The 121896-nt window shown below is 41.9% G+C and overlaps 1 protein-coding gene and 1 non-coding gene across 3 annotated transcripts; both read left to right on the top strand.

Moving 5' to 3' along the window:
• Positions 1–7785: 7785 nt before the first annotated feature.
• FRK (fyn related Src family tyrosine kinase) lies at positions 7786–93345 on the top strand. Of its 2 annotated transcripts, XM_061623658.1 has the most exons (9): positions 7786–7845; positions 7953–8650; positions 35756–35877; positions 40217–40380; positions 50036–50204; positions 78334–78492; positions 84757–84938; positions 90175–90340; positions 90768–93345. In XM_061623658.1, the coding sequence occupies exons 2-9, from the start codon at positions 8244–8246 to the stop codon at positions 90980–90982; spliced, it is 1584 nt and encodes a 527-aa protein (XP_061479642.1). In that variant the 5' UTR covers positions 7786–7845; positions 7953–8243; the 3' UTR covers positions 90983–93345. The 2 variants fall into 2 exon arrangements, with proteins under 2 accessions (XP_061479642.1, XP_061479641.1); XM_061623657.1 differs by having other exon boundaries at positions 7792–8650.
• On the top strand, positions 40005–40077 carry TRNAG-UCC (transfer RNA glycine (anticodon UCC)). Its single transcript has one exon. It is a non-coding gene; the product is annotated as a tRNA-Gly (tRNA).
• Positions 93346–121896: the final 28551 nt, after the last annotated feature.

Raw genomic sequence — 121896 nt, 5'->3', positions numbered from 1 at the left:
AAGAGGGCTTATTATATTTGGTCATCGTGTTAATAAAGAGTTCTAGAAATGAGTTCAAAAAGGCTAAGTAGGCAGGAAGAAAACATGATACAGATTTTCTTTAATCTGGAATGGGAGAGTAAAGGGCTATGAATTTGGTTGTCCCCTCATTACTGTGAAGAGAATATCACCACTGGTGACTAATGGGTGGTTTGTTATCTAACAAAATGAACAATAATGTTCCTTGATATCTGGAAATCTAATTCTTCTGTTTCTGAAAGGTGAAACTCTTCAGCTAGCGGTCATGGCAGGAAAATTGTAGCATGTGTGATTCTGAATGTGTGTGTGTGTTTAGCTTAGGCTGCAGGAGGTCTAGTCTGGTGCTCTCAGGAAATCTTATACAGTTCAGCTGTTTTGCTGCCCAGTGCAAACATTTACTTCCCATATTTATTTATATACTGCTTAATTACTGAAGTTTCTATGTGGTGTAAACAAAAATTTTAAAGCACATAATGGATGAGATCAATTAAAATTAACCATAAAAACAGAAAAATCCCTTTACATGCCTGCTGAAACTGATTGTATATTTGTAAATAAAATAGTCATTGATAGATTGTACCTTTAGACTGCTGTTCATTCCAACAATCCAGAAGTGAAAACACACACACACACAACACAACACAACACAAATTCAACAACATTAAATCAGAAAAGGGCCATAAAGATGTCAGCAGTAAAAATGAAATTTAAATCCCATCATAGTGCTCCCCCAAAACATACCTTTCCCTCAAACTTGTCACAACTCAGGGAAGAAAAGAATCTTACATTCCAAATCATTCAATTAATTTATTGGGAGACTCCTCTTAGATCAGTTTCACACATGTCATTAAAAAGCAACTTTGAGAGTAATTCCTGTTATTTTTACCAAATATGACTGCTGTAAATATAGATGGTGGATGAGTAATCTACTTTATCAGCTAGCCAATGTTGGCTTTATTTTTCCTTTAAAATCTATTTTAAGTACAAAGTACAAATCTATGTAGGCTCCTGAGCCAACTCATGGCCATGCTCAGGATGTATCATTGTATATCAGCATAGGACAGAGTGAATACATTACAACCCATGGTCATAGATACTAGATCCAGGGAGAGGAGGTGCAATAGAAAGCCATCGCCCTTCATCTTTCATGTCAAACACAAAAGCAGGCCTCCCCTACCTGTGAGCTAACAGACCAGACTAGGGTTGCCAGGTCAGAAGCATCCCAAACCCTGAGATTTCAGTGTCGGATCCTAATGATGTCATAGGGGGCATGCTCTGGTGATGTCATAGGGGGTGTGCCCTAGTGATGTCATAAGGGTGAGCCCTAGTGATATCATTAAGCATGATACATTAAGCATCATCCACAGTTGCTTGGAGCATGCCACTCAAAAAAAAAATCTGATTAGTTATTAAGATAGAAATCTTAGCTAAATGAGGGTGTTTCCAGATCCAGCTGAAGTGATGGGATCATTCCTTCTCACCTGCTTAGAGATCGTGGGTAAGGAACATTTAATATAGCCTACTAGCTTCTGGCAAAAAGGTTTGAAGTGCTCTCAGGTCAGGCCAGTCACCAGAAAGCCATTGTAGGAAGAAAGCCTAGTGTTGCGGAGATGTTAGATGGGATCACTCAGGAGTAAAGATGGATGCCCCTGAAGGCTGCAATTCTAAACACACTTACTAAGGGACTAAGCCCCATAGAACTCAACAGGACTTACTTCTGTGTAGATATTGTTAGGATTGTGCTGTTGGTAAAGCTTGAATAGGAATCCTCTGCAATGACATCCATATCAAAGCAGGGTTGGCAACCCCTTGCCTGGAATGCCCCACCTGCCTTTTAACATGGCTGCTGCAAACCTCTGTCCAGACTTGACTCTTCACTGAGAGAGAGGTTTGAGAAATGAGTAAGATTTAAGAAGATTCTCTAGTCTTTACTCTGTGGCCTGCTATAAACTCAGTTTGACAGCCAACCCAATTCCAGTGAGTAATAACTGAAAGAAAGAAAACACACATGGTTTGCTCTAACTTCACAGGCAGTAGATTGGGAACAACAGCAATTGAAGCCACACTTTCCAGTATGTGAATTCTCTTTTACCACTATTGGGCAAGAAACAAACCATCATGCAAACAACAAGGTGCATCATCAGTGGGTTTAAGAGGGTTGAGCTAACCACATGGAACCACTATTGTTGCTTCTATGGATGTAAGGGAGTAAGGTCAAAGGTAAATGAAATGCAAATAGAAAAAGAAAAACTAAAGATAGTTATTATTTCCTAAATGCAATACCATTTAGGACTACAACAAGTTTCCTATGAGTAAGGCAGAAAACCTAACACCTCACAACCGGTCAGGTTTACTAACCAAAACAAAAAAAAATCCTGTCAGCCTGTCAGCCAAGGTCACAATCTGACCCCAGGGCTGCAGTTACTGCAGAATGCTGCAGCACGATTGCTGACATGAGTGACACCCTATCAGCACATAATACCTCTGCTCTGAAATCTGCACTGGTTGCCGATTTGCTACCAGGCCAAGTTCAAGGTGTGCTTTCCATGTTATGGGTTCCAAATAGTACTTGTTCTGCTCTTGTAAAAAATTGATCCTTTAGTGTGGCAGTGCCTAGGCTTTGGAACTCCTTTCCTATTTCCATTAGGCAGGCGCCTTCATTGTACTAATTTTGGCACCTGCTAAAAACATTTTGTGTAGGCAAGCCTACCCAGGCATGTAGAAGATATTACAGTATTTCTTTTATGTTTTTAACTCATTGTTGGTTTTATTATTTTGAATGTTTTAAAATATCTGTCTTTAACTGTTTTCGCTAATAATTTTATTGTTTTAATTCCTTCTATAAACTGCTTTGAGGTTTTTTTTACAATAAAGCAGTATATAAATGTTGTAAATAAAATACATAAATAGATTTCTGAGTCACTGTGGCCCTTGGGTCTCTTTTCTCTTTTATAGTAAGTTAGGCCATTTGGTACCATCTAGCTCAGTCCTGCTGACATGGATTAGCATTGGCTCTCCAGGATTCCAGGCAATAGTCTCTTCCAGAGATTGAATTTTGGACTTTTGCATGCAAAGCATGTGCCCTACCACTGAGCTACAGCCCTGTTTAAAAAAGGTATCTTTTAAAATTGTTCTTTTCATTCCACTAATGAATGCACGGCATACTAGGGAAGATCCACATAATACATTTAAAGTACATGAATCCCACCACAGAATCCTGGGGACTGTAGTTTGTTAAGGGTGGTGAGAACTATAACTGTAAGGGGGAAGCTACGCTTTCCAGGATTCTTTGAGGAAAGTCATGCACTTTATATGCGGGTTGGATGTGCTTTAAATGTATTATGTGGATCTGCATTACTTAATAAACTGTGCCTGCATATAGATAATTTCTGTCACAGCACTGGGCTCATACTGGGAGAAAGGGTGGGATATAAATCAAATAATACATAAACAAATGAAAATAAGATACAAAGTTTACTGGGTGACCATGGGCTAATCATCATCTCTCAGCCTACTCTGCCCCTCAGGGTGAAAACAGCAGAAGAGACCATGACCACCCCAAGGTGCAATCCTATGCTACTCAGAAGCAAGTCCCAATGTATTCAATGGGGCTGACTCAGACAGGGAAGTATGCACAGGACTGCAATTCAGTGATAAGGAACTCTACTCACCCAATCCAAAATTCAGAATCATGCCATGTCAAGCTGTTTTGCAACTGTTTTAAACTTCTTTAATGGTTATTGGATTTTAAATGGCTTTATTTCTTGTTGTGAGCTGCCTTGGTCTCAGCCCTACCTCACAAGGTTGTTGTTGTTGTTGTTATTATATTTAAGTCATTTCTATACCGCTTAATATATATAAAAATTTCTAAGCGGTGTACAGAAGATAAAACAGCAGCAAATATAAAAATATACAATAAAACCACAATACAAATGCATACAAAATACAAATTAACAAGTAAATATTAAAACAATTGCCTTGCACTTCTCCACTCAACATAACGTTCAAACCTCCTGGCTCTCACCCAGGGTCCAACACACACAAAACGCCCCCAAAGTCTCACAAGCTTCCCAGGGGATCCCAAAAATAGCGAACAGAAGGATGTGGGGGCAGCTGGAAAATTTGTTGCAAGCTTTTATATGAAAGTGCAGTCTATAAATATTTTCATTAAACAAACGGCTTGAGCTCAAGTACCTAAAGCGGTGACTTCCCCAGTATCAACCATCTCAAGCCCTACAATTGGCAAGGGGGCCCCTGTTGGTGGTGCTGCTTCCGGCTGCTGCCCAAAGGATGTTGGCCTGTAACAGGGCATTCTTGGTGAGGGCTCCCCATTTGTGGAATTGCTTTCATTGTCTGTCTCCCACACATCCACCCCGGCTTTTTGTGTTCCCCAAAGGGCGGCTTCCCGGCCACAATCCAGATCAAACTTACTTCTTTATAGAAGGGAGGAGGGTGCTTGACTCAGACTTGTCCAGTGGCCGCCTCTATGCCCTGATTGAAAAAGTTGATCTTCGGATGCTTCAATTTTGTGCGGAGTTGACATGTGGATCTAACGTACCCCTCTGCAAGCGTATCATCCTGCAAGGCTCTCCAGTATTTCTCATTAGTAGCTGAACTACTGCTCAGAAACACCTTGATGCCTGTGCACTATTATAGAGAGCATTTTTTGGGTTTCTTCTCTTGTCCGCCTGAATCTGCTTCCACACTCCAGACATGGCATCTCTCCTGTGCGGGTTTTCGTATGGATATTCAGTGCTGATTTACGAGCAAACCTTTTTCCACATGCACGACATTCTTTCCGTTTCTCTCTCTTATGAGCTTTTGGATGGAGTGGAAGTTCGTAGAAGCCGCCACCCAGAAAAGACATAGACTCGTTATTTCTCCTTTTATTTTTATTTCCTTCCTGTTCCTGGGTTCCACCCCGCTTCCCAATGTCCACCTCGGTGCAGTTATCACCTTCCTCAAATGCGGGGTGTGCTTGGCATTCGTTGTCTGCCTCCCACACATCCCTGCCTTTCACCACCTCCTGGACATATAGGCTGTCCTTTTCTTCAAGCCAGGAGATGAGGTCAGATCTAGGCATCGGAGGCCCTTCTAGAGAAGCCACGTTCCAGTAATTCTCCAGCATGACTTCCTTGTACAGAGCTTTTTGGCCCGGATCCAGAAGAGCCCACTCCTTCTTGGAGAAGTACACGGCCAACTGCTCAAAGGACACCAAACCCTGGGCTGAGTACAAAGCAGCTCTTTCTGCTTCGCCACAAAAAGGAGAGGAACTGGAGCGCATCAGCGAGGTTTGTCCTCTGCCCGCGAGGGTGACTGCCAATCCCTCCTGGACAAATTGCTCTTCCTCTTCTTTCAGCCAGGAGACAGGGGGAGGCAGAGGAATCAGCGGTCCTTCTGGAGGGGATGCTTCCCCAACATTCTCCAGCATGACTACCCTGCACAGAGCCCTTTGGCCTGGACCCAGCAGAGCCCACTTGCCTTCTTCCTCTTCTTCTAGGAAACGCACAGCCACCTCCTCAAAGGGTGCAGAAACCCGCTGGCCTGGAGCACGGGGTGGCGCCGGTCGTTATTGGAAAGACTCCATATACTCACACACTGAAGATGTAAAATACATACACCCCATATAATAGTTTATTGTCAAAACCAGTTGGCCACTGCAGAACATTTTTTTTAAAAAAAGTATTAGTTTCCTGTCAAATAAAAGCAGCAACACCTAAGTAAGCCCTGCCTAACTGCTTAAAAAAAGGATCAGAGGGGGAAAGATTTACAACACACTCCTTTTCTGTGTTCACTCAAAAGTCCCACTGATTTTCAGCAGAAGCCTAACCACATGTACTCAGAAGTAAGTCCTACTGGATTCAATGGGGTTAGCTCCCAGGTATGTGGAATTAGCATTGCAGCTTTACTCCCAGAAAAGCTTCATATTGGGAAGGTTTCCAAAGCAGGTTATGAATAAGACAAAGTGCCCTCTTCCAGTAAAATTTAAACTTGTTTGACTCCTTAATTAGAAAAGTACAACACTGTAGTATGTACACTTTTTAAAACTTCTGTTCAAAAATTATTTGAAAGGTAAAATGTATAATATGCCATTTTTGCAAGTAATTAAAAAACCCTGCATGTATACTTTTATGCCTACCAAGATTCTGCTGTGATCTTCTGTTGTAGTGCAATCCTATGCACATTCACTCAGAAGCAAGTACTCTTTATGCTGCTGAAAGCTATATATTTACTGAATTCCTGATGTGAGACAAGCAGGAAAAGGAAACTGTGAATTTAGCTATTACCTGGGGTCAACAAATCTTGTCAATCACAACTCTGAGTTCACTTATTGGCTAAAAACCTGAAAGGGCAGGGATTAAAGCAGCCGGTAATAACAGAAGTTGGGGAGGTGGGGGGGCCTGACATTTTGTTTTATATCTTTTGAACCAGACCTAGAAACTTTTTTTAAAAAAATGAAATCTAAGAGTCTGCAAATTAAGGTGAGTCACTGGGAGACCCGGAGAGGACTCCCAAAAATTGAGTCTCCAGACAAAAACTGGACACCTGGTAACCCTAGTCCAGACACAGCTTAAATACCTCATATGTGATCTTCCAAGTGCCTGATGCCCCCTCCCATTTTCATTATCCCAGACAGGTAGTAAAAGAAGAAGCCTTACTGAAGTCCCAGTGAACCATCCTGCCTGCTTGGTGGCTGTGTTCAGCTGTTGAGTTACACGTTGCAAAAATGTTCTTGACTCTCCTCCTGCCCTTTGTAATTTCTTCTAGTACTTGTATTGTTATTGTAATGATTATTTTAATGCATCACAAGACCATAGACTTTTGTGGCGCAGAACTGGAGCCAGCCACATCCAATTTGCTATCCCAAACTGAGGATTGATTGAAATTTGCAGTTGCTGTGGCAACAGTTCCAATTCTTCTGAAAAGGGGTGGATTCAGATGCTGAATGCAAACTCAGCAAGTATGTCTCTCTGAGAAATGTGACTAAATTAGTATTGAAGATATAGCTCTGAGTGGTGACTGGCTATGTCTGAAATGCAGATAAACTGGGAGAACCACTCTACACTTTCCTTCAGGGTTGTTGACACAAGTCAGCAAAGTTCCACTTGCTTCTTTAAGACAAAGTTAGATGAAGAAAATGAAAACACAATTCAGCGCATCACCACTTAGCCATAAGTACCAAAATGTAACCCTTTCCTTTACAGAAACTGCTAAATATTTAAAGCAGTCAGGTCTGCCAAAGCTGGATACGCTTGGATTTTGTGGAAACCCCCATTCTCCCCAAATTTAGATTTGCCTGTTTTTCAAATATAAGGTATTTATTAAATTTATGTCCCACCTTTCTTCCATGATGTTCAAGGTTCCCCCCCATCTTATCCTCACAACAACCCTATGAGTGAGACATGATGACTGGCAGAATGTTACCCAATAAGATGCATGCTTGAGAGGCGATTTGAACCTGGATTTCCCTTGTCCTAGTCGAACACTTTAATCACTACACCACCCTGTGGGGCTCTGAATCCAGTTTTAGTAGTATACTGTTCTGCTCATGAGTACAGAGTAAAAAGTGCACATTTATTGAGCAATAAAATGATCTCTTGGAGAGGTGGAGGATTCTCACGAGAGAGAGAGAGAGAGAGAGAGAGAAGGGGGAAAGGGCAAACCAGGAAGTAAATACAAAAAATAGTTTGTCCACAAGCAACTCAGCATATTAAAGCAACAAGGCACGGCAAGTTGGTTATTCATTACCAGAGCTACACAGTGTGCAGACTCTCACTGCTACCGGAATACATCTAAAGAGAATAAAGGGAATGAGGAGGACCAAAGGTAGGAAAATTTGGCTGGAAGGTTTTTCTATTGTTTCTGTTTACCTGTTCAGTTGCTACTAGATTTTGCCCCCCAAAACAATGATTCATGTCTTTCTGTCCAATCAGAAGAGGAAGTGAACAATTGCCCTTCAGTGCTCAGATTTCAGTCCTGAGTGTGGGGCTGGAAGGCAAGAAGGAAACACTCCAGGTGAATAAGATTTGGAGGGGGAGAAGCAGAGAAGGAGAAACTTCCAGATTACAGGAAGACCTCTCGCCGTTCATGCTATAAAAAGGAATCCTGGGACAAATTTTGAAATGATGCTACATGGAAAAAATGGATTTAAATGGTTTGTGAATGCTTCAGGATAGACAGAAGGAGACAGAAGGAATATAAGCCTCAAGGAAGGAGGGAGCAGCATGGGGAACTGCTGCCAGAAACATTGCGCTTGCCTGGAGCACTACTTACCTTGGCTTTTCAGTGGCAGATCTAGGGATAAGCCTGTTGAAACTATCAGCAATCCGTCAGCAGGGGGAGGCTCCCCAGACAACTCAGTAGGACCACACAACCTTGGAGCAGATCCACCTCCTCTTCCTCCACCAAAGCAGAATAGGAAATTTGTGGCCCTCTTTGATTACCAAGCCCGTACAGAGGAAGATCTGGGTTTCCAAACTGGAGACAAGCTCGAAGTGCTAGATTCATCTCAAGAGAGCTGGTGGTTTGCAAAGCTGCTTGTGGAGAATGGCTTTGTCAAGCCTGGGCAGAAGCTGCAAGGCTACATCCCTGCCAACTATGTGGCCCCTGACCAGAGCATTGAAGCTAAACCGTAAGTTCTGTAATGATTATTGTTATGTGGTACAGCTATCCTATAGATATAGCTGGGCAGGGAGCTGTATTCGGGGAGGGGGGTTGCAGCATATTTAGGTAGCCAGGAACTTTGATGTAACAATAGGTTCTTTCCATCGTATAGGCATAACAAACGTGTACACAAACGTTGCTTCCAGGCAACCTGTTTGTTGAGCAGTCATCCTGATTTGTTTGTACAAAGTTGACAAGGAGGTGATGTAATGCCTACTGCATACTGAGCATTTATTTTGATTTGTATCAGGGAGGTTATGCAACATCCAATCAAACAATTGGTATTCCTCACCTTCTAATGTATTTTCCCGTCACTTTCCTTACCACGAAAGTCCATTTTTGTTGAGGAAGAGAACCAAATCCACTTTAACTGCACAACCTGAATTTGCCAGTATGCAATTGAACCCCATTTGCAATATAGCGACAATCTGGAAGCAGTCATTTAATCATTCCTTTTAATTTAAGCAACAGGGCAAGATAGTGAGCTGGGTCAAATGTACAATAAACCATGGTTTATTATGATGGGAATGAGCCACAAGACATCTCAGGCTCATGTACTTCCCTTTCCTCTGCTAGCATGGCTATGAGGAGGAGATTTGGAGATTTTGCTTCATTTTTCTTAACCATAGGTTCATTCAAACCTGATAAACTGTGGTTAATCTTAATTATGGTTTATTTTAAACATGCCAACTTGAAACCATGGGATATGAAATTGGTTTGTTTCAATGAAATAACCACAGTTTAGGGTTTGGTTGTAATGCTAAACTGCGACTAATCAAAATCAGAAGCAAAAACTTCTGATCTCCACATGGCCACGTCAGAGGGACTGGGAGAGTATGTGAGCCAGGAGCTAGCTGTGCCTTGTTCCTGTAACAATAATGGGAACCTATTAGCTACCATTCAATGTTTAAGGGCTTCTTATTAAAATATAAAGCCCTGAGCAACTCAGGACCAGGCTACCTGAAGGACCACCTTCTCCTTGTATACACCTGTTAGATCACTTAAGATATTCAGGATCGTGCTGCAACCTGCAAAATGGCAGCAACATAGAAATGGGCCTTTTCTGTGATGGTGCCCCAACACTTTCCCCCCTGTTATCTGAGAAGGATCAACACCAGCATGTTTTCAGTAGTAACTGACAACATACCTCTTTGCTTGGGCATTTCCTGATCATTAACGCTGGCTTCACAGTCATCTCTTTCTTGATCTTCTCATAGGTTCACTTTTGAAATAGTTTTGAAATGTAGTGAACTGCTGCAAGCTTTTCTTAATAGTAAGATAAAATATTTTAAATAATAATAATAAAATAATAAACTATGGTTTATCATGATATACAAACTGGCAGAGTAAGAAAGTACAGCTGAAGTTGTGCAAGCAAATCAACATGAACTCATAGGGGTGTATCCATTGGTGTCCATCTGATGACAGAAGGCTCTTTGATCAAGTGGAAGCTTTTGTCAGCAAATAGGGGAAAAGGTGATTTCTGCATATACACCCTTCACCCCTGCAGCTATTCCCCCCAAATCTTCTTCAGAGGCTTGAGGGACCCTTTGAAACAGCATGGGAGGTGGTGTGGGATAGGGTGTGTGGGGAGGAACAGCATATCAGCAAAAAATAATCTCCCTTCTTGTTCCACTGATGGGAGCCTCCATTGCAACCTTTCCCAACCGGTGTGCCTCCAGATGTTGTTGGACCACAACTCCCATCAGCCTCAGCCAGCATGGCTGAGGCTGATGGGAGTTGTGGTCCAACAACATCTGGAGGCACACCGGTTGGGAAAGGCTGCTCCAGTGGATCAAAAGAACCTCCCAGAAGTAGAGGGACAGCATTGGATTACAACTCTTCATAAATAAGTAGGAATTCACTTTTGAAGATTGGCAGGGTTCATACCCACAAATAACAGGGAATAGGTTTTATTTGCTAGAGCTAGGGATAGCCAGTGTCGTGCCCTCAAAACTCCCATCAGTCCCAACCAGCATGGTCGGTGGTCAGGTATGATGGGAATTATAGTCCAACATTTGGAAGGCACCACATTGGCTTTCCCTGTGCTACAAATTGCATTTTGACCAGTCTGTTTTGACATCTTGGTCACTTCAGCACAGGGATGTAGTTGTCAAGGGTCACGGGGGGTCACAGACTCGTTACTTTTTTGGCAGCAGGGTCCCAGCCAGGTCCCTATCTATAAGCCAATCAGCATGAAAAGGGAGCCACAGAGAAGAGTCCTTCTCCTTTTGTGCTGATTGGAGCCAATCAGAGTGAAAGGAGATGAGTCAGCCACTGATAAGACTGTTCTCAGTAGCTAACCCACAGCCTCCCCTTTCATGCTGATTGGTTCCTAGGGATGTCTGTTTCAATGGAGGGTGGAGTTGCAAGAGGAGAGGGAGAGCAAGGGAGAAAGGGAAAGTGTTAAAGGGTGTGTGGCTGTGGCTGTGGCAGGGCGTGACTATCATGAAGGGACCCTGCACTTCTGAATTTGCCACTGCACTACTGCTTCAGCAATAGCAGCAGCGTGGGGGTGGGCACTGGTGGCTCCGATGTCAGTGAGGCAGTGAATCCACTGCAAATTTTAGTCTGAACTTTTAAGGAGCTTTCAGCGCCTTGGACAGCTTCTTGAAAGTTCGGACTAAAACCCAGAGTGGATTCATCAGAGACACTAGTCTCCTTTGGGGGTGGGGATTGTCTATAGCAGCCTTTCCCAACCAGTGTGCCTCCAGATGTTGTTGGACCACAATTCCCATCTTTCCTGACCATTGGCAATGCCGGCTGAGGCTGATGGGAGTTGTGGTCCAAGAACATCTGGAGGCACACTGGTTAGAAAAGGCTGGTCTATAGGTCAGTATACCTGGAAACATCTGGTTGAAGAAGGGGAGGACCCATGGGCCAGCATGTCAGTTCAAGAATTTCAACTTATTGATTGATTGATTGATTCGATTTATATCCTGCCCTTCCTCCCAGCAGGAGCCCAGAACTTACTTTAGGGCTGCTATTAAAGAAGTAAAAGTGATAACTATATTTTTTAGCTTACAATGCCAGACCTATTAAATATTAAGATTATTGCTATAGTTGTTCAAATATTAAGAAAATTATAAACATAACACAGTATATTATGGCTCCAATTTAATTGTAGCTTTATGGTATCTTGTTTACATTACACCAAAGACAGTGTGTGATTTATATTTGCATGAAACATGGATGCTGCAATAGCTTCCTTAATGCATTCTAGGTGAACTTGGAGATAATGTGCTGAAACTGGCTTTGGGAGAAAAACTCCATGAAACCGCAAGTCAATGTGGTTCCATGGCACATGTCTGCTGCTTATTTAGACACATATGTATGTCTCCCATTTATATTGTCATGTATGTTGAAAGCACCTACAAATAAAGTTATTAGGTACTGCACAAAAATAGTTAACTATCACAGAGCCCTGCTTTGCAATCTAACATACAGACTCGCAAGGGGAAAAGAGGAGGAGTGGAATTAAATTACCCCAAATTAAGGCATAGTAAATTGATACAAAGATCACACAAAGCAGTCAATTGAATAGAGTTCTGGTTATCCTTTGCTGAGGAACTGAAAAATCCCTGTACAATTTGTCATTTTCTTTATACAAAAACGGAGTCATGTGGCACCTTAAAGACTTAACAGGATAAGTAGTGGGATGGTGCTACTCCCAGGAAACTGGATGTGTAGGATTTGAAGCCCCAGGCCTGTATTCTGTATTCAGTGTCCTTGGTGTAAGACATGCTTAATTCTGTGGAAATTACATGAGTAGATATGCATAGGATTGTGCTGTTATTGTGATATAAGTTTTCTGGACCAGAACCCACATTGTCAGATACAAAAGTAGGCTCTGGTCCACCCTGTCCTAATAAATTTGGTTGTATAGTCTCCTACCGGAAGATGAAGGTGAGTTGGCAGCTGAATGTTGGCAGTTAGTGGGTTGGGGATCTCATAATGCTTTTTTAAAAAAGCTCTGCGAAGGAAAAATGAACAGGTTGTCCAAGTGTTTAATTATGACATTATGGCTGGTTGGCACTGAATACTATTGTTACTCTTCTGTGTGCTGTGACAGCTTGTTCTGATCCATGAATCCAGGGTGTGATCCTGCAAGGCAAAAGTACTTGTGAGTGTTTGGCTATAAAGTTTCAGTGGCTGGAGAAGAGTGCCTGGCCTTTGCCCAACAAAAGGCTTAGCTGCATGGTGGGAATCAGTGATTCCATTGTGTTGGAAGCAGTGCTCCACAACGTTGGGAGCGAAGAGTGCTGGAGAGGAGAGCAGCTCAGACAAGACACAGTATTCACCTATGGCAAAGGTGGGGGTGGGGGCATGGAGAGAGGGGTTACGGTAGTTATGCTTTGCAGCAAGCATTCTCCTCTCCATGGCTGTGGGGAGTTTCGTCTAGGCACCTAACTTGTTGCAGAGGAGAGGGATTGCTCTTGGTTGTTTGGGTCTGGAGTCCCAAGATGACCTGTCAGAGATGTAGGCAGAGAAATGTTAGCAATGCGCTCAAGCTCCCATGTGTATTGTGATCCCAGAACATTTGTGCAAACTAGTGCTCTAATTGTGTGCAAAGCACCCTTTCCCCATGGATTCTCTCACAGAGGAACTGGGCTCTATGTATACCAAGCCGGGCAGCTTGGTATCAATTACACCTTATACGTAGGCTGCAACCCTACCTCCCTGTTCAACAGCTATCAATCGTGGTGCATGCCCTGGTCACCTCTCGATTGGACTACTGTAATGCGCTCTACGTGGGGCTACCCTTGAAAACGACCCGGAAATTACAACTTGTACAGAATGCAGCGGTGCGCTTACTTACCAACAGCCGCCGCCGAGACCACATTACGCCAGTATTATTTGATCTACACTGGCTGCCGGTTATTTTCCGGGCCCGATTCAAGGTATTGGTATTAACCTTTAAAACCCTATACGGTTTCGGCCCAGCTTACCTGAAAGAGCGCCTCCACCGCCACCAATTATGCCGCCCAACTAGATCAGCCACTCAAGGCCTTCTCGCAATCCCGCCAACCAAAACAGCTAGGTTGGTGGGTACTAGGAAGAGAGCCTTTTCTGTGGTGGCCCCCACTCTCTGGAACTCCCTCCCATGTGACCTTCGACATGCCCCTTCCCTAGAGGTATTCCGCAAGGCCCTGAAGACGTGGCTTTTCCAACAGGCCTTTGAGGTCCTTGGGAAGGGTAACTCTTCATGATTTTACCATCTATCATATGCTGCTAATATAAATGCTTTTATATGTATTGACTGTCCAGTATTTTATCTACTGTTATTAACATGACTGCAATTGATATTGTTGTATTGTTGTATTGTTGTATTTTATCTCATTTTAATGTACGTCGCCTAGAGTGGCTATTTCCTAGATAGGCGACAGACAAATTAAATATTATTATTATTATTATTATTATTATTATTATTATTATTATTATTATTATTATTATTATTATTATATGTGCTACCTAGGGCTAGAAACACCCTGCCACACACTATGACACCTAAGTTATAGGTGGCATACACACCATACATTGAAAGCACATTATTTTCCCTAAAGAATCCTGGGAAATATAGTTTGTTAAGGTTGCTGAGAATTGCAGCTCTGTGAACAGTAAATGACACTTTCCAGGATTCTTTGGGAGGAAATAATGTGCTTTCAATGTATGGTGTGTATACAGCCACAATCTCTCATCTTAAATACTGCTGGTGGTGCACTGGGTTACAACATATCCTATGATCCATTGTAGAGACATGGATGGGATGTTCATCAATGCATGGATGCTCCTCCTCCTCCTCTTGACGCGGGATATAAATTTCTTGCACCAGGCCTTGGGCTAGTATAAAACTCTGTTCTCAGTGAAGGTGTGGCCATGGACTGGGGAGGTAAGGGTGCCAGATCTGTACTGCTCTCATCCTATTTTCGCTCCTTAACTGGTTTATCTTTACCAGCAGAATAGCTGCACTGATTGAAGTGTTCCACTGGCATATTGGGGGAGATCTACCAATGTAACTGCCATGGTGGTGGCATGCATCAATTTCTGCTGGAGTTGCAGGGCTGCCACAAGATTCTAGAATCCATCAGCCTGCAGTTTGTCTGTAAAGGACTGTCCTACATATAGACTTGCTCCCTTTTAAATATGTTGTAACTCTGTACCATGTGAGGGCTGATTTACACAGTTTCTAGCATGTATAATGATTATTTTTCTACAGTTTTCAGTGGGAATGGCATGGAACCTATGTAAAGATGGTTACGTATGACGATCATATATTTGTGCATTTCATTGTGTGTACAATCTGTCCGGAATGACCAAGATGTGTGCATGATTGTCATATGTGAATCACCAAACCAAATGCAGGCCTTGAATCACATGGTGGCTTGCCAGAGACTTCATAAGCGGTTGTGGTCTTGCAGGTACATGACAGACAACACATAAGTGGAGGGTTATGTCTGGCTTGGAGAATCACAAGTTGTACAAGCTTGATTTACATATAAGCTTTGCAGATTTCCTAGATGGGAAACTAATAAAATATAATGCAGAGATGGCAAAACCTGTGGCCCTCCAGATGTTGTTGGACTACAGCTCCCATCCCCCTCACCATTGGCTATGCTAGCTGGAGCTGAGGGGAGTTGCAGTCCATTAACATCTGGAGGTTCACAGATTCCCAATACTGATATAAGGTGTGAAGCGGATTTCAGGCCTTGTATGTACGGAGAATAGAAGAGGCTTGTTAACTTTAAATTCAAAGACCATCTAAAACCACCGTGTCTTCCCTAAGTCCTTTACTTATGTTAATTCAGTGCACCTGCCTATGCTCTCAGAATGACCTATTTGAATGGGAGAGAAGGGCTTGCATATTAGAGCTTGCCATAAGGGCTGTTTACTTTATTCACATATGGTACACAGCTTTTTAAAAAAATCACAGCTGATTAGGAAGGTGGGAAATGACTTTCACAAACTACACATAATAGTTGCATGATTGTTTTCCTTAAGGATTTTTGTTTTGAAACCCAGCATCAAAATCACCTTCTCCAAGCCGCTTTTTGCCCCTTGGGAGAGAAAATAGACATATCTGCATCCCCTTGAGGTCAAAAGACAGCTCACAGAAGACAATTCTCCTTAGATTTTGATAGTTTGATCCTGTGATGTGATATAAGGATTTGTTCTGCTAGCAGACTTGTTTCTTCCAATGCTCTCTCTGTGTTTTAAAGATAGAAAGATCTTTCAATTTCAGTTCTGTCAGTTTCTCATTTTTCCAATCCTAAATTCAGTCCACATTTATGCAGCAATTAGCATTTAAAAAAAATCCTCATGAAATTATTCCAGCATTTTAGTGTGAATTTCTCTTCGTAAAAACAATTTTGTAGGCAGTTTTGACTAATGTACATATTGTTGCAAGCAATTTCACATCATATGATGCATTCTTGTATGTTATTTTCACTCATATATTCATTTTTATGCACACTTTCCCCTGACATATTCATTTTTGCAAACATTGATTACTTGGCGAACTGCATTGCAAAATTCAATTAAGTGCAAATTTAGACAGATGGCTGTGTTTCAATTCTCATATTGTTTCTAAAAGTGTGAATTGGATAGATTCGGCTTGAAATGCGAACTGATTCAAATTTCTCATCCATCCTCTCTGTGTGTGATTTTATGTATCTCCTTAGGCAAATGCTTGAAATGGTTTGGCCAACATTTTCAGATTTGTCATGAAAATATCTAGAAAGCTTCCTTCTGCACACTATGATTTACTTTTTAATGACCTGAATTATATTAATTCCTAGCTCCATAAATAAATGTAGCTTCAATACATACATTATTGAAGACCCATTTGGAATGGTTGCCTTAAGTATCCCAATATGGTTTGAGCTGCAAAGTATTAATTTTAACTTTCTAGTAGTGCTAGTTCATTTATTTAGTATGGACCATAACAAAATATGAACTTTGAACATGGTGATGTTCCTAATGAAATGTATATGCTCGCTTGCTCTTTCTCTCTTCTATGCCTTGTTTTGGATTATATTCTGCACTGCAAACAGGAACCATGGAAACCAGCAAATCACCTGTCCTTGCGTTATTAGTGCCAATTGTTTTACCTAAACATGAAAATGACCCTCTGCCAATGTATTATGGACAACAAATGATACCCAGGTGTACTGTTAATTTTAATAACCTAAACCATCTAGGGATGACTGTGACTGAAAACAACCTTCTTTTTTTTCTTTTCTAAACTATCACAAAACCTCTAGTATTCCTTCAGGCTTGCTGTCTAAAAAAGGCCTTTTTGGCAAACATTAATTAAAATGTGAGTTTAAATATCAATTAAATGTAACATGTCAATTAGAAAGTTGCACAGTGCTTAAGTACTGGGAATTAAGGCTACAATCCTATACCAAATTACCTGGAAGTAAGCCTCATTGACCTCAGTGGATGCCTCCATCTAGGTAAATATGTATTGGACTGTGGCATCAATCTATGAAAATGTATAGTAACAACAGCTTGAGTTATTACAGATTTATGTAATGGGCCCATTCTGAGTAAAAATCATTTTGTTATGATTAATCACACCAGGCACTTCTAGAGTACATCATGACTATAGGGATATTTTGGTTCTCACAACAGTGTTGCTGTAATCTTACTATGAGGCCACGTTCCCTCATGGGCAACCTTCCAGGGGATACATGCCAGTGGTGCATTCCCTCCACCTCATGGAGGCAAAAGGTGAGTGACTCTTTATCAAAGGTGTAGTCATTTGGGATCTCAGGGTTTTTAGACCCCCATACTTTTTTGGGAGCACGGTCCCTATGTCTCCAGCACCCTATGAACCAATCAACACTAAAGGGGAATGTGCTAGCCACTGAGAAGAGTCTTCTAAGATGCTTCCTTGTCCTTTCCTGCTGATTGGAACCAAGCAGAGTGAAAGAAGGTGTGTCGGCCACTAAGAAGACTCTTTTCAGTAGCTGACACTCTCACCTTTCATGCTGATTGGCTCCTAGGGACATCTGTTGTTGTGGGAGAAGGCATTAACAAGGATTTCATTCTCAATCCAGCAGCAAAAGTAAAAAAAAAAAGGAGGGGGGAGAGGTGTGGCTGTGACTATTATTACTTCTGAATTTGCTACTTCATTACTGCTCTATATGTAATAGACTACATCCCAACCACACAAAACGTCAGATGTTTCTACACACACAGTCACATCTCTCTATCCAGGTAACCAAGAAGCATTAGCACCCTTCAAGGATACATTCGAGGCAGACAAAACCACACAAGGATGGTGCAGAGCAAGGCCAGCAAGGGTGAAGCTTGGGGAGGGTATGGCCTGGACAAAGTCCTGGGGGCCAGAATGAGAGGGGGGGAAGGGACTATAGGGCTGCATTTGTGCCACCCCAAGGCCTGAGATTCCCCACTGGGTAGAATATTGGAAATTGTCTCACTTTCTAGGAGAAAAGACAACAGAGTACTAGTAATCAAATTGTAGGAGTTATTTTGTTGTTTGACAGAATGTGGTTCCGCAAAGACAGGTTAGACAAGGAACAAAAGGTATGGGATCCCGAGATGATCTTGTTGTAAAAGGTAGGTGAACAGTAAAAACTAAGGGAAAAAACTTTTGTGTTGCAAGTGGCTCTGAGCCTATAGAATAGCCTGGATACAAATGACAGAATCAGTTCAATTCCCATTTTGCAGATGGCAAACTAGGAATGATAGTAGCTTGTTTGTACATCCAGGAATATAAACCTACATTAAAGTCAAGCTACTTGCTGGATCAAGGATGCCTAACTTATGCATTCTTGGAGATCACCAATCACCAGGGAGTAATATGGGGGTGAAGTGTATTTAACAAAACTGATGCAGGGGTAGGGGGGCCTCTATAAAAAGCAGGACCACTTGGCAGTACAGGCTTCACAGTTCTGGGACACATATTTCCAGGCATGCCCAAACCCAAAGAGAGTTGCTGTTATTAATTTATATAGCACCATCTATCTATGTTGAAGTATCAGGATGAAACAGAAGTAGTGAAAAAACTGTGATAACCGGGATACAAAATTTAAGGTATTCTTAAATTTTGATATTAAGGAAAATGTCTGGAAACACAGTGTAAACTTCTTACATTGTACTAATCTGAGATCTAGTTATGACTAGTTGGGGCCAAAATCTATACAAAATTATAGATTGTTAAATAACCAGCTCTGCTCTAAAATCAGAAAGAGAATCAGAAACCTTTTTAATCAAAGGTAGCATTTTCGACATCTAAAGCTTTGTAGTTTAATATCAACAAGACAATGAAAAGATTGCTGGAATTTAAAATATCCATTCATCCTCTATTATTGGTTGTGACATATACAATAAATAATAGGTACTGAGGATTGTTATGCCAATTGCTGCTAAAATTATCTATACTAAGCACTAGATGGACTGAGAGATTCCCATGACTGTACAATGGAAAACCAAAGCACACAAGCATGCTATTGTGGTTAAAAGAATAGACTTTGAGAGATGGAAGGCAAAAAGTGTAATATTTATTGATTGTTGGTGTAACCAGGCATGTATAGCAATTTATGATAATCATATGTTTAATTTGTTATAAATCATTATTGATGAAATAGTTTTTTGTATATGGATGTCTGTCATGCATATGTATGTACCACCTATAGATTACACTGTAATGACAAAAAACCCAGTGACATTTGTATAATTTAGTAGCAATAAATGTCACCTCCTATCTTAAACTGGAGGCGTTATCTGTAATGTATCCAAATGTACTTTGCCCTATTTTGTAAACAAGGATTTTTTTAAACAATCAGTAGCATATTTACTTTTAGGAGACTGACAGTGCAATCTTAAGCATGTCTATTCAGAAGTAAGTCCCATTGAGTTTCATGGGGCTAACTCCCAGCTACTTACTCCCAGTATTGTATCATGAAAACATTTAAATCAAATGAAATTGCATGAGAAATGTCTTTTTGAAAGAACACAAGATGTAAAATCTGATTATTCCAATGATTGCAAACAGAGTACTCAGGATGTGATTGATTAAAAAAGAGGAAAACTTATGAATTCAGATTAATATAATGTGATGTGCCAGACTACATTTGTGAAGGAATTCAGGCTTCAAACAGTGCACAGTTTGATCATACAGTATTGAGTAAAACTATAAATGAGGATCTCGCAGTAGCCTGGAACCCTTTAAACGCTGTTATAAATTTAAATGCTGTATGTATTTCACACACACATATGGAGACATTTAGTAACTAGGAATGGGCAAATACTAAATGCTCACCTTGAAATCCATAAGGCATTCCCAAGAGTTCAACAGTTAATGCTCATGGGAATGCAGTGGCTGAGACCTCCCTGTCTGCTCCCCTTCTCTTTTCCCAAGGGGGATTTTGTTTTAATCTTTATTTCCTGCCACATGAAAGGTCCATCAGACCCTTCCACTGAAGCACTTTCCCACCTGCTGGTCCCTTCCCCAAGGTGAGCATCTTTTTCCCTCTGAGGGCAAGGAGATGGGTAATAGGAGGCAGAGTGCAGGACAGTGTGCAAGCAGAACTGAGATGGGGAGCCTGTTTGGGCTGTGCCTGACTTGATTCTGGTCTCCTTTTCCTCTCCCCCAAAACTAGTGCAGAAATGCACAACTCAAAAACACTCTGAGGGGACCGCTTATAGATTTTATTAAGTCAAGAGGGATGCTTTTACATCTATCTTAAAAAGGTTTCTATCTTAGTTCTGAAATTACATTTTCTACATTTCTGAAATTACACCATAACCTCACCTCCTCCCCTTCCCTATATTTGTTTAACATAACACCCTGCCAAGAAGAGTCTTACAAAGCTTGTTGACCATTTTGTAACTTTTTGGTTTTTCCTAATAAAGGATTTGATGATGATGATGATGATAACCAGCACAGCTGCAAACATTTTATTAAAAAATATAAAAGACCGATTCACTTTAAAGCTTTATGTTTCTGGCATTTTCATTGCAAAATCATAAACTGTCTCCCCAAAGTCTATTTCTCTTATAACCTCACACTTGATAGACAAATAGCAAAGTGGCTTAATTGTTAAATTGGTAGGTGGATTGGGCCCTGAAAAGGCAGAAAACCAGAAGAAGGCAGTGATGGAGAGACAAGGCTATTAAAATAGGAGCAAGGTTGACAGTGAATGACGGTAGTCACCAGATTAAGGAGGCAGGTCCAGCACTAGCACGATGGTAATCTTTTTATTTTGTCTCATTTAAGTGAATGATTGCCGTTCACTCCGCTCCTGCAAATCTTTTCCAGTAAGGACAAAAACATAGGAACTGTACAAAGAAGCAAGCTATATCCCCAGTAGTTCTTGCAGTGTGTGTGATACATAAGCCTTTTCTTCTGGCATACACCATGTTATAATGAAGGACATTGGAATAAAAATAACTTTTATAGCACGCTTAAGCTTTGATCCTAATTAAATTTACTAAGGAGTTATTCCAGTTATCTGACACAGTAGGACTTGCTTATGACGAAACAGGATTACATTGTTAGAGTTCAGAGTGCCTTGCAGTTGCAGTCCATAAAGTCTAATCTGGAAATGGACTGCCTTCAAGTCGATCCCGATTTATGGCGACCCTATGAATAGGGATTTTATGGTAAGCAGTATTCAGAGGGGGTTTACCATGCCTCCTTTTGAGGCTAGTCCTCCCCAGCTGGCTAGGGCCTGCTTAGCTTGCCACACCTGCACAAGCCAGCCCCTTCCTTGTCAGCAACTGCCAGCTGGGTGGCAACTGGGCTCCTTGGGACTATGCAGTTTGCCCACAGCTGCACAGGTTGCAGGGCACGTAACCCCTGAGCCACTCACTGTGGAGTGATCTTTAGCTGGCCCTCGACACCCAGGAGACACACATGAGGATTTGAACTCACAGACTCTCGACTGCCAGCCAGGCTCTCCTCCCCACTGTGCTATACCAGTTTACAAGGTCTAATCTAGCGGCAGGGAATCTCAAACTCTGAGGCAAAGTGTAGGCCTCCAGATCTCTCTCTATCTGGTCCTCAAACTCTCTCAAGGTCGCACCCCTTCCCCATGCCACCCTGCTGACTGGCCCTCTTCTATGCCCTCCTTAACGACTTTGTCTTGCTGGAATGTGTCCTTGAACTGTGATAAATGCCTCATGCTTACCTGGAGGGAGGAACGTGTGTGTGTGTAGAAACCTCTGAATTTTGCCTCTCTGGAATGTAGTCTCCTATACAAAGTTAAGATCAGTTGTTGCTTCATCTGCTTTTGCCTCTGACCCTGCCCACCACTGGAATGCAGGCCCTGGAAAAGTGCCCATAAGGAAATGTGGCCCTTCGGCTGAAAAGATTCCCCACCCGTGGCCTAATCCTTCCAACTGTCTATGAGATGCCCAAGAGAGAGATTTCTCTCTCTCTCTCTCTGGGAATACCCTGTTGTCTGCCACTGACTTCCAGGATAAAACTCACAACCTCAGGGTCTTTGTTCTACACTCTAGTTGCAGGCTTGTGCTGGCATTTTAGAGAGAAATATGTTCTTTGAGATGGAACAGGCGAGATGAAATACTGATGCCACTGCTCTTCTCAATGACGGGCATTACCTCTTTGTGGATGTGTTTTTCCTTCCACCCTCTTCCTTCTGTTTTCTGTCTTCACCTACTTTGCGACCAAAATAACTCTCCTTTATTAAGAAGCTTAAGTGGGTGGTAGTGATTAATAGTCTCTAGATGTCATGCTTTGGATGGCACAGATACCTCCTATTTGTTGCTACAATAATTAGGTTATTCAGCTGCATGAATTGGATCAACAAGCGTGATTCATAACCTTACATATCAAGTGGATTATGTACAAAGAAAAATAAATTATGCAGACCAACATAGCTATCTCTGAAAAACTTGAAGTGCTGGTTTTCTGCAGATCAAAAATGGATTTTTTTTAATTATGAGGATTAAGTGATCTAAACAGAATATGTGGTCTGTTTGTGTGCTTTAAAGCTGATTTCTTTAACAGGCCTCTTCCCTTTGGTGATACTAAATGAAAGAGGTTTTAATATATTTTCAGAAAAATCAAGTAGCATTTCTGAGTGGGTTTTTTAAAATTGCTTTTGCTTAAATCAGCCTATGCACTGATTCCTATGCCTCATGCTTTAAAAAAAAAAAAATCAGTGATGGCGCTGCAGGCAATAGAGGCACAAAGTTCACAAATAAATGGAAGGGTGTAAATCAGCTACAAATAGAGATGATAAGTTTAGGGTAGTGCAAAATGTATATAGACATGAATAACAGCATGAGATAAGAAAAAAGGGGAAGGATTACTGTGTTGTTCCATAAATCTGTTCACATTAGAAAGTTTTCCAAATCACCTATGTATGGAACCCTCCATAAAATGAGGAACAATTAAATCTAGGGATTCTGAAACAAATTGTTGAGACCCCAACTCAAATGGAAAAGTCATTTCTTTCCTGGACTCTTGAACTCAGCCTAAGAAGCTAGTCAGTATGACTCTGGAATATGGGCTGGTGTGAAAGTTTGGGTTTAATGTCCTGCCACTGCCATCACACTGTGGAGGGTTGGGTTTTGCATATTGTTCCTTCCACCAATCTATGGAGGCTGTGTTTCTTTATAGCCATTAATGCCACCAAATGTGGAATATCTGTCTTACCATCAGGGTCGGCGCCAGATGGTGGCCAGGATGGACCCTTGCCAAGGGCCCCTCGTTAGGGTGGGTAGGTAGCGCTCCCTTCCGTGATCTGCTGCAGTGTCGGCTCCTGACCCTGCCATGGATCACAAGAGGGAGCTCCCAGACACCCCCCTTACTGCCATGCAGGCCCGCAATGCTCGTCTATATGCCCTACCTCTCTCTCCCTTGACTTAAATGTTGGTTGCGCTGTGGGCGCAAGCTTGCCATCAAGCAAGATGGTGGCCAAGGTTTCCCTCAGGGGTTGATTCTCCTTCCACTGTCTTGGCTGATGGCAGAGATGCACGTGCATGGTACACATGTGTGCCATCAACCAAGATGGCGGTGGAGGCATTAGCCCCTTAGGGAAGCCTCGGCTGCCATCTTGGTTGATGGCAGGCTTGTGCCCACAGCGCAACCAACATTTACATCAAGGGAGAGGTAGGTAGGACATGCAGGCGGGCATCACGGGCCTGCGCAGCAGTAGGGTGGGTGTCTGGGAACTCCCTCTCTGCGATCCATGGCAGGGTCAGGAGCTGACGCTGCCATGGATTGTGGAAGATAAATAGGTGGGGCATGCGTGTGGATGCCGCTGTCCAGGACAGGCTGGTGCCCAAGGGTACTGGCATGCCTGGGGCCGGCCCTGCTTATCATTCTTGCCTCATAAAGTATATTATAAATAAACCTCAATTCTTTAACTCTTAAGTTTTCTCTGCCACCATTACATTTCTAACAAAACTTTAATCCCTCTAGCACACAATGAATTATACAGTAGTGGGATCAGGGCTAGCTCCAGACATGCCAGGGTCCTTGGGCACCAGCTTGCCCCAGGTCCTGGCGCACGCTCACACACACCAGCGTGCACACACGCACCTACCTGTCTGTCTCAGAGAGGGAGCTTCTTCTGCCCGCCCATTCGTTGGCTCTGTCTCTCCTGTCTTTTGCGGCTGTGTGGGCTGCTGCACGTGCACATCTTTATCATCAATCAAGATGGCACTGGAGGCTTCAGCCCCTTAGGGAAACCTTGGTCACCATCTTGGTTAATGGCAGTCCTGCATGTGCAGCCCACGCAGCCTCAAAAGATAGGAGACACAGGCAGGTGGAAGAAGCTCCCTTTTTGCGATCCACGGCAGCTACTCTGCCGCGAATCGTGGAAAAGGAGAACTACTCCTTCCCCATTCTATTGAGAGGCCCCTCAGGGGCCTTTGTGGCTCCAGGGGCCCTCGGCCAGGGCCCAACCTGGATGCCCTTTGGGACCAGCCCTGAGTGGGATTATAGGCTGTAGGCTTCAGATGAAGAGACACAGATATTTATTTTTATGCAACCTGCTTAAGGATTTTTGTTCTTGTTGATTAAGCTGTATATAGATCTTGTCAAATAAAAAAATTAAACAAATATAATTGTGTTTAATTCAAAACTTATTTACCTGTAAAGAAAGTTAAACATATAAATGTTAAAATATAGTTTACTAGTCACTTAAATTAGTACTGTTTCTTTAAGAAAGCTACTATACTCTTATCCAACTTTATTTCCTTATTTAAAACCCAGTTACCTACAACCCTTTCCCTAACCCCACCCCCAGTTAACTCTCCCAGAATGACTCAGGAGATAAGATCTAATGTTTTATCTCTGGTCAGGAAGGGTTTCAGACTCCCATTTTCTTGAAATGAACAAAGTTTAGCTGGTACTGGTAGGCTTGCAAGCCTAGCAGGCATGGTCAATGGCCAGGGATGGTGGGAGATGTAGTTCAGCAACATCTGGAGGGCCAAATATTCCCCACGCCTCATCTAACAGCACCCTGCAGCATCAATCTTGTAGACAGTTCCCCTGCTTGATGTTCTAGTATCTGACACTTGGGATGAGGTGGCCTAGACATGTCAATGAATAAGTATAGATGTACTTGGCCTGTGTCCCTTTTATTCACAGCTGCTGAGCATACCTCATAAAAAATATTGGCAGGGCAGCCATGCCAGTCTTTAACAGTGCCCAGACACTAATATCTGGTCCCATTTTAATTAGTGGAATTTAGTGTTAAAGAGGCAAACCACCCTGTAGATATTCACCAGTTAAATATTCAGTTGAAACAATCAAGGAAGGGCTATGATGTGAGTCAGAACAATATGTTTAACGAAAAGCAACAAAAGGGCCTAAGATCAAAAGCAATTCTTGATTGCTGGGTTCTTATTCAAAGATTTATTCTGAGGAATATTCATTTGGTGCTTAGCAGAAACTCTGATGGGGGAAACTGAGCTAGAAATAACAACTTGTTTTTTCAGCACCTGAGCATTCATACTGAGCAATTATAACTGGTTCCATCTCTGTGTGTTGGTGTCTAAGCTTTGGCATATGAAGGGTATTTTTTTTCTCTTGCCCCATTTCAGCCATTAACATAAATTATCTCTTTTCCTGATCTTAGAAGATAAAAGTAAAGCTCTAATGAAAATGATTCCCCCCTTTTACTTTGAGTATGCTTTGGTGATCCAATTTTAGCCTCACAATTACATTCCGTGGTCGGTAAAATGAGTACCCGGCATATGCTGGGGGGTAAAGAAAGGCCAAGGAAGGAACTGGCAATCCCACCCCATATATACGGTCTGCCTTGTAAACATCGCACGACATCACCCTAAGAGTCGGAAACGACTCGCACTATAAGTGCGGGGACACATTTACCTTTTTAGGCCTTCTCAGTCGTTCAGTAACTGTGGCTACCAAATGTATGAAAGAGCTTCCTCCTTCATACATGCTGGATAGCCCTGTCCACTAAATGCCATAGACATATAGGCTCTCCCCACTGGGATGGGTATTCTGATTGACTATCCCCATGAAAGGCTACCTACACATAGACATTTATATCTGCCCTGGCATCACATTTAGACTGATGTCAATTGTACATTGCTCAGGAGCAGAGCTAATGCAACATATTCTAGGGGTCAGGGCTAGTTAGTGCATTCTGAGAAGCAACAGACTTCTGAAGAGGGCTGGTGTGATGTCTGCAAATAAAAAGGAGTGAAAACATGCTGGGAATTGTTACAGAAAAATGATGCTGAACAGTTTGAAACTAAAGGACAATTTAACTCCTGATTTGAAAGTTTTGGGGAATTTTTTTTTTGTACACAACCCTATTTCTAGTACTTCTTTATTCTTCACTCCTTCCAGCTACATACTTTCTGAAGAGTATAACATTACTTTTTTTGTAAACTGTCAGCTTTGCAATATTATGGAGAAAACAATAAGGTATTTTGTAGTTATAGTTCTGCATGTGCCAATAGAAACTTGAACTATAAATCATAATGTCATGAGAGGTGGAATGTTGAAAGATCTCTGAGTGAATCAAGTAAAACATTTCCTATAAGGCTGTATGTGCTCTTACGTTGAAACCAACACACTTCTGGCAGCACTTAGCCTGTTTCTATTTCCTCTTTCCTCTCCCTAGAAACATTACTCATAATTCTTGTTAAAATAAATAAATCACTGTTGTTTCAAAGGCTTCCTCTTGGAATCCACTTTATGATCATACTTCCTGCTACATAGTTTACATTTGTTGATGAACCTTTGACTTTTATACAGGGAACTTTCAGGAGTTTCATCTGCATATCCACCTGCAGTGCCAGAATAACACCCGACTTTGTGATGCTGTGCTCCCTAGTAGTCCTCTTCTGTTAGGATTGGACATGTTGGACACAATCCAGCAAGTGCTCAATTGTTGCAAGAACTCATATTTTCTGTGATTGAGCTTTTTTCTGGTTTATCGCAATGACAATACAGTAGAAATCAGTACTGGTGTATGAGATGAAACTGCACCACTACCCTTCCAGCTCTATTCTGCCTGGGGCTGTAGAGTAAGGTGGCAGCAAAGTTGGAGCTATACGGGTGCACAAGTGGGAATGTTGGATTGGCTCTGCTGATGCAATTGCACGATATAAAAAGGCACAGATTTCTTTTCCAACCCATGTTCACAGAAGGACTGTTTCCCTTCTGCTGCAGTTCAGTTTCCAACAAGAACTACATTATTCATCTCGCTGTCCACTGTGGCTGAATTTTACGTAATAATTAATTACGTTATTATTATGCCATTCCACACCATTTGTTTCAATGCAAAGGAAATATAATGTAAATGGGGGTGGGGAGTCATGTTTGTGGACCAAAAACATCAACAACAGCAAATATTGTATTTGCTGGACTGATTTTTGTTTTGGACATGGAACAAATAAGCAAATTTTGGCCAATTCTACACACATTTAGGTTGGAATTCTCCAGCATCATTAACCTGCATCCCAGCCTCACTGCCACCCTGTTCCAGCCCTTTCCAGATAAGCTGCAGTGACGCCAATGTCAGGAGGGTGGCTCTGTGGCTCCACCCAGCTACCCAGGCTGCTCCTGGCAGAAGTAATGGTAGTTTGCCATTTGTTCTACTTCTCTCAGCTGGTAGCCTGTCAGTGCTGGTTTCCAGTGCAGCATTATAAATTCCCAAAATACCCAGTTTTAATTTTTTAGATAAAGAGAAAGTGTATCTATTGTGCGTGTGTGTGAGTGAGTATGTAAACTTTAAAATCCCAGGTCTGCTACTAGAGCAGACCTGGGATTAAATTCCAGTGCTAGTAGTGGGAGTTTGGGCTTATCCACATGGGAGCATTACTTCCTACTAAAGATGCTGTTTTTACCTCTGTTTTCTATTTGCACCATTCACAGTAAGGGCTCAATGCCAGCAGCAAACACAGTGTTTTCTATTCAGTCTGAGGGGAAGGCTCAATCACGCAGTTTCCTAATGACCACACCCTCTAATTTAACATTTCCACTCCCTCTGGTTGCTTGGCAACAGAGCATGCTCAGGTCGTTCTACCAATTAGTTTCATTTAAAAAAAACAAGCTGGAAGTGTGATTATTTGTATTTTCACTGCTACAATACAGCTGAAATACAAACCTTTGAGCAGTTTTATGCTTTTGCACACAAGGAGGTGGTGGAGGAGAAAAACAAGACACCGTTTGCAGTAACATAAAAAAAGCCTTGCAGAACGGTGAAGAGCAGCCAGAAGTTCTTTGTCAGCCCACAAGAAATGAAATGAAAGAAGGGAGGAGGGAGTGGGCATGGAGATGGGAACGATTGATACACCCACCTAAAAGCATCAGAGCAAAGCGTGTCCAAGCACCAGAGATATGGAGTGAAGATATTTTTCCTTCCCTTTTTGTACTACCAGCGAATTGAGTTAGTATGGATTTACAGGGGGGAAACTGTGATAGCTTCTGTTTGCCAGTAACATCATGTGAACCATGCGAATTAAAAGGGGATGTGAGTAGCACCAAACACACACTAAACCACCATGTAGGTGAACCCTTAGTGTAATTCTTTACCGTTTTTAACTCTATATGCATATCACTATCCCAAACGTTCCCTTCTTTCTACTTTATTGTGTAGCATTAGGGTGCTCTGTTGTGAACCATGATGGGTAAACTACAATGGCAGTGTAGACCTGCACAAAGTATACCTTTTGATAATTTGCTTTAAGAGTTAAGGCGCTTGCAAATTGACTTGTGCAGCTACAAAACCTTGAAAATTGCAACTTAAGGCACTCAGCCATAACTTCTAATTCAATGGTAGAATCAGATGTATTTTTTTAAAAAAAATCTGGTATTGCTTCGAGATCTGCCTTGATTCTGGAACTGTTATTCCAAATTTAAGCAATGAAGCTCAAAATGGACAAGGTTTTGCCGTAAATTCATGGAGGCTTCCTAAAACTTGCATATGTAGATGATATCTTTTCAGTTAAGGCTTAAAAATCTTTGTGCGTGTGATGACGCTTAGACCCAGTGTGGCTGTGGTGTAGTGATTAGGAAATCAGACTACTAGCAGGGAGTCTCAGGTTTAAGACCCCACCCCCCTAGTGCTTGAGCCATTAACCTCACATGATTATAGTGGGGATAAAATGGGTGGAGGAGCACTATGCACATCATCCTGAGCTCCTTGGATGAGGGTTAAATAATAGCAATTATGATTATGTTGGATCCAGGCTTAGTCATGCTTAGAGGAGACCCAGTAAAATCAATGGAATTTAGTCATTGCTAATATAAGTACCATTGATTTAAGTGGGCCTACTCAGCCAAGTCTGGATCTAACTAATAATAATGGCACAGAGGTTTTGTGGTAGCTGAATGAGCTGCCATTGGTTTCCAGGAGCAAAGGTATAGTCATGCAGGGTCTCAGGGGGTCTTAGACCCTTACTTTTTTGGGACCAGGGTCCCAATGTCTCCAGCATCCTACAAGCCAATCAGCATGAAAGGAAGTGTGTTAGCCACTGAGAAAAGTCTTCAAACATGCTTATTTCCTGCTGATTGCTGCCAGTCCGAGTGAAGGGAGGCAAGCCAGTCACTGAGGAGACTCTTCTCAGTGCTAACACTCTCCTCTTTCATGCTTATTGGTTCCTAGGCATTAATAAGAATCTTATTCCCAACCCCACAGCAAAAAATGTGTGTGTGGGAGTCATGGCTGTGATCAGCATGAAGGGACCCTGTACTTCTGAATTTGCCACTACACTAATATCCAGGAGGTATGGAGGAGAATTGTGTTCAGTCCTCATTTTCTTGCACTTCTAACTGAATTTGATGATACAGATTTTAGCTAAAAAAAAGTACCAGAATGCATGAAAAAAGGATAAAATATGTTTAGAATTGCATTAAGACAACATTGAGATGAAATATGCATTTAAGTACCCAATTTTATGATAAGATACTTATTCAAATATATATTTTAAAATTATTTTTCATACAGATTGTTTTGTGTGTGGGTTTTTTTTAATTCCACAGATGCAAAACCAGGGCAGAATGGATCTGTGAATCAACACTTGTGAAACTGACATGGATCAGAAATAGACTGAAAAGTCCTTTCCTAGTTTCCAGTAAGCTTTTGTGTTTATTCAACCACTAAATTCTGGTTTAAGCAGAACTTGTCAACATCTCTAATTAGAATCCTGCTGTTTTGAATTATAGTGTCTTGTTTAAACACCAATTGCAAAAGAGGAAAAGAGCCAGGTGAGCTCTAGTATCGTATGGCCTTTCTCTGTTACAATGGCCACACAATAGCCAGCTGCCCTGTTAGCAAGGAAAGAGGCAGGTAAGCTGCAGTCTCTGACCACCATCACCATTTGCTGTTTGTGTCGCTTACCTCTTAGGGCTGGATCTCTCCATTTGAAAGCAGACAATGTAAGGACTAGATGTACCAGGGATTCAAAAGTTGTTTGGGGACGCATAAATCTGTTTTTCTTTGTAACATTCACTGTGCTCTAAAAGAGGGGAAAGTTGAATGGAAGAACTTCTCAACCTTGGTGTGTGTGTGATTGTGAGAGATAAAAAGTGAGACTTGAATAATGGCATGTGCATATGTGTAAGATCATGGAATGAATATGTGAAAAATGCTTTCCAGTCACATTTATTTCTCTTTAAAATAATGTTTTTTTAAAAAAAAAAATAGTTAAGGTTTAACATTCTTTGCTTCCTCTCACCTTTTTATATACCTAACTCAGGTTGCTTATACGTTATCATAGGCATATTATTCAGGGAAAAACTTGGTTCTTTGGGTTGTTCATGCTGGTTTTAGTAAAGTTTTGTACTGTTTAAAAAATGTAATGAAATGTTTGTTTTTAATCTTATTTTAAAATTGTGCTGTGGTTTGTTTGGTTGTGTACGTTTCTGTAAACTGCTTTGGGAAGCAGTTTGTTCAAAAGTGGTCTGTAATCTAAACAACGAAATGTAAACTACTGCACTTATAGGATAGGATAGGGCATACCCAGATGAAAATCAGCAGCAGGGCAGTGGCGCTTACCTGATCTCTCATCACCACTGTCGCTGCAACTTACCAATTGGGTGAATGGTGAGGTTGGCCTGGTACAAACACACTGGTGCGAGTCCTGGGTTGGCTTTGCCAATGCATTTGCACCATGCTGACCTCCCCCCGCCACATTCCTCCCTGCAAGCTTTAGTAACTCTGATGACGAGTCAAGAAAGCTCTGTCACCTTCCTGACCACTAGGGATGAAAAATAATGCATCTCCCAGCATTCAACAATTATGGTTAATAAAAGTAGCATAGCTTTAGCACACCAGATATCTAAAACCCCTCTATAAATTTATTTGTGGTGTGTCCAGTTTGTAGTAAAGAAGAAATGATGATTGTACCATATAACCAGTTGTTGCAATATTATTTTCAGTGGTGCATATAGTGACGAGGAGATATTCACCTGGCCTCCACATTGGATATTGTCAAAAATGTTGACATTAATATCAAAATATCAATATTTTTAAAGGAAATGTTGATGAATTAAAGGAAATATCGATAACAATATCAATATTACTATAAACAGTGTTGTGCACCACCCCAGTCTCTAAGCAGTGAGAGATCTAAAGGGGTCCCTACGCTTGCCCAGGGTTTGGTTTCCTTGGAAAGAAGGTCAGCGGAGACTGTGGGGTCTTTTAGGAAATATTTTTTTTATTTAAACACATTCCAACATGAGCTTAAGATGGGGAAAAATGGACTGCTTTCAAGTCAATTCCAACTTATGGCAACTCTATGAATAGGGTTTTCATGGTAAGCGGTATTCAGAGGTAGTTTACCATTGCCTTCCTTAAGCTTAAGTTTAAGGTTAAGGTGGAGGGATTTAAAGCATCAGCAGTCCAATAGATCTTGCTATTTCAGCAGGCTCATAAGAGGCATCCTAAGCCATGGCACGGGGAGCCAGCCTCTCTGCATGTCTCCAGTTCCCAGCCTTTCCTCAGACCAACTAAAAACACAAGCCTCTCATTTGGCCCCAGGAGGGGGGGCTCTCCTGAAGAGTTTCAATAACAACAGGATCTCCCTGGCCCATTTACTAGTTAATGGATACTTGATAGACCCATTCGCCCACCTGGCCACTCTCTTAGATTAAAAAAGAAACTCATCTGACCAGCTGAGCATGTTTCTCTGCTGCAGAGCCCACCTCCAGGTGCGCTCTGCTCCAAATCGGGGGGCTGGAAAGGGACTCACAGAAATCTCAATCCCCAAACCCATAACACTACCCCCTTCCCTGACGAAGGTCTGTCCCAGACCAGCAAACAACAGAATAACAGCTTTTCCTATAAAGAAATAACAGATACAGGTTAATAAGACATTGAAATATACACCCTCAAAAGCATAGTCATAATACAGTCGCATTTCCACACGAGAACAAAAAATGTCCATTCCTTTACAGCAAATTTTCAATTAACTGCTCTCTCTTAGGCTTCCTCTTCTTTCTTGGAGCTCCCAGTCACAGTTCTGCATCCAAACCACTTACCCAGTCCTCATAGTTGGCAGTGCCCAAGAGAGTGAGTTCCCCAACATGTTTAAGCTAGATTACAGCCTCAGTACTGGATATCCTTTGTCCTACCTTGTGCCACTATAGCACAGCGGCCCTCACACACACACACATTTTTTTCCTTGCTCCCCCAAACAGTTGCACACACACAAAATCTAACAGGCATAGTGTAGTAAATCTTAAACATTAAAACATTACTACAAAAACCTATCAGCATAATTCCTAAAAAAATCATTAAACAGTTCATATTCCCACAAACATGAAAAAGCACAAATCAACAGCATTCCAAAAGGCAACACTAAAATCATCAGGAAGAATTCCTACAGCAAATCAGTACACAGTCCCATAAGTACAACCCCCACCCCCAATCCATGCAGTTGCCCGTGTGGCCCTTTGTCTTGGGGCTTCATGGAGTTTCCAGTCCAAGCTGATCCCTGCTGCTTCGGATGCTTCTCCAGGAATACATCTGGTTTTTCATTAGCGCACAGCAGACTGTAGCCATTTTTCTCCCATTCTCTGCTCTGGGAGGAGTCTTTAAGCCAGTCCACTTCATCTGCCCCAAACTCCAAATCAAAGTCCTGCCACAAGTCTTTATCTGGGGGCATCTTCTTCAGGACTAGTTGGCCTAGCCCACCCAGGTTGGCAGAAAGAAATCTTCCTCTCTGCTCTCCCTCACCATCTCCAGTGTAAATCCTGGGCCCAGACAGAGGCAGGTAACCCTTCAGTGTCTCTTGCCCTCCAACTCAAAGGGTGCTGGATGCCTCTCACTGCTGGGTGTGATTAGGGGCTGCACCCTTCATTGGAGATGAATCCCACTCTATAAGACCATTATGGGGCACCCAAGGAGCAAAGTCACTGGGGGATTTTATCTCACCCATGTCACCTGGCGCTGGGAGCTCCTCTTGGACTTGCACTCCCACCTCAGGCTTCTCCTCCTGCACTTTTTCTTGCACTGCCATTTCTCCAGATGCTGGCAGCTCCTCTCGTGCACATGCCTCCAACTTTTTCTCCTGCACTTTCTCTTCTACAGCTGGCACACAGAAATCCATCAACAGCTGCTCCTCTCCTGCTTGTAGTTCACCTTTCCCAAGGCCTTTTCCTCCTGTGCTACTTCTTCAACAGCAGATATACATGGAGCAGAGAAATCTATGAGCAATATCTCTTCTCTAGCCTGTATTCCACTTTCTTCCAAGGCATCCTCCTCTTCGTTTGCCAGCCTGTCCTGCAATTCTTGGGGCTTTACTTCCAGCTTTCTGGTGTCTTCCCCGCTGGCAGGCTCCTGGACAATCAAGGCCTCTTTTTCCACCTCCACACTGACTGCAACTCCACACAGTCCAAGCCCTGCAGCTGCCCATTCATTTCCTGGAACTCTTTAGCCACCTCCATCAGGGTGCTCCGCACAAGGGTTCCTGGGTCATTCTCAACCCCTTGCAGTGGCTGATCAGGCATGACTCTCATTTCCTCACATGGGGTCTCTTTTTTCTCTCCAAAGAGGCTTCCCATTCTCTCTTCAAATTGTTGCTGGTCCTCCTGGCGCTCTAGTTGCCTTTGCTGCCGATCCTCTTGGTGTTCCCGTTGCCGTTGCTGCTGATCCTCCTGGGGCCACAATTTCACCTGCTGTAGGAGTGCTGCTAGTTCTCCCTCCATTTTGACCAGGCACACCTTGCTCCCAATTCTTCTTGTTATGTTATGTTTTTATTTATGTTATGTTTTATTTCTAGGCCGCCTTTTGGCCAAAAAGGCCCCCAAGGAGGCTTACACACAAATAAAAAACACAAATACAAAATACAAATAAAAACAATACAATTTACAAAAAAGCAAACTAACAAAATTATAGTATTTCTAAAAAGCATCAACAGCTATCCAAAAGCATTCATCTTCCTGGTAAAGGACAGTCCCCAGAAAAATGTCACTGAGAACAGGGGTGAGGGGGCAAAGCAGGTGGAAGAGCTTGCCCCTTGATGGTCCCAGCAGTCTCATCCCTGCAACAGTACCTCTCAGTCTGTAGCTCCTCCTGATATGGTCCAGCCAGAGGGGTGGGGCAAGGCAGGTGGAAAAACTTGCCCCTTGATGGTCCCAGCAGTCTCATCCCTGCAGCAGTCCAGGAAACTCAATCCCACTTTGACACCAGTGTTGTACACCACCCCAATCTCCGAGCAGCGTGAGACTTCCAGAGATTTCTGTGCTTACCCAGGGTTTTGTTTCCTTGAAAGAAGGTCAGCAGAGTCTGTGGGGTCTTTATGAAATATGGTTTTTATTTACACACATTCCAACCTGAGCTTAAGATAGAGGGATTCAAAGCATCAGCAGTCCAATAGATCTTGCTTTTTCAGCAGGCTCAAAGGTGGCATCCTAAGCAATGATGCAGGGGGCCATCCTCTCCAGTTCCCAGCCTTTCTTCAGACTAGCTAAAAACACAAGCCTCTCATTTGGCCCTGGGGGGGGGCTCTGCTGAAGAGTTTCAGTAACAACAGGATCTCTCTGGCCCATTCGCAAGTTAATGGGCACTTCATAGATTAACAAAAGAGACTCATCTGACCAGCGGAGCAGGTTTCTTCACTGCAGAGCCCACGTCCAGGTGCAGGGTTCCAAATCAGAGGCTGGAAGGGGACTCATAGAAATCATCTACCTCAGCCCCCAAAACCATAACAGTATTTTAAATGGAAATGGACTGCCTTCAAGTTGATTCTGACTTATGGCGACCCTATGAATACAGTTTTCATGGTAAGCAGTATTCAGAGGGGGTTTATCATTGCCTTCCTCTGAGGCTGAGAGGCAGTGACTGGCCCAAGGTCACCCACTGAGCTTCATGGCTGGGTGGGGATTCAAACCCTGGTCTCCCAGGCCGTAGTCCAACATTCTAACCACTACACTACACAAGCTCTCAACAATACTTTAGACATGGATTTTTTTTTTTTTTAAATGATCCATTTCTGAAAATAGCAGCAGAAAATCACAGCATAAAAATCCAATCCACAATGATAGTGAATAAACAAATTAATGGAAAATATGGTACCAAATCCGAATTGGGCAGAATTTTAGCAGCTTTGATCAGTAATTAGTTCTACATCCTTCTTCCTATTTTAGGTGGTTTTTTGGTGGTTTTAAGCGAGCAGATGCCGAGAAACAGCTACTATGCCCTGAAAACCAGGAGGGAGCTTTCCTCATCAGAAGCAGTGAAAGTCAAACGGGTGAATTTTCTCTTTCAGGTATTGCTACTATTTTTCTTCTTCTTTCTCCTGGTAAATATATTATAGTCTTCAATTAATTTGTCCTGGGTTTGTTCATGTAAAATCTGCAATTGCTTCTTTCACAAAGATACATTGGCAATAACTGCTAGGACCTAATAACTTTTAAAACTTTTTAATTGTTCTTTGCTTATAAATGTATGCATGCATATGTGTCCCAGGCCTTCTAACAGTGCAAGAGGATGCATGCCTACTCATAAGTGAGTGAATTGAGCAGGGGCTTACAGCCAGGTAAATGGATATAGGTTTACTGCCTAAGCTTTTCTGAGCAACAATGGAAGACTTCATTGTGCTTGCAGGGAGTGAGCTCTTAGGGCTAACCCTGCCATTAGGCAGAATGAAGCAAGTGATTTTGGATGTCGTGAAAGGGCAGCAAATTATTGGTTATTTAATTCCTTATGTGTCAGCTCTGCACTGAGACAGCAGTGCTGGTGGGGGCTGGAAATTCCTGGGTATTTACCAGGGCGGGAAAGTCTTTAGCTGGCAGTCTGGTCGTAAATCTGCCAGGCTAATGAGGATGAAGCATGATAAGGGCAAGGCCCTTTCCAAGCTTACGTGCCAAGCCAGGAGTCCAGAAGTGAGGTCAGTAGAGGTCCGGGTTCAATTGCCAAGGGATCAGTCCAAGATAAGATTCAGGGAAACTAGAAACACACAAAGCCACGCCTGACATTGTAGTCAGCAACAAGCTGAACCCAAGGTTTGACTTTTAAGGAGCAGGTTTGTCAGCGGGTGTGAGCCATCAGCGTTTTGGCCTTAAGTGGACAGGCCTGCCCCTCTTCTGCCTGACCTTCTGTTGTCTACGTTGTGCAGGTGAGGGGGGAGTATCTTGTTCCCTGTCTGCGTCTGGCTGAAGGGCTTCAGCTGTGTTGGGGTGCTCTGCAGCTGAGGGGGAGAAGGAGCTGGGTTCTCAGGAGTTTCCTCCGTTTCTCCTTCTGGGTCTGCTGCTGTTACTCCTGAGTCATCCTCATCTGATGAGTCCTCTGACGGGGCCATGACATTATGCTGGTATTCAGCTAAGGCCTACTCAGAGCAGACCCATCAAAATTAATCCATCTAAGTTAGCCATGTATATTAACTTCAGCAGGTCTACTCTGAGTAGGACTAGTCTTGAATTTTTTCATTGTAAGTGAAGCAGGGAGGTGCTTATAGGATTTTATGTCTCAGGTGACAAAACTACTTTTGACATGGGGCAAGGGAATTTGTTGTAAAATGTATAGGGTGGCCCTGGCCCCGTGGAATCTGGGTTCTTCTCATACAAGTTTTATTATTAACTTTTAAGGGTTTTTTCCTGTTTTGTGTCCCTTGGGACAGGTCTATCATCCAAAATCAATGAAATCAGTGAATAATATGTTTTATTTTTTATTTTAATTATCATATTTATAACCCATCTTTCCCCCAAGGAGCTCAAGGTGGCATACAAACATGGTTTCCCCCCTCCTGACTCTATCCTCACAACAATGTTGGGGAAGGCACAGCAGCAGCAACCACTTGGTTGTGTACTTCCATTGGAGGACAGAGCTGTGTGTGTCATGTGGCCTGTCCTGCACCACCATGACTAGCTTATGGCCCTCAGATATGGTGGACGATGCTCTCCTGTTGCCAGTATTGAAATAAGATTCAATTGCCTACCCAATTGGCTTCAGTACATGGAAAGATGGAGGCACCATCTTGTCCTTCACCTGAAGCAACAAAATGTCTTGGACTCGCCCTGTGCAGAATGTCTCCCTATAGGTTCCTTGCTTTCTCTGCAGATCCCCAAACCCTCTCACTCCACCATGTATATGGATAAAATGCTTCATTAGAAACAAGAAACATATGTTGTTAATTAGACCCCCAGAAAAAATGTCATACCTAACATATGTAACCTTTACATTTGACCTTCATTCAGAATTTATTTATAATAGCAACAGTAAATCAAGTATAGTGTATGACTACAGATGTGGGGAGAAATCTAAAATAATGTGCTCTGTATGACACTTGTGCATCCTCTAATGGTAATATGAGACAACTGCATGTTAAAAGGCATACCAGCTTGATAAAACATGTCTGATTAAGGAAGATGGAGCTAAATATTAAATTTAATATAATACATGATTTCTGGTGTTTAAAATCTTGACATATGTGAAGATCCCTCCATGTACCTTCCAACTGTATCGTGCTTTGTGGATGGTATGGGTACGTCAGTTGCATAGGCTGTATGTGTCTATTCCAGACTTAGGTCCACCACTGCACCACTAACATCCATCCAGGTTCAAGGTAGTGGTGAAGCTGGAACACAACAAATGAGATCATATCCTACTGATATTGCCTAAATAGCACATGGTCCTTAATGTGGCCTTTAAGAGCTACAACCTCCTGGCATTTTCTAGCTTGAATGAGCATGGAAAGCTCTAACACAAATTATTAAACCAGAAGATTTCTTCATAATTGATTTAACCTTTCCGTTCATGAGTCTTATTTGGGTTATAAATAGAGCTGCTGTACCACATAGGTATTTCAATAGTTCCTACTGGAAGTATCATGTGCAACAATTGTCAGCTTGCTATTTTGAATGCTTTTTTTTTTTTAAAGATAGAATCATAACCTTTTTCTTATCAGGACACGTGTCTCTGAGAGAAGTATGCATATAAAATAGATGTACATAATTTGTAGAATTGTATTAGGCACAGTATGGTACCATTTGCAAGAATACATGGTGGTAAATAAATAGGGCTATAAGGGTCTTAATGTCGTGAGTACTGAAGATGAAACCAGCAACATAATTTTAGATTTATACTTTGAAGAACCAGTATGATAGGTCTTAGTCATGGTAGCCAAAAACAGAACCTCCATATTCAGAGGAAGTATAGCAGTGTTTGTCAGATGCTAGAGACAAGCAGCAGAGGGTAGCTCTCTACGTCATGCTCTGCATATGTATTTTTCAGTTGTTTCTAGCTGACCTGGGCTAGGACAGAGTGCTTGACTAGCACACTTTTCATATGCTCCTATCTGTCTTCCTATAGGAAGGGCCATAGCTTAGTAGTAGACCATCTGCTTTACATGCAGAAGGTCCCAGTTCAGCCCCTGACGTCTCCACTTGGGCTGGGAGAGATCCCTTCCTGTATCTCTGGAAAGCCAATGCCAGTCAGTGGACAATACTGAACAAGGCGGGCCAATGATCTGAGTCATTATAAGGCAACTTCGCAGTCAGCTCCTTGCATTCAATCAATCCATGTAGGGGAGAGGGATCATGGCTCCTGGTCCTGCCTCTGACCTGTAGTTAGCCACTGGCTCTGCCTGCAGTCTCTACATGCTGGACAGTCCTACACAATTTCAAACCTATGTGTGTTTATCTGGTGTGCACAGTTGAGAACATTGGCAGTGGCAGGGTGGTGGTGGTCCCATATATCTGTATGATCTTTTTATACTTTCTGTGCAATGTGTGGAAGTTGGGGCAGACCCAGAGGCATGATTCTGCTTAGAGCTTGGAAAAGTTACTTTTTTTGAACTACAACTCCCATCAGCCCAATCCAGTGGCCATGCTGACTGGGGCTGATGGGAGTTGTAGTTCAAAAAAGTAACTTTTCCAAGCTCTGATTCTGCTTCCTTTGATACATTGATTGAATATGTGAGAACCAGCCGTAGATGTGTCTCTGTTCTAATCTAGGATGTCAGTTGTGTTACACTCCAGGTCCGCAATCAAGCAAGTTAATTTAGATGGCACTGAGAGTTTATATGTACCAAGCGATACTTTTCTTCCATGCTCTTATCACAAAGTGCCCAACTGGAACCACTCAGCTGCTCCTGTCTGGCAAATAGTGCTGTGGTAAAGGCAGCCAGCGGCCACCAGTGCAGTAACATGGATACCTGCACCTTTGTCTGCAGTGGGGCTGGGCTAGAGTCCCTGACATGGGTGAAAAGAAAGGTATGGCCTGTAGCCTCACACAGGCTGTAAGATCTTCACCTGCCCTTGTATAATAAGCCATCCAGGCCATAAGCTCATAGAACTGGGCTATTGCAGATTCATTTAGGACAACAGTTTCCTGGCTGGATATTATGTTCTGATGAATGCTACTTTTATGTATATAGTAGGCAATTCGTAATTAGAAGAAGGTTGTAGCTTAGTGGAAGAGCATCTGCTTTCCATGCAGAAGATCCCAGGTTCATTCCCTGGCATCTTCAGGTAGGGCTAGGAAATGTTCCCTGTCTGAAATCCTGGAGAGATGCTGCCAATCAGCGTGGACCATAGTGAGCAAGATGGACCAGTGGTCTGACTTGGTATAAAATAACTTCCTGTGTTCCTTTCCTTTTATTTTTCTAGTGCGGGATCAACAGACTGTGAAGCACTACAGAATCAAACGTCTGGACAACGGTCGCTTTTATGTGACAAAAAGGAAAACCTTTCAAAACCTGAATGCTTTTGTCAGGCACTACAGCCGGTCCAGTGATGGGCTGTGCGTAAAGCTTGGGAATCCATGTATAAAGGTATAGCTAATTCGGGGCATTTTTCTTTCAAAATAGAGTGAACCTTTTGATTATTGAATTGATAAGCACTTAATCCATCTTCCAGCCTTGATGATTACTTTAGGAAATCATACATAACTGCACCATGATATGAGGTATAATAACAATAATAATAAATCCGTGCAATTTTGGACAAACATTTGGGTGATTGACGGTGGGGAGGGAGCATTCCAGCATGCTATTTATGAAGTCACAGTATAAACCCATATTGAGAAGAAACTGCTAAGCTCATCACTCTGGCTGTCTATAAGTACTGATTGAAAAGTAACAACTCAGAACCCTATCCGATTCCCGTAGATGATTTTTTTTATATATTCTAAAAGCTTGCCTAGTTCTTTTTCTCTCTCTTCTAGGGGTTTTGGGACCTTTTATTTTATTTATTTTCCCAATAACATCAGTTATTTCAGAAGCAATTGTGACAAGGTCTGAATGTTTACAGATTTACATTTTTATTTCACTGACATGTGTTCCATTTTTAATCAAACATGTGCTGTGTGAAGACCATGAGTGTGCTCACTGTAATTTATATAATCATACATTGTAGGCCATCAAATCCAACCCCTCTGCTCAGTGCAGAACATCCCAGAGCTAGAGCATCCCCAACAGATGGCTGTCTTGCCTCTGCTTGAAGACCTCCAGCATGAAAGAGCCCACCACAATCCTAGGTAATGGGTTCCATTGTTGAACTGCTTTTATCCTCAAGAGAGTTTTCCTAATGTTCCACCAACATTAGATATTAGATACGCCTATTAGATATAGCCCTGCCCTCTGGTGTAGCTGTTTTTTAAAGGAACAACTCTTCAGGTATTAATATTTATTACCATCATTACCACTACCACCAGAATTTCTTACTCACCCTTCACCATAAGATCCCGGGTTTGGTTATAACAATATAAAAATACTATATTAAAATCAGTTAAAACAATTGCCAATCAGAAGAATAAGGTGGGTCACATATATAATACACGCACGCATGCACACTTGAAGATTGTTATTATGCCTCCATGAGTCTTTTGTTTTCCAAGCTATTTTTTCCCATATTTGTGACCATCTTAATTGTCCTCCTCTGAATCCATTCCAATATGTTTACAAAGCTGAAGAGACCAACAATAACAACAAAACTACCACCACCCCCACACCTGAAATCCCCAGAGACAAAAATAACCCCACACCACTGCATGTCATTTATATCATCTGTCCTTACCTGTTCACATCAGAGATGCTGCTTGTGTATCCATCTGTGAGAGCAATCAAATAGGCAGTGGCAGGCATGCAGGAAAGGGCTTTCTTTGCAACTGTGAATTGACTTCCAAGTGAAATCAGGCAAGCTCCATCTCTACAAATGTTCAAGAAGGCACTGAAGACTTATCTGTTCTCTGCTGCCTTTTTGGAGCGACTTTAACTGGGCTGCTAATGTGGTGGTGCTGTTTTAATCTGTTTATATTGTGTTTTGTGGCTGTAGCGGAAGCCCATTGTGTTGGCAAATTTTAAGGTTTGAAGCTATTTTAAAATTAAAAGTTTTAAGTTGTGTTTTGCATTGTTGCTATATACTACATTTACTGCTTTGTGAGGAGATCCTTCTAAAAAGCAGGATAAAAATCTAAAAAAATAAAATAAAGAAGTCAAATGAAGATGGAACACATGGTGGTGTTGAAGATATGTCTTATGTTACATCTTAATCACTGAGATCTTCTGATGGGGCACATTTGGTGGTTTTGCACACTCATGAGAGTGGCTGTATACTATAGCCAGCATGGATTTTTTCCATTCCACCATGTTAAATTAAAAATACCCCCATGCCATTCTGCTGTTTCCCATAAGCTCATGTCAAAACAAAATGTTACAAAACCTATAGTCCTGGACTCAGAAATGCTTGCTTAATAACCCTCTATGTTTTCATGGTGATACACAAAACACTCAGAGAGAATCCAGAGTTCAAAGTGTAAAACAAGAGGAAAAACTTCCAGTCTCCTGTTGGACTTTTTTCTGTCAGTGGTCTCATCATTTGTTGAAATTAATTTAAAATCAGCCGTGTTTACAGAGTACCTGTAATCCTATTACTGACATTGCCCCATACTCTGACCATCATCTTCCACAGTTTAAACAATAAAAAAATGCATGGCTGACTTTTAATTAATTTAAGAAATTTAACATTGGAGTCTATGATAGCACAGGCATGCTCAGTAAGAACCAACTGCCAGTATTCTAAGCGCCAGACTAAAAAACAACAGCTGTTTGGCTTGGTTAATCAGGAGGCCACACCCAGGCCAGACATTTATTCCACTTTAAACAGTCCTGGTTTTCTCCACAGAATCCTGGAAGGTGTAATTTGTGAAGGGTGCTGAGAGTTGTTAGGAGACTCCTATTCCCATGACAGAGCTCCAGTGGCCAGAAGAGTTTAGCAGTCAGCCCCTCTTCTGGGAATTGTAGCTCTGTGAGGGGAATAGGGCATCTCTTAACAACTCTCAGCACCCTTCACAAACTACACTTCCCAGGATTCTTTGGGGGAAGCCACGACTGTCTAAAGTGGGATAAATGCCTGGTGTGGGTGTGACCAGGGACAGCTTTGGTTTAAATTTGGGTGGGAGACTACACATGTCTGTGTGATGCCTTTCCCTGGCTCTCCCTGTCAGGTTCCTACCTGCTTGTGGCTACTACCTTTCACTAGGCACCACCAGGGACTCCACCAGTCCGGACTGTCCTTTTTTATGGTTTCCCTCTCCGCTCTAGCACAGATCTCACTAGATCCCTCTGCTAGGCAGCACCACCAGTCACGTCCTATAACCAATGTTCCCAGAGACTTTGCCTGAGCCTCTCTCTATCTGGTTACTTTTGTGACTCCGTGCTTATGCTGTTCCCAACCCCTTTGTATCTATATAGATAACTCATATAACTGTGGGTTGCGCTGGATACTTGTAATGTTATTATTCTTCTCTTCACCGCTGCCACCATTCGTTACTGTTTCCCTTCAGCCTTGGTAATTACCTTGCCCTCCCTTCTGGTCTGTGAAACCCCCAGCCAAGGATCAGGCCTTCGGTAAACCAAAATAGTATTTATTAAATATCAGAAATAACAAGATTACTTTTATAATGGTACATAAGCATATGGTTTTATCTATTCCTGTGATACTTGTCTTATTATTAACTAGAACTCCAATTCCCTCTTTCTCCACACTCTCCTAACATCCACCACCAAACACCTTCTTCCTCTCACATCCACCAACACCCACCCAGATTCAACTGTCATTCTTCCATTTATACTCCCAGCCATTCAAACGCTCAGCCAATCATCCAGCATTCTACTGCTCATCTACTCCCCCCTCCTCTTTCACTCCACTTACCATATATCTTCTGTACAAACAGCACTTACCATATTTACATTAATACAGGAACATCACAGTCTGCTGTAGAATAAAAAGGTGTGGAAACCCTGAAAAACAATGATACTGTTCGCAAATGATTTTTTAAGAAAAGAAAGGGGCTTTCCCTCTGCCCAGTGCCCACCCACCCAATCTCCTCCCCTCCTCCTCTTCCCTTCCCTTTCCCCTCATCCCCTTCCCTGCCCCTCCCTCAGGTCAGTTTCACCTATCATAAGCATGATTGTAAAGGAGTAAATCCCACTGAACTCAAAAAGCACACAATTGACCAAACCTGCCCTCCTCCTCCCCTGCCTTTCCCTTTTACCTCCCTCTCTCCTCTCCTTACCCCTATCATCTTCCTTACCCCTATGATCTTCCTTACCCCTGTCATCTTCCCCTCCCCTTCCCCTCCCCTTCCCACTCCTCACCCCTCCTCTCCCCTCCTTCTTCTTTCTCTCCTCCCCTTCTTCCTTCTTTATTCTCCCCTGCCCACTCCTCCCTCCCTCTCCTCCTCCTCCTCCCTCCTTCTCCTCCTCCTCCCCTGTGGTCAGTTTCACCTATCCTAAGCATGGTCACAGGGGAGTAAATCCCACTGAACTCAATAAGCATGCAAGTGATCAATCCATTCCCAGTAAACTTGCACAGGATCCCATTTCTTATCTCCCAGATTAAAAAAGCAGAAAAATTCACTATTAGGCAAAAAAAAAAACACCCTTGCAGTTTAAGAATGTACCTATAGCCAACAGAGCTCTCTATCAAATTTTAAAAAGCAGGGAAATTGTACAGCTATAATGAATGCACCAGCAGAGCAGGATATTGTACTGCCCTACAAATTTGTCAAAATGCAACACAATTTGTGTTGGTCTTTCACAATCCAATCCACTTCCTGTGTACCTTGGAAGAATTTGGTAACATGCCTCCAAGCATATGGAGAGTGGTGGTAACACCCTGGGTTCCTGCTTGCCGCCCTAGTCTCCTGCTGGGAGGAAGAGCGGAATGTAAATCAAATAATAATAAGTAAAAATAAACACCTGAATCAGCACTGCATCTCCAGAGATGGAGAATTACATTTTTGTATGTTTGTTGGTGTTCTTTTAACTTTGCTTCTTTCTTGAGTTACTACTGTTTCTACAGAGAATCTAACCTAGAAAAGTATATTTCTCTCATTATTCATCCTAGAAACTTGTGTCAAATTAATTTTTATTAATTTCAAAGCCTTTTCATTGATAATAATAATATAATAATAAATTTAATTTTTGTGTCGCCTACCTGGCCGAAGCCACTCTAGGCAACGTACACATTAAAATTCAACAGCACAATATAAATACATAATAAAATACAGTGCAGTCAACAATAACCATTTTAAAAAGCAGCAGTACAGAACAGTTTAGGGCCATCAATAGAGAATTTTAAAACAATCATAGAGAAATTAGCCCACCCCGGGGATCCCAAAGGCCTGTCCAAAGAGCCATGTTTTTAAGGCTCGGCGAAATGTATCCAGGGAAGGGGCATGGCAAAGATCGAACGGGAGGGAGTTCCAGAGAGTGGGGGCCGCCACTGAGAATGCCCTCTCTCTCAGTGTCATATGATGGTGAAGACAGTGTTTTGTGTTTGAAACTGGAAGTTATACTGTATTTCTATTTTGGGTGCATTAACAGTTGAATCTGAAACTGCAGTTTGATGTAAAATTACACTGATTACAATATGTTGCTACTCAATTAATGAATGTAGCTGGTGGAAAAAACAAACTTAGCCTGCCCAAGATGCATGTTTTCAGTCTGCTGTGCTTAAACTACTCCACTTAAGGAACATAAGAACATAAGAAGAGCCTGCTGGATCAGGCCAGTGGCCCATCTAGTCCAGCATCCTGTTCTCACAGTGGCCAACCAGGTGCCTGGGGGAAGCCCGCAAGCAGGACCTGAGCTCAAGAACACTCTCCCCTCCTGAGGCTTCCGGCAACTGGTTTTCAGAAGCATGCTGCCTCTGACTAGGGTGGCAGAGCACAGCCATCACGGCTAGTAGCCATTGATAGCCCTGTCCTCCATGAATTTGTCTAATCTTCTTTTAAAGCCATCCAAGCTTGTGGCCATTACTGCATCTTGTGGGAGCAAATTCCATAGTTTAACTATGTGCTGAGTAAAGAAGTACTTCCTTTTGTCTGTCCTGAATCTTCCAACATTCAGCTTCTTTGAATGTCCACGAGTTCTAGTATTATGAGAGAGGGAGAAGAACTTTTCTCTATCCACTTTCTCAATGCCATGCATAATTTTATACACTTCTGTCATGTCTCCTCTGACCCGCCTTTCCTCTAAACTAAAAAGCCCCAAATGCTGCAGCCTTTCCTCGTAAGGGAGTCACTCCATCCCCTTGATCATTCTGGTTGCCCTCTTCTGAACCTTTTCCAACTCTATAATATCCTTTTTGAGATGAGGCGACCAGTACTGTACACAGTATTCCAAATGCGCCCGCACCATAGATTTATACAACAGCATTATGATATCGGCTGTTTTATTTTCAATACCTTTCCTAATTATCGCTAGCATGGAATTTGCCTTTTTCACAGCTGCCGCACACTGGGTCGACATTTTCATCGTGCTGTCCACTACAACCCTGAGGTCTCTCTCCTGGTCAGTCACCGCCAGTTCAGACCCCATGAGCGTATATGTGAAATTAAGATTTTTTGCTCCAATATGCATAATTTTACACTTGTTTATATTGAATTGCATTTGCCATTTTTCCGCCCATTCACTCAGTTTGGAGAGGTCTTTTTGGAGCTCTTCGCAATCCCTTTTTGTTTTAACAACCCTGAACAATTTAGTGTCATCAGCAAACTTGGCCACTTCACTGCTCACTCCTAATTCTAGGTCATTAATGAACAAGTTGAAAAGTACAGGTCCCAATACTGATCCTTGAGGGACTCCACTTTCTACAGCCCTCCATTGGGAGAACTGTCCGTTTATTCCTACTCTCTGCTTTCTGCTTCTCAACCAATTCCTTATCCACAAGAGGACCTCTCCTCTTATCCCATGACTGCTAAGCTTCCTCAGAAGTCTTTGGTGAGGTACCTTGTCAAACGCTTTTTGAAAGTCTAAGTACACTATGTCCACTGGATCACCTCTATCTATATGCTTGTTGACACTCTCAAATAATTCTAATAAGTTACTGAGACAGGACTTTCCCTTGCAGAAGCCATGCTGGCTCTGCTTCAGCAAGGCTTGTTCTTCTATGTGCTTAGTTAATCTAGCTTTAATAATACTTTCTACCAGTTTTCCAGGGACAGAAGTTAAGCTAACTGGCCTGTAATTTCCGGGATCCCCTCTGGATCCCTTTTTGAAGATTGGCGTTACATTTGCCACTTTCCAGTCCTCAGGCACGGAGGAGAACCTGAGGGACAAGTTACATATTTTAGTTAGCAGATCAGCAATTTCACCTTTGAGTTCTTTGAGAACTCTCGGGTGGATGCCATCCGGGCCTGGTGATTTGTCAGTTTTTATATTGTCCATTAAGCCTAGAACTTCCTCTCTCGTTACCACTGTTTGTCTCAGTTCCTCAGAATCCCTTCCTGCAAATGTTAGTTCAGGTTCAGGGATCTGCCCTCTATCTTCCACTGTGAAGACAGATGCAAAGAATTCATTTAGCTTCTCTGCAATCTCCTTATCGTTCTTTAGTACACCTTTGACTCCCTTATCATCCAAGAGTCCAATCGCCTCCCTAGATGGTCTCCTGCTTTGAATGTATTTATAGAATTTTTTGTTGTTGGTTTTTATGTTCTTAGCAATGTGCTCCTCAAATTCTTTTTTAGCATCCCTTATTGTCTTCTTGCAGGAAAGGTGGGCATGGTCAACTAAACCACAGAGCACACCTAGAAATATGCTAGAATATATTTCACCTCCCACTGTTTTATCTTGTGCAAACCAGGGCTGTGGAGTCAGTACACCAAAACCTTCGACTCCGACTCCTCTATTTTTCTACTGTCTGACTCCGACTCCACCCAAAATTGCTTCCAACTCCACAGCCCTGGAAAGGGCTGTAAATGTCTTTTTAAATTGGAAGCTCTCATAGGAGCATTTTTATCGTTGCCTCAATATGCACTGATCTTGGCATCACAGCATTTGTCTTCATCTGGGTCCTGTGTCATACACTGACACACAAAATGTTTTCCATCCTGAGTTATGGTGAAATGCTCAACTACAGCTGACTTCATGGAAAGCTTCTTTTACATTTTGAATTTATATTTAAAAAAAATTGTCAGTCAAAATTTATTTTGAAGCCAGAGTCGGAGTCGGTACATTTCTACCAACTCTGACTCTGACTCCACCGAAAATTGCTTCCGACTGCGACTCCACGACTGCGACTCCACAGCCCTGGTGCAAACTGAGACACTTCTCATGTCCCCTGGAAACTATTCTGCAGAATAGTCAGTTCCATTATTCCATAATTGTTTTTGGAGTTTTTTTAGTGTAAATTATGCAAAGTGTTGCTGTACTTCACACATTCACAGAAATAGAAGCAAAAGAAAATAATTTACCATAGGAAACTTCATTAAAATTGCAAATCAAATAAAACATACTTAAAGTGACTGTTTGAACTATATCAACTGTTTTAATATTGTTGCTTCCTTCCTGTTAAAACAACATCAGCTCACCACATGTCTTGTTTCTGTTATTTGGGCTAATTGCAGGTGTTGCCACCACTCACCATATGCACAGAGGCACACATTACCAAATTCATCCAAGCTACACAGGAAGTGGTTTGGACTGTGAAAGACCAATCCAAATTGTGTTTACCCTTGGTAAAAAATCTCCTGAAAAGCACTTTGGATTGTATATAAGCAGAATAATTACTTTTAAATAACTGAATGAATAACTCAATAATTGGGTCTTAGAACAAATTAAACCAGAACTGTCATTAGAAGCTAAAATGATGAAACTGAGGTTATCATACTTTGGACACATAATAAGACATGATTCACTAGAAAAGACAATAATGCTGGGAAAAACAGAAGGGAGTAGAAAAAGAGGAAGACCAAACAAGAGATGGATTAATTCCATAAAGGAAGCCACAGACCTGAACTTACAAGATCCGAACAGGGTAGTTTATGCTATTGGAGTTCACTGATTAATAGGGTCACCATAAGTCGTAATTGACTTGAAGGTACATAACAACAACAACAACTGAATGAACAGTTTTGTAACAATGACTTTCATGACTACCTCTGGTATCTATGCACAATATTGATTTCTACTACACAAGTGCTGACCTTTTCTATTGTAGATGGGACAGTTGTGCAGCCAGAGGGCATCGGGATCCATACATGATCTCAGTGGCCGTTCATTCGGCCAGATAGGCGGCCTAAAAATAAAATTTTATTATTATTATCAGTGGCATGGGAGTCACAGCAGAAAGGCTCTTACCCTTTCCTGCCAGTGCACTGTAAAAAAACTCCCAGAATGTGCAGGTGAGAAGTCTGTGCTGCTCCCGACAACAGTATCAATCCTCAGAAAATGAGTTAAATGCTGGCACATAGTCAGGGCTTCTCACATTACCTGGTGGCACAGGAAGAAATGTGGCTTCTGTGGAAATGTACGAAATCAACAGGAAACAATGAACATGCATCCTTCATAGCCTGTTTCTGCTGGTACACACCACAGGAGACAGTTGTGAGACCAGCAATCAGTATGCTATTTTTTTTTTAACTACCCTTGCAAAAATCTCCTGAAAAGCACTATAGATTGTATATAAGAAGTATTGTTTAAATAACCGAATGAACAGTGTTAATAATAAAAGTTTGTAACAATGACTTTAATGACTATCCCTGGTGTCTATGGACAGTGTTGAATTCAGAATTTCATTTTTGAACCTGAAGTGTCAAAATGATGCTTCCCTTCTTTGTTGTTGGTCTTTTTCTTTTTTAAAAAACCTATAGAAATGGAGGTTGGCAACAGGAAAATAGCACTGTGCTTTGAGCCAACAGTCTGAAGGAATGGTTCCCTTCTGCTTCTTTGCTAAGATGAAACCTTTAGCAAGGCACCATGCTGTCTTTATGCTAGGAAGTACCAGTGAGTGCCAGGTAAAGAGGTACATGGCTGTTTGTGGGAAGTTCTGTTTTGTTTAATTCCCACACTTTCTGTTTAGCGTGCAGCTTCTTATTAAAGTGCGAGGGACTGCCATCGGTGTACTACTCCAATAGACACAGGCGTTTTTAGAAGGTCACAGATCACATCATTTATGTACATTGTTGTTTTTATTCCCACCCAGACAGAAGTTCCAGCTACTTATGATTTGTCATACCAAACTGTGGATCAATGGGAGATAAACCGGGATTCTCTACAGCTCTTGAAAAAATTAGGTTCTGGCCAGTTTGGCGAGGTCTGGGAAGGGTTATGGAATAATACGACACCGGTGGCCATTAAAACGCTAAAGCCAGGTATGTTTGAAGAATGCTTCCCGGAATATTTCTTCCTCAAGATGACTTTTTCACTTAATTAATGCACTCGGTTTTCCTAAAATAAAAATAACAGCACTACTTTAAAATTGACATTCTTATCATTTTACATCCTTTAAGATATTTTTTGTTCTGTTAAGTTTAAAGCATTGAGCCTGGCAATTCCATACTGTTTTCCCCACTAGGAATATATATTCTTTCTTTGTTTGGTACATTTTTTAGATTTTTGTCCTTAGTATGACATACAGTGCCATGGGTCTGAGAAATTCCTCTCTTGACTGATCAGTCAGTTGGTGCCCTTTGCTGTTCCATAGCGCTATGGTCGTCCCCCCTGCCACACACACACTTTGTTCCCTTTCCTACTGCCATGTAATAAGGCTCTCTTTACAAGACTTGATGGAAGAGGGAGGACAGGCATGTGCAATACAGAAAAGATTAAATGACCATGAACTATTCACTTAATCCTCCCTCCTCACATATGAATGTTTCAGATATCTGTATATGTGTGTGTGTGTGTTTAATCCAAGCCAATGTTTGTGTAGGATAAGACCACAGTTGTGCGTTATAGGTGCTTTAAAATAGTTTCTCACCACAGCTATGTTATCAGTATCTTATGGGGAGGGGGGAATTGCTCTGTAATAATGTGTATATTAGGCAAAACTGCATACAAAATGTGTACATTAGGAGAAATTCACACTAAAATCCTGATGAGGACTTCTTTTAAAAAAAATACAAACTGAGGTGGAAATGTGGAGCACTGAACTTAAGACTGGAAAAATGAGAAATTGAGAGAAAACAAAATGGACTGATTGACCCATCCCTGTGTACTATCTCCACTGTTAGTAGCAGTATGCGTCTGAATGCCGGTTGGTGGGAACTGCAAGTGGGGAGAGTGCTGTTGCGCTCAGGTCCTGCTTGTGGGCTTCCCAAAGGCATCTGTTTGGCCACTGTGAGAACAGGATACTGGACTAGATGGCCCACTGTGTTTTTCTTATGTCTTAGTTCAATACTCTAACCACTATCCCACACTGACTCTAATGTGAATTAGAGCTAAATTTATTTATTTTATTTTATTTATTTCGATTTCTATACCGCCCACAGCCAAAAGGCTCTCAGGGCGGTGCACAACATAGAGTAAAATACAATAAAATTACAAAGGTCAGTAAAAAGCATACATATTAAACAGTAAAACAGCCTGGTATAAATTGAAAGCTAAAAAATAAATTAAGTTAAAATGTCTGGGAGAATAAAAAGGTTTTAACCTGGCGCCGAAAAGATAAGTGTAGGCGCCAGGCGTACCTCATCGGGGAGACTGTTCCATAATTCGGGGGCCACTACTGAAAAGGCCCTGGATCTTATTACAACCCTCCGAGCCTCTCTGTGGGTCGGGACTCAGAGGAGGGCCTTTGATGTTGAACATAGTGAGCAGGTAGGTTCATATCGGGAGAGGCGTTCCGCTAGGTATTGTGGTCCCGTGCCGTGTAAGGCTTTATAAGTCAAAACTAGCACTTTGAATTTAGCCCGGAAACAAATAGGTAGCCAGTGCAAACGAGGCAGGACAGGTGTTATATGTGCGGACCGCCTGGTCCTCGTCAACAGTCTAGCAGCTGCGTTTTGCACTAGCTGTAGTTTCCAAACTGTCTTCAAAGGCAGCCCCACGTAGAGCGCATTGCAGTAATCCAATCTAGAGGTTACCAGAGCACGCACGACTGAAGTGAGGTCATCGCTTTCCAGATAGGGGCGTAGCTGGGCTACCAAACGAAGGTGGTAGAATGCATTCCATGCCACCAAGGCCACCTGAGCCTTGAGAGACAGGCATGGATCGAAAAGAACCCCCAAGCTACGAACCTGTTCCTTCAGGGGGAGTGTAACCCCATCCAGAACAGGTTGAACATCCACCATCTGGGCAGAGAAGGCACTCACCAACAGCGTCTCAGTCTTGTCAAGATTGAGCCTCAGTTTATTAGCTCTCATCCAGTCCATTATCGCGGCCAGGCAACGGTTCAGCACATTAACAGCCTCACCTGATGAAGATGAAAAGGAGAAATAGAGTTGCGTGTCATCAGCATACTGGTGACAACGCACTCCAAAACTCCTGATGACCGCACCCAGCGGCTTCATGTAGATGTTAAAAAGCATAGGGGACAGAACCGATCCCTGCGGGACTCCACAATGGAGAGTCCAGGGTACCGAACAATGCTCCCCAAGCCCTACCTTCTGGAGGCGGTCCACCAAGTAGGAGCGGAGCCACTGCCAAGCAGTACCTCCAACTCCCAACTCCGTGAGTCTCCCCAGAAGGATACCATGGTCGATGGTATCAAAAGCAGCTGAGAGATCAAGGAGAATCAACAGAGTTACACTCCCCCTCTCCCGACATAGGTCATTATACAGGGCGACCAAGGCTGTTTTGGTGCCAAAACCGGGCCTAAAACCGGATTGAAACGGATCTAGATTATCGGTTTCATCCAAGAGCACCTGGAGCTGGCTGGCCACTACACGTTCTAAGACCTTGCCCAGGAATGGAACATTTGCTACCGGTCTATAGTTGTTCAAATTATCTGGATCCAGGGAAGGTTTCTTCAGGAGTGGTCTCACTACCGCCTCTTTCAAACAACTAGGGACCACTCCCTCTCTCAAGGAGGCATTTATCACTTCCCTGGCCCAGCCGGCTGTTCCAGTCCTGCCAGCTTTCACTAGCCAAGAGGGGCAAGGATCCAGTACAGAAGTGGTTGCACGCACCAGTCCAAGCACCTTGTCAACGTCCTCGAGCTGTACCAACTGAAACTCATCCAATAAATGAGGACAAGACCGTGCTCCGGATACCTCATTAGGTTCAACTGCCATAATATTGGAGTCTAAGTCCCGGCGGATGCATGAGATTTTGTCTTGGAAGTGCCCAGCGAACTCGTTACAGTGGGTTTCCGAAGATTCTATAATATCCTGAGGACTAGAGTGTAAAAGCCCTCGGACAATTTTAAAAAGCTCCGCTGGACGGTTGAGGGATGATTTAATGGTGGCAGCGAAGTGTCGCTTTTTCACTGCCCTCACTGCCTCTGCATACAACTTAGTGGAGGCACTTACCAAGGCATAATTGCATCCATCAGGAGTACGCCTCCATCTGCACTCGAGCCTTCTCCTCTCTTGCTTCATCGCTCTCAGTTCCGGGGTATACCATGGGGCTGCATGAGCTCTGCATGGGATAGGGTGCGCAGGAGCGATCGTGTCCACAGCCCGGGTCATTTCCGCATTCCACAGTGTGACCAAGGCTTCGACAGGACCGCCTGTCTTATCAGCCGGAAAATCCCCCAGAGCCCTTTGAAAACCCTGAGGATCCATTAGTCTCTGAGGTCAGACCAACTTAATAGGTCCCCCACCCTTGCGGAGGGAAAGGGTGGCTGTAAGCCTAAACTTCAGCAAGCGGTGATCTGTCCATGACAATGGGGTCGATGAAAAACTCCCCACCTCCAGATCACCATCTCCGTGTCCAGTGGCAAAGATCAAATCAAGAGTATGTCCCAACACATGCGTTGGGCCAGTAGCAAATTGAGACAGCCCCATGGTTGCCATGGAGGCCATGAAGTCCTGAGCCGCCCCAGATAAAGCAGCCTCGACATGGATGTTGAAGTCCCCCAGTACCAATAGTCTGGGGGACTTCAACAAAACCTCCGAGACTACCTCTGTCAGCTCAGTTAGGGAAGCTGTTGGGCAGCAGGGTGGTCGGTACACCAAGAAGATTCCCAGTCTGTCTCCTTGACCCAGCACAAGGTGGAGGCACTCCAAGCTAGTCGTTACCTGGACAGGGTGCTTGATGAGCGAGAGAGAACTCCTATAGGCCACAGCCACTCCACCTCCTCGACCCTCGGATCTACCACAGTGTTGAACCATATACCCAGGTGGGCAAAGCTGGGAAAGAGTAACTCCTCCCTGATCACCCACCCAGGTCTCAGTTATACATGCCAGGTCGGCACCCTCATCGACAATTAAATCGTGGACGAGGGATATTTTATTATGTACCGACCTGGCGTTTAGGAGCAACACTTGGAGATCCGAGAGCTGGCTGATAGGACAACCAACAGTCCTGCGGATGTGAGGAGGACCGGAACAAGGTACAGACACAGCTTGTCTGGGACGAGTTCCCCTTATCTGGCATGTTCTCCTCACAACACCATACCTCCCATTACCCATCACTACATTAATTGGGCCCCCCAAAAGTCCCCCCGCTCGGAGCGAAGTCCTCTCCCCCAGGCACATAGTAAAATACACATAAATTCACACTCACGTACTCATACACTCACTCAGTCTCATTCACACAAAACACAATCCACAAATTAACTACACAAAGATTCAAACTAATACATTTGAATAAAGACTCAAACTCCTTCACACTAACACACTAAACACAGTCTACAATTAAACAATAACAACAGGCGTTTAAACATTCAACACTCAATCAGATGGGACTGCAGCGGCCGACTTGGCCAAGATAGTGGGTCTCCCAAGCAGGCAATGGGTCTCCCAAGCCCTCTCAGCCAGCCAGCTTATATATCCCCTCCAAAGAAGGGACAGATGGAACAGTATCAGGCACAGCTGGCTGAGTACCTGGGGCCTGGTCCTGCAAGGTGCCCACGTGCAGAGCAGCAGCCCAAGAAGGAGAGAGCAGAGATGTTATCCAGCAGCAGCGCAGCAGCAGCACAGGCAGGCAGATGGCTCTCCCTCCCTGGGCAGTGATGGTCCTCTTCCCCTTGCAGGCAGTGGGTCTCCCAAGCCCCCTCAGCCAGCCGGCTTATATTGTTGGCGTGTGCGTATATAGATCATACAAGGAAGAAATCTAAGTGTCGCATAGAACAGGAAATAAGCCAGGCCAGGCAAGTTTCTTGTAAGAGTCTTTACTTAGCAAAAGACATTAGACACATTTCTCTCCACAAACGACTTATCCCCCACACTGAGCTTTTGCAAGAATCCCTCCTTATCTGCTTGCCAGCCAGCTGCCGACCTTGGCAAACCTAACGCTCTGTTCTTCCAGCTTAACTCTTCTGCTTCAGGTTTCACTCTCTCTGCTAAAAACCCTGTCTGTGAGTCTCACAGCATGCTTCACTGACCAACAGCCCCCACCTGAGACTCACAGATTACAAAACTTCATTGTTCATCATTACATTTCTACAATATTAACTTTTTCATTACAATACACATCAGTACATGGTTTGTTTCCTTACAGTTTCTATTTACATTTTCAGTTCAGTTTTCGTTTCTTTATTTCTTTATTCACACAAGTTTCACAGAGTCAATTTTGTTCACTTTTATTTGATAACACATTTATATTTCATTCCTCAACACAAAACTTCCACATGAGATCCATTGTTTCTTTGTCTATTGGTCCTTCTTTTTCCCATTCTACAGGATATTCATCTGTCTCATCATTCTTATGTGTAACATTAAATGTGAATCTCTGAGGTGGTTGTCCTCTCGTTTTTCTTTCTGATCTCCTAACAGTATCTATCTCCATTTCTTCCTCACTTTCAATTTTACTTGGACCTGCACCTGTGTCTGCACTTGTTCCTGGCACTTCTGTATCTTGCATTGCCATGTCTTCACTTCTCAGTCTTTTCACAGTACGTTTGCCACCGTGTATTAGATCAGTCAATGCAGTTCTTAATGGAATTTGATGCCCAAAAGGAACATCTGCTGCTTCCTGCTTGTTTGCACCCTCAAGTATCACTGTTTGACTGTCTCTCCAAGGTTTATCTATCACCTTTATGCTTCTGCTTAACACTAATTGTTGTTTCTCAGGCAACCAAACTCTATAATATGAATTCTGAAATCCCAAAATGCGTCCTGCCTGAGCTCTTGAGCCTAATTTACCATGCCTTTTCTGTTTTGCAATATGCACCCAGCATTTTGCCCCAAAACTCTCTATGTGTTTCACCCTGGGCTTTCTTCCAGTCAACTTCTCATAGGGAGACATGCCTATCACTCTGTGCACAAGGCGGTTCTAAATGTAAACAGTGTACAGAATACATTCACCCCAATAAGTGTTATTCATATCTGCATCTGCTAGCATGGCTCTCATTGAATCCTGCAATGACCGGTTCCTCCTCTCTGCAGTTCCGTTGGAGGATGGGCTGAAGGGAGCAGTGAGACTCTGTATTATTCCCTTCTTTTCCAAATATGTTTTAAATGAATTACTGGTAAATTCCCCACCTTGATCTCATTTAATATTCTTGATAACAACCCCATATTGTGTCTCTGTCCTCTGTATAAATGCCTTTAATTTCTCTTCTGCTTCACTTTTCTTTTTCAATAAGAATACATGTGTAAATGTGGAGAAATCATCCACAATCACTAAATAAAACCTTGCTCCACCTTTTGAGCACTGGAAAGGTCCAGCCAAATCCACATGTATGAGCTGATAGGGTTTAGTGGTCGTGCTTTCACAGCTCTTATTGACAGGAGTCACAGTCATTTTTGTTTTATAGCATACCTCACATTCATCCACATGCTCACAATGTGTTAATTTCAAATCTTGACTATGTTTTGGGGTGTTTTTTACCTTTTCAAAATGTGTGTGTGCCAATCTTCTGTGCCATTCATGTAAACAATTTTCATGTTTATTTTTATTAACTCCTATCCAGGCACACGTGGGTTTATCAAGAGTGCACTCAACCATAAACATTTCGTTCTGTAATTTCCCTTGCATACATATTTCACCATCCTTTCTCACAAAACATCTATCCCCTTCAAATGTAATTTTACAACCTATTTGAGCCAATTTTCTTACTGATAGAATGTTATATTTTAAACCAGAAACCAATAATACATCTGTTAATATAGTTCCCAGAGTACTCAACCTGAGCGTGCCTCTTTCAATCGCGTCCTGAGTCGATCCGTCAGCCAGATAAATCTCCTGCACTGGCTTTGAAGTGTAAAATAAACTAGAGTCTGTGATTAGGCAATTAGACGCTCCGCTGTCGAGAAGCCACTTAGAGTTAATTAGTTTATTGTCCTCCTTAGTAACAAAGTTCACGCTTGTTCTCTGACTTCCAAAGTCCCTGTTATTTCTCTTCTTCCTTAAATAATGTCTCTGTATATGTCCACGGGACCCACAAAAATAACATATTTTATTCTCTTGCCTGTTTCTTTGATATTGTTGTTGTTGTACAGCCACAGTCTCTTTTAACTCTGTTTTCTTATTCTCTTGTCTTCTATTCCACTCTTGTTGAAGTTTCTGTTCTACAAAGTCCAAATTTAGATTTCCGTCTGGTAAGCTTTCCAGGCTAGAGACCATGACGTCCCATTTTTGATCAAATGAAGATAACAGTATATAGACCATCTGAATGTCACTATGATGCACTCCTCTATCTTGCAGCTCAGCATTTAATCTACGAAATTCAGCCAGATGCTCTGTCATAGTCACTTCATCTGTAAAATGCATCTGATAAAGTTTCCGTGCTAAACACAGCCTGCTCCCTGCAGTTTGCTGCACATGAGCGGCTCTTAGCTTCTCCCACATCTGATTAGCTGTCAGCTCATTACTCACCAGCAACAGTTGTGAATCAGACAGCCCCAGAGTAATAAAAGCCTTCGCTTTCTCGTCTTTCTTCAACCATGCTGCTGAAGGAGCTGCCGGAGGGGTTTTTTCTACAACATCATTCAAATCTTCTTTAATCAGAACTGCTCTCATTCTCCATTTCCAGCTGGAGTAGTTTACAGCATTCAGTCTCTCCATCGGCATCCCGGATGACAGGTTTACAGCCATGTTGCCCACTCTTACTTGCCTCTTTCTTGCACTTTCGTTTCTCTCTGCAACAACGTCACGTCAACGACTCTCAAACCCGTTACCTTGTATGATAAGCTGGGCCCATAACCCCTGTCGGCATGTGCGTATATAGATCATACAAGGAAGAAATCCAAGTGTCACATGGAACAGGAAATAAGCCAGGCCAGGCAAGTTTCTTGTAAGAGTCTTTACTTAGCAAAAGACATTAGACACAGTTCTCTCCACAAACGACTTATCCCCCACACTGAGCTTTTGCAAGAATCCCTCCTTATCTGCTTGCCAGCCAGCTGCTGACCTTGGCAAACCTAACGCTCTGTTCTTCCAGCTTAACCCTTCTGCTTCAGGTTTCACTCTCTCTGCTAAAAAAAACCCTATCTGTGAGTCTCACAGCATGCTTCACTGACCAACATATATATCCCCTCCAAAGAAGGGACAGGTGGAACAGTATCAGGCACAGCTGGCTGAGTACCTGGGGCCTGGTCCTGCAAGGTGCCCACGTGCAGAGCAGGAGCCCAAGAAGGAGAGAGCAGAGATGTTAGCCAAGCAGCAGCAGCAGCACAAGCAGGCAGATGGCTCTCCCTCCCTGGGCGGTGATGGTCCTCTTCCCCTTGCAGGCACTGGATCCCCCAAGCCCCCTCTTCATGTAGCTACACTATCCGATCCTAGTTTGTCCCCTGACAATTCAGAGAAATTTTACATCCACTGCATGACAAGTACAGGGGAGGGAGGGATTCCGTCATTGCGATATTGCTGCTTTATTTTTATTTTGAAAAAAAAAAGAATACAGGAATATGATCTTGTAATCTAAAGAAGCAGCAGGAATGGAGTAGATGGTGAAATTTAATATCATTTGAAATGAGGTAAAATTAGAACATTATTTATACTATGCACAGTTCAGATGAGAAAGTGTTTATCAGGACCTTGTAAGTTATTTCACAGTCAAATCTAGAAACTATATAAATATTTCAGTGCAATCCTAACCTCCACCCCCATGTTGATGGCTGGGATGTGGCAGGTGGGACAGTGCATAGGTTTCCTCTGCAGGGGGGCAGGGCGGTCGGCTGTGGTTGCACCCCCAAGCTTCACCTAGACAGGTGGTAAATGCTGCCCCTGGTTTTCTGGCCACACAGTACAGAAAGCTCAGACTTGAGTATTTTTGGGCAAGATACTATTTACTTTGGATCTTCTGGATCCATAGCTCTTGGATCCCCTGCCTTCTCCTTCTCTGAGATAAGCCTTCTCTTCTTGTTTGCTTCCCCTCCTCCTTTCCACCACTATCACTCCTCGTGTTTCCTTTTCCCAGGTCTCTGATGCTTCCCTCACTGCTCAGCCTTTCATGTTCTTTCTCCTCTGTTTCCTTTCCTTTCTCAGACTCCCATTTCTTCAGCCCAGGACTTGCATCTGAAGCACCCACAGCTTTTTTCTCCAACTGGAAGTGTCTTGTGGTTTCTTCAGCCCTGTCAATCTATTTCTGGTCCACCCTACTCACATTCTGGTTGGACCAACACACAAAGAAATATAGCAGAGGCCAGCACACAGCACTTCAGTCTGTCACCACTTGGGCCCAGGGCCAGATCAAGCTGAGGAGGGCCCTAGGCTTATTCTGAGCCGCCCCCCGTCCCGTCCCATCCCTTCCCCCCACTTCACCTACCTTTCTGCTTTTTTTGCGGCTGCGCGCACTGCGCTCACAGGTTTGCCATCAATCAAGATGGTGGCCGAGGTTTCCCTAAGGGGCTGAAGCCTCTGCCACCATCTTGGTTGATGGCAGCAATGCGTGCATGTAGCACGCATGCATGCCATGAACCAAGATAGCGGCAGAGGCTTCAGCCCCTTAGGGAAACCTCGGCCACCATCTTGATTGATGGCAAACCGCAAAAAAAAGCGGAGAAAAAGGTAAGTGAAGCGGGGGGATGGCGGGCGGTTCGGAAACTCTTGTCCCACAATCCGCGGCTCCTGTCCTGCTTCTGTGGATCGCAGGCCCCCAAAAGCTCCGGGCCCCTATGCTTCAGCCTACTAAGCCTAATAGATAATCCGGCCCTGCTTGGGGCCCCTCAACTATGCCTGGCTAATGCTGGCTTAGCGAAAATGATAAAATGTACATGCATGCACGCACACACACACACACACACACACACATTCTGCCCTAAATTGGATAAGCTGGCAGAGCTTCGGATCCACCACTTCACTCTGCCCAGGATTGGGTTTGAATTGCTCTGTCGATCATAATAAAGGAATTCAATACTTCACAGTCCTAAAGCGCTATACAGTGTTTACTGCACCTTAAATCTAAATGTATTCCTCTGAGTTCAGTAAGATTTACTTCAGCGTGGGTGGTTAGGAGAACTGACAAACAAACTGAAAGTGCTCTTTGTAGCCTGCTAACTACATTTTGATTACTTCTGTCAGCAAATTATATTTTGTTTTGGGTGTAAACGATTTTACAGAATCAAGAACTTAGGACAAATAGATTCACTGTTGAACTATGTGAACTAGATGACAAAAATAAATCTGTTTCATCTCTGATAGTTATATTAAGGCATATAATAGTCCTTTTAATGTATGTTCTTGGAAATGTGCCCTGGACCACAACCATTTTCTGTTATGATTAATATCCATCAGTGCATTTCCCACTGTATTTTTAAAGCTCTTATGCACAAGGGCAATAGTCTGGAGTGCTGTCTTGGAAGTGTGCATGAGGTTTCGCAAACCCAGAGGTGCTTTTGAAGTTCTTTATCCAAACAACAGTTTTTCCTCCTTGCCCTATGTTGTACCGTAAGTGGCTTTTTAAACTTAGGGAGATTGAAAGCTTGTGACACAATGTGGTGTGCATGTGTGCATGAAGAATATCCACTGCAATCTGCTCGTATGGATCAAAGTTAGGGAATTTCTCTGAACTTGCATGGAGAAGAACACATCTGAGTTCTTTTGACAGGGCTCCTCACCTATTTGATAATCATATATTTGGGACATCTTATTGCTTCATAACACACAATTCTCAGTTTTGCTCATTATATAGCAATGGACTGAATGAATAGCCCAGAGCAAACCAGTTTTGCAGGCTGTGAAATAACAATATACCACACATAGTTGTCATTAGGATAAATGAGACAAGCATGCGGACACCAACTGGCTGCTGTATTATGACTGGTATAACGCAGTTGTGATCATTTGCGTTTACACAGCAGCAAGGTCAACACATAATAATTGTAGAAACAACAGCTAATGCAGCCATTTCCAGCAGCAACCCTAATCACCCACCAGTCATGGCACTGTGTACTGATGATGTTCCTGCATTTAACCATGCAGGAAAGGAACTGATCAACACATTGCAATGGCCACAACATCTTGGTTATATCACCCTACCTCAGGGGTAGGGAATGTCAGCCCTAGGGGCCAAATGCAGCCCTTCAGGCCTCTCTGTTTGGCCCTCATGACCCTTGCATCCTCTTGCTCCAGGCCACACCCCTAACTGGTCCTACTTCACACCTCCTTGCCTGGCTGGAATGTGTCATTGAACTCTGACGCATTTGTTTGCCTGGATGGAGGGTAGCGAATGCCATGTGACTGCGTGTAGAAAGTGTGTAGTGTACAAAAGTGTAATTTATATTAATTGCTCCACCCACTTTTCCCTGTGGCCCCACCCTCCACTGGCATGTGGCTCCCAGAAGGGAATGTGGCCCTTGGGCTGAAAAAGGTTCCCCACCCCTCTCCTACCATGTCCTCACACACACAATGCACAATCAAGCTGTCAGGGAGACCCCACAGCACCTGCCTGGACAGATAGCACCTATGGCCTAAAGATACCTGCAGTCAAAAAGCTTCAATGCTATCCTTAGGAGTTTGATTCCTCTGGCTTTTATTGAACAATATTAGTGATGGAGTAAATTCTTTCCTATCTATCTATATCTGGGGGACTGTTTGGGGAGTTGCCTGGGGGTGGGAAGCATTTTGGAATTTGCCTGGGGGTTAGGGCAGTATTGGAAGTTGCTGGGGGGCAGTTTTGGGATTTGCCCATGTGTGTGTGTGTTTGGGGGTGCCTCGGGTGTGTGTGTTGAGAGGCTGTCTCTCTGTATTTTGGGGGATCTTTGTGTGTGTGTGCATGTGTTTGGGAGTCTTTCTCTCTGTGTCTGTGTATGTTTGTGGGGTTAACACACAAAGTAAGCAGGAGCGATGCCCTTAGTTAAAAAAAAATATTATTGCTTTTTGATCTATACAAACTGTAGCCAACCATAGGAAATTGTTATTTGTTGTTTTTTTTAAAATCCAAACATTGAATATAGTACAGTGCCCTCATGCTCATAATAATCTTACATTATACAACAGCAATGATAATGGAGCCAACTACCCCTCAGTTGTGGGCACAGATCAGTCAAGAAAGATTTCTGGTAGCTGGGTGGAGCAATCCCAAAGGACTCCTTGACTATATACAGTAGGAATGGCATTCACATGCTCACAAACTTGTCCTGCTCTTTTTGTCCATTGCTAGTGCTATGACAATGAGTATAGCAGCTCATGTAGAGCAAGCTGCCATACTCTGAACTATTTAGCTGCTCAGTGTAAAGCCCTTTGACATTTTCCAGTGTTGGGCGACTTCTGCTGTGGCATGGTGGAGTAAATTTTCACAGCATCACAGAGCTAGCTTTGTTCTTATGCCTGAAACCACTGCAGGGCAGACACTGGAGTAAAATGTGCAATCCTTCCAATCACTGCATATTCATGCTGGTACTGCTGACCTATTGCATTGTTGTCATCATACATAGGAATCTAGGGATAGTAATGCTGGTCTTCCTCTGTTGGGGATGGAGGGACACCATGATGCATTTGGAGAAATGAGAGGAATATAGGAATAGCCATGGTGAAAGATGCATAGAAGCTTCAGTAGATAGCTCCTGTGATTAGGTACTTATTTTGGATTGGTAATGAATGCTTGAGGAAGGGTCTTGGTTTGTCTCTAACCAGGATAGAGAAGCTCCTAATCTCCTCTCGCATGCATTGGAAGGGAGAAGATGAGCAGAGCGTGTGTGAGCCTGAGCTTGTGTCTGCTTCTGTTCATCACAGGAAATCAAGATTTGCTATTCCACACCCAGCTTGGTTGGGTTCCATTATAGTTTCCAATTCCTCTCGAACCTAAATTCTCCTAGATCTGCTTATAATGCTACAATGTGATTAATGGCATAACATTTGGGGTAAATAATGGTGCAATTGAAGCTAGTGGCCATGGGGTTTCATTTTAGTTTTTAATTAAACAGAAAAGCAAATAACCAATGTCCTTTAAAAAAGTCATCTGAATGCTGACAAGATTTACTTTAATTCTTCTGGCAATATACAGTAAATAGTGAATCTGAATGTAAAATCAAATGTATTTGTTCTAATTGTATATATCATGGGTTATATTTTTTTAAATGTGCCATATTAACAGGCCTGGACAAAAGGATCTATTAATTTTAATCCATACTATCTTATTTTGATATATCTTTAAAGCGCCTAGAACACTTTATTTACAATGTATCATAAATAATGTTTTATTTTCATGTTGGCAGATAATTTTGAAATGTACTCGTCAAAGGCTTGTTGAAATATGCCCTCTAGTGTACAAAGTAGTGGCCTATTGTAGAAGTGTAATAATAAAATATTTATTGTGAGGTAATGAAGGGAATAATGTATCCATTTAATAAAAGATAGTGTAATACTTCTAGGAACACTGAATGTTGCAATTTTGCACTATTAAGGAGATTCAATGATAAATCTACATTTACTCCAAATCATCCTCCCACCCCAAGATTGGTTAAAAACTGGTCTTTGATACCGCCAATACTGGATTAAAAGTCTAAATGATTAGTCTGCAAGCTTTACATTTTAGAAAGGGGCTCCAATTAACCTCACAGAGAGGGTCACAAGACTCCTAATTAAACTGGCAGCAATCTTCATAAAACCAATGCAATCTTGTGAAGCATTAAGATGTTTTATTAATACATTCATGTTGGGTTTGTTTGTTTCTAAATGGGGCTAGTTGCGTTTGTAAGACAGGCTAACTTCTCATGTCACATCAGCTATTTAAATATACTCTGGCATCTCCTCTGCTGCTGGACTTGGTTACTGCCGAATATTTTTTATTATTATTATTATTACTATCTAAAATTTATTCGACGCCTATCTGACAGGACAACCTGTCACTCTAGGCGACATACAAAGGAATAGAACAAAACAACATATCAAAATATAAATCAACAGGTACATAATAAAAATACTAATCACAGTAAAAACCCCAATATCAGACCACCCCCTTAGCCACCTAACTATAGCACATTTCATTCATCTGACTGTACAAAGAGCCATGTCTTCAGCTGCCTCCGAAAACACAGAAGTGAAGGGGCTAGGCGAGTATCAACCGGTAAAGTGTTCCACAGCGTGGGAGCCACAATGGAGAAGGCTTTAGACCTAGTACCACTTAATCTGGCCGCTCTGATAGATGGAACCACAAAAAGTCTAGTGGCTGAGGATCTTGTCCGCCCATCTGCTCCAAGAAGAGAGAGTTGTTCTTCAGATAGATCAGACCAGCATCAGAAAAGGACTTATAAGTTAAAGCTAGTATTTTAAACTTCACCCGCAGCACTATCGGGAGCCAATGAAGTTCCCGAAGGATTGGGGTGATGTGTTCTCTCCTATGGCAGCCCTTTATGAGTCGAGCTGCCGCATTCTGGACGAGTTGAAGCGTACGCAAAGTTCCCAAAGGGAGACCAGCATATAGAGCATTACAATAGTCCAGACGGGAAAGAACCAAGGCACTAACTACAGTTGGTAAAAAGATGCTTTGGGAGGTAGGGGCAGATTTTGCGAATGAGGGACAGGTGGTAGAGTGCAGTCCGACAAACTGCCGCTATCTGAGCCTCCATTGTCAGTTGGGAGTCCAGGATGACACCCAGACTTCGGACTTGGTCACTCAAGGGAACAGAAACTTGGTTGAAAGTCACTTGAGTTATTCCTTGGTAATGTGCTATCTTGTAAGAAAGAGGGAATTTCAAACAAAAGGATGTCTTACCAGAATAGGCTGCAACCCATGCTGACTGCTCCATGAATATTTGGCAAGAGCTAGAATGAAACAGACAGCCACCTTTTGATTCTCATTAAAATGTGTATCTAATTCACACTTCTTGAAACAATACATGAAACAAAACTGTTGTTTGAAATTTCCACTTCTCCAAATTTTGCATTTTATTTCTCCAACCAAAAACTGTGTATATTAAGGGGAAATGTGCATAATAATGCATGTATTGTTGAAAATAACATATAAACATTAATCACATTATGGAATATTGCTCACAGAAATGTGTGTGCTAGGCAAAAATGCACACAACAATACGTATATTAAGAGAAATGCAAACTAAATGCTGATTAATTTTCATGAGAACTTCTTTTAAAAATGCAAACTGATGCAGAAACTTAAGACTAAAAAAAAATAAGAAACAGAGAAATAAAAACTGACAGATTCATCCATCCCTACCTGAAAGCACAGGTAGGGGTAAAACTAGAAAATACATGCAGATGCATGTAATATTCCCTGCTGCGGCATTAGTTTTTAAAAGAGGATCCACCAGACATTGTAATGTAGCATCTAGCTGGGCTCTAATGTGTCACATAAACGCTTTTCAATATGTTGTGTATATATAACATAAGCAAAGACAAAGGCTATGATTACCATGACTGAGCATGCACCAAAGTCTTTCACTGGAAAGTTTAAGTTGGCCCATACCGTTAGCAGCATTTGTGGTTCCCTTCAGTTTTCAAATGGCAGAACCAATTTTATAAAATAAGATAATACAAGATTGTATGGTGAGCACTGTTAGCACATAAATAATTCATAGGCCTGCCTTCATTTATTCCCCCATTATGGTGCTACCTGAAGCGATGTTGGTTCTGGTTCACAAAGACAACACTGAACGCCATTTTCTAGTTTCCTGTGCAAAGTGTCCATGTGAGGAAACTTCCTGAACTGTGGAAGCTTTTAGGAGGCAACAACAGCAATTTTGTGTCTATTGAAAACATGTTTTAATGTAAGAATAGAAGGCCAATCTAGTCCAGCATTCTGCTCCCACAGTGGCCAATCAGATGCCTATGGGAAGCCCACAAGCAAGACCTGAGCATAATACACCCATCCACTTGTATGCCTGAGCATCTGTTATTCAGAGGCATACTACCTCTCATGCTGGACGGAATATAGCCATCCTAACTAGGAGCCATAGTTACTCTTATCTGTCTAATCCCCCTTATTTGTCAAAGTTAGTAGTCCTCACTGCATCTTGTGGTAGCAAATTATGTGATTTAACTATGTCCTGTGCAGAGCTTGGAAGTAACTCGTTATTTTTAACGAGTTACTTTTAATTCGTTACAATTTTAAATAACGAGTGGGTAATTCCATTACATTTGGCAAGTAACGGAACGAATAGTAATTTCCCTATTTTTCAGCTTCAACTTTAACGTTTCCACGTTAGGTTGGATGTTACTTGGGGGCGGGAACAAGGGGAAGTCAGCTCCTGGCTGTGATTGGTTAACACAAGACATGTGCCTCACACTGATTGGACCTCTGCGCAGACTGTCTCTTCCCTCGTGATCTGTGTTAGGAGGCATGAGGGAAGAGGTTGAATAGGCAGGGGGAGCCTGCTAGCGTCTGACTCTGAGAGGAAAAAATGGATGCCGGAGGAAAAAGCCAGGGCAAGGACAACAACGGAGGAGAAGGCTGCAGCAGAATGGCGAAGAGCTGTGGAGGTGAGTGATGATTATTTGTGTGTGTGTGTGTGTGTGTGTGTGTGTGTGTGTGTGCGTGCCCCGGTGCGTGTGTTTTTGGCTGGAGTCTCTGGTTTTGGGGGGGGGGCTCCGGCTCTCTGGCTACCACCCCTTACTCTCTGGACTCTCCGCTTCAATTTAAAAAAAAATTAAGTTTCTAGGTGGTCTAATTCCCGAGATATACACCAAAACGTAACCCCCCCTGCAAAACTTTTATTTAAACAGACCATGCTCTAGCTACAACTCCCATCAGCCCAATCCAGTGGCCATGCTGGCTGGGGCTGATGGGAGTTGTAGTTTAAAGTAACTTTTCAAAGCTCTGGCTGCAACCCGGCCCTTTCATGATTGTGAGTAAAGTGCAGACTTGTGTTTGTGTTGTAAATCTCTCTTCCTCCAACCCTATTTTTAAAGAAATTAGGCAGGGTTTATCACAGTTTTTATTATGTAGGAAACTAATACTCATTTTTTAAAAAAATGAATGAAGTTCATTTATTTGTTTTTATTATTTTATTTATATCCCACCCTTCCTCCCAGTAGGAGCCCAGGGCAGCAAACAAAAGCGCTAAAAACACTTCAAAAATCATAAAAACAGACTTTAAAATATATTAAAACAAAACATCTTTAAAAACATTTTTAAAAGCTTTAAAAACATTTTTTTAAGAAAAAGTTTAAAAACATATTAAAAAGCAATTTCAACACAGATGCAGACTGGGATAAGCTCTCAACTTAAAGGACTTGTTAAAAGAACAAGTTCCTTATCACTTGAGGCTGCAGTTTTCCCGGGTTGAGTAAGCCCCATTGAATACATTGGGACTTGCTTCTGAGTAAACAAACATAGGATTGCACTATAAATATCTTTACAGGTTATATAAATAAACATATTTGATAGTCATGCTTATATAAATATTTTCATAGAATCATAGAATAGTAGAGTTGGAAGGGGCCTATAAGGCCATCAAGTCCAACCCCCTGCTCAATGCAGGAATCCAAATCAAAGCATTCCCGACAGATGGCTGTCCAGCTGCCTCTTGAATGCCTCCAGTGTCGGAGATCCCACTACCTCTCTAGTAATTAGTTCCATTGTTGTATGGCTCTAACAGTTAGGAAGCTTTTCTTTTTTTATATATATAGTTTTTTATTCAAATTTTTCCAAAAAACAAACAAAACAAAGTAAGAAAAAACATAACAATACTACAACAAAAAATAAAAATAAAATGGTTGACTTCCGATTTGTCACAGATCAGCTATAAGTATATAATATACATCAAACCTGTCCCTTAATATGTACATACAGAATCCCTTTTCTCCATAAGCTGTCTTAATTAATCATCAAATCCCAGTATCATCATTTTATTTTGATCTTTCGACAAAAAGTCTAAGAGAGGCTTCCAATCCTTAAGGAATGTATCTGTCGATTTTTCTCTAAGTAAACACGTCAATTTATCCATTTCTACTAAGTCCATTAATTTCAGTAGCCATTCTTCCATTGTTGGTATTGATTCCATTTTCCACTTTTGTGCATATAATAATCTTGCTGCCGTAATCATATATAATAATATTCTTCCATATTTCTTTTCTATTTGTTTATCCATAAAACCCAGTAAAAAAAATTCTGGTTTTGACTGAATATTTATCTTTAAAATTTTTTGCATCTTCCTACCTATCTGTGCCCAGAATAATTTCGCCTTTTTACATGACCACCACATATGATAAAAAGATCCTTCTTGTTGTTTACATTTCCAACAAACATTAGAAACATTACTATACATTTTTGACAGCTTTTCTGGAGTCATGTACCAACGGTACATCATTTTATAAAAATTTTCTTTAAGATTATAACATAATGTAAATTTCAAGCCTTTTTTCCACATATTTTCCCATTGATCCATTTGTATGTTATGACCAAAATTTTTTGCCCACTTTACCATGCACTCTTTTACTTGTTCTTCCTCCATATCCATTTTCAATAAAAGTTTATACATTTTTGCAATTATGTTTTCATCATTTGTATACAAACCTATTTCAAAATCAGATTTACTTATTTCAAACCCATACATTTTCTTGTCCATTTTATATCTTTCTAACAATTGTAAATAGGCAAACCAATGAAAACTATATCCTTCCTTTATCAATTGTTCTCTCTCTTTCATTGTGTATTCTCCATGTACATTTTCTAATAGTTCTTGATAAGTTAACCATTTCTCTTTTCCAGGCATTTCTCTTCTATAAAACGCTTCTTGACTTGAGACACATAATGGTATTTTCGAATAAAACCTTGGTTTGTATCTATTCCATATTTTCAACAGAGAACGTCTTATAAAATGATTGTTAAAGTCTACGTTTACTTTTACTTTGTCATACCATAGATATCCATGCCATCCCCACTTCAGATTGTGGCCCTCCAAATCCAATAGTCTTTTATTCCTCAATAAGATCCATTCCTTTATCCAGACTAAACAGCAGGCAGCAAAATAAAGTCTCAAATTTGGTAATCCCAGTCCTCCTCTTTCTTTAGCGTCTTGAAGTAATTTAAATTTAACTCTTGGTTTTTTTCCTTGCCATACAAATTTAGAAATATCTTTTTGCCATTGTTTAAAAGGTAAATCAGAGGATATTACAGGTATTGTTTGAAACAAAAACATCATTCTCGGTAATACATTCATTTTTATCACAGATATTCTACCCATTAATGACAGTTGTAGTTTATCCCATCTTAGCAAGTCTTTCTTAATCTCTGTCCATAATTTTTCGTAATTATTATGAAACAGCTTTGAGTTTTTATTTGTCATGATGATGCCTAGATATTTCAACTTTTTTTCTATTGTAAAATCTGTCTTGTCCATTAACTCTTTCTGTTCCCTTAAAGTTAAATTTTTCACCAACATCTTTGTTTTTTGATTGTTGATCTTAAATCCTGCTAACGGTCCAAATTCTTTTAATTTGTCCATCAATATATGAATTCCTTCCAAAGGGTTTTCTAATACAATTATCAAATCATCAGCAAATGCTCTCAATTTATATTCTTCTTTTTTTATTTTTAATCCCGAAATCCTTTTATCTTGCCTTATATCTCTAAGCAGCACTTCTAAAACCAGAATAAATAAAAGGGGAGATAATGGACATCCCTGTCTTGTACCCTTTTGTATTTCACATGAATCCGTTAAGTCTCCATTAACAATTATCTGGGCCTTCTGTGATGTATAAATCGATCTGATCCATTTTATAAAGTTGTCTCCAAAATCCATTTGCTCCAAAACCTGGAACATAAATTTCCAATTCAAATTATCAAATGCTTTTTCAGCATCTAAAAAAATCAAAGCTGCTTGTTTATCATTTCGTTGTTCTAAATATTCCAACACATTCAAAACATTCCTGACGTTGTCACGTAATTGTCTTTTAGGTAAAAACCCTGATTGATCTTCCTGAATAAATTGTTGCAATATTATTTTCAATCTTTCAGCCAAAATCATTGTAAAAATTTTATAGTCATTATTCAGTAGAGATATTGGCCGATAATTTTTTGTTTTAGTTAAATCTTGGTCCTCTTTAGGTATTAATGTTATATTAGCATTTTTCCAACTATCCGGTATCTTTCCCTCTTGCAAAATAGAATTCATTGTAGACTGTAAGGGTAGCAAGAGTTCTTCCTCCAAACATTTATAATACATTGCAGATAGCCCATCTGGTCCTGGCGCCTTTCCTAATTTAATTTTATTTATAGCTTCAGATATCTCTCTTGACGTAATAGGGCCATTAATAACTTGTCTCTGAAAATCTGTAATTTTCGGCAAATTCTGTTTAGATAAATACTCTTCTATTTTTTCAGATGGAATTTCTTGACACTTATACAATGTTGAGTAATATTGATGAAAAATCTTTTTGATTTTTACATTATCTGTCAGCGTCTCATCTCCTTCTTGTATCTTTAAAATAATATTTTTTTGACGTTCTTTTCTTAATTTATATGCTAACCATTTCCCAGGTTTATTTGCAAATTCAAAAGTCCTTTGTTTAGCAAAATTTAATTTCCTTTCAATTTCTCTAACTGTCAACATTGATACTTGCTTCTGTAACATTTTAATTTGATTTACAATAGAAACTTTAGCTGGATTCTTTTTCAATTCTTCCTCTTTTTGTTTTATTTCTTCCAAAATTAATTGCATTTTCTGTTGTTTCTTTTTTTTTAATTCAGAATTACATTTAATAAAGTATCCCCTCATAAATGCCTTACTAGTATCCCAAACAATATTTTCACTTGTTCCTTTATATAAATTATATTCAAAGAACTCCTTTAATTTCTTCTTACATTCTTGTACTACTTTATCATTCTGTAATAAAGATTCATTTAGTCTCCATCTAAATCCAAGATTTTTTTTTTTTAAAGTTAATATCACAGGATTGTGGTCCGAAAAAGTTTTTGGTAATATATCCATTTTAAAAATATCCTTCGCTAAAATTTTTGACATCCAAATCATATCAATCCTCGAAAATGTTTTATGTCTTTCTGAAAAATAAGTAAATTCCTTTGCATTATCATTTATATATCTCCAGGTATCCACCAATTCTAAATGTTCCATGAGTTCAAAACAAATCTTCGGTAATTTACCTTGTGTCTCTTTGATATTTTTTTCAGAAAGCCTATCAATTTTTGGTGAGATTACCCCATTCCAGTCACACATGACACACCAATGCTCATATGAAAACTCTGACAATTTTTCCATAAGTCCTGTATAAAACCTTGTTTTATCTTCATTGGGGGCATAAATACCCACTATCAAAATGTTTGTACCTTGTAAAGTAATTTCAACCCCCACAAATCTACCACTATCGTCCAATAATACCAATTTAGGAAGCAATTGTGGGTTAATATAGAGAACAACTCCATTTTTTTTTTTTGGTCCAGCTGAAATAAATTCTTCACCCAAATTTTTACAAATCAAATATTTGGAATCTTTCTTCTGAATATGAGTTTCTTGTAGACAAATTATATCCAATTTTAATTTTTTCAAATAATGAAACACTTTCTTTCTCTTCTGCGCCGTGTTGGCTCCATTTATATTCCAAGTTAGGTATTTGTAATCCATCATTAAGCGTGTATTTTAAAATTTGCCTGATGCTCCTTTTGATCCATCATCTTCCTTCCCCTCCTCTGCATATCCTTGTTGACTTTGTTTCCCAGGAACTATATCCATATCTTTGAGTTTATCTTCTTCCATATCTTTTGAAGCTTTTCTCAAGAAGTCCCTTGCTTTTTGAACAGTATTCAGTCTGTATTTCTGTTGTCTGAATGTAAAAATCACTCCTTCTGGAACGTCCCACCTAAATTGAATTTTGCATTGCTTAAGTTTTTCTGTAAGGAAAGCATATTCTTTTCTCTTACGTAAAAGTCTAATAGGAATTTCCTTCATCACCAGTATTTCCTTACCATCAATTTTAAAGGTATATTTAAAGTGTTGCTGTAAAACCATATCTCTGGTCGTCTTCTTTACGAAATGAACAAGCACATCTCTTGGAATTTTTTTCATTGTTGCATATCTGGAGTTAATTCTATAAACTTTGTCTATTTCAAATTCCATCCTATCTTCATTCAAGTCCAGAAATTTTACTAAAGCATTAACAATTTTATCTCTAATGTCTTCACCTGTTTCCTCAGGGATTGCACGGAATCTCAAACAATGCTCTTTATTTCTCATTTCAGTCACAGCTAAATAGTCCAAATTTTTTTCTAGTTCCAGATTTAGTATATCTGTTCTATTCTCCAAGGTTTGTACCTTTTCTTTAGTATTTTTTGCATCTTCCTTTATTTGCCCAATTGTCCCTTTAATCTCATCCACTTGTGTTTTAATATAGTCTTTTATATCTGTCAATTCAGTTTTCATTTCCTGTTTCATTTCCTGTTTTATAGCATTAATCCCTTCCATTATTTTTTGAAACATTTCTGGGGGTATATCCTCTTCCTGTGTATCAATAGAACCTCTTCGCCCCTGGGCCTTGGTTGTTTTTTTAGTTGTCATTTTCAAAAAGAGGCCTTTAATTTCTAATATTAATCACTGTTTCAGAACCTAAGGGCAGTCTATTTCTTTTCTTTTTTTCCCTCCACCAAAAAGAAGAGTTAATATTCCAGGCCTATTATTGAAATCCAGCCAGCACAACACAGTCCTTATCTGCTTCCAAGAATGCAAAACAATTCTGGTTGCCAAGACTAAACAATTAGTAGCATATACGAGCAGCGGATTCATCCAACAAGAAATAGTCCAAAGAGAAAAATAGTCCAAAATATAATAATTACCTCTCATCCGTTTTTAAACTTTAAAAGTCCAAATTCAAGCCAGCTTTTTGTCGTAAAAAAAGTATATAAGTTGCTTATATTTTCTTTCTTCCTTAATTATATTTAAAAGAGAAAAAGTATGACTCACCCAGGTTTCTCAATTGCTGATTCATAAACAAATCCCTTTTATTGCAGTAATTTAAGCCGAATGATAAGGTTTAGGCAGAAGTGGGCTCGCTGGTTAAGAACGTTTTTTTTTGAGAGAAGAAAAAACGCTTCGCTTTATTCCAGTTCAGCTTGCGTGGAATTCCTGACTCCGTCTTCAGCCGATCGGCTTGCCTTCTTATCTCAGGAATTTCCTGATCAATTCCAGCCGCCGACAGCTCAACGAAGTCTTGTGGAAGATCTGATCAGTTCTCCTATACCTTGGAGAACATTTAAGCCAGTCCAAGATCAGTCCAAGAAGCTTTTCTTGATGTCCAGTCGAAATCTGGCTTCTTGCAACTTGAGCCCATTATTCTGTGTCCTGCACTCTGGGATCATCGAGAAGAGATCCCGGCCCTCCTCTGTGTGGCAACCTTTCAAGTACTTGAAGAGTGCTATCATATCTCCCCTCAGTCTTCTCTTCTCCAGGTTAAATATGCCCAGTTCCTTCAGTCTCTCCTCATAGGGCGTTGTTTCCAGTCCCCGGATCATCCTTGTTGCCCTCTTTTGAACCTGTTCCAGTTTGTCTGCATCCTTCTTGAAGTGCAGAGACCAGAACTGGACACAGCACTCAAGATGAGGCCTAACCAGTGCTGAATAGAGGGGAACTAATACTTCACATGATTTGGAAACTATACTTCTGTTAATGCAGCCTGATATAGCATTTGCCTTTTTTGCAGCCACATCACACTGTTGGCTCATATTCAGCTTGTGATCAACAACAATTCCAAGATCCTTCTTGCATGTCGTACTGCTGAGCCAAGTATCCCCCATCTTATAACTGTGCATTTGGTTTCTTTTTCCTAAGTGTAGAACTTTTACTTCCACCCAGTTTTGTCATGCTGTGTCCCTATAAGTATCCAATTGCATACTATGGTTGTACAATACTTCCTTTACATTTTAAGTATGCATTGGGGTAGTCATGGTTCTCCATTGTTTTCATCCTGAGGGGCAGATAGGCTGAGAAATGGTGAGTAGCCCATGGTCACCCACTACACTTTATAGCTTATTTTCATTCTGAAAAATTAATTAAAACAATTTACATGCAGGCAAAATTTATTAAGCGGATTCACACAATATACACATATTGTGTGAATATACACATATTGTGTAAAGCACATCCAACTCGCATTTAAAGCGCATGACTTCCCCTAAAGAATTCTGGGAAGTGTCATTTCCCCCTCACAGTTATAGTTCTCACCACTCTTAACAAACTGCAGTTCCCATGATTCTGTGGTGGGATTCATGTGCTTCAAATGGGTGTTGAATGTGCTTTAAAGGAATGGTGTGGATCTGCCCTAGGTATGATGTTCATTCAAGAGTGAATTGAAAAGAACAATTTTAAAAGATACTTCTTACTCTTACTCATTTTTCAGACCTCTTTCTGAAGTAAAGGGTCAAATCTGTAAAAACATTTGGAGCAGCCACATTAAAAGATAAGGGCAGGGTATTCCAGGCAGGGGGTTGCCAACCCTGCTTGGATATGGATGTCTTTGCAGAAGAACCCTAGTCAAGGTTTAGCAACAGCACAGTCCAAACGATATCTACTTAGAAGTCAGTCCTGTTGAGTTCTATGGGGCTTAATCCCTTAGTAAGTGTGTTTAGAATTGCAGCCTTCAGGAGCCTCCATCTTTACTCCCCAAAGCTCCCATCTAACATCTCCACAACACTAGGCTCCTTTGTCTCTGCTGTGGCCTTCTGGTGACTGCCCTAGCCTGAAGGCACTTAACCCTTCTTGCTGAAAGCAAGTAGGCTAGATTAAATGTTCCCTACCCAGGCTCATATATATAAAATATAAACGGCATTTTGTCAAAAGTATTTTTGTCTACATTTTATACCTCATCCTTGGTTTTTCAAGCTTGGCATGGAATGCTTCTCATACAGAATTAATTTGAAATGCTGCATATTTATTATCATAATCATCATATTCAAAATAAAAAATATATGTACCGCCTTCAAGTTGATTCCAACGTATGGTGACCCTATGAATAGGGTTTTCATGAGGCTGAGAGGCAGTGACTGGCCCAAGGTCACTCAGTGAGCTTCATGGCTATGTGGGGATTTGAACCCTAGTCTCATTTTGTTCTCACAACAACCCTGTGAGATAGTAGGTTAGACTGGCCCAGGCAGGGTTATTTAGTGAGCAAAAATGATGCAAATAGGATCTCTTTTAATTGTGCTATCGACCTGCTTACTTCCACTCTGACTGGGGCATCTTGCAGCATGGGGAAGAGATGGGGGCACATCACAGCTGAAGTTCACCCACATAGGAGCATTATCTCTTGTTTATTACAGAGACGCCTGTTGCAGGTTTTGCTGCTGAGAGCAGCAGTCAGTTAGTGCGGCCACTTGCGTCACAGCTTGTTGATCCTGAGGAGGCAAAACTAGAAAGTGAGGTTCAGAAAGGAGGCCCTGTGCACGAGGAGGAGGAGGGCATGAAGCAGTGCCAGTTGCCCACAGCCACATCTGCAGAACAGCAAGTACCATGGTTTGGCTTTGAGAAAGCTTGTACATTTGTGAGCCAGAGTGGGAAAAATGTTGTTGTACGATGCAATTACTGCCTTCCAAGGATCAAAAATCTGAGATCAGCTGTTTCCTCCTCTCCAATGTGAAGAAACATTTTGAGGTAAGCCTTTGTCATGCTGGTCCTCAAAGAGTGTCCATTGTCTATTTATGTTTAAATTGTGAAGTTCCTCTTCCATTTTTTTCTTGGAGTCATGCTTTGTTCTTCTTCCTCAGAGGCCACACCCTGAGAAGCTGAGAGCAACTGAAGAAGCAATAAAAGCAAGGAGACGTGGCCTTCCTGAACCAATGCATGACACCCCTCCTCCCAAAATGCTGAAGCAGCAGCAGACAACCCTTGAGAGGTGGGGATCTGGCAGGGATCTGCTTCTTCTGGCAGCCTGCGTACACCCTCGCTTCAAACTAGATGGGCTGGAATCGTGTCAGGCCACCACCCATACCAACAAGTAAGAACATTAGGGAAGCCCTTTGGGTGGATTACTCCAAGGGAAATGTTGTCTCAAGGGAGGCATCAGAGGGCTTAAGGTGGTAGGCAGGGGCTGGGCCTTTTCTTCCTGGGGCTCCTCATCACAACCTTGGGTTGCTGCAGGTAATCCTTAAGGGACTGCTGTGCTGCCCCATGAGTGTGGTGACTTGGTCACCTTCCTACCTTCCATGTCATCATCCACAGGCTCAGGCTGGACCCTGAACCAGGGGACATGACAAGCATCAGGAAATGAAGAGCAGATGATGGTTTCCTAACATATATGTGTTAACATATTCTCTCTCTTTCTTAGATACACAATGGAAGCCTTGCTGAAAGCCGAAATAAAGATGGGTGTACTTAATGAGGACAGTGATCAGTCTTCAGATAAAGACCAGGAAGGAGATGACTTAGAAGATGACTTCTTTAACTTTCTGCCCCAGGGCAAGAAGTCAGCAGTGGACACTGCTGAGGAGGAACTGGTGAGGTACCTGAGGTCTCCCAGCAGGGAAGTGTCATCACTCCATGGCTTTCCACGTGTGCTGCGGTGTTTTTTGCAGCACAACACAGGCATGCCTTCAAGCGCCGCAGTAGAACGCCTGTTCAGTACTGGTGGCAACGTAATGACTGTAAAAAGACATTCCTTGTCTGACATGCTCTTTGAGCATCTTGTTCTTTTGAGACATAACAGAAACATATTATAAAAGCATTTCAAGTGTAAAATTTGATTTCAAGAGTTGGGGTATCTTCATTGCTTGGGGGGATGTGAGATTCTGTTATGCCATTATGTTAATCTTATGGATAAAATTTTTTATTCTACTACCCCCTGTGTGTGTGTGTTTATTTTTAATATTGTTTTAGGCTTCTTAGATGTGCAGCAGCCAAGGCCAGCACCTTGTAGGAGTTTTTTTAAAAAGTAACTGAAATGTAATTGTAGTGATTACTTTTGAGAAAAAGTAAAGTAATCAGTTACTTTCAGAGCAATTGTAATTGTAACCGTAATTACTACTTTTTTGGGCCAAGTAATTGTAACTGTAATTTATTACTTTTTAAAAGTAATCTTCCAAGCTCTGGTCCTGTGTAAAGAACTAGTTCCTTTTGTCTGTCCTGAATCTCCTGCCATTCAGCTTCATTGGACAATCCCAGATTCTATTATAAAGAGGGAGGGAGAAAACAAGTTCTCCTATTTACTTCCTCCACACCATGCATCATTTTATATGCCATTATCATGTCTCCTTCTGTACTCATCCTAAAATGTTGTAATCTTTCCTCATAAAGACGCTGTTCTAGTGCCTTGATAATTTTGGTTGCCCTTTTCTGCTTTACAACACTCTTTTTTTAGTAACCAGAGTTGTGCACAGTATTCCAAGTGTGGCCACCCCATAGATTTATATAAAGGTATTATGATACTGGCACATCTCTTTTCTGTTTCTTTCCTACTGATTCCCAACATGGAATTTTGTATTTTCCTGTCTATGTCTGGCCTTCTTTTATAACTTCTTTTCAAGCCTCATCTCTTTGCATTTGGCAAGCTTACTGGATGATAGGTGCACCAGAACATTATATTTTGCTCCTTCCCTGATGAGACAAATAATTCTAAGTAATAAACTTGTTCTTTTCCAAGGTATAATCAGCTACAACAATGCAGTTTTAAAGTGATACAGAAGCAAATCATTTATGGCTTGGGTTTGTAGCTAGAGGGATTGATTTGATACAGGCGACTTAAGATGTTGAAAATTACTGCGCTGTTTCTAATCATGGTTACATTTCCAGTATCTGAGAGCAGTAGTGAAACCAATAAAACACCACAACTACCATTTTAGTCATAAGATGACCAATGGCCATTACAATGGGCAAAAACCAGAACTACAGTTATTATTGTTGGGTTTTTTTTATTAAACACAAGAAAAGTCATATTGTCATTTCGCTTGCATGAATTCCTTACTCGAATAACTTCTGAGGATTTTTGCACTGATGTACACCCTACTTTGCAGAAGGAAAGAAAGTGTCTCTTGTCATTTACACAAGACTGCAGGGCAGACAAGAATGGCCTTTAATAACACGGGCTAATTTTCTTTTGTTGCTGTTCTCATTTCAGGTTCAATGGATCCAAAAGACTTCCTGAGGGAAGCACAGATAATGAAGAATCTGAGACACCCAAAACTCATACAGCTCTATGCTGTTTGCACTTTAGAGGATCCAATTTATATTATTACAGAGCTGATGAGACATGGAAGTCTGCTAGAATACCTCCAGAGTGAGTAGAAAACATTTCATAGCGGTGCTGTGTACAGCTTGCAGTATAGCAAATGCACTAGTAAAAAACAAAAGAGATGAACAGCTCAATAAACTTTGATTGGCTGTAGTAATTGGTGGGAGATCCACAAAGCGACCAAGTTACCTATCTAAACCTCATGAAAGACAAACTACATTTTTGAAAACTGTATTTTCTTATTCAGTTTTTAAATTTGAAATAACAATAAAAGACTTTCTATTTCAAAGCATTTGGCCCAAAACAAATGGACTTGTTCCTTTCCCTAACCCATCCAATCCTTTCTTGTAAAACTCTGAGCCATCTTGAAATGTCTTTGTACTCTCCCAGAACCCCAGCCTCAGGATATCACTTAGGACACACTTAACATAGTTAAGAAATTGGTTAAAAGAACAGAGCAAAAGAAAGAACAGAAAAATAAATACAAAGAAAAATCTATTTATTTATTATTTATTTATTAATTTTTTATCCCACCTTTCCTTCCAATAGTAGTCCCCCCCAACACACACATATTTATTAAATAGTCTATTCTCCCTGCACTAAGCAGAGGTTCCACATACCCTCTCAATCGCCAGAGAAGTTGATGAAGCTCTGCCAAAATCCTTGAAGTTTCTTCAGACGTTTTCATTTGGGTCATTCTCTCATTGGCTGCAAGGGTCAAAGACCAGTTATCTATATATGGTCGCATTCATGTATTCTATTTTTGTAATAGTGTCTTGACTATCAGCACGTCCCTTTGAAACCAAGCTACTTGATTCTTACTTAGTCCGCATATGTGAGGGGTATAGCCCATAAGTACTGGAGTGTATTTTGAATACTGTATTAGGTTAAGGATCATGCAGACATGACACAAAACTACATTCCAGAATGGCACTATAACCCTAACTATTAGCCCTCTTCAAACATCATATTTTTAGGCGCTCACAAAAAGAGGCACTGATGACCACAAACTTGGATGGCTTTAAAGGGCGATTGAATATATTCATGGAAGATATAGTATCAATGGCTACTAACCCTGAAGGCTATCTTCTACCTCTACTATCAGAGGCAGTAATGCTTCTGAATACCAGTTGCTGGAAACTGCAGGAAAGGAGAGTGCTGTTGCACTCAGGTCCTGCTTGTGTTCTTCCCATAGGCATCTGGTTAGCCACTGTGAGAAAAGGATGATGGGTTGGACAGGACTTTGGCCTGATGCAACAGGCTCTTATATTCTTAAAGTTTATGTGAAGAGAAAATGCATGGAGTGGTGGGCACCAGGAAAGCTCCATCCCCTCATCATTGTTCCATTGGCCTCCAACTTGTAGAGGGTGACGGTGTGAAGTGGAAAGCCTTCTATATCTAATCTAAGGAGTCCATCCATTTTAGAACTGCTATACAGGAGGCTCCCGACGTCACACAGTTACATTCCATGAGTTCTTAGGCAATGGGAAGGATGATGGTGTGTGTGTGTGTGGAGTGAGCACACTCATCCCTGCTGCTCCCCCCATATTAACTTTTTCTACAGTTAAAGGTCACACTAGAAGTGTGCTCTTAGGTTGTGAAGGTAGGATGTCTCAGATACAGCTCCTTCCACATCAGAAGGTAAGGTTCTGGGAGCAAAACACAGCTGGGTGCAGTGAAGCAAACACAAGGCCAAGGCAAAATGAGGCATTGCATAGACAAAGTGAGCCAGAGGTAAGGTATGGCCAGGCCCAAGAAAGCAGCTGAGATAGGAGCAAGCCTGACAGAAGCATATATACGGATCAAGCTATTTTTGCCTATTGTAATCCAAGAAGCTTCTTTGTTGGACTGACTTGTGATGCTGTAGTTCCCAGATTTTTCCAGAGGCTACTGCTGGTATATAAGCTGAACTCTTGCCTTATATCCCTCTGGTTCCAAGGATGTTGCAGTCTGGAGGCTTGATGTAGTCTGTGCTTGTCCAAGGAAGGCAATTGTAGCTGGTACCTACATTACTAAAGTCAGGGCTCTCTCCAGGTTTGACAGGGTCTTTGCAAAGTGACCTCCTTCTCTATTGGTGGCCCCCCTTGGGCTTACCTGGGGGTGGCAGTACTATGAGGAACAGTCCAAATAGTACCAACTGGCTGAATCCAGGTGTGTTTTCGTTTCTCTCAATGAGCCAGATTGATACTACATTAGGACATTGCGGGAAATTAATATGACAGGTAGCACTGCACAGAATGCCAGACTAGATCTATGGCTTTGGTGGGGCATTGAGTCCCCAGAAGTTGCCCAGCAATTCCAGGTGCTAATGCTGGGCTTGCCCAAAGTGACAATGAGGTTGAGATGTGAGATGGTACAATTCTTCATATTTTAAATTAGGTCACACTCACACACTATTCTGTTCCTGTCCCAAGAAGTCACCTTTTTTTAGAGCTATATTGGGTACAACCAGTTGTGTTGCTAATGTGGCCCTGAATTTGGAAGCTGGGCTTAATTCATTAAGCAGTTTAGCACGGACATAATTAATTATTTAGAATATGTTCTTCTGCTTTCCCAGTAACTCTTCAGGTGCTGCTTGATTCTTGTATGTCTACTTGGAAAAGAGAGCTAATCAGTAAAATGAGTACTGTTGGCTTGCCGCCTTCTTACCTATTGTCCTTGGATCCAATGCAAGCTAAATTCATTGTTAAACAGAGATTAAAAGATATGTATGGCCAAGAGCTCCATGCTTTAGCCAATGGGTCATGTTCACCATGCTCACTGGGCCTGACTTGGTCTGCCTCTAACCAATGTATGCCATATTTACACTTTTTAACTATACCTTAGTATAGAAGAGCTGTTCTGCTGGTATGCTAACATTTTACCTTCAAAGCTGTTAAGAGGGCAGATTTGCTAGTTCATATCTAGGATTGGTGCTGTCTGCGTAATCAATGGAAACTCAATGCAATTTCCCACATATTTTCTTTACTGCAGATTTTATCAAGGGATTAGAGAATGTATAATCTATCCCTTTATAAGGCAGTTTCCCAGTTGAATGTTAGCAACTCTTCTGAGTATTTTCCTTTGGGGAGGGGTCCAATAAACTCATTACTGAACAGGTAGCAATATTTCTGAATGTAGCAATATCTCTTAGACATTAAATGACTGTTGGCTTTTAATCTTCACCCTTGCTCTTTTGATCTTGTGACTGAATATTTATACAGTTCTATCTTCTTTAATGGTTGGTTGACCACAAAAGAAATGTTGTTGCCCTTAAAATCATTCAAGTTTTTGAATGTTCTGGTCAAATGCTTCCTTCCTAATTAAAAACAAAACAAAATAGTCCTTGCATTTAGGAAGGAGTAGCCACCAGTGGTTAAGCATCACAGGACAAAGGAGAGCTCTTGTGGAACCTGTAATTAATGTGCAATAAAGGTCTTAGACATGCTCAGGAGTAATGGCATTTGCCGCTTTCTTTGCCTTTTGAACTGAATTGAGCAGCAGAAACATCACCTTTTGTGCTTCTTAGGGACATAGGCTGTTATTACTTGTTTCTGATTCAAACACTATGATTCTTGGCAGGAAGGAAATGTTGCTTCTGAAAATGTTCAGAAAGAAAAGCTTCAGCGAAGGGACAGTGACAGGCCCCTCAAGCCTTCTCCTTTCTGTAGTAAGTCCTTGCCGCTGCTGGTGATTCATAGAATCATAGAACCATAGAATAGTAGAGTTGGAAGGGGCCTATAAGGCCATCAAGTCCAACCCCCTGCTCAATGCAGGAATCCAAATCAAAGCATTCCTGACAGATGGCTGTCCAGCTGCCTCTTGAATGCCTCCAGTGTCGGAGAGCCCACTACCTCTCTAGGTAATTGGTTCCATTGTCGTATGGCTCTGTTAGGAAGTCCTTCCTTCCTTCCTTCCTTCCTTCCTTCCTTCCTTCCTTCCTTCTTTTCAGAAGTAAGGGGGAGGGGTTGCCTGAGGAGGTGGAGATGACTAGCCAGAGAAGGAAGTCGGCAACTGGGAATGGGGCTTACAGCATTTCAAGCCAGATCAAAACTTCTGAGCCCAACTTGAACTGAGTGAGACTTTTTGAATCTGGGGGCATTTGCATTCTAACACCCCCATTCAAAGTTTGTCCCATCTCTACCAAGGAAATTCAATAATTTCCTGTCAAGAATAGCTAACTTTGGTCAAGCTGAAGTGAGGCAAACAGAGAGAATTCTGGGAGCCTGTGGCTTCCTTAAGATTCCCTACTAGGGAAAATCCGAAGCTCAGTGTCAGACAGGCAATTTACAACCTTGCAAGGAAATGCAACTGATTCTTAGGTGTTGCCCCTTATCAGCTTCCTGGGATTAAAAGTCAGGAAGAGGGGATGTTGTAGATCGGGACTCCTGGATGATGCTGTCTAACTCTCTCAGTCTTCAAAGACTTCAAAGGAAGGGATCCCCAGCAGGGGTGGGATATGGCTATTTACTCCCCCCCCCCTTGTTGAGGAAAAAAACCCCATAAATATGAAGAAGGTTCTTTCAAAACTGAGTTTCCCCTTGTCCCATGGACCTCGACTCGCTGTCGTGTAACAGGGACAGCCATTTGGGAACCCAGCTGCTCCATGAAGGCATAGAGTTACTTGCATGTAAGTATAGGATCCTAGTTAGGATAAGTCTTTCTTTTGTTTCGTGTCTGTATTGAACATCTCTCCTTTTGTTATGCCAATGACTGTGTGTAGCCCGCCTGAGGGTGATTAGCTTTAAGGAATCAAACTACTATTTCTCCTTTTGTATATACCAATGTATCTACTCTTAAATAAACAATCTTTGTATAAAAGGTGTGTATTGGCTTGGAACTAAGGATTCTAAATCTAGTGCTAGAAGGCTGAACGCTACTGATTGATTAATGAGGGTAAATCCCTCTAAAATCACATAGTTCTCTGAGGTCCCTTCACTCAGGGGAAGAATTTAGAAGGAAGGGTGGTGGCAGTGAATACCAGGGATAATTACTTCCATGGAAAGGGAGAAGTGGGGTGGGGACTGTTCTCAGAAGCAGAGAACCCCCTTGGAGTACTGAGGGTAAGGAACCCCAGGGGAATGGATCTTTGACATTTCCAGCATGAAAAGTATTAATGAACTTTTCACATATGTTTCCACATGTGAATCCATTTAATGACGGAAGTAAAATATAGCACTGCTAAATTTCATCCTGTTGTGTGAGTTTCAGAGAAATTTAACATTCATGCTGGTAGACAATGTAACTGAAATGTGTGTGTGTGTGACACACAGAGAGAGACCACATTGAAAAGCCTAAACCCTCAAATCACATTAGCAATACTTGGAAGTAGATGGCTTTCCCATGGGTTATATAAAATATCATTACATTGTGGATGTGAAAAACAATTATTGATGGAAAGCAGAAGAGGAACAAGTATTTTGGATGGCTGTAGTCTATGTAGATTCTTTCAGGAGTGCAATGGATCAAACTTTTTTTTTCTTTAGCAAATAGCCATTTGTATTTGTGAGTGAAATAAAATTACCATAAGAAATACTCAGTAACAGATGTTTCAGTTTCTTGTTACTAATGTACAGAATTCTTTAAAATTACAGACATGACTTTTTTTAAAAAAACAAGAAAGATAGTTGTCAAGTACATAGTTATACAGTGTCCTTGCCTTTCAGTGCTTTCCAGAAAAGCCCAGCAGAGGACATCATGGGGTTTTCAGGAAGTATAGGTAGCAGAAGCAGACCCCCCCCCAACATGATTTGTAGAATGAAGGAAAGGTACCCATGAAACTTCCTCAGCCTCTGAATAAGTGTGAGCTGAAGGGCAAGAGCAAAAGAACTCTTGTCTTGCAGCTCTTAGGTGAGGATGCACAGCTGGAGTGTGAGTTGGAGGAGACACCAGTTGATGGCCAGGCAATGTCTGGAGTTGCCTGAGGGAGACCATGGGATGTGCAGGGCTAGTGCCTTGAATGGTTGCCTTGTATAGATACTGGGGGAGGGGAGGGTAGTATTGTGGGAGGGTTTTGTGGGGATCTGGGTTGGAGCCCTGGAGCCTATTTTCTCCTGAGGATATCAAGAGGAACAGCAGCTGGAATATATTATTGCATTTATTATGAAACTTAAGTATTGTGTATTATATATATATATATATATATATATAACATTATTATATATATTTAATATTTTATTATCTATTATCTATTATAATATATTTTTTATTATATCTATCAATCTATCTATCTATCTAATAAAAAAAATCACAGTGTTGTCCTTACTAACTAGGTGTCTTGGGCAAAAATATAAAAAAATTTCTCCCTAAAATTTATTTTCTTCTTTATAGATGATGGAGGATCCAGGATCCATTTGCCACAACAAGTGGACATGGCTGCTCAAGTTGCCTCGGGAATGGCTTATCTAGAATCTCAGAACTACATCCATCGTGATTTGGCAGCTAGAAATGTCCTTGTTGGTGATCACAATGTTTACAAAGTGGCAGATTTTGGACTTGCACGAGTTTTCAAGGTAGTCTGGAGTCGTATATTTTTTAAAATCAGTGATACTTTTGCGATCACTATTAGTCATGCAAGGCAGTACATGGGGAGGAATCCTGGTAAGCACTGCAGCTAACACAAGGACTTTCAGCTGCATAATGGAATTTCCCGCTCTCTCTTCTCCTTACAGGAAACATAGATTCAACAAGGGATATTTGAAGGAATCAAAAGAAATATGTTTTGTGGGTGCCATTCACTAACCACTTGCAGTCACAGTGAAATCCAAAGAAAAGCATTAATACAAGACGTCAATGAATTGTTGTTGTTATTGAAATGTATATCCCGCCTTTCCCCCCAGAAGGAGGCCAGGGCAGCAAAAAAACCCACTTAGTGGTATCTTAGTGCTTTAAATACAAAATGCAGATGTGGGCTGAGCCAGGATTCAGACTTGGCCCAATCCAACACTTTAGCTACATCACATTAAGATGAGCCCGGGTTCAGCCCTGGCAGATGCTGTAGTAAGAGTGTTCCTGGGCATACACAGAGGGCCTTCCATATGCCATCAGGTAACCTCATTTTAAATGTCCTTAAAATATCTTAAAAACAAAACATCTTTAAAAATAAATCTTTAAAACATCTTTTTAAAAAGTAGAACAATTCCAGTACAGATGCAGACTAGGATAAGGTCTCTACTTAAAGGGCTTGTTGAAAGAAGAAGCTTTTCAGGAGGTGCCGCAAAGATAACAGAGATGGCACCTGTCCAATATTTAAGGGGAGGGAATTCCTAAGTGTCGGTGCCACAGCACTAAAGGTAAATTTCCTGTGTTGTGCGGAACAGACCTCCTGATGAGATGGTATCTGCAGGAGGCCCTCAGCTGCAGAGCACAGTGACTGACTTTCAGGTATCCATAATTAGCATATGGTGAATGCCTAAAAGGAAGGGTAGCCAATGTGTTGCACTCCAGAACTGCTGTACTACAACTCTTATCATCTATGACCATGCTGGCTGGGGCAGATGGGAAGTGAGTCCCACAACACCTGGAGGGCACCACATTGACTACTCCTGCCCTAAAGCTCTGTCTGTAGATTTCTTTTTAGAGAAATAAGGGGAAAATAACTGAAGGCCATTTAGCAAAAAGCTGTACACTTTTTATTTCATGCTGCTTTGGTGTACAATCTAGAGCAACCAGAAAGGAGACACAGAGGTAATCTTGACATGCCCCTTTTTAATTATTCCGGAAATAAAGAGTTCAGGGAACTGCCAACCCTTTCTGAAACTGTTCAGTTTTAAGGAACTATGAAGGTTACTGGACCAAACAAATCCATTCAAAAACTTAACTAACATAAAACATTTATGGTTTGTGGTTGTTGAGAATTGACAACTTTTGTCTAGAAATAGAAATAAATGCTATCCTATTTCTCATAATGGGTGGAACAGGATTAGTACCAGAAAGGGCACAAAATGAATGTATTATCTTAATGTTGTTCTGAGTTTAAGGGCTGCTTTTGGGGGATTTTACTGTTTTATATTATTTGTTGTTATCACTTGTGAACTGGTCTGATTTTTAAAAAAATGAAGAGTAGTACATAAATGCAATAGTAAATAGATACATAAACATAAAATGAACAAATGTAAACACACATTCTCATTCGTTCTCACTTTCACACACATAGGCAGTGAATTCACCACTCTAACTGCCTGGCTTAATTTTCATCCCCTCCCAGTCCACTGCTATACAAATACATATAAATAAATGCATTTCTACCAGAGCGAAGGGAGGCAACCCAGGCAAAAACCTGAAAGGTAGTTTGGGCACAGGCAGCCCAACCTCAAGCAAAAGTTCCTCCTACCTTGCTTCTCTCCTCACCGAGGCACAATTATCATCAATATCACCATCCATCATCATCATCAGCAGCATTTTATTACATGCCCTTCACCATCAGATCCCAGGGTGGGTTATAACAATTTAAAATCCAACATTAAAAAAACAGTTTAAAACAAATTACAGTTACAGGAGTAGGTGGCAGGGCCAGTGCTACAGGGCGGTCAGGTAGGGACCTCGCCGGGCCCCCTCGATAGGATGGGGAGGAGTAGCACTCCCTTTCCGCAATCTGCGGCAGAGTACTGCCATGGATCACAGGGAGAGAGTTTCCCAGCTACCCATCTGTTCACTGGCTCCACCTACCTATCTCTCCTGTCTTTTGTGGCTGCGTGGGGTGCGCACGCAGGGCTGCCATTAACCAAGATGGTGGCCAAGGTTTCCCTAAGGTGCTGGTGCCCCTGTCACCATCTTGGTTGATGGCAGGGATGCGTGTGCATAGCACACATGCATACCATCAATCAAGATAGCGGCGGAGACTTCAGCCCCTTAGGGAAACCTTGACCGCCATCTTGATTAATGGCAGCCCAGCATGCACAGCTGCAAAAGACAGGAGAGACAGGTAAGTGGGGTGTATATATGCGTGCGTGCGCCAGGGCCCAGGGCAAGCTGGTGCCCAAGGGCCCTGGCATGCATGGCGCCAGTCCTGGTAGGTGGGTCCTGAAAAATATATATTGGATGTCAAAGGCCAGAGTAAAGAGCTGCATCTTCAGAATGATGCTTGGCAGGCAGACCTGGCGTGAAGAACTGCTGTAGGGGAGGCTGGCAGGTGTGCTTGAGTCCATGATGATCTCATATCACTAGTGGGAGCATGGAAGACCTGGGCAAGATCTCAAGAGCTCAGACTTATCCCACTGTAGCTGCTCCCTGGATGAACTAGACTCCACTAATGGAGTGGAACTACTACATTCAAACCCATGGACTGAGCCAGTCTGGTTTCTGAGATTTGCACCTCTCCCCAACATCTGCAATGGAGCATGTGTGTTCACAATTTTCTTTCTTTTAAAAATGAAATTAAAAATATTAAATGCATTTAGGAAATTGGGAGCTTGTGGTGGCAAGATCATACTGATGGAAGAGTCAAGAATTCCACATCTGTCTCAGGTGGACCAGCATAAACAGACCCAATCGAACTAGTAGAAGTGGTCATTCCTGCTTTTATAAACTTGAGGCTAGTATGCTCTGCGAGGAGCTGTCCTAGAGTACTCCCATTAATATGATCCAAGTACAACTCCATGCAGAAAGGGATATTGTTAGGATCAGGGACCTGTATGTTATATAAAGAAGCAGCATGGTACTCCCCCCACCCTTGTTTAAATCCAGGGATAAACATACTCTTATTTTTGAAACTAGAACAAGGTTGTTTGTTTTAAAAATTGGCCTCCAAGATCAAGAAAACAAAATGAAGGCATGTTGTTGCACCAGTACCTGCCGTCCTCATGTAAAAATGTAGAAACGTCGTAATGTGTACCCAAGCCTCAAGCAATAAAAGTCTTAGAGAGTCTGAGGAAGGAAAGGGACTAACCTCTGAAAACCTCAATCACAAGCAAACAATTCTCCATTTATTTTCCAATGTCTGTCAGCTTACTTTGCCTAAATTAATTGGTGCCACTCTTAACCAATATATTAATTTAAATCTCTCGGAGTCTGTATTTTTAGTCCTGGAATTGTTTAAATGATGATGATCAAAGTCAATGGCCCTTCAGTGCCAGCAATTAATCACAAAACAAAGGTCTCTGAATGCATTAGCTCTTGCTGTCGCCTTGTTTTCTTACTGAAGGCCAGACATGAGTCCTGTGCCGCTGGTGCCAGCAGGAGGCTTATGCTGCTGTCATTGCCAAATTCAGGATTCACAGTGGTAGGCTCCAGTTAATCATGGGCATTTCAATATTGCATGTACGCTTGACAAAACAAGGCCTAGGAATGAATAAACAAAGATTCTATCTCCCTGGCAAGGCACATCTTGAAAAATCCCATTGCTTTTTGACGGCTTGGTTAACAATGAATGAACAATTTCACTGTAATTCACATGAGGTGTATAACCTGTGCTCTCCCGCAAAGGGAGAAAGCGGCTTTCTAAAAATAGGAACAATGTAATAGAGTTTTATTAGGTTATATCCAGTGCTCTGCATACTTAGTTCTGCTGGCACAACAGGATTCCTGTTTCCTCTCCTCACCCCCTCCATGTCCCCAAAATCTGTTTTAGAGGGTCCTCCAAACCTCTAGAGTGATTTTGAGAGCATGCGGGGGGTTGGGGGCAATGGGAGAGGGGGGGAAAGTGGCGTGCAAAGATGTTTGTTGTGCCAGTGGGGCTTTAGTGTTGGATAACATCCATTGGCTTAGATCCCAAGTTAACTTAGGGAAGTTCATGAAAGGAAAATGCCCCATCTCCTCCTCTGTCCTGAAGCTAGCTACATTCCCTATTCCTCCATATATTTTTAGGTGATTAATGGAATCTCTATAGGGATCCAGAGCAAGCCTGGGTGAAGTTCTATTTGTTGCTTTTAAAACTCTCTTTCTCTCTCTCTCTCCCTCTCTCTCTCTCTCTCTCTCTCTCTCTCTCTCTCTGTGTATTGCAAATAAGTCCCAAAAAGCCTTTACTGGCACCTTGACCATCCTCATATAACTAAAGAAGTTAAATAAGAACTAGTCATGGTCCTATTCCCCTTATCTCACACATGTTATATTTCCAGATTCTCTGTTCCTCAGTTCATTCCCATTTCCTTCTTCTATCCTGAAGATTTTTCATCTCCATTATGATGAGAATCTGCTCACCTCTATCATCACACATTATGTACCCCTATTTTCCACTTTTTTGCTGTTCCCAGAACTTAGACCACAATAACTGGCTGCTAAATACTGCATTTTTGTTCCAGTAAGTGCAACTATTATGTGCTCTGTTGTAGTATTGCTTTTGCAGCCTGTAACTTCCAGGGTGATGAACATCACAATTCCCTCTCCCACATTCTTGTGACATTTTGAATGCTCCTAACCTTTCTCCATTTCCCTGTTTTCCTTTTTTGAGAATTTGTAAAGCTAGTCTTACTCCTTTCATTATGTGGAAATGGGAATATAATGTGAACAACACAATGTGAGTAGCAGCCATAATGATTTAGTGTTTGTTTTTTGAGAAATAGTTCTTTAGCAGAAGTTCTTCGGCATTACAATGAGACACAGGGAAAAGGGTAGTCTTTTCTTTAGGAAGTTGAAAAATGTGTTTGAATCCATTTCAAATTTTGAGATATTTTATTTTGTATGCTTTAAAATGCATATGACAGCAAACATTCAAAAAATCATCTACTGGCTACACAGGCAACTCTTGAAACAATCCAATCCTAAAAAGTCAATGTTTATATTCTGACATTGTTTGTTTTTTGTATATGACAGCTAGAAAATGAAAATGTCTATGAAGCCAAACATGAAACAAAACTGCCTGTGAAATGGACGGCTCCTGAAGCAATTCGCTCCAATAAATTTAGCATTAAATCTGATGTCTGGTCTTTTGGAATACTCCTTTTTGAAATAATCACATATGGAAAGATGCCTTATGCAGGTGAGTGCTTTGTCCAAAAGTAATTGCAAAACCCATTTCCTTGGTGGGTCTTGCTAGTCTGGCAACAATTTCAAATGCCATGTGTAGAATAAAAACTCTTGGATAACCCACACTTTGTGGTTTGGAACATAAATCATAGCAGAACCCTATCAAGTATACTCTAAAGGCAATGGACTCCAGTCTCCCATGGTTTGCTTAGCTGGAACCAATTCCTATACATCTAGGCTAATCATATCCTCTACTAGAAAGGCAGGATGAGAGTTGCTGATTCTCTGTCAGCACAGCAATATTAGTAAGAATTAAGTGGACATTTCTATAAGAGTATACATTATAGAAGGACAATGTTTGTAGAATCACTACAGAGAAGTATGAATTATCACTTTATACGTGTTCTAGTTTCAGAGGGTTTTTTTATACTCTGGTTTAGGTTTGATGGGATTTCAAGTACTCCAGAAACTGGATCAAGGCTACAGAATCCCTCAACCACTTAAGTGTCCTCAAGAGCTGTATAACATCATGCTACAATGCTGGAGTGCTGAACCCAAAGAACGACCCACCTTTGAAACATTGCATTGGAGACTGGAAGATTATTATGACATGGATTCTACATCCTATGCAGATGCAAATACTTTTATAAAATGAACAACACAATATTATTACTGATTATTTAAGTGAGGATGACATCCACAAAACTGTTTCCTTTAGCAAAGTGTTCCTTTTATATTTTAATGTCATCTTGTGGAACATATATTCATACACATAGATATACACTGGACCCCGGTGTATATAGTAGACTAAGGGCTGCCACCCCTGCTCACTTCACTTGCCAACCCAGCCTAGACTGCACCCTATAGCACTCTCTCCCACCACTTCTGCCAAGCACCCCTTAGTCATCTCTCCATCCCCTCTGCCATGTGGCCCTTACCACTTCCCCCACTGCCTCTGACAGGTACCCCTAACTGTACCCCCACCCTCTCACCCCACAAAGGTTGCCAGAGCCCCTGTGCACACACTGGTCACCAAAGCTCTCCCCCTCAATGGATCTCTAAACCTTCCCCCTGCCCCCTCCACAGGCCTGCAAACCTCTCCCCACTCCTTCTGTGGGTCTCTCCAAACCTCCCTCCTCCCCCTCTGTGAGTCTCCAAACATTCTCCCTGCCCCCTCTGTAGGTGTCCTAACCTCCCCCCACTCCTCCACAGGTCTCCAAACCTCCCCCTGCCCCCCCAGCAGGTCTCCAAATCTTCTCCCTCACCCTCCACTTACCTTATGGCCTTGCTGCTGCTGCTGCTCACTCACTCGCCCGCTAGGCCTGGGATTGGGCCAACTAGGTGCCGCTGCCAGGCCCCCTTGCCACCCCTCTTGTCTTCTTCATCACCAGTGCCGCCTCCTCCTTGTTGCCATTGCAGTCAATGTTTGCTTCTCCTTGCCCTCCTGGCCTGTAAGTGTCATGTTACCTGTGAACTCTTCAGTGCAGGCACGTACCTGTGCAGAAGCCTTTACGGATAGAGTGACACAAAAATATAATATATTAAGATATGTCCAACATCTTCACGGTCCATTTCATGCACTGGGTGAAGACTTTTGCCTACGAAAGTAATTAATCTGCTAGGCTACATCAAACAAAGGCTGCTATTTTTCCGCACCTTTCACCAAAGTAGGAACATAGGAAGCTGCCTTATACCACATCAGGCCAATAGTCAGTCTAGTTCAGTATCATCCTCAATAACTGGCAGTGGCTCTCCAGCGTTTCAGGCAGGATTCTCTCCCAGCCCTACCTGGATGATGCCGGGAACCGAACCTGGGATCTTCTGCATGCAAGGCAGATGCTCTACCACTCCGCTATGTACCTTCCCCAGGAACTGTGATAACAATCTAACCTCAAAATAAATGGAGAAGTTAAAATAGTGGTGAATCTTAGAGAATGAGTACTTATTTAAATCTGTGACAATACACTAAGATCTTCGTGGCAGCAGTTTGTCTTATCAGATAATCAAAATGAAACAGGCAGGATTTTTAATAATCTTTTTGCTCTGCAATGAAGTTACTCCTCTATTAATTATTTAAACAGGAGATAGCAAAAAGCACAAATCATAAACAGATACCTTCAATAGGCAATGTAACACTGTACGTTTTATATATAGATTTGGTTATTTGTTACTCTTCAGATTCTCCTGCTTATCTTTTAAATCCCATCAATCGGTTATTATGAAGGATTTGATTGCTGCTATGCACAGCAGGACCTGTCCGTAAATATATTTTCTGTATTTCTCTTTCACAAAATATCCTATAGCAACAATGTTGGCAGTGCTCCATTGAGTGTCTTTGTTGTACATGGAATAGATGCATATGCACTTGAGAGGGGGAGAAATAAGGTTACATGGGGAAAATATTAACATTTTCTACAATAAAGTGATTTTTGAAACAGGGTCTGTCTTACAGTCAGATGATGGGGCAAAGTTGATAAATATATATTTTCTAATGAATTGCTTTTGTAACTCGTGTAATATAAAATTGTAAATGTGAACCCACCATATACTACTGCAGTAGATCCTTCATTCGTTTTAGGAAAACTTGAGTGGGCTTCTGTTTTGCATTTCTTCCAAGCAGTGATTTGAAATACTACAGATGAAATGCAATCCAACCCATTGATTCCTCAGACATTGCTTTTTGCTTTTATTTACCTGTCCATAGAACTTTCTCCCAGTGTGAACTTGCTATGGATACCAGCGATACAGCACAGCTGCTAGTCTTTGCACCAGTGCTGATTGGTATGGCCATTCATCAGAGCCTCCTGTTTTATGCAGTGGCTGTGGGTAGAGTAGTTAGATTGTTCTTGTGGGAACATGGATGGAATCTACTTCTGATAGTGATGCCTGTTTTGTCCTTTGATGTATGCTATTTACTTAGAGTTTGTGCCTATAGATTGTTATGTTTATTTTTTTTAGACATGATTTTTTTTCAATTAAAAAAGTAAATGGTTTTATTGTAAACGACCTTGGAAGATGTTTGGAGCTGAATGGCTTTCTATAAACATAGTTAATAAATAAACAAAATATTAAGACTATGAGACGTATTCCAAACTGAAAAGAAAATATATGGCAATCAAGAATATTTTATAACTAATTCTTTTTTCTGTCTTTCTTTAGGGGAACCATAAGATATTAAACATGTGTGTTAAACACCAGCCTTTGGTAAAGTAAAATTGCTTCCTTGTGGTGAAAAGATGGTCTCATCTGAAATCTTGCTATCAGATGCAGGGTAGTATTCCATGTTTGTCCTACTCAGAGTAGACCCATTGACGTTAATGGCCCTGGCTAACTTAGGTTCATTAACTTCAATGGTTCTGCTCTGAGTAGGACTTAGTTGAATACTACCCTAGGTTTTTATTTCAATTTATTTTTGTAATAATGTCTATTTTATATGGCATAACTATTATCCTTGATCTGCACTGAAGATCAAGGCCACCATTTCCAGATGCAGCAGCCTTCCCTAGTCTGGTGTCCTCCAAATGTTTTAGACTACAAATCCCATCAACCCCAGCAGGGCTGTATCAGGGGGAGGGAGGACCAGGTGGAGGAAGATTGGGTCAGCATATACAAAGAAGAGCTGAACTCACTGAATTTAGAGAATCATGGAAAGAACATAAGGATTCAGGAGAAACAGTAACATTTTATTTGATAACTATCCAACAAAAAAGTTTTTTTTTTAATGAAGAGCTGCTTATAAAAAAATTAATTTCCTTCCACAAATTGGACAGAGACACATTTTATGCCATACTTTATTGCATTCCCTACTTCTGTTCTCTGTGGGTTGGATCACATTTAAATGTAGCAGTGTGGGATCTATTTATCCACCATGCAATCTAACACTACTCTGGTCACATGAATGAACAATGATGTGGTCACTCTCCGCACAAACATAACCTGGTTGGGAAGGCAACATTCCTGAAGGTCTCCCTCTCTCATTACTGTCTGTGAAAATGAAGTCAAGAAGAGGGATTCCAGTAAATTCTCTTTGACATGCTCATTTTTTATATGCAGGGTGTGACAACCCTCCTAAAACCCCAGCTGAGGGTCCATTTCCTGGTTCGATTCTTCACTCACTGGGACTAGCTGTTCCACCTCACCTGTCTCTCCTAGATTACTGACAGCCCATGAGGTCACTGCCCAAAAAAGAAGCAGTACAAATGGTGAGAGTATATGTCCGAATAGGACTGGAAACACACTTTAAAAAAATGTTTTTAATGTTGTTTTGTTTCAATGTATTTTAAGGTCTGTTTTTATGATGTTCTACAGTGTTTTTAGCATTTCTGTTTGCTGCCCTGGGCTCCTGCTGGGAGGAAGGGCACATTTAGTCTAGCCAATTTGCTTCTGGCAAAAAGAGTTCAAGTGCCTCAGGCCAGTCACCAGTCACCAGAAACCACTGTAGGAAAAGGAGCCTAGTTTTGTGGATATGTTAGATGGGAGCACTCAGGAGTAAAGATGGATGTCCCCGAAGGGCTGCAATTCTAAGCACACTTACTAAGGGACTAAGCTCCAGAGAACTCAATAAGACTTCTCAGTAGATATGGTTTGGATTGTGTTGTTGGTAAAGCTTGACTAGGGATCCTCTGCAAAGATATCCATATCCAAGTAGGGTTGGCAACCCCCTGCCTGGAATGCCCTGCCCCTACCTTTTAACATCCACAGATTTGACCCTTCACTTCAGAAAGAGGTCTGAGGAATGAGTAAGAAGATTCTCTACCCTTTTCTATCTCCACTGTGGGCTGCTAAACTCACTTTATCAGCCAACCCAATTCCAGTGAATATAACTGACAGAGAGAAAGCACACATGATTTGGTCTTCCTTCATAGGCAGCAGCTTGGGAACAACAACAATTGCAACCACGCTGCCCAGTATATGAATTCTCTTTTACTACTATTGGGCAAGAAACATACCATCATGCAAACAACAAGGTGCATCATCAGTGGGTTTAAGAAGATTGAGCGGAGCGCATGGAACCAATGTTGTTGCTTCTATGGATGAAAGGGAGTGAGGATAAAGGTAAATGAAATGCAAAGAGAAAAAGAACAAAAGACAGTGATGATTCCTTAAAAGCAATACCATACCAACCACAACAAGATTCCTATGAGTAAGGCAGAAAACTAAGCATCTCACAACCAGTCAGGATTCCTAACCAAAAATATGAAAAATGAAGAAATATTTGTATAAACGTGACTATCAAATATATTTATTATTTACACAACCTGTAAAGATGTTTATAGTGCAATCCTATGTTTATTTATTCAGAAGCAAGTCCCAATGTATTCAGTGGGGCTTACTCAAACGGACAAAACTGCAACCTCGAGTGATAATGTAAGCAACTTCATTCACGCAACCCAAAATTCATGCCATTTTAAACTGTTTGGCAACTGTTTATACTTGCTTTTATGGTTATTGGATTTTAAAGGGATTTATTTCTTATTGTGAGCTGCGTTGGTTTCCAGACTGCAACCCTACCTCACAGAGTTGTTGGAAAGATTCCCATACACACATGCACTGGAGATGTAAAAATACAAACACCCCATATAATAGTTTATTGTCAAAACCAGTTGATCATTGCAGAACATTAAAAAAATCAGTATTAGTTTCCTACATAATTAAAACAGTGATACCTAAGTAAGCCCTGCCTAATTGCTTTAAAAATAGGATTGGAGGGGGAGAGAAAGATATACAACACAAACACAATTCTTTCCTATGTTCACTCAAAAGTCCCATCAATTTATAGCACAATCCTAACCACGTCTACTCAAAAGGAAGTCCTATTGAATTCAATGGGGTTTACTGTGGGTATGTTTACTCTGGAAAGCAAGAACTGGATTAAAGCTTCGATTTGGGAAGTTTGCAAAACACTGCCCTCTTCAAAATTTAAACCTGTCTGACTCCTACACACAAGAGAGAAAAAGACTGAAAGCTTACTTATTCAATCTGTGAGATGTTCAGAAAAGCAGAAAAAAGCACGTTTCTTAGCCTTGGGCCAGTCACTGCCTCTCAGCCTCAGAGGGAGGCAATGGTAAACCCTCTCTGAATACTGCTTACCATGAAAACGCTGTTCATAGGGTCGCTATAAGTTGGAATCAACTTGAAGGCAGACAATTCAACTCTACATTTTTGGCTTTATAATTCCTTGTCAATCACAACCCTGATTTCTTATTGGCTAAAAATCTGAAAGGGCATGGATTAGAGCAGAACTTAGAGCAACTAAGAAGTTGTGGGGGTGGCTGACATTTTGGTGTATATCTCTGGAACCAGATCACCCAGAAACTTATTTTTTTTAAAATGAAAGCTGAAAGTCCAGAGATTAAGGTGAGACACCCGGAAACCTGGAGGGGACCCCCAAAAACCAGAGTCCCTGGCTGAAAAACAGAGATCTGGTAACCCTAAACCTCGCAGTTTATATATAGTTAGGAATTTTTGCTCCAGTGTTGCATCACTTTACTCCAATGTTGCATCACTTTACACTTGCTTACATTGAATCATGTTTGCCATTAAAAAGCCTATTCACACAGTTTGGGGAAATTATTTTGGAGCGCCTTTCATTCCCTTCCCCTATTTTACTATGTTGAATGATTTGGTGTCATTTGGCTACCTCACTGCTCACTCCTAACTCTAGATCATTTATAAACAAGTTAAAAGACATAGGTCCCTCCCAGTACAGATCCTTGGGGGACCCACTTCTTTTTCCCTTCATTGTGAGAACTGTCCATTTATTCCTGTTCGTTAAGCAGTTACTGATTCAAAAGAGAGAAGTGGATAGTGAAAATAACATAGGGATCAAGATCAATGCCTGCAAAAAAGGCTCAGAAGGAAAGACACAATCAAAACAAGGCAGGGTTGAAGATCCAAAGCAGCAATCTGGAAAAGGAGGAAGCAAGACAGAGGCAGTGTATTCACACCAGAGACCAGTTCCTCATACTTGGAAGCAAGCTTTGAGAGTAGAACTTTACAGGGTCTAGTGGGCAGGGATTGGTCACTGTGATCAGCTGATAATACTCAAATAGGCTGGTCTTAATGCATCCTTGATGGTAGCCTTAAAGCAGTTGCATCTGCCAGGTTAGGGGAAACAGAAAGTGCTAAGGCATCAGACCCTGACCCCTTAGAGCCATGATCTGAGATCTCCCAAATAGGGACGTGAGAGAAATTTGGTTCAGTTCAGATTTTCATGCGAACCTACCTAATTTGCACTTTCTGAAACAATATGCAAACCAAACACATCTGTCCTCTGAAATTAAAACTTTTCCAAATTTTGTGATGCAGGTCTCTGATAAAATAATGTGTACAAAAATGCATATATAAGAGGAAAGTGTGCATAAAAAAATTAAATGCATTATATTAGGGGAATTGCTTGCAGAATGTGTACATCAGGCAAAAGTGCATAGAAAAATATGCATATTAGGAGAATGTTACACTAAAATTCTGACAATTTTTTTAAAAAATTGCAAACTGATGCAGAAATGTGGAATACTGAACTTTGGACTGGAAAAAAAGAAACCAAAATTGATACCTTCTGCAGTTTCTACCCCTGACCCCTTATTCTGATGGATTGCATTCTTGATAACTATCTGTGGGCATGAGATAATAAATCAGCTCTGTCTTCTGGTTTCAAAACAGTTGCCCTCCGGACTCTCTGATTCTGTTTAGAAAGTATCTGGCCAATCTCGCACCATGCCTGTTACCTTTTCCTGGAGAAATGTTCTTTTCCTGGAAACAGTTCTTTTAAAATGTCTCTTTTTCCCTGTGGCACTTTTCATACTATTAACTACTATTGAGATATCAAAAACTGAAGCTTTTAAACCATGTTTTACATTAGTTTGTATCCTTTCTACAGCAAAGGGTCTTTTAGAGGAAAAGAAAAGAAAAGAAAAAAGTTACTATTCCTTCACAAAGCCATGGCTACTAATACAAGGATGACAAATTATCTAGCCAATAAAGGTCAACACTTGAAGCACAGGATCAAGTACAAACAGCAGTTGAACTTGCTTCTTAGAAGTGACCTAGAAGAAGGGATTCATTTTAGTGTGACAATAATGACCATCTTTGGCTGGATTGTGCCCAAAATGTTGAAACAATGAGGGCAACGAGAGCTGGTGTAGCATAGTAGGGTCAGTCTACAACCTGGGAGACTAGAGTACAAACTCCACTCAGCCATGAAGCTCACTAGGTGACCTTGAACCAGACATTTATCTCGCTGCCTATCCTACGACACAGGGTTGTGAGGATGAAAGGGGAGGGAAAGAACCATGTATACCACCTTGAGCTCTTTGGAGGTTATAAATATAACAAATAAATAAATCTACATAAAATATTGCGCTATTCTTGTCTAGCAGAGCAGTTGTGGCAGATGGAAAGCATAGCCCATTTAACAGAGCAGTTCATAGGTGTCCCTGAACCAGTCTAGCACTGAGAAAGATGTGTGATTCACTGCTAAGTGGAGACATTTGTTTCAGTTCATATTTAAAGGTGAATCTACTTAATTCACATGTTCCAAATCAACACACAGACTGAAATACTGCCATCCTTCAACATTTGCATTTTTCCAGATTGTGCAATGCAGTTCTCCAGATAAATAATGTGTACAAAAATGCATAAACAAGAATAAAGTGTGAATAAAAACACACATATTTTATGTATTTGTGAAAATACAAAAAAACACGTATCAGGGAAAACTGCTTTGGAAAAATGTGTATAAGGAAAAACTGCATAGAAAAAATGTGTATATTAGGAGAAATTTGCACTAAAATGCTGATGAGGACATTGAAAATGCAAACAGAAATGTGGAGAATTGAACTTAAGATTGGGAAAATGAGAAATGGAAATGGATAGATCTGCCCATTCCTATATCACATAGCACAGTATCCATTCACATCAATGGGGTGGGCTTTAGTGAAAGGTGTGGATATATTTCAACAGACGAACCCTGAAAACTATAGCTCAAAATCCTGAACAATATGATCTGTGTAGCTCGGGGGTGGGTGTCAGTTATTTATTTTGCCTTTTTCATAGAGTTCATTTAGTCAAATGCAGATACAGCCTGAAGTATTATTAAAGCCCTATGAGCATTTCTTAAACTCCCCAGTAGGTGGAGGTATAGATTGCTGCCTCAGTTCATCCTCAGAGACGACTAAACCATTAAAGGAAATCCAACCAGGCATGGTTCATATAGGTACCATGCTGATATATTTGCTCACTTATACTCTCAAATCTGGCAACTGCAGAAGGTATAAGTACTACTTCATGAACTGCATGCAGACTTTATATTTGAGCCACAAAGATTATACATTAAAGAAAGGATGTAGCTACCAATTCCTGTCTAAAACCATACAGGAAATCAAGGACTTTTCACACACACAAACCAACATGGCAGATCCAGATGGAGAAGCAGACTTGCATGCAAGCATCTAGCAGATATGATTGCAACTGCGGCCAAGAAGGACGTCCTAAAAGATTCAAGGGTGGTGCTCCCATGTTCCATTGTGCTTATGGGAGTCCCAAATTCTAAGTTGTACCTACAGAAAGCTTGATTTGCCGTGTTAATCTTTCTGTATCTTTCTCATATGTGTATTAGTTGCAACATAAATACAAGAAAACAATGATCATAATATAGCTTTGATTTTGTAATTGAATTTTATTTTACCATTTGTGAGCCACTTTGGGTGGAGGGGTGTTGTTTTGGATAAAAGCTGGCATAGAACCTAATACACAACAGAGCTTGCATTTGGATGTTCATTTACATTTGCTCCATGATGCTCATCTGAGTCTCAGTGCCACCTTAAGGCTCTTTGTTGCCTAAGGCATAGGACAAGATGCCCAACCCATGTACAGAAGCCAATTGGACTGGCAGATGACCCTTACTTCAACAGAAACAACAGGAGAGCATCCTCTATTGCATCAGAGGCCAGCAAGCTAGCTTACAGGCCATCTTGCACAGGCATATCATCCAACATCTCACCACTACTTCCTGCCCACCAGCATATGCCACCCAAGGTAGCTGTCTCACTCTCCCTAATGGTAAGGCTATTGCGTCCCATTGGAAGGGCTGCATATGTGTTTTGTTGCAGGAGGTAAAGCACATTCCCACTGGGCAGAGCTATCTAAATGCCAGGGAGCCAGCGGAAGGGGGGGCTGGCAGAGGAGGAGCCAGCAGAAAGTCCTCCCACTTGGGAGCCGCTGGCCCAGCTGAACGCTAGCTGCATTGGGAGCCGCATGCATGAGCCAACCAGGAATTGTTGGCTCCCATGAATTGGCCTCCCAGGGAGGAAGCACTCCCCATAGAGGCCCATTACAGGTTTTTTTTTTTGCTGTGCCAGCCTTTGGCTAGTGGAGTTTCCTGGTGGATCAGGACCTGGCGAAGGGTTCCAAATGCAAGGAAGATCTATTGTAAATGTCTCCCTTTGGCTCCACCCCTGCCATGCCTCTGGAACACCCCATTTTTGGGGCTTCGGCCGGCCCTATGTCCACCAGGCTGGCCATCCCCGGTGGACCCCCAGCTCAGCCATGTGTCGTGTCCAGGGCTGGACTCAGGAATCACACCAGTCGATGAAAGCAATTCAGTTTTTATTAATGTAATATCCAGACAGAGACTACATCTCCTCATGAAGCAACACAATACACGTGTCCTGCAACATGCAAGAGAGTTGACAGAACAAGGAATTCCCGCCCCCCCTTATCCTTTTTAAGGGGGATTTCTGGCGTGAATTCTCTCACTCCGCCTTAGGACAATTTCTTCCCCGCCCCTTCTCTCTCTCCCCCTGACTCGTTTTTCCCTTCTCCGGGTTCGTGGTGAGGGTGGAAGTTCTGCCTCCCCCTCCTCTTCTGGAGATTCTGTTTATGGGATTGGAGAAAGGAGGGGGGGTGAGCGTCATGCCCATCAGGCTGAGTTTTCCCTGCTGAGGAGGGAGTGGAATCCCCCCTCCTTCTTGGTCTAACGGCTCTGGCTCAGTGAGGGGGGTAAGCGTGGGAAATTCCTGAGTAGTGTCTGTAACTTTGTCTGCTGGAGTTTCAAGGCCTCTGCGGTCGCTGGGCAACACTATCTCTGAGAGTTCTCCCTCCCCCTCTTCACCCAGCTCTGAGAAAGTGATCTCCTGCTCATCCTCTGAAGTGCTAGGGTCCCAATCCTGCATCCTGACACCATGGCAGACAGCTGCTGCCAGCGAAGCCTGGCAGTGCAGGGAGCCAGCCAGCATAGCTGGGGGGCCATGGCATCTAACTCCCCCCAACCAGTGGAAAGGTAAGTTGGATTAGGCCCAAACTGTTGTATTGCTCAAAGGCACTTTTTCAATGGTTCTCCTACACATGGGAAATGAGAACCATCTTTTTTTAGTAATCCATTGTGGCATGAAAACTACCCAAAGTGCACAGCTGACTTTTTTTAAAAAAAAGTGTGTTCAGGACATATACATTGTTCATTCCTTTGACGTCTTTTTGGTTTTGTAAAAGGATTCAGAGTTTTTTTACCATTAAAAATGTAATGTACTTTCAAGCACTGTAATTTAAATACAGTAGAGTACAGGCATCAAATATTGCTTTTGAGTTAACTTATGACTGATATCTAAATCATAATGATAGTATTTTATAAAGTGAAGTATTTGCTGACCTCCATAATTTATTGTCTTTTATATTTTATGAGTAAAATTAAACTGCTGTCCCAGAATGAAGGTGCATAGCTGTATGCCATGATTATCAAATGCATTTCTACCAATATAAAAAAGCATTCGGATTTTTTTCAACACTCTAGTGAGTTTTTTTCTTTTCTTTTCTTTTCTGAACTCAGAAAAGTTCTCCATTTCCTACTCTAAAATATTTTGCTTTACATGTTGTGCAATGCCATGCTTTTTAAGTTGGAATTACATTTCAACATGTTCAGTATGGCTTGCTCCTTAGTGGACGTGTTTAGGATTGCAGCCTTAGTAAAGAGTTTTGATGTTAGTAAGTCAGCTAGGGCTGGGCAAAAGTGTCCACCCTCCATCTTCACTGGATTTTTGTCCACCATGAAATTGAGAGGGAGAGTACAAGGGACCTTTGGGGTGGTATGAGTGAAATTCTAAAGACTTTGGGGTCAGGTTATTTACTAATGAATGTTGTTACTATTTTTTCCTACCTTTCTCTACAAAGCAAAGGCATACACCACTCCAAACATGTCAAAGCACACTCGGTAGCCCCACTATCACCAAAATACACTTTGAAAATGGGGCCCAGAAATGTTTCTGGCCCACCTCTTTGAGTGGCATATACCTGTGGTCCCCCAGCTGTTGTTGGACTACTACTCCCAGCACACCTGACCATTGGCCATGCTGGCTGGGACTGATGGATCTCCCACATCCAAACATTCCTCCCTTACATTCACACCGCTACTAATGTTTGGGTTTTCTCCCACTCCCCAACCTCTGAAGTTTGGCTGGACTGAAGTCAGCTTTCTTATCCATTTTCACGATTTTTTTTCCAAATGGGAGAACTGTGGATTTCTTTAATAATAAAATTTGTGATATGGACATCTTAACATTTTAAAAATAATAATCAACAAATGCCGTTAATAGTAGGGACTTAATTGTAAATGAGCCAATAAGGGAGTATGGTTGATGCTTAGCAGACTGCATGATCTAGAGAGTGGTGGGGGACCTTTAGCTCACCAGAGGTTGCTGAACTATAACTCCCATAATCCTCAACTATTGGCCATGCTTACTGGGGCTGATGGGAGTTGTATTTTAGCCATACTTGGAGGGCCAAAGGTTCCCCACCCCTGATTTAGAGTTTTAGTGCCCAGAAGGCATTTCTTGGTTACAAGTGGTATTAGCCCAAGATTCAAAGACTTAGTCACGAACAGCAGTAAACCTGCAAGACAGGTGTAGACATACTTCATGTTCACAGGATGTACCTTTTCCACCAAGGTCCACCAACTGGAACAAAAATATTAACTGTCAGCAGAACCAGATGCAAACTGGAGCCAGCTACCTACTTCATCTCATGATCTATATACTGGGATGACTTGCATATACAAATACATGTCTACATCTTAGTTACTACAGATCAAGGATTCTTTCTAACATAAGAATCTCAAACTGGTCAGGAAAGGTAGCCAGTGGTTTCTTATGTTTTACAGGCAGAGAACACTGATAGTGAAAGATTAGTGACTAATACAAGCCCAGACATGGCAGAATTTTTTCTAAAGTATTAAAATTAATTATTAGGAGTAGAAAACTCAGAGATCTTCAATTTACTCAATTTACCTTTGGTCCATCCTTGCTTTAGGATGCTAAAAGGAGGTTCACTGATCTGAGGGGCATCTCATCAAATCGGAGTAGATGGAAGACAAAAGACCAGCTATAGGGAATGTTGCAGCATTAGCAGTGATGGCAGCAATAGTGGATGTGGCAGCATCTTTGAAGAGAAGAGAGATTGGCTATAGCGGATCAGACAAAAGAAGCAGTGGAGTCTTAGTGGAGCAGTGGAAATCGAGGTTGCACAAAAGGAGCTGATCACCTCCCTCCTCAGCTACCATAGTCACAAATAGGGATGGACAAATCTGTTAATTTCAGTTTCTCATTCTTTCAATCTTAAATTCAGTTCTCCACATTTCTACATTAATTTGTGTGTGTTTTTAAGAAAAGTCTTCACAAAAATTCATCAGCATTTAATGTGCATTTTCCTAATGTACATATTCCTGTATCCAATTTTGCCCAGTATACACATTTTTGCAAGCAGCTTCCCCTAATAGATTGCATTTTTGTATGTTCTTTTCAGTAATATATGCACTTTTATGCACAGGTTTCCCTAATATATACATTTTTGTACACATATTTTTTGACTGGAGAATTGCATTGCAAAATTCAGAGAAATGGCAATTAAAAGGAGAACTGAGCTTTGTTTTCGGAAGTAGGGATGTGCTAGAATTATAAGGATTTGGTATCGAATGTTCCATTAATGTGTTTATTCTCTATTGTTGCAGATTGGATTTTTATGTACTGATTTTCCATGGCTCTGTTTGAAAACAATTTTTTTTAAAAAAGTCAATATTAAGAACTATAATTTTATTGATATTTCATTTTATTCATCAATATTTCTCTTCTCTTCAAAATATTGATATTTCCTTTCCAAATATTAATATTTCCTTAATATCAGTTATTTTTTACAAGGAAAAGAAATGGATTGGTAAAAGCGGCAGCTGGCACACAAAGAACGAACTCAAATTGATACGGTTCTTTTAGGTCAATGGAATGCTTTCTAACCAGCACTGTCCGACGGATCCCATCCCTGTTGAGAAGTTAAATTTGGTAGGTTTGGTGGACTGAACCGTATTTCTCCCTCAACCTTAGTTACAACTACATTATAGTATAACATGGCTGAGCCCAGGAGCAAAAGAGACAAAAATGCCACCTGGTTAGGTTTGCTATTCAGGCAAAGAAGGCAAAATATTTGAACAGCCAGGGCTGTTAGCTAAAGCACCTGTAGCACTTCTTTTTACAGATCAGGGCAAGTGGGCCACATTACTGAAAGGGTGTGGCTACTGTGAACATATATGAACACGTTTTCTCACTCCCACCCAGAAAAATTGAGTATCCACACTGTACGTGCACCAGGAGTAAAATATCAATCCTACATTTACTTCATAACATTAAGCAAAAGAAAACAAAGCTGGCATAGTAAGAATTGACTCTTGACTTGGGGTCTTGGGGTCTGCTGTGCTTCTGCAATCTCTTTGGCACATCAGGAGCCTCAGTGTGCATATCAGGAATGGGGAACTGGGTCTGACCAGTGGACCGGATTCAGAACTCCTCTACCCTCTGTTGGGCACTTTGACAGGAGGCCCACCTCTCAGTCACCTGACATCATATAACATCAGGTGATTCTACTTTGCAAATTGCAAAAGAAGGATCAAGAAAGTACTCTAAGGAACAACTCCTCCTTTGCAGTCTTGGTTTGATATTCGAGTTGTGGCTGGAAGAGAAGGGCATTTCTTTGCAGAGTGGCTGCATTGCAGCTGTGCTGCCTGGGGCTCATGGGAGGTGTGGTCCAAAACCTCTAGGGAACATAAGGCTTAGGAAGGCTGCTCTAAGTAGTACAGGTGTGAGAACCTTTGGTTCCCCAGAATCAGACCGTTGGTCCATCTAGCTCAGTATTGGCTATGCTAACTGATAGCGGCTCTCCAGGGTTTCAAGCAGAGGACATTTCCAGTCCTACCTGAAGATGCCAAGGATTGAACCAGCGACTTTCTGCATGCAAGGCAGATGTTTTACCATGGAGCTACAGGCCTTCCTCATGTTTGCTGGGGCGGATGGGAGTTGTAGTTTGTCAACATCTGCAGGGCCAAAGGTTCCCAACCCCTGACGTAGTAGTTCAGCTAATATATCATGGCCGGGCTTAAGAATGTAACTAAGGATTGAGATCTGGAGCTTTATAACCACTGCAAGGTCAGGATTTCATCGTCTTCTTCTGTCATTTAGCAAAGAGAGGCAGCAAAAAGATAGTTCTGTCCCTGTGTTGTCTTCTCACTTTTAACAGTTTGCCCAGCTTTTGCTGCTGGCTCTAGAGAAAACTGATTACATTACGTTAATCCTACAGTTTACCCTCAAGCACAGTTTTTTCTTTCACAAACTCTTAGTGCAGGGGCCCACAATCTGGATCCGGACTCTGGCATGGGGGTAGGGGGGGCATTAGCCCTTTCAGCTCTACTAGAGCCCGAGTCCAGGTTGGGCTGCCTATACCTGCTGTTCCCATGGGGCAGGGGAGAGCTCCCACTAGCTCCATGTTGATTATTTGTAAAATAAGAATCCTGCCACACTGCTATTGTTGCTTGGCCCTCAGTTTGACTCTGTTTTCTCCTTGTTGACTGATTCTAACACATCTCAGCCTAGTGCCTCTTCTAGTAGTCAACCACCAGGATAAAGCCTTTGGTTTCCTCTGCAGCAGGCAAAGGGAAATGGAACCTGTGACCCACCAGAAATTCAGCCCTAGCCAGCAGGGTCAGTGGTCAGGGATTATTGGAATTGTAGTCCAACAACATCTGGAAGTCACAGGTCCCCCATCCATGCTCTGCAGCTCACAACAACATTCCTCTTTGCTCCCCAGGCTTGGTTTAGCTAGGGGGAGGTTGGGTAGATCTTCCTCGGGCAGATCCCTCTTTAAAAAGCTGAGTGACATTTATTATTATTATTATTATTATTGTTGTTGTTGTTGTTGTTGTTATTATTATTATTATTATTATTATTTATTACATTTGTATACCACCCCATAGCCGAAGCTCTTTGGGCGGCTTACAACAATTATAAACATTAAAGACATATATACAAATATACAAATTTTAAAACACTTAAAAAAAAGAATTTAAAAACACATCCTAAAATGCGTGGGAGAATAGGAAAGTCTTGACCTGATGGTGAAAAGATAACAGTGTTGGCGCCAGGCACACCTCATCCATAAGATCATTCCATAATTTGGGGGGCCACCACTGAGAAAGCCTTCTCCCTTGTTGCCATCCTCTGGGCTTCCCTCGGAGTAGGCACCCGGAGGAGGCCCTTTGAGCTTAGTGTACAGGTGGGTTTGTGTCGGGAGAGGCATTCCATCAGGTATTGTGGTCCCAAGCCGTGTAAGGCTTTATAGGTTAAAACCAGCACTTTGAATTGAGCTCGGAAACATACAGATCAGATATATATTTTCCACATAAAAGTTTAAAATTAATTGTCAGCTTACTGCTCCCTACACCCAAATCCCATAGTTCATGAGAACTGCCTCTTGGAGTGCATGTAGAGTCTTCCTGGGGCTTGACTGCATGCAGTAACAGTGCATCTTCCACACAGCAGTTGATTGTGGACTTGGCACTGCTCATGCATACAAGTTTTGGACAATGTTTAATAGATGTCCCATATTATTTCCCCATTTAATTATTGATTGTATCTATATACCACTTTTTGTCACAAGTGACCTCAAAACAGTTTACATTGAAATCAATAAATCTTATCTTCTGGGAGGAAAGATGGGATATAAATTAAGTTGTTGTTATGTGCCTCCAAGTCGATTACGACTTATGGTGACCCTATGAATCAGTGACCTCCGAGAGCATCTGTCATGAGCCACCCTGTTCAGATCTTGTAAGTTCAGGTCTGTGGCTTCCTTTATGGAATCATAAACCACCTCTGAATACCTCTTATCACAAAAACCTTAGGAACAGAGTATACATTTAGATAATAAAATATAAGCAACATCAATATCAGTAACAAACCTACAACTCAGTAGTATAAAACAAAAGAAGCTCAAGACTTGAAAACAATCTAACCAATTTAACTAATCCAGATCTACTGTTTCTGCAAAAAATCCAGTAAGTAATAATAAAAATAAAATAAAACCAAACCCAAAAAGTGGCAATGGTAAATCCAGATTAAATGGGAGAAAATAACGGGATGACATTTTGATGTGGATGCTGAGACAAACTTGCATGCATGAGCAGGTGCCAAATCTACCATAAACTGCTGTTTGGAAGCATCCTCAGATAGTTTCTTCCCGCAAAGGCTTACATATTATACTTTTGGATTTTGGAAGCTTTATAACCAAAACATTTTTGCAGTAATTTTACTAAACTGCTCTCTATTCCTTAACAGTGAGTTTCAATTTGCTTACTTTAGATTAGGATTTTTCCAGAGTTAGTAATTTGCCTCAGTGCTGGCTGATTTTAACAGACGGCAACACCTCTCTGTTTAACATTTAGGAACATTCAATTTGTTCTCTAGATGAGGACTGGATGAAGAAAGGCACAGAGGTGTGCAGGCAGACAAATCACCAGTATCCCATTTGAATGTTTTCCCTCCCCATTGCAGCCTAAAGAGGTTTGGGAAAAAGTAGAGCAGAAACATACTGCTGTAAATTATTCAAGTGTTTCTGCCATTTCTAGAAGCAGGCAGGATGGTCTGCCTATAAAACATTAACATGACATTTCCAAGCAGTGACAGGTGGTTTGGGAGAACACTTGTGAAGGAACAGAGCAGTGCTTTGTGGGCAGATAAATGTGTTCAGCTGTAAACAAACTCATATCCTCATTGCTTATTTCCACACAAACACCCTACTGAATTTTGAATAAGGGCACGAGAACATTAATGCACAAAATACTATCTTGCATGTAAACTAAAAGAGATTTGTTTAGTGGAGTTCTGAGCTGCAAAATTGGAACAGAGTTTGTATTCCATTATCTATCCCTCACCTTTAGAAAGATGAACCGTTTGTCTTATTTCAGAACTGAAACATCCTAAAGAGTATTACATCGTTCTGACTGGAAATATGGAGCCTTTGTTCAGTCATATCTGCACTTGTTTTCCCAACTGCCAGTTGAAAAGAACAAATGCAAGGAAAGATATGACTATTTTTTTCACCTGAACAGAGAGTACAAGGTTGCCCAATTCTCTGGCCTGATAATCACATTTTTCAAGAGGGCAGCCTCATGGCAATGTCAGATGCCCTTCCATTTAATGACGTTTTGGATTTTTAGAACTAAAATATTACATTGGACAGTCTGAACACAGATTCCCAGACAAGAAGAAACTCTCGCTTGGGTAGCAATACCAGTGAAATCAGTTATCTGTCAAAACACGTGGAGTTGAAGGTTTAATAGCTCTCTTAAACTTCAACATACCAGTTGTTCTATTTCCCACATCCCCATTTATTATGCTTTTTATAATTTCATGTAAATTTATTTTATTTATTATTTCAATTTATATACCGCCCTTAGCAAAATAGCTCTCAGGGCGGTGAACAAACGAGATAAAATACAATATATCATAATAAAAATACAAAAACATATACGAACAAACAACAAAAAATGCAACAAAAACAAAATAAATACTACAAAAATTAAAAATACAGATTAAAAGATTAAAAAGTTAAGAAGATTAAAATGCCTGGGAGCATAAAAAGGTCTTTACCTGGCGCCGAAAAGATGGAAGTGTAGGCACCAGGCGTACCTCTTCGGGGAGGCTGTTCCACAACTCAGGGGCCACCACAGAAAAGGCCCTGGATCTCGTAATCACCCTCCGGGCTTCCCAATAGGTTGGTACCCGGAGGAGGGCCTTAGATTCTGAACGAAGTGAACGGGTAGGTTCATAGCAAGAGAGGCGTTCCACAAGGTATTGAGGTCCCACGCCGTGTAAGGCTTTATAGGTCAAAACCAGCACCTTGAATCTCGCCCGGAAGCAAATAGGAAGCCAGTGCAGACGCGCCAGGACAGGTGTTATATGCGAAGACTGACTGGTCCTCGTCAATAATCTGGCAGCTGCGTTCTGCACCAGCTGAAGCTTCCGAACTGTCTTCAAGGGCAGCCCTACGTAGAACGCATTACAGTAGTCCAATCTTGAAGTTACCAGAGCGTGGACAACGGAGGCGAGGTCGTCCCCGTCCAGATAGGGGCGTAGTTGGGCTACCAGACGAAGATGGTAAAACGCATTCCGTGCCACCGAGGCCACTTGGGCCTCGAGAGACAAGGAAGAGTCAAAAAGAACCCCCAAACTACGTACCTGTTCTTTCAGGGGGAGTGTAACCCCATCTAGAACAGGGTAAACATCTACCATCTGAGCAGGGAAGGTGTTCACCAACAATGTCTCGGTCTTGTCTGGATTGAGTCTCAGTTTATTAGCTCTCATCCAGTCCATTATTGCGGTCAGGCAACGGTTCAGCACATCAACAGACTCACCTGAGGAAGATGAAAAGGAGAAATAGAGCTGCGTGTCATCAGCGTACTGATGGCAACGCACTCCAAAACTCCTGATGACCGCACCCAGCGGCTGCATGTAGATGTTGAAAAGCATGGGGGACAAGACTGATCCCTGGGGAACTCCACAATGGAGAGTCCATGGTGTCGAGTGATGTTCCCCAAGCACTACCTTCTGGTGACGATCCGCGAAGTAGGAGCGGAACCACTGCAAAGCAGTGCCCCCGACACCCAACTCCGCGAGTCTCCCCAGAAGGATACCATCGTCGATGGTATCAAACACCGCTGAGAGATCAAGGAGAATCAACAGAGTCACACTCCCCCTGTCCCTCTCCCGACAAAGGTCATCATACAGGGCGACCAAGGCTGTTTCGGTGCCAAAACCGGGCCTGAAACCGGATTGAAACGGATCTAGATAATCGGTTTCATCCAAGAGCGCCTGGAGTTGGCTGGCAACCACCCACTCCAAAACCTTGCCCAAAAAAGGGACATTCGCCACCGGTCTATAGTTATTCAAATTATCTGGGTCCAAGGAGGGTTTCTTTAAAAGAGGTCTCACTACTGCCTCCTTGAGGCTACCAGGGACTACTCCCTCCCTCAAGGAGGCATTAACCACTTCCTTGGCCCAACCGGTGGTCCCAGCCCTGCTAGCTTTCACTAGCCAAGATGGGCAAGGATCCAGAACAGACGTGGTAGCCCGAACCATTCCAAGCACCTTGCCCACTTCCTCGAGCTGCATCAACTGAAACTCATCCAATAAAGAAGGACAAGGCCATACTCTGGACACTTCAATGGATTCATCTGTCACAACATCAGAGTCAAGGTCCCTGCGGATACATGAAAAGGGGTGAGGGATAGCATAGGTTCTTCTGTCCAGAGACCTGGAAGGGTGGGTGATTCTTATCCACTGATGCTCCACTGGGCCTGTAGAATGCACAAGATGATCACTAGCAGCATGCCTATTAAAGCAACTTCCCTAGTTACCCTGTTTGTGTGTCAGTCCATGTTGGCATTAGGCCGTACTGCCTACGGATGTTTTCATCAGGTCTGAAAGAGTTACAAGCATGTGTCTGAAGGAGCAACGTTATCAGCTAAGACTGGCCTGGGAAACGGACACGTTGCCATGGAAACGGGTGATAACAGCTTGGGAAAAAGTGCTAACTGTTTTCTATTGCTGTGCTGTTCTCTCTGTGTCTTGTCTCTGAACTGAGATCTCCTAGAGGGGGGGAACTCTACATGTATCTACTTTTAAGCGTTTGGCCTTAATGTCTAGTAAAGACTCTTAAACTTTCTCAAGCCTCTGTGATGATTCTTTACCATCTTACATCCAAACGTAACGTGTTGTTTCATGCAAGAACCGCCAAGCTTCAACAGGGTTATGGGCCCAGATCCACAGCGCGTTACACCGGAGTAAGTGGTTGGTCTGAACGGCAGACGGAAATCCAGAGGGCAGCGTGATTGCTTGTGCCAGACAAAGGTGAGCAGAGATGGCTGCTGTAAACATGTCTGGAGGCTTGCCAATGGAGAGGCTTACAGAAAAGAATTATGGCAGTTGGAGGCCAAGAATGCGTGCTTTCCTGATAAAAGAGAATTTATGGGAAGCTATTGATGGAACACCCCCTGCACCCCTTTCAGCGGCCTGGATATGGAATGATGAGAGGGCGCAGGCTTTTATTACTCTGGCTCTATCAGACTCTCAACTGCTACACGTGAGAGATGTTACAAACGCCAAACAGATGTGGGACATGTTGGAGGCCCTTCATGTGCAACAGACCGTGGGATCCAGATTGTGTTTGGCACGGAAGCTGTACCAGATGCGCTTCATGGGTGACTGCAATATGAGTGAGCATCTCACGGAATTCAGACGCTTGTTTGCTGAGTTGACGGACCGAGGCGTCGAACACAGTGAACTTCAGAAGACCTATTTGATCCTGGCTTCACTCGATGGGAGTTGGAATACTTTTGTTATGGCCATGGAAGCCATGCCCGACGGAGGGCTCAATGTCGCATTTATTGAGGAAAAGCTGAGCCAGGAATGGCAGCGGAGACAAGAGGCGAAGAAAAGTGCCGTGCCGAAGGAAGCAGTCGGAAGCAAGCAGGATTACAAGCAGGAGCAGCAGTGGCTAAAAGCTTGTTATATCTGCAGAGCTCGTGGGCATCTCCAGAGAGACTGTGCAGTCAGGCGCAACTCCAGGGACGGAGGCTGGAAGCAGGGAAGTGTGAACTTTGTTTGTAAACAGAAGCCTCAAGATTTGGGACAAATTGACTGGATAATTGACAGTGGTGCGTCCCATATATTGGATGAAACTGATTATCTAGATCCATTTCAATCGGGTTTTAGGCCCGGTTTTGGCACTGAGACAGCCTTGGTCGCCCTGTACGATGACCTATGTCGGGAAAGAGACAGAGGGAGTGTAACTCTGTTGATTCTCCTTGATCTCTCAGCGGCTTTTGATACCATCGACCATGGTATCCTTCTGGAGAGGCTCGCGGAGTTGGGAGTTGGAGGTACTGCTTGGCAGTGGTTCCGCTCCTACTTGGCGGGTCGTCTCCAGAAGGTAGTGCTTGGGGAACATTGCTCGACACCGCGGGCTCTCCAATATGGGGTCCCGCAGGGGTCAGTTTTGTCCCCCCTGCTTTTTAATATCTACATGAAGCCGTTGGGAGAGGTCATCAGGAGTTTTGGAGTGCGTTGTCATCAGTATGCTGATGACACGCAGCTCTACTTCTCCTTTTCATCTTCTTCAGGTGAGGCTGTCGATTTGCTGAACCGTTGCCTGGCCTCGACAATGGACTGGATGAGAGTTAACAAACTGAAGCTCAATCCAGACAAGACTGAGATGCTGTTGGTGGACGGGTTCTCTGATCGGATGGTGGATATATACCCTGTCCTGGACGGGGTTACACTCCCCCTAAAGGACCGGGTTCGTAGTCTGGGAGTCTTTTTAGACTCTTCCCTCTCACTTGAGGCTCAAGTAGCCTCGGTGGTTAGGAATGCGTTTTACCAACTTCGGTTGGTAGCCCAGCTACGTCCCTATTTGAGTAAAGAGGACCTTACATCAGTGGTACATGCTCTGGTAACCTCACGTTTGGATTACTGTAATGCGCTTTACGTAGGGCTACCTTTGAAGACAGTTCGGAAGCTACAACTAGTGCAAAATGCGGCGGCCAGATTGCTGACAAGGACCAAGCGGTCCGAGCATATAACACCTGTTCTGGCCAGCTTGCACTGGTTGCCAATATGTTTCCGGGCTAGATTCAAAGTGTTGGTATTAACCTATAAAGCCTTATACGGTGCGGGACCACGATACCTTGCGGAACGCCTCTTCCGATATGAACCGGCCCGTGCACTACGTTCTGCTACGAAGGCCCTCCTCCGGGTTCCAACTCACAGGGAGGCCCGGAGGGTGATGACAAGATCTAGGGCCTTCTCAGTGGTGGCCCCCGAACTATGGAACAGTCTCCCTGAGGAAGTACGCCTGGCGCCGACTCTGCTTTCCTTCCGGCGCCAGGTCAAAACCTTCCTATTCTCTGAAGCATTTTAAGTTACATTGATCTAATTTTAAAAATGTTTATTGTATTGTTGATTGTATTTTAATATTATTTTGTTATTCATTGTATTTTTATACTATTTTATGTTCACCGCCCAGAGAGCTATCGCTAGTCGGGCGGTATATAAATTTAATAAATAAATAAAATAAAATATATTAATCAAAGACAAGAGTTTGTTTTATTCGTCTACAGATGAGCAGGACTTTGTTCAATTGGCGGATGGATTGCGGAAGAATGTGGAGGCTCGTGGACTGGTGAGATTTGATAAGCTTGGAATACTGTCAGATTGTTTGTTTGTACCAGAACTGTCTCATAACATGTTGTCTGTGAGAAAACTGACCAGTTGTGGGTTTTCAGTGTTGTTTGACAGAGACAAATGTTATGTAATGAGGGGAGATCAAGTGTGCTTGCAGGGAAGCCTGAATGATTCACAGTTTGTAATAAAGAGCAGTCAAGCAGGGTGTGCTGTGTTAAATGCCGAGGCACAGACACATCAAGGCTGTGTCCATGAGTGGCATCAGAGGCTGGGGCATGCAAACTTTGACACGATTAAGAAAACCCCAATGCATAGTGAAAACATGCGGTTAAAAGACTGTGGGCAGCTAATGGATTGTGATGCCTGCCATAAAGCAAAAATGACAATTGCACCCATAAACCGGGAGGCTGAAAGCACGACATCAGCTCCCTATCAGCTAGTTCATGTTGATTTATCAGGGCCAATAAACACTTCACGAAGAGGTGCTAAGTACTTTATAGTAGTGGTTGATGATTTTTCAAGATTTTGTCATTTTTTTTGCTCAAGAGGAAAGATGAAGCAGAGCAGAAGCTGAAACTGTTCATTAAGAGAATCGAAACTCAACATGGCACCACGGTGGGGGCTATACGCTCAGACCAGGGAGGGGAATTCACGAGCAAAGCATTGAGTGACTTCCTCGAGAGTAAGGGAATAAACCAGAATTTCACAGCTCCGTTTAGCCCGTTTTCTAACGGGACTGCTGAGAGAAAAAACAGAGTGCTTCAGGAAGCAATGAGAGCCATGCTAATGGATTCCAGTTTAGGGAACTCCTTTTGGGCAGAGGCAATAATGTATGCGAATTACATTCACAATAGGGTGTTACATAGTGCAATTAAAATGTCACCCTACGAGAAGCTCACTGGGAGAAAGCCGAAAGTGCAACACATTCAGAAATTCGGAGCACGTTGCTGGGTACACATACCACAAAACAAGAGAAGAGGCAAACTTGCACCCAGAGCACAACAGGGATTTGTTCTGGGGTTTCAGAATGCATATTTCAGAGTTTGGATACCGGAAACACAGCAATTAATTCTGAGCAGAAGCATTAAAGTCTCAGAAAAGTCTTGGGATCAAAGGCAAACAGTCATTCTCACAGGGTCAGATGACGCACAAGCACCGGCATTGGCATTTAAACCAAACCTAGATATAAAAGTGGAAGGCACACAAATTCCACTTAGGGATGCATTAAATGAACTCATTTGTGGGAAACGGAGAACAAAGAAATGCAAGGTTGAGGAAATGGAATATCCTGAGCAAGCTGTGCCAAGCACCAGCTCAACCGGGGGGGCCGAGAGAGCAGAAGCTCTAGTGCCTTTGAGACGTTCTGAGAGATCTAACATTGGGAAACCGCCAGAAAGATTTACTGTGGGATTAATAACCAGTCCAGGGATGCACAAAGAGGTTGAGATGGACCCCGAAACACTGTATCTGACTTGTGTGCAACCGAAGTTTGATTGAAATTTGAGATGTCCTGTAATGTACTGAATTGGAAATGTATGATGCAATGTATTGAAATGCATTACTTTGTATTGTAGACATGTATTGTAGACATGTAGAACTGTAATGTAAATGTTGTAATGGATATACAGACATGATGAAAAAGGGGGGATTGTTGGCATTAGGCCGTACTACCTACGGATGTTTTCATCAGGTCTGAAAGAGTTACAAGCATGTGTCTGAAGGAGCAGCGTTATCAGCTAAGACTGGCCTGGGAAACGGACACGTTGCCATGGAAACGGGTGATAACAGCTTGGGAAAAAGTGCTAACTGTTTTCTATTGCTGTGCTGTTCTCTCTGTGTCTTGTCTCTGAACTGAGATCTTCTCCTAGAAGGGGGGGGAACTCTACATGTATCTACTTTTAAGCGTTTGGCCTTAATGTCTAGTAAAGACTCTTAAACTTTCTCAAGCCTCTGTGATGATTCTTTACCATCTTACATCCAAACATAACATGTTGTTTCACGCAAGAACCACCAAGCTTCAACAATCCACTGCATGTTAGCATGTACATTTCACAAAGAAGGAAACCCAGCCATGAAAAGGTTAACTGACAGTAAAGAGTAAATCAAAACCCTCAGGCGATACAGGTGCAGACCCTAAATCACCTAATGACTAAATGACCGTGATGGGCTATAAAGACAGGAAAAGAAAAGGATGTGTGTGTGGGGGGGAAGTAAAGAGGAGAAAGACGGACTGTGTAACTTGTGTATTCAATGCCGGAACTGCTTTATGTTATTCTGCTGATAAAAGACTGTATATTTCTACATGTGAGGTGCGTTATTCTTGGCAAGGTGCAAAGTTAGGGAGTGACTACGGTTGGGTACGCCAGTGTATGTCTGCCAGAGCAAACACCAACAAGGGTTATGGGCCCAGACTGCGAGTAGCTGAGGTGCAGAGAGGAATCCAGACCAAGGCAAGCACAAGTGGACAGCATGTTTGGTAAATGCCGGAAGGTGATGGCTGTATCCCTGAGTTCAGCAATGCTGCTGGAAAGGCTGAATGACACGAACTATATGAGTTGGAAGGTAAAGATGGAGATACCATGATACCATGCCCCAGGAGGGACTTAATACTGGGAACGATCTATTGTCCCCCTGATCAAAATGCTCAGGGAGACCTGGAGATGAGATATGAAATTGAGGAAGCATCCAAACTAGGAAATGTGGTAGTAATGGGTGACTTCAACTACCCGGACATAGACTGGCTGCATATGTGTTCCAGTCATGACAAAGAAGCAAAGTTTCTAGATATTCTAAATGACTATTCCCTAGACCAGTTGGTCATGGAACCGACCAGAGGGACGGCAACCCTGGACTTAATCCTCAGTGGGGACCGGGACCTGGTGCAAGATGTAAGTGTTGTTGAACCGATTGGGAGCAGTGACCACAGTGCTATTAAATTAAACATACATGTAACTGGCCAATTGCCAAGAAAATCCAACACGGTCACATTTGACTTCAAAAGAGGAAACTTCACAAAAATGAGGGGATTGGTGAAAAGAAAGCTGAAAAACAAAGTCCAGAGGGTCACATCACTCGAAAATGCTTGGAAGTTGTTTAAAAACACTATATTAGAAGCTCAACTGGAGTGCATACCGCAGATCAGAAAAGGTACCGCCAGGGCCAAGAAGATGCCAGCATGGTTAACAAGCAAAGTCAAGGAAGCTCTTAGAGGCAAAAAGTCTTCCTTCAAAAAATGGAAGTCTTGTCCAAATGAAGAAAATAAAAAAGAACACAAACTCTGGCAAAAGAAATGCAAGAAGACAATAAGGGATGTTAAAAAAGAATTTGAGGAGCACATTGCTAAGAACATAAAAACCAACAACAAAAAATTCTATAAATACATTCAAAGCAGGAGACCATCTAGGGAGACAATTGGACCCTTGGATGATAAGCGAGTCAAAGGTGTACTAAAGAACGATAAGGAGATTGCAGAGAAGCTAAATGAATTCTTTGCATCTGTCCTCACAGTGGAAGATATAGGGCAGATCCCTGAACCTGAACTAACATTTGCAGGAAGGGATTCTGAGGAACTGAGACAAATAGTGGTAACGAGAGAGGAAGTTCTAAGCTTAATGGACAATATAAAAACTGACAAATCACCGGGCCCGGATGGCATCCACCCGAGAGTTCTCAAAGAACTCAAATGTGAAATTGCTGATCTGCTAACTAAAATATGTAACTTGTCCCTTGGGTCCTCCTCCGTGCCTGAGGACTGGGAAGTGGCAAATGTAACGCCAATCTTCAAAAAGGGATCCAGAGGGGATCCCGGAAATTACAGGCCAGTTAGCTTAACTTCTGTCCCTGGAAAACTGGTAGAAAGTATTATTAAAGCTAGATTAACTAAGCACATAGAAGAACAAGCCTTGCTGAAGCAGAGCCAGCATGGCTTCTGCAAGGGAAAGTCCTGTCTCAGTAACCTGTTAGAATTCTTTGAGAGTGTCAACAACCATATAGATAGAGGTGATCCAGTGGACATAGTGTACTTAGACTTTCAAAAAGTGTTTGACAAGGTACCTCACCAAAGGCTTCTGAGGAAGCTTAGCAGTCATGGAATAAGAGGAGAGGTCCTCTTGTGGATAAGAAATTGGTTAAGAAGCAGAAAGCAGAGAGTAGGAATCAACGGACAGTTCTCCCAATGGAGGGCTGTAGAAAGTGGAGTCCCTCAAGGATCGGTATTGGGACCTGTACTTTTCAACTTGTTCATTAATGACCTAGAATTAGGAGTGAGCAGTGAAGTGGCCAAGTTTGCTGATGACACTAAATTGTTCAGGGTTGTTAAAACAAAAAGGGATTGCGAAGAGCTCCAAAAAGACCTCTCCAAACTGAGTGAATGGGCAGAAAAATGGCAAATGCAATTCAATATAAACAAGTGTAAAATTATGCATATCGGAGCAAAAAATCTGAATTTCACATATACGCTCATGGGGTCTGAACTGGCGGTGACCGACCAGGAGAGAGACCTCGGGCTTGTAGTGGACAGCACGATGAAAATGTCAACCCAGTGTGCGGCAGCTGTGAAAAAGGCAAATTCCATGCTAGGGATAATTAGGAAAGGTATTGAAAATAAAACAGCCGATATCATAATGCCGTTGTATAAATCTATGGTGCGGCTGCATTTGAAATACTGTGTACAGTTCTGGTCGCCTCATCTCAAAAAGGATATTATAGAGTTGGAAAAGGTTCAGAAGAGAGCAACCAGAATGATCAAGGGGATGGAGCGACTCCCTTACGAGGAAAGGTTGCAGCATTTGGGGCTTTTTAGTTTAGAGAAAAGGCGGGTCAGAGGAGACATGATAGAAGTGTATAAAATTATGCATGGCATTGAGAAAGTGGATAGAGAAAAGTTCTTCTCCCTCTCTCATAATACTAGAACTCGTGGACATTGAAAGAAGCTGAATGTTGGAAGATTCAGGACAGACAAAAGGAAGTACTTCTTTACTCAGCGCATAGTTAAACTATGGAATTTGCTCCCACAAGATGCAGTAATGGCCACCAGCTTGGACGGCTTTAAAAGAAGATTAGACAAATTCATGGAGGACAGGGCTATCAATGGCTACTAGCCGTGATGGCTGTGCTCTGCCACCCTAGTCAGAGGCAGCATGCTTCTGAAAACCAGTTGCCGGAAGCCTCAGGAGGGGAGAGTGTTCTTGCACTCGGGTCCTGCTTGCGGGCTTCCCCCAGGCACCTGGTTGGCTACTGTGAGAACAGGATGCTGGACTAGATGGGCCACTGGCCTGATCCAGCAGGCTCTTCTTATGTTCTTATGTTATTACGCCGGGAAGAGTTGTGGGTGTCCGTCGAAAGTGATCCCCCCACTGACCCCCCTTCTCCGGAATGGCTTCGCAAAGATGAAAAAGCGAGAGCAACCATTATTTTGGGTTTGGAGAATAGCCAGCTGCTGTTGATAAGAGGGCTGGTTACAGCAAAAGAAGTCTGGTCTGCTCTAAAGAATGTTTACGTGAGAAAAACTGCTGGCAGTACAGTTTATTTGGCGAGACGGCTGTATCAAACACGTTTAAGCGAAGGGGTAACTATGCCTGCACATCTGCAGACAATGAAAGGGCTTTTCGCGGAACTGCAGGAAAGAGATGTGGAGCATACGCCCTAGCAGCAGGTATATATTATATTGTCTTCTTTGGATGCTTCGTGGGACACTATTGTATGCGCAATGGAAGCCATGACTGAGACTGAATTAACCCTGGACTATGTGACGGGAAAGCTCTTACAAGAATGGGATAGAAGACAAGAGCAGAATTGTTCCGCAGTAAGCAAGCAGTGCAGCAGAGAAACGTCAGGAAAGCAGAGGGAAGGCGAGTCAAGATTATACAATGCGCGACGGTGTTTTCATTGTGTGTCTGAAAATCACATAAAGAAAAATTGCCCAGTGATGAGAGGGACTCTTAATGTGGCAGGAAGAGGTCGGCAGCGAAAGAAGCCGTTCTCTGTTCACATGGTCAAAGCCAGCGTTAAGAAACCAGAGGAGAAAACTGGAACTTCCTGGGTGGTTGACTCAGGGGCTACCCATTTTCTAGCAAAAGACAAGAAGTTGTTTCAATCACTGTCCCCTACATGTGGACATGTCGTACTTGCTGATGGAACCCATAAGGAGGTAAAAGGGAAGGGGACTGTATTTGTAAAATGCCTAAAAACAACTGTTACGAACATGCTGTTTGTGCCCCAATTAGAGAATAACCTCATGTCTGTGTCCACATTAAATGCAATGGAATTTGCAGTCCTGTTCAGAAAAGGCACATGTGAAATAACAAAGGCAGATAAGGTATATGCAGTAGGCGTATTAGAAGATGCTTTATATGTTATAAAACAAACCTCAGAAGCTGTGGTAAGCACTATAGAGAACACCCCCCCATGATAAATGCATACATCTATACCATAGGAGGCTTGGGCATGCAGGTTTCAGCACCATAAGCAAAATGCCAAGATACAGTGCTGATTTAAAGGATTCAAAGTGCTGGTTTTAACCTTTAAAACCCTACACGGCTTGGGCCCTCTCTATTTGTCTGGGCGTATATCTTCCTATGAACCCTCCCGGCCCTTGAGGTCCTCCGCTGATCCTTCTCTTGTGATTCCCCGACCTCTCAAGTCCATCTAATGGGAACCAGAACTAAGGCCTTTTCTGTTGTTGCCCCCAGACTTTGGAATTCTTTACCGATAGAGGTGCGGTTATCTCCTTCTCTTGTTATATTCCGTTGCCAGGTCAAGATGTTCCTTTTTCGTCAAGCATTTAATTTGAGCTATTTATAGGATGTTTTTATTGCTTGACAGGCTCTTGCTGCTGATATGCTTAGTTAATATTGTTTTTATTATGCTAATTTTAATCTTTATATGGGATTGTTCTTTGCTTTTTGTTCGCCGCTCTGAGTCCTCGGAGATAGAGCGGGTTATAAATGTTTTAAATAAATAAATAATAAATAAACCCTGTGCTATGTTTGTAGACTGTGATATATGCCACGAACATAAAACAGTAGCCGCACCTATCAACATAAAATGTGAACGCAGCACTAAAAGAGTTTTAGAGCTGGTGCATATGGATCTCGCCGGTCCATTCCGAAAAACACTAGGTGGCGCCAGATTTTATATGTTGCTCGTGGATGACTATTCCCGTTTTTGTTTTGTGTACTTGTTGAAACACAAAGGGGAGGCAGAAAAGAAGTTCAGGCATTTCATAAGGTGGGCTGAGGCCAAACATCACACGAGCATAGCCGAGGTGTTAACTGATAGAGGAGGCGAGTTTACCTCGCATAAGTTTGAAACCTATCTAACCACAAAAGGGATAAAGCATGCGTTAACCGCACCATTTTCCCCACATCAAAACAGAACCGCAGAGAGAAGGAACAGATATATTCAGGACATGGTGAAAGCTATGCTAAATGATTCACCATTATCTCCGGCTTTTTGGAGTGAATGCATTGTTTATGCAAATTATATACAAAACAGGTTGTTCTCTAGTGCTGTGCTGTCTACTCCATTTGAAAGATTCCATGGAGTAAAACCAAGTTTAGAGCACATAAAAGCGTTCGGGTCCGAGTGCTGGGTACACGTGCCAAAAGCACAAAGAAAAGGAAAGCAAGCACCCAGAGCAAAAAAGGGTATTTTATTAGGATTCGAAAAGGCTTACTATAGGGTGTGGTTGCCAACTGAAAGAAGGGTGGTAGTGAGCAGAAGTGTCAAAACACATAAGCAAGATTGGCAGAACGTAGGACGTTTTGTAGAAGTAAACCTTAGTACCCCTAGTGACAAAATGCAAGAAACAATGGATGCAATCCCACAAGGGAAGGGTTCTGACCAAGGTTTTGACATTAAGCAGGAAGAAGAAGAAGGGGAAGCTGATGTGTCTGAACAAGAGGGTACAGACGAAAAGGTTCACCCAGAACCAGAGCTGAGGAGGTCAGAAAGGGCTAATCTTGGCAAACCACCTGACAGATTTAAAATAGGTGTGACAAAAGCGTTGTGTACTCAGGTAGAACCC

This window comes from Rhineura floridana, chromosome 4 (assembly GCF_030035675.1).
Source record: "Rhineura floridana isolate rRhiFlo1 chromosome 4, rRhiFlo1.hap2, whole genome shotgun sequence".
In the NCBI taxonomy this organism is placed as follows: Eukaryota; Metazoa; Chordata; class Lepidosauria; order Squamata; family Rhineuridae; genus Rhineura; species Rhineura floridana.
Note: the sequence above shows the minus strand (reverse complement) of the source record. Positions and strands in the feature narration are given on the sequence as shown.

What these genes read in the sequence shown, in the direction of transcription:
- FRK (XM_061623658.1), top strand. Translation starts at nt 8,244, where the DNA reads ATGGGGAACTGCTGCCAGAAACATTGCGCTTGCCTGGAGCACTACTTA. An exon ending in GGGTGAATTTTCTCTTTCAG is followed by an intron (nt 35,878 to 40,216) that starts GTATTGCTACTA and finishes TTATTTTTCTAG; the next exon opens with TGCGGGATCAACAGACTGTG. An exon ending in TCTGCTAGAATACCTCCAGA is followed by an intron (nt 78,493 to 84,756) that starts GTGAGTAGAAAA and finishes TCTTCTTTATAG; the next exon opens with ATGATGGAGGATCCAGGATC.